The 144179-nt window shown below is 34.6% G+C and overlaps 1 long non-coding RNA gene across 1 annotated transcript; it reads left to right on the top strand.

Moving 5' to 3' along the window:
- The first annotated feature begins 52037 nt into the window (after nucleotides 1-52037).
- On the top strand, nucleotides 52038-142682 carry LOC123789289 (uncharacterized). Its single transcript, XR_006778777.2, has 3 exons — nucleotides 52038-52174; nucleotides 139690-139920; nucleotides 140664-142682. It is a non-coding gene; the product is annotated as an uncharacterized LOC123789289 (long non-coding RNA).
- Nucleotides 142683-144179: the final 1497 nt, after the last annotated feature.

Genomic DNA, 144179 nt, shown 5'->3' with positions numbered 1-144179 from the left:
GCCGCGTTCGGGCACCGGGAAGTGGTAGCCACCTGCACGGGAGAGCGGGCGGGCTCACGGACCAGCACCCGCGAAAGAGCAGACTGAGACCGTAAGCTGGGGCGCGCCACCAGGCATCTCGCGGAACTCTGGAATCCCGGTGTGCTCACTGGATTCAGACTGAGACTGGGAGCTCTGGGAGCGCGTGGGGAGGCTGGCGGCTGGCGGCATTAGAAACAGAAGGGACAGAGACGCGCCGGCCCTGGAAGTGAGGGCTGGGACGCCGGGTGTGGGGCGCACATCCCGGGAGGGTGCAGGGTTGAGCAGCACCAACAGTAACGGAGTTAAAGTAGCCAGAACATCAGTGGAGAACTGTCCGTGATCCCCTCTGTTCTGTGACAGAGGCTGAAATTCGGCCGCTGCTGCTCTGACTCTCAGAAGAGGCACAGCAAACCGCCAGGGAAAGCCGCCAGAGAACAAAAGCCTGGAAATACCGGCTCACAGTGTGCCCATCCCCATCCCCCCTCGCAGGGGACACGGAGACTCTACCCAAACAGGGTTGCATGACTATCGGCACAGCAGGCCCCTCCCCCAGAACACAGAAGGCAGGCTGAAAAATCAAGAAGCCCACAACCCGGGCGCCTGGGTGGCGCAGTCATTGAGTGCCTGTCTCCAGCTTAGGGCATGATCCCGGTGTTCCGGAAAGGAGTCCCTCATCGGGCTCCTCTGCTGGGAGCCTGCTTCTTCCTCTCCCACTCCCCTGCTTGTGTTCCCTCTCTTGCTGGTTGGCTCTCTGCCACATAAATAAATAAATAAAATCTTTAAAGAAGAAGCCCACATCCCTAAGATCTCTATAAAACAAGGGGCACGGCCTGGGACCCAGTCAATAATTTGGGCTCTGGAAAACCCTGCAACCTCTCCTCATCAGAATGACAAGAAGGAGAAGCCCCCCACACCAGCAAAGAAAAGACAGTGAGTCTGTGGCCTCGCCTCAGAAATAACGGATATGGATGCAACCAAATTATCAGAAATGGAATTCAGAGTAATGATGGTCAAAATGATGAGTAGAATTGAAAAAAGTATTAATGAAAAGGTTACTGAGAATATAGAAACCCTAAGGACAGAAATGAGAGCAAATCTGACAGAAATTAAAAATTCTATGAACCAATGCAGGCAAAACTAGAGGCTCTGACGGCCAAGGTCACCGAAGCAGAGGAACGTATTAGTGAATTGGAGGATAGGTTAATAGAGGAAAAAACGAAAATAGAAGCTGGTCTTAAAAAAATCCACGCCCACGAATGTAGGTTACGGGAGATTACTGACTCAATGAAACGATCCAATGTCAGAATCATCGGCATCCCTGAGGGGGTGGAGAAAAACAGAGGTCTAGAAGAGATATTTGAACAAATTATAGCTGAAAATTTCCCTAATCTAGCGAGGGAAACAAACATTCGTGTCCAAGAGGCAGAGAGGACCCCTCCTAAGCTCAACCATGACAAACCTACGCCATGTCACGTCATAGTGCATTTCGCAAATATTAGATCCAAGGATACAGTATTGAAAGTGGCCAGGGCAAAGAAATTTCTCACGTACCAAGGCAAAGGCATCAGAATTACGTCAGACCTGTCTAAACAGACCTGGAATGAGAGAAAGGGTTGGGGGAGCATATTTAAAGCTCTTTCAGAGAAAAACATGCAGGCAAGGATCCTTTATCCAGCAAGGCTGTCATTCAGAATTGATGGAGAAATAAAGACATTCCAGAATCGCCAGTCATTAACCAATTTTGTAACCATGAAACCAGCCCTACAGGAGATATTAAGGGGGGTTCTATAAAGGTAAAAAGGCCCCAAGAGTGATACAGAAAAGAAAGTCACAACCAATACAAACAAAGACTTTACTGGCAACATGGCATCATTAAAATTCTATCTCTTAGTTCTTAGTGTCAATGTAAATGGTTTAAATGCTCCCATAAAACACCACAGGGTTGCAGATTGGATAAAAAGAAATGACCCATCCATTTGCTGTCTACAAGAGACTCATTTCGAACCCAAAGATGCATTCAGACTGAGAGTAAGGGGATGGAGTACCATCTTTCACGCAAATGGACCTCAAAAGAAAGCTGGGGTAGCAATTCTCATATCAGATAGATTGGATTTTAAACTACAGACTATAGTTAGAGATGCAGAAGGGCACTATATTATTCTTAAAGGAAGTGTTCAACAAGTGGATATGACAATTATAAATATATATGCCCCCAACAGGGGAGCAGCAAGATACACAAGCCAACTCTTAACCAGAATAAGGAGACATATAGATAAAAATACATTAATAGTAGGGGACCTCAACACTCCACTCTCAGAAATAGACAGAACACCCTGGCAAAAACTAAGCAAAGAATCAAAGGCTTTGAACGCCATACTCGATGAGTTGGACGTCATAGATATATATAGAACACTACACCCCAGAACCAAAGAATACTCATTCTATTCTAATGCCCATGGAACATTCTCAAGAATAGACCATGTTCTGGGACACAAAACAGGTCTCAACCGATACCAAAAGATTGAAATTATCCCCTGCATATTCTCAGACCACAACGCTCTGAAATTGGAACTCAACCGCAAGGAAAAATTTGGAAGAAACTCAAACATTGGAGATTAAGAACCACCCTGCTCAGGAATGACTCGATAAACCAGGAAATCAAAAATCAATTTAAACTATTTATGGAGACCAACGAAAATGAAAACACAACGGTCCAAAACCTATGGGATACTGCAAAGGCAGTCCTAAGGGGGAAATACATAGCCATCCAAGCCTCACTCAAAAGAATAGAAAAATCTAAAATGCAGTTTTTATATTCTCATCTCGAAGGGCTGGAACAGCAACAGAGGGACAGGCCTAATCCACTCACAAGGAAGCAGATGACCAAGATGAGAGCAGAAATCAATGAATTAGAAACCAGAAGTACAGTAGAGCAAATCAACAGGACTAGAAGCTGGTTCTTTGAGAGAATCAATAAAATTGACAGACCACTGGCAAGACTTATCCAAGAGAAAAGAGAAAGGACCCAGATTATTAAAATTATGAATGAAAAAGGAGAGGTCACGACCAACACCAATGAAATTGGAAGGATTATTAGAAATTATTATCAACAGCTATATGCCAAAAAACTAAGCAATCTGGAAGAGATGGAGGCCTTCCTGGAGTCCTATAAACTACCAAGACTGAAACAGGAAGAAATTGATTTCTTAAACAGGCCAATTAATTATGAAGAAATTGAGTCAGTGATAAACAACCTTCCAGATAACAATACTCCAGGCCCGGACAGTTTTCCTAGGGAATTCTACCAAACATTCAAAGAAGAAATAATACCTATTCTCCTAAAGCTATTTCAAAAAATAGAAACAGAAGGAAAGCTACCAAACTCATTCTATGAGGCCAATATTGCCTTGATCCCCAAACCAGGCAAAGACCCCATTAAAAAGCAGAATCACAGACCGATATCCCTGATGAATATGGATGCCAAAATTCTCAACAAGATCCTAGCTAATAGGATCCAACAGTACATTAAAAGGATTATCCATCATGACCAAGTGGGATTCATCCCTGGGATGCAGGGGTAGTTCAACACTCACAAATCGATCAGTGTGATAGATCATATCGACAGGAGTCAAGAACCATATGATCCTCTCAATTGATGCAGAAAAAGCATTTGACAAAATACAGCATCCTTTCCTGATTAAAACCCTTCAGAGTGTAGGAATAGAGGGTACATTTCTCAATCTCATAAAAGCCATCTATGAAAAGCCTAAAGCAAATATTATTCTCAATAGGGAAAAGCTGAAAGCCTTTTCCTTAAGATCAGGAACACGACAAGGATGCCCACTCTTGCCACTATTATTCAACATAGTACTAGAAGTCCCTGCAACAGCAATCAGACAACAAAAAGGGATCAAAGGTATCCAAATCGGCAGAGAAGAAGTCAAAATGCCTCTCTTCGCAGATGACATGATTTTCTATATGGAAAACCCAAAAGAATCCACTCCCAAACTATTAGAAGTTATAGAGCAATTCAGTAAGGTGGGATACAAAATCAATGCTCAGAAATCAGTTGCATTTCTATACACGAATAACGAGACCGAAGAAAAAGAAATTAGGGAATCCATCCCATTTACAATAGCACCAAAAATCATACGTTACCTTGGAATTAACTTAACCAGAGATGTAAAGGACCTATATTCTAGAAACTATAAATCACTCTTGAAAGACATTGAGGAAGACATAAAAAGATGGAAAAATATTCCATGCTCATGGAACGGAAGAATTAACATAGTTAAAATGTCCATGCTACCCAGAGCAATCTACACTTTCAATGCCATCCCGATCAAAATACCAAGGACATTTTTCAAAGAACTGGAACAAATAATCCTTAAATTTGTATGGAAACAGAAAAGGCCCCAAATCTCCAAGGAACTGTTGAAAGGAAAAACAAAGCTGGGGGCATCACAATGCTGTATTTCGAGCTGTACTACAAAGCTGTGATCACAAAGACAGCATGGTACTAGCACAAAAACAGACACATAGACCAATGGAACAGAATAGAGAACCCAGAAATGGACCCTTGCCTCTTTGGGCAACTAATATTTGATAAAGCAGGAAAAAACATCCGGTGGGAAAAAGACAGTCTCTTCAATAAATGGTGCTGGGAAAATTGGACAGCTACATGCAAAAGAATGAAACTTGACCACTCTCTCACACCTTACACAAAAATAAACTCCAAATGGATGAAAGACCTCGATGTGAGACAGGAATCCATCAAAATTCTAGAGGAGAACATAGGCAGCAACCTCTATGACATCGGCCAAAGCAACCTTTTTCATGATATATCCCCAAAGGCAAGAGAAACAAAAGATAAAATGAACTTATGGGACTTCATCAAGATAAAAAGCTTCTGCACAGCCAAGGAAACAGTCAAAAAAACTAAGAGGCAGCCCACGGAATGGGAGAATATATTTGCAAATGACACTACAGATAAAGGACTGGTATCCAAGATCTACAAAGAACTTCTCAAACTCAATACATGAGAAACAAATAAACAAATCAAAAAATGGGCAGAAGATATGAACAGATACTTTTCCAATGAAGACATACAAATGGCTAACAGACACATGAAAAAATGTTCAAAATCATTAGCCATCAGGGAAATTCAAGTCAAAACCACACTGAGACACCACCTTACGCCAGTTAGAATGGCAAAAATAGACAAGGCAAGAAACAACAATTGTTGGAGAGGATGTGGAGAAAGGGGATCCCTCCTACATTGTTGGTGGGAATGCAAGTTGGTACAGCCACTCTGGAAAACAGTGTGGAGGTCCCTTAAAAAGTTAAAAATTGAGCTACCCTATGATCCAGCCATTGCACTACTGGGTGTTTACCCCAAAGATACAGACGTAGTGAAGAGAAGGGCCATATGCACCCCAATGTTCATAGCAGCAATGTCCACAATATCTAAATTGTGGAAGGAGCCAAGATGCCCTTCAACAGATGACTGAATTAAGAAGTTGTGGTCCATATATACAATGGAATATTACTCAGCTATGAGAAAGAACGAATTCTCAACATTTGCTGCAACATGGACGGCACTTGAGGAGATAACGCTAAGTGAAATAAGCCAAGCAGAGAAAGACAATTATCATATGATTTCTCTCATGTATGGAACATAAGAACTAGGATGATCAGTAGGGGAAGAAAGGGATAAAGAAAGGGGGGGTAATCAGAAGGGGGAATGAAACATGAGAGACTATGGACTATGAGAAACAAACTGAGGGCCTCAGAGGGGAGGGGTGTAGGGGAATGGAATAGACCGGTGATGGGTAGTAAGGCGGGCACGTATTGCATGGTGCACTGGGTATTATACGGAACAAATGAATCATCGAGCTTTACATTGGAAACCGGGGATGTACTGTATGGTGACTAACATAATATAATAAAAAATCATTAAAAAAATAAAATAAAAATAAAATCCTGACACATAAAAAAAAAGAAAAAAGAAAAAAAGAGAAAGGACTCAAATTAATAAAATTGTAAACAAAAAAGGAGACATTACAACTAATACCACAGAAATTCAAAGGATCTTAAGAGGCTACTATAAACACTGTATGCTAAGAAACTGGACAGCCTAGAAGAAATAGAAAAATTCTTACAACACACAACTTACCAAGATTAAATCATGAAGGGGCACCTGGGTGGCTCAATTAGTTGAGCGTCTGACTTAGTTTCAGCTCAGGTCCTAATCTCACATGTTGTGGGATCGAGCCCCACATCAGTTTCATGCTCAGTGGGAGTCTTCTTGGATATTCTCTCCCTCTGCCCTTTCCCCTACTCATGCTTTCTCTCTCTCTCTCTCTCTCTCTCTCTCAAATAAATAAAATCTTAAAAAAAAAAAGAAGACTAAATCAGCAAGAAATAGAAAATCTGAATAGATAAATTACTACTACTGAGTTGAATCAGTAATCAAAAATCTCCCAAAATTTCCCAAGAAAGAACAGCCCAGGACAAATGGTGTCACTGGTGAATTTTAAAAAAATATTTAAAGAAGAATTAACACCACTCCTATTAAAACTCTTCCAAAAAATCAAAGAGGAGGGAACACTCCCAAACTCACTTCACAAGACAAACATTATCCTGATACGAAAACCAATAAAGGGCACTACTAGAAAAAGGAACTATAGACCAAGAATTTTGATGAATATCATGTAAATACTTTCAATAAAATGCCAGCAAATTGATTTTATTGGCACATTAATAGGATCATTGACCATGATTGAGTGTAGGTTATCCCTGGGATGCAAGGATGGTTCAACATATGCAAATAAATGTAATAAATCACATTGATAAAATGAAAGAAAAAATCATATAATCATCTCAACAGACACAAGAAAAACATTTGGAAAAATACAATATTCATTCATGATAAAAACTCTTAACAAATTAGGCATGTAATAAAGGCCATTTATGACAAGCCCTCAGCTAACATCATATTGTAATAGTGATAAGTTGAAAATTTTTTTTCTAAGATCAGGAACAAGGATGCCTATTCTCAGCATTTCTATTTCAACATAGTACTGAAGGTCCTAGCTAGTTCAGTCAAGAAAGAAAAGGAAAGGAAGGGAGAGGAAAGGAAAGGAAAGGAAAGGAAAGGAAAGGAAAGGAAAGGAAAGAAAAGAAAAGAAAGGAAAGAAAAGAAAAGAAAGAAAAGAATCAGAATTAGAAAAAAAGAAGTAAATCCGTCTATATTTGCAGATGATATGATTTCATATATAAAAAATCCTAAAGATGCAGCCAAAAAAACCTGTTAGATCTAATCAATGACTTCAGTCAAGTTGCAGCATACAAAATTAACAAAAAATCAACAGTGTTTGTATATATTAACAATGAATTTTCTGAAAAAAAAATAAATCAATGCCATTTACTATAGCATCAATAAAATTCTTTAGAACAAATAAAGATCTCTACTATGAACACTACAAGACATTGATGAAAGAAATCAAGGAAGAAACAAATTAATGGAAAGGTATCCTATGTTTATGGATTGGAAGAATTAATACTGTTACAACTCCAATACTACCAAAAGCCTTCTATGGATTTGATCCAATTCCTTTCAAGATTCCAATAGCATTTATTCCAGAAGTAAAACAACAACAACAACAACAACAAAAAACCACTCACAGAATTTGTATGGAACCATAAGGACTCCAAATAGCCAAAGAAACCCTGAGAATGAAGAACAAAGCAAGAGGTGTCACATTTCCTAATTTCAAGCTATATTATAAAGCTATAGCAATCAAAACAGTATGGTAATGGCATGAAAATAGGCAAATAGACCAATGGAAAAGAACTGAGAACCCAGAAATAAACCCAGTGCTATATAGCCAAGTAATATTTAACAAGGAAGCCAAGAATACTCAATGGAGAAAAGACAATCTCGCCAATAACTGGTGCCAGGATAATTAGATATTCACATGTAAAAGAATGAATCTGGACCCCTATCATGTACCATTCACAAAAATTAACTCGACATGGATTAAAGACTTAATGTAAGACCTGAAAATATAGAAGAAAACATGGGAATAAATATCCTTGACGTGGGTCTTAGTAATGATTTTCTGGATCTCACACCTAAAGTACAGTCAACAAAATTAGAAAAATAAATAAGTGGGACTACTTCAAACTAAAGGGCTTCTGCACAACAAGGAAACCATCAACAAAGAACAGAGTAATAAAAAAAATGTTGTAAGTTATTTATCTGATAAGGGGTTAATATCCAACATTTTAAAGAACTTATAGAACTCAATAATAAAAAAATAATAATAACCCAATTTTTAAAAAATGGGGAAAGGGCCTGAATAAACATTCCTCCAAAGAAGATAATATATAAAAGGCAAACAGGTACAGGAAAAAGATGATTGACATCACCCTCATTAGGGAAATGCAAATCAAAACTACAACATTATCACCACACACTTGTTAAAATGGCCATCACCAAAAAGACAAAAGATAACAAATCCTGGTGTGGATATGGAGAAAAGGGAATACTTGTGCATCCTTGCTGAGACTGTAAATTGGTATAGCTACTATGGAAAGCAGTATAGGAGATTAGCAAAAAAGTAAAAACAAAACTACCATAGCCAGCAATTCTACTTCTGGGAATAAATCCAAAGGAAATGAAAACACTAACTCAAAAAGATATCTGCACCCCCATGTTTATAGTAGCATTATTTAAAATACCCAAGACATGGACAGAATATAAGTGTTTATCAACAGATGAATGAATAAACATGTTGCAGTATGAGTGTGTGTGTGTGTGTGTGTGTGTATCTATAGGTAGATAGATTAGATAGATGATGATAGATAGATAGATGATAGATAGATAGATAGATAGATAGATAGATAGATAGATAGATGATAGATATACATATATAATGAAAAATTATTCAGCCATAAAAAACAAGGATCCCTATTGTTTGCTACAACATAGATGGATATTGAAGTCATTTTACTAAGTGAAATAAGACACAGACAAAGACAAATACATTATAATCCCATTTACATATGGAATCTAAAAAAACAAAAAACAAAAGCCCACAACACCTTATAGAAAAAGAGATCAGACTTGTGGTTACTAGAGGTGGAGGGTGGGGAAGAAGGAAATTGGAGGAAGATGGTCAAAAAATTCAAACTTCCACTTGTAAGATAAATAAGTACCAGGGATGTAATATACCACATGACTGTAGCTAACACTGCCATATGATATATAGGAAAGTAGTTAAGAGAGTAAATCCTAAGAATTCTTTTCACAAGGACAATTGCTTTTCTTTTTTCTTTTCTTTCTATTGTATCTATATGAGAAGATAGCTGTTAGCTGAACTTATTGTGGTAATTATTTCATAATATATGTAAGTCAAACTATCAAGCTATATGCCTTCAACTTATACAGTGCTATATGTCATTATTTTTCAATAAAATTAAAAACAAAGTTTAAAATTAAATACACACTGAAAGGAATAATAAGCATATGTCATTGAGAACAATATCACAATAGCAATGAAATGAGAATATTATGTTGTCTAATGTATGTAACTTAAATTAATAAAAACTTCTATGTGGAAGAGCATTATCCTTGTCTTAATCTTTTAAAATGTGTGAAATTAATGTGAAAAAAATGCTTGGGCTTTTTAAATATTAGATTTATATTAGTTTTCTAGGGCTTCCATAACAAATAACCATAATGGGCAGCTTAAAAAATAGAAATTTATTCCCTCACAGTTCTGGAGGCTAGAAGTCTGAAATTAAGTGTTGGCAGGATTGGTACCTTCTGGAGGTTCTGAAGGAGAATCTGTTCCATACCTTTTTCCTTTTTTTCTGGGACCTAGGTTGCTGGGACATAGGCATTCCTTGGCTTGTCAATGCATCATTCTAATCTCTGCTTCATTATCACATGGTGTTCTCCCTGTGTGTGTTCTCTGTATATTCATGTAATCTTTTTATGAGGACATCAGTCTTTTGATTGAGGGCACATTGTAATCCAGTAGGACCTCATCTTAACTATTTACATCTGCGACGACTCTACATCCAAATAAAATCACATTCTGAGCATCCTTTGAACATGATCTTTTGAGGGGTAGAATCAACCCAGTATACAGCTAACATCTAAAGGAAGTTATAAGCATATTATAAGTATAAAATAGTTAATTCATAAAATTAGTTTCCTATGAGATGAATAATGTGATGCAATAGTAATTTTTTTCTGAGAATTTTTAATGTATAAGCCAACTGGCACTGTTTTCACTTATGAGGGATATAGTCTCTGGTTTATATGCTTATATGTTTAGAAAATAACATTTGAAATTATGTATATTCACTGTCTTTCTAAAATTTTTCTTATATTTCTGAGGTACACAAATATGCATGTGTAGCTTTGACACTGCCCATAGCACATGCTGAGAGATAAAGAGAGTGTGCTATATATATATATGGAACCATAAGGACTCCATATATAAGGTTATATATATATATATATATATATATATATATATATATATATATATATATGAGAGTTTTTATGTGAGTTGCTAATATATGCTTAGTATGTTATTGAAGAAATTCCTACATCATTCTAAACAAGTACCATTATATTTTACCCTTAGTAATATAGAGAATAGGGTCTATTACTAAAATATAAACTCCAGGAGTTAATAGAACAGGCTAAAACTATCTTGTTTACTCCTGTATCCCTGGCATTTGGAGTATCACTAGCCCACAGTGAGCTCAATAAGTATTAGTTTAATGAAAGAAGGAATAGTTTAGTAAGAGAGCTCCTTAACTGACATAAAATAAGAAAGTCTAAAATGTAGTGTTTTGTTCAACACTTATTAAGGAATTCCTTATCAAAGTGGATTATAAACATCCTAATTGCATTTTGCTTTATTTATTTATTTTTAAAGACTTTATTTTTTAAGTAATCTCTACACCCTATGTGGGCCTCAAACTTACAACCCCAAGATCAAGAGTTGCATGCTCTACCAACTGAGCCACCCAGGCACCCCTAAACATCTTACTTAAGAGAAAGGCATACATGATTGTATTTTATTATGCATAAGCATTATTGAAAATAATGAATCATGGAACACTACATCAAAAACTAATGAAGTACTGTATGGCGCCTAACATAACATAATAAAAAAAGTTTAAAAAAACTTAAAAAATAAAAATCATGTTACTTACAGAAAATATCCCACAGCAATTTTCTTCTGCAAGTAAGACACTCCCTTTCAGAACATTTGAACAATGGTTGAAGATTTCTTTGAAACTGAATCACAGGTCGATTTCTTCCTCTGCCCAATTCTGTGTCCTTCCTTTCCTTCAAAAGCATTAATCTTCAGAGCGCCCCCTAGTAAATATTTTGCGGACTAATCTCTGTTCAAAGTCTATTCCTGAGAAACACATCCTGCAAATATTTGGCTGTTTTATGAAATTTTCAGAAACATAAAGCTGTAGAGAAGAAAATAAAACTCATTCATATCATTTATCATTAAAATAATAAGTATGGAGGTAGGGAGAAAAGATGGCAGAGGAGTAGGGGACCCCTTCTTCAGCTGGTCTGCTGAGTGGAGCTGGATATCTACCAGATCATCCTGAACACCCATGAAATCAGCTTGAGATGCAGGAAGATACATCTGGATCTCCACAAACAAACATCTCTAGCACTGAGTATTGAGGTATGAAGCGGGGAGCCATGAATCCATGCACAAATATCAGAAGATAAATGGAAGGGGGAGGGAGCCACCACGCTCGGGCACTGGGAAGCAGTAGGCACCTGCACTGGGGAGGTGGCAGGACTCCCAGATGGCACCCGTGAGAAAGCTGACTGAGACCGTGAGCCTGGGAATGCGCTTGCGACCAGACTGAAAACCAGAGCTCCGGAGCGCTCACTGGAACCGGACTGATACTGGGAGCTTGGGAGCATGCGTGAACCACACTGAAACAGGGAGCTCGGGAGAGCGCGGGGGAAACGGGGCAGCTGGCAGTGTTAGAAGCACAAAGGACAGAGACGGGCTGACCCTGGAAGTGAGGGTTGGGAGAGTGGCTGTGGGGCACACAACCTGGGACACTGCAGGGTTTTTAGCAGCACCGACAGAAACAAGAGTTAAAGTGGCCAGGAGAGCTCAGTAGAGAGCGGACTGCGATCTCTCCATTCTGAGACAGAGGCTAGGATACAGCCACTGCTGCTCTGGCTCTCAGAAGAGTCACAGAAAACCTCCAGGGAAAGCTGCCAGAGAACAAAAGCCCGGAAATACCAGCTCACATTGTGCTCATCCCCATCCCCCCTCTCAGGGGACAGGACTACTCTACCCAAACAGGGTTGCCTGAATATCAGCGTGGCAGTCCCCTCTCCCAGAAGGCAGTCTGAAAAATCAAGAAGCCCACATCCTTAAGGTCCCTATAAAACAAGTGCACACTGCCTGGGTCCTGGTCAATAATTTGGGCTCTGGGCATCCCCGCAACCTCTCCTCATCAGAATGATGAGAAGGAGAAATCCCCCCCAGCAAAGAAAAGACAATGAGTCTGTGGCCTCTGCCACAGAAATGATGGCTATGGATACAACCAAATTGTCAGAAATGGAGTTCAGAGTAACAATTGTCAAGATGATGTGTGGGCTTGAAGAAAATATTAACAAGAATATAGAATCTCTAAGGGCAGAAATGAAAGCAAATCTCGCAGAAATTTAAAATGCTATGAATCGATTACAGTCTAAACTAGACAATCTGACAGCCAGGGTAAATGAGGCAGAAGAATGAATTAGTGAATTGGAGGATGGGATGGTAGAAGAAAAAATTAAAACAGAAACTTGGCTCAAAAAAATCCAATCTCGAGAATGTAGATTATGGGAGATTACTGACTCAATGAAACATTCCAATGTCAGAATCATCGGCATCGCCAAGTGGGTGGAGAAAGAGAGAGGTCTAGAAGAGATATTTGAACAAATTGTAGCTGAGAACTTCCCTAATCTGGCAAAGGAAACAAGCATTCGTATCCAAGAGGCAGAAAGGACCCCTCCCAAAGTTAATGACCACAGACATCACGTCACGTTACGTCATAGTGCAATTCACAAATACTAGATGCAAGGATACAGTATTGAAAGCAGCCAGGGGGAAGAAAATCCTTACGTACAGAGGTAAAAATATCAGAATAATGTCAGACCTGTCTACAGAGACATGGCAGGCTAGGAAGGGTTGGCAGCATATTTTCAAAGCTCTATCTGAGAAGAACATGCAGCCAAGGATCCTTTATCCAACAAGGCTGTCATTCAGAATTGATGGAGAGATAAGGACCTTCCAGGATCGGCAGAAACTGAAGGAATTCATAACCACCAAACCAGCTCTACATGAGATATTAAAGGGGGTTCTATAAAAGTAAGAAGGCCCCAAGAGTGATACAGAATGGAAATTTACAATCTTTCTTCTAATAATATTTTTTTATTATACTATGTTATTCACCATACAGTACATCCCTAGTTTTTGATGTAAAGTTCCATGATTCATTACTTTTGTGTAACACCCAGTGCACCATGCAATTATTGCCCTCCTTAATACCAATCACCAGCCTATCCCATTCCCCCCCTTCCCCTCTGAAGCCCTCAGTTTGTTTCCCAGAGTCCATAGTCTCTCATGGTTCATTCCCCCTTCTGTTTACCCACCCTTTCTTCTTCCCTTTCTTCTCCTACTGATCTTCCTACTTCTTATGTTCCATAAATGAGTGAAACCATATGACAATTGTCTTTCTCTGCTTGACTTATTTCGCTTAGCATTATCTCCTCCAGTCCCGTCCATGTTGCAGCAAATGTTGAGAAATCATTCTTTTTGATGGCTGAGTTATATTCCATTGCACATATGGACCACATCTTCTTAATTCAGTCATCTGTGGAAGGGCATCTCGGCTCCTTACACGATTTAGCTATTGTGGAAATTTACAATCTATAGAAACAAAGACTTCACAGGCAACATGACATCATTAAAATCATATCTCTCAATAATCACTCTCAATGTGATTGGCCTAAATGCTACCATAAAACACCATGGGGTTGAAGATTGGATAAAAAGACATGAAACATCCATTTGCTGTCTACAAGAGACTCATCTTGAACCTAAAGATACATCCAGAATGAAAGGGAAGGGATAGAAAACCATTTTTTCATGCCAATGGACCTCAAAAGAAAGCTGGGGTAGCAATTTATCAGACAGATTAGATTTTAAACTAAAGACTGTAGTTACAGATACAGAAGGACACTATATTATTCTTAAAGGATGTATCCAACAAGTGGATATGACAATTATAAATATCTATTACCTCAACAGGGGAACAGCTAGATACAAAAGCCAACTCTTAACCAGAATAAAGAGACATATACATAATAATACGTTAATAATAGGGGACCTCAACACTCTGCTCTCAGCAATAGACAGATCACCTAAGCAGAAAATCAACAAAGAAACAAGAGCTTTGAATGACATATTGGACCAGATGGACCTCATAGATATATACAGAACACTACACCCCAGAACAACAGAATACTCATTCTTTTCGAATGCACAAGGAATTTTCTCCAGAATAGATCATATACTGGGTCACAAAACAGGTCTCAACCAATACCAAAAGACTGAGATTATTCCCTGCATATTCTCAGACCACAATGCTTTGAAATTGGAACTCAATCACATGGAAAAATTTGGAAGAAACTCAAACACTTGGAAACTAAGAACTATCCTGCTCAAGAACAATTGGGCAAACCAGGAAATTAAAAATCAATTTAAACAATTTCTGGAGACCAACGAAAATGAAAACACATCAGTCCAAAACGTATGGGACACTGCAAAGGCGGTCCTAAGGTGAAAATACATAGCCATCCAAGCCTCACCCAAAAGAATAGAAAAATCTAAAATGCAGTTTTTATATTCTCACCTCAAGAAGCTGGAGCTGGAACAGAAGAACAGGCCTAACCCAAACACAACAAGGCAGGTGATCAAGATTAGAGCAGAGATCAATGAATTAGAAACCAGGAGCACAGTAGAGCAGATCAACAGAACTAGAAGCTGGTTCTTTGAAAGAATAAATAAGATCGATAAGCCACTGGCCAGACTTATTTGAAAGAATAGAGAAAGGACCCAAATTAATAAAATTATGAATGAAAGGGGAGAGATCATAACCAACACCAATGAAATAGGAAGGATCATTAGAAACTTTTATCAACAGCTTTATGCCAATAAATTAATACCTGGAAGAAATGGATGCCTTCCTGCTAACCTATAAACTATCAAGACTGAAACAGGAAGAAATTGATTATTTAAACAGACTGATTAATTATGAAGAGATTGAAGCAGTGATCAAAAACCTCCCCAAAAACAAGAGTCCAGAGCCTGACAGATTCCCCGGGGAATTCTACCAAACATTCAAAGAAGAAATAATACCTATTCTCCTGAAGCTGTTTCAAAAAAATAGAAACAGAAGGAAAAATACCAAACTCATTCTGTGAGGCCAGTATTACCTTGATCCCCAAACCAGGCAAAGACCCCATCAAAAAAGGAGAATTACACACCGATATCCCTGATGAATATGGACACCAAAATTCTCAACAAGATCCTAGCTAATAGGATCCAATAGTACATTAAAAGGATTATCCATCATGACCAAGTGGGATTCATCCCTGGGATGCAGGGGTGTTTCAACATTCGCAAATTGATCAGTGTGATAGATCATATCTACAAGAAAAGAGTCAAGAACCATATGATCCTCTCAATTGATGCAGAAAAGACATTTGACAAAATACAGCATCCTTTCCTGATTTAATCCCTCCAGAATGTAGGGATAGAGGGTACATTCCTCAATTTCATAAAAACCATCTATGAAAAGCCTACAGCGAATATCATTCTCAATGGGGAAAAGCTGAAAGCCTTTCCCTTAAGATAAGGAACACAGCAAGGATGCCCACTCTCACCATTATTATTTTACATAGTACTAGAAGTCCTTGCAACAGCAATCAGACAACAAAAAGGGGTAAAAGGTATCCAAATCAGCAAAGAAGAAGTCAAACTTCTCTCTTCACAGATGACATAATATACTATATGGAAAACCCCCAAAAAATCCACCTCCAAACTACTAGAATTTATAGAGCAATTCAGTAATGTGGCTGGATACAAAATCAATGCTCAGAAATCAGTTGCATTTCTATACATGAACAATGAGACTGAAGAAAGAGACATTAGGGAATCCATTCCATTTACAATAGCACCAAAAATCATACGCTATCTCGGAATTAACTTAACCAGAGACGTAAAGGATCTATATTCTATGAACTGCAAATCACTCTTGAAAGACATTGAAGAAGACACAAAAAGATGGAAAAATATTCCATGCTCATGGATCGGAAGAATTAACATAGTTAAATGTCCATGCTACCCAGAGTAATCTACACTTTCAATGCCATCCCAATCAAAATACCAATGACATTTTTCAAAGAACTGGAACAAACAGCCCTTAAATTTGTGTGGAACCAGAAAAGGCCCCGAATTGCCAAGGAATTGTTGCAAAGGAAAAACAAAGCTGGGGCCATCACGTTGCCGGATTTCAAGCTATACTACAAAGCTGTGATCACAAAGACAGCATGGTACTGGCACAAAAACAGACACATAGACCAATGGATCAGAATAGAGAACCCAGAAATGGATCCTCGGCTCTTTGGGCAACTAATCTTTGACAAAGCAGGAAAAAACATCCGGTGGAAAAAAGACAGTCTCTTCAATAAATGGTGCTGGGAAAACTGGACAGCTATATGAAAAAGAATGAAATTTGACCACTCTCTCAAAGTTTATCTCTCAAAGATAAACTCCAAATTGATGAAAGACCTCGATGGGAGATAGGAATCCATCAAAATCCTAGAGGAGAACATAGGCTGTAACCTCTTTTACATCAGCCCCAGCAACTTTTTTCATGACACATCTCCAAAGGCAAGAGAAACAAAAGAAAAAATGAACTTGTGGGGCTTCATCAAGATAAAAAGCTTCTGCACAGCCAAGGAAACAGTCAGAAAAACTAAAAGGCAGCCCATGGAATGGGAGAAGATATTTGCAAAAGACACTACAGATAAAAGACTGGTGTCCAAGATCTACAAAGAACTTCTCAAACTCAATACACTGGAATCAAATAATCAAATCAAAAAATGGGCAGAAGATATGAACAGACACTTTTCCAATGAAGAATACAAATGGCTAACAGACACATGAAAAAATGTTCAAAATCATTAGCCATCAGGGAAATTCAAATCAAAACCACATTGAGATACCACCTTACGCCAGTTAGAATGGCAAAAATTGACAAGGCAGGAAACAACAAATGTTGGAGAGGATGTGGAAAAGGGGATCCCTCTTACACTGTTGGTGGGAATGCAAGTCAGTAAAGCCACTTTGGAAAACAGTGTGGAGGTCCCTTAAAAAGTTAAAAATTGAGCTCCCCTATGATCTAGCAATTGCACTTCTTGGTATTTACCCCAAAGATACAGACGTAGTGAAGAGAAGGGCCATATGTGCCCCGATGTTCATATCAGCATTGTCCACAATAGCTAAATTGTGGAAGGAGCCGAGATGCCCTTCCACAGATGACTGGATTAAGAAGATGTGGTCCATATGTACAATGGAATATTACTCAGCCATCAGAAAGAACAATTACACAACATTTGCAGCAACATGGATGGGACTGGAGGAGATTATGCTAAGTGAAATAAGTCAAGCAAATAAACACAATTATCATATGGTTTCACTCATTTATGGAACATAAGAAATAGGAAGATCGGTAGGAGAAGAAAGGGAAGAAGAAAGGGTGGGTAAACAGAAGGGGGAATGAACCATGAGAGATTGTGGACTCTGGGAAACAAACTGAGGGCTTCAGAGGGGAGAGGGTGGGGGATTGGGATAGTCCAGTGATGGGTATTAAGGAGGGCACATATTGCAGAATGCACTGGGTGTTATATGCAAATAATGAATCATGGAACATTACATCAAAAACTAAGAAAATACTGTATGGTGACTAACATAATAAAAAATTATTTAAAAAATAATAAATTTAAAAAATAAAATGAAATAAAATAATAAGTATGCATTACATATATCTTTTATAGTTTTTGAGATGTTTTTATAATTACCTAAACCACAAAGATATGATTATACTATATATTTTGTTTTGCAACCTGGATTTTTTTCCTTAGTATATTGTGATTTTCTTCTCAAACTTTAACTAATTTGCACTCATACCAGCTATTTCTGAAAAATGCTTCATTTACATAATGGCATCAACACTATATGTGACCAGTAAAAATATTTACAAACTTGATAAGCAAGTAACAATATTTATTATTTTTTATTACATTTTAACATATTTTGATAGGTGTACCAAAAAAGACCACATCTTAATTTCAAAGTTTTTTTGTTATTGATAGTGCCAGTTTTTCTTGTATGAAACTCTAGTAATGCCTGACCCATATAAAAAGAAGAATGTTGATGCTTATGTTCAAGTCATTACCTCGCTCAAAGTCCTATAAACATTGCCCATGTGATTCAATAGAGTCCCCAATAGATACCCTAACTGAGACTGTGACTGTGACATTAAAAATGCGTTGGATATTTGCAGAAAGCACCCCCTGGAATATTAACTGACATTGCATTTAACAAAATAACATTCATTCTAATGAACATTCTCAGATACATGGGTACTTCCTCATTTCATAAAGGAAAGCTGGGGGAAACCTATAGGTTTCTTTCATTAATATTTTTAATTGTGAAAAAGTGAATGGTTTTCCTGCTAAGTTCAGGAACAAAGAAAGAATAACCACTCCCAACACTTATATTCAGCATTTTATTTATACTTCTGGTCAGTGCAATAAGTAAGAAAAGATAAAACACATCAGTTTTGGAAAAGAAGAAGTAAACTCTACTTGTTTGCAAATGGCATGATCATACAGGTATAGAATTTTAAGGAATATATTGAAAACTTAGAAGTACTATTAACAAGGTTGCAACACACAATGTTAACATACAATAACAATTACATTTCTATATATTACCAATAAAAAGTCAAAATGAAAAATAATACTTTTTAAAAGAGCATGAGTATTTTGGAATAATTAGAGGTAAAAATGAAAAGTTGTGATAGACCTATAATTAAAATCTAGAAATCATTGCTAAAGAAATTAAAGACAGAGACTTAAATACATTAAGAAATGGGCAGCATTGATGCAACAACATGGATAAAAGGTTAATTCTGCCTATACTGACATACACAGTAGGCTTTGTGTAAATAATGAAGAGCTGACTTACTACAAAGGTACAGTCATCAAGACAGAGAAAACTGCGGTAAAGATGGACAAATATACCAATGAAACACAACAGTAAAGCAACCCATAGATCCACACATCAATAGCCAATTTATTTTTGAGAAAGTTCAAAGCCAAATCTTTGAAGAAAAGCAACCCTTTCAGCAAATGTCTATATATATATATATATATATATATATATATATATATATATATATATATATATAAACAAATAAATTTTGATCCATACTTCTCACTATATAGAAATCTTAATTTGAATCATGGATCTATGTGTAAAACTAAAGACATAAAAGTTTGAGAAAAATACATGGGAGAAAAATCTCTGCGACCTTGAGTTAGACAATGTTTTGTAGACACCAAAAGTTTGATCCATGAAATAAATAACTGATAAATAGACTTCTATCAAAATTAAACTCCTGGAAAGACACTAAGAGAATTTAAAAAAAAAGTTCAAATCACACACTGGACAAGCTATAGGCCATTTGAACATGTACAAAAGATTTGAAGATATGCATAATGAAAGAAGATACATGAATTGCAAACAAACCCATAAAATATGTTCAACACCACTAGTCATTAGGAAAATGCCATTTAAAAGGACAGTGAGATACCACCACATACCTAGTAGAATGACTCCATAGTAAAACTGTTCCACTGCTAGAAGGAATGTAAAATGGTACAATATTTTGCAAACAGTTTGGGAGTTTCCCAACACTTTGTAGGCGCTAGTTATTTCACTCCAAGGTATTTACCAAAATAAGTGAAAGCATATGTCCACAGAAAGATATTTACATGTGTATTCATAACAGCTTTATTTTTAATAATTCCAAATTGTTAACACCAGCTAAAATATTCATGAGCAGGTGAGTTGACAAATTATGGTACATTTATACATTGAGTTACTGTTCAGTAATAAAAAGGAGTGGCCTATTAATATATTCAATAGCATAAATGAATCCTAAAATAATTATGCTGAGTAAAAGTAGCCAGAGAATAAAGAGTAGGTACTTTATTATTCCATTTATATAAAATGTTATAGAATATTCAAACTAATCAATATTGAGAGAAAGTAGGTCAGTGATTGTCTGTGATGGGTATGGTATGCAGCAGGATGAGAGGGAGAGATTAGAAAAGAGGACTTTTGGGTGTAGTAGTTACGTTCATTATCTTAACTGTGATAATGACTTCAAGGCATACATGTATATCAAAACTAATCAAATTGTATAATTTAAATATTTACAGTGATTTATACAGCAATTATACTTCAGATTTTGCTCTAACTTTACATAATATAATCCATGAATGAGTCTACATTACTTATATAGCATAGCTATTAAAAATACAAGTTTTATATTTAATCATTATAGGATAAAGAAATTAATTTGTACAAATAAAGCATAAACCATTAACTATCTCTGTTGAATAGCATAATGAAACAGAAGGAAAAAATTAGGCAATATTGATTGACATGAGTTAAAGCACTTGGAAATAGCATGCCATTTTCAGAGAAACATGTATATCAAGCACTATTGTGTATTTTGGTGTGCTACCAAATGAGTGAAGCATTAGTTCAAATTCATTTTGTGAAAATTGGGACAACTCCATTCAGTTTTTAACTACATATATTGTTTGACATCACCAATGAGGTCATCAATGCACTTTATTAGAAATCAATATTTCATGCCCCTACATGATATTCTGAGTACATATTTATAAGCCTAGAGAATTACCTGACACAATGTAGACCCTCAGTAAATATTTGTTGTATAAGTACTGCTTAAAGCCATTAAAAATCACTTTGAAATGTATTATTAATTCTTAAAATGTGAAACTTTAATACCATTTTGAACTAATATTTTTACATAGGTGAACTATTTAAAAGCTGCATCTTGGGTTACCTATAATAGATTATTCCTTCTTTATCTAAAAATGTAAGATTTCTCATTCTCCCATCCAGAGCTTGTCTCATTAATTTTCCCTTGAGTCTGAATAGTGTTTAGTGATGCTATCTTGACTACCTCCCTGGGTACCCTATTAGATTGCCTCATTGACCTCATGACTAAGAATTTCTTCATCTTATCTAGCTTAAGCATTCTCCTTTCATGTTTCGGGCCATTACTTCTTGTCTTACCCTCTTTAACTATCTTGAGTAATTCATCCCCTCAGGAATTTTAGCTTCCCATAAATATAAAAAGAAAAAGGCATATCTTATTGCATGACAGTTTGTGAAAATTGAGACAACTCTATTCTAGAGATAGCAGTACTCTAGGGCATGCAGAGAGCACTGGTGAAGAAAAAAAATCCCTGGTTTGCTGACTTGAGGCAAGGTCACTAAATTTTATATGCATAGATCTCTGAAGCTACTCTTTATTTACCAAAGAGATCATTTTGATTTTGTGATTGCCTCTTACATCATCTCTTTTCCCTTTGAACTTTGTCTATATGTATTGCTGCTTCTCTCTAAATGATGATTAAAAAAGAAGATGAGAGGATGAGGGATGTGAGAATGAGTTTTTTGTAAATTATCAAAATATCATTTGTGGCCATTTCTCTACTGATCCTATCTTCCGTTTTTCAAAAGATTCTTTTTGTTTTTGTTTTATTTTTTATAAATCTCAGTAAATTCAAGAGTCCACGTAATTTGAAACAATGATCCATTGGAAAATAATTTGACTTGGAAAGTGGAATTTAAGAAACAAAGCAAATGAGCAAAGGGGAAAAAAGAGGGAGTGTATTAACCATAGAAAACAAACTGATCGTTACCAGAGGGGAGGTAGGTCAGGGGTTATGTTAATCTGTGATGGTGATTAAGTAGTTGCATTTGTGATGAGCACTGGGTGTTGTATGGAAGGGTTGAATCACTATATTGTACACATGAAACTAATATTATATTGTATGTTAACTGACTAGAATTTAAATAAAAACTTTAAAAAAAGTTTCAGCAGATTCTAAACACTTTAGAGAAATTCTCAAATATGAAAGTTTAAAAATGTATCATGTGCGCTAACACAAATTACATCTATTTCCTAGTATGAAATATCTGTCCCTGAAAGAGTAGACTATCTAAACTATCATGCTCATCAAATTGCACTTCAAATTTCCCACCACATGTTATAAAGCAATCCAAACTATAGGATCAGATATTGTGTACAATATCAATCACCCCTCTAACTTTTAAGACCCACTTTCAAATCATTCAGCCTGGGTCCTTAAACTCTATAGATACCCTTCTCTAATTTCTTCTTTTTGAGACTCTCTTAAGATCATCATACCAATATCTGTCTTTAATGCAGTAAGTCCAATAAACTTATTTATGTTTGGTTACTAGGTTTTTCTAGTGTTGACAGGTGATATTTACATACCACATATTCATCTAGTAATCACTCTGATTTTTAGAAATTAAAAAACTGTAAAATACTTTTATTTATATCAAGTTGGCTAGAAGATTATGTGCTCTTTCACTGGTAATAGTTTTTTGATGTTCATGATACAACTTTTTTGTTCTGTTGTAGGTTTAGTTATGACCCTACCAAAGGTATGTCTGAATCTTAAACATTGGTACCTATGAATGTGATCTCACTTAAAAATAGGGACTTTGTAGATATAATCAAGTTAAGATAAGATTATACTGGAACAGAATGGGCTCTCATCTAACAACTTGTATGCTCATGAGAAAGTATTCTGCCTTAAGACTGAGGTGTCAACTCTTGCCTAAGTTTCTGGCCCTTCAACATGCCCTAAAGATTTAACATTTACCAATTCCTATAATCACAAAGGCCAATTGCCTAAAATCTCTGCATAGATGGATGGAAGGATGGATTGATGAATGAATAGACAGTTGGATAGATAGAAAGATAGGCAGAGATAGATGATATAGATAGAGATATATACATAAATAAAGAGAGAGATATATATAGATAGATGATATAAATATACAGATACAGATATTGGTTCTGTTTCTCTAGAGAACCCTAACACAGATTTTGGTACTGGAAAGTGGAAAGCTATTCTATCAGATACCTCTAAATGTGGAATTGGTTTTGGAATTAGATAATTGGTAGAGGCTGGTAGAGTTTTGAGGAACATTACAGAAAAAAAGTATAGGATTGGTTAAAAATATGGACATTAAAGCTGATTCTGGTGAAGACTCAGAAAGTGAGGAGAGCTATAGAGAAAGCTTTTTTCTTAAAGAATATATATATATATATATTATACATTATATATACATTATATATATATATAATCAAGGACAGAATGGTGCTAGAAATATTAAAGATGTTTCTTGTGAATCTCAGATGAAAATGAAGGGCAAATATTGGACACTAAAGGAACGGGGACCCTTGTGATAAAGCAGCAGAAACTGGCTAAATTGTGTTCTACTGTTGGGTGGGAAGTAGAACTTGCAAGCAATAAACCTAAATATTTACCCAAGGAGATTTCCAAGTAAAATGTGAAAGATGCAATATGGTTTCTCCTTGAGGCTCTGTAGAAACTCCAGAAGGAGATTTTGGATTTCTAGTCTCCAAAACTGTGATAGAATAAATTACCATGCCCATTTTGTGGCAATTTGTTACAGCAGCTCTAGGAAACTAAAACATGGTCCATATAGTAAGTTTTAGGGACAGTCTCACTGGAAATCATGAATCTTAAAGGAATAGTTAGAGGGGGGAAGGACACAGAGTAGGGCAGTAGGGTATGAACCATGAAAGAAAAAAATTGCTAAGTAGGACTTTATTAAGATGAAAAACTTCTGCTCTGCAAAATACACAGTTAAAAAATTTTGACAAGTCACATAATTGGAGAAAAATACTTGCTAAACACATACCTGATAAAGAACTTCTTTCCAAAATATAAAAAAGACACTTAAAATTGAATAGTAAGAAAATAAATATGTCAACTAAGAAATAGGAAAAAAGATCCTGACTCCTAACCAAAGAAGATATGCAGGTGGCAAATAAACATCTAAAACATCTCAACATATGTTATTAGGCAATTGCAAATCAAACAATGAAGTACCAAGACACACATGTTAGAATGGCTAAAAGTTTTTTTTTTTTAATGTAATAGCTAACAATACCAAATGTTGGTGAGGATGTAAATCAATAGGAAACTCTAATTAATAGCTGGTAAGAATGCAAAATCATTCTGCAATGTTAAAAGAGAGTTTAGCAGTTTCTTACAAAGCTAAGCATAGTCTTAATATATGATGGAGCAATTGCACTCCTAGGCATTTTCCTAAATTAGTTGAAAATGTATACACACACACACACACACACACAAGTCACACATGAACTCATAATTGTCCAAAACTGAAAACATCTAAGTCTTCCTTAAATAGATTAAGGGGAGACACAAATTCTGGTACATCTAAATAACAGAATACTAAAAATAAGAATACAAAGGAGAGAGTCCAAGATGTCAGAGGATTAGGAGATCTTAGTTTTGTCTAGTCCCAGGAATTCAGCTAGATAGCTATCAAATCATTCTGAACACCTGCAAACTCAACTGGAGACCTAAGAAAAGAATTGCTTCAATTCTCCAAATAGAAAAGTGACCAATTCCTGCATGGTAGAAGGTGTGGAGAAGTGAATCCGAGGTCATATATCAGAAGATAAACCCAGGGAGGAGAGAGCCTCTGTAAGTGGGTTACTGGAAAGTGATATAGCAGCAGAGAGCAAAATTGGAAATTTTAGAAGTCTATTCCAGTGAGACATATCCCTGTATGAAAGGCACTGAGGGGCTGCACAGTTGGTCAACCACTGTCCAAACAGGGGCCCAAAAAGCAGCAGAACCCCAATGAGTTCCCAGGGGGAGCAGCACATGTGTGTACCATGGGAGTCTGCAGAGTTTAGAGACTAGAATCAGAGTTGTGTGTCTGAGATGGAAATGCTCAGTCACAGGCTGTGTGAGCATGGGGTATGGCCAGACACCAGGGAGACAGAAGTGATTGACTGCTTTTCCCTGAGGGCACACTGAGGAGTGGGGGGCACGAGCTTTCTGCTTGGCTCTAATGCTAGAGATTGGGAGGCCGCCATTTTCATTCTCATCCTCTAAAGCAGTGCAGAAAGCCTTCAGGGAACAAAAGCCACATAGAGAAATCTGGAGCAGCTTACTTAGCCTGGCCCCCTGGCAAGGGTGGTACAATTCCAGCTGGGGCAAAGACATCTGAGAATCAGTGCAACAGGCCGCTCCCCCAGAAGATCAGCAAGAACATCCAGCTAAGACTAAGTTTATTGATCACACAGAACTGCAAAACTCCAGCACTAGGGGAAATAGTATATAGAATTCATGTTTTTTTTTTTTTCTCATGCTTCTTTAGTCTTTCAATTATAATCTTTTTCCTCCTTCCTTTTCAACCAATTTCTTATTTTATCAACCCTTTTTTTAAAATTTTCATTTTAACACTTACATTCTAACCTTTCATTGTATTTAAATTTAGTTTTGTGTATATATATGTATATATATATGTGTGTGTGTGTGTGTGTATATATATATATATACATATATGTATATATATATATATATATATACATATATGTATATATGTGTGTATATATATATATATATAAACTGCATCCCAAAATCCTGAAATTCTTTCTTCAGGATTTTGGGATGCAGTTTGTTCTAACAAAAAGACCAAAATACACAGAGAATCTAGTGTATTGCAATGTTCTCTTCAATTGTCTGATTATATTTTCTCCTTTTTTAAAAAGTCTTTTTTAAAAATTTTCATCTTTACAGGTACATCCTACACTTTCGATGTATTTAATTTCATTTTTGCATATATATGTTTCTCTTTCATTACATTTTGGGATGTAGTTTCTTCTAACAAATAGACCAAAATACACCCAAGATATATAGTGCATTGCTCTCTTCTGTTCACCTGTATACCTGTGTGTGTATATATATATATAGGTTTTTTGTTTGTATGTTTGTTTCTTTGTCTTTTAATTTTCATTTTATATTTAATTAGTTTTAATCTTATTCTATCCTTTCATTGTATTTAATTTTATTTTTACACATGCATAAATTTTCTTTCTTTATAATTCTGGGATCTGGTTTTCTAACAAATAGACCAAAATACACAAGGATTCAGTGTATTGCTCTGTTCTGCTCACCTGTCTGATTATTTTCTTTCTCTCTCCTTTTTTTAAAAATTTAATTAATTAATTTTTGTTTTTTAGTTTGGGGGCTCTTTTGATCTGTTTAGTGTATATTTCTCTGGGGCCATTGTTGCCATTTTAGTGTTTTGTTCTCTCATTCATCTATTTTCTCTAGACAAAATGGCAAGATAGAAAAGCTCACCTCAAAAAAGAGAGCAAGAGGCAGTACTGAATGCCCGGGACCTAACCACTGTGGATGTAAGTAAGATGTTGGAACTTGAGATCAGAATAATTATTATAAGATACTAGCTGGAATTGAAGAAAAGCACAAAAAATACTAGAGAATCCCTTTCTAGAGAAATAAAAGAACTAAAATCTAATCAAGCCAAAACCAAAATGCTATTGAGATATAATAAAAAATGGAAGCTCTAACTGCTAGGATAAGTGAGGCAGAAGAAAGAACTAGTGATATAGAAGACAAAATGATGGAGAATAAAGAAGCTGAGAAAAAGAAAGATATCTCTTGGATCACGAGGGGAAAATTTTAGAGATTAGTGATAACAGAAAGTGAAACAATATTAGAATAATTGGGATCCCAGAAGAAGAGGAAAAAGAAAGAGAGAGAGGCAGAGGTATATTGGAGCAAATTATAGCAGAGAACTTCCCTAATCTGAGGAAGAACCCCCCTTAAAATCAACAAAAATAGGTCAACACCTTGACATATAATAGTGAAGCTTGCAAATCTCAGAAACAAAGAAAATCCTGAAAGCACCTCAGGACAAGAGGTCCATAACTTACAAGGGTAGAAACATTAGACTGGCAGCAGAGCTATCCACAGAGACCTGGCAGGCCAGAAAGGACTATATGATATACTCAGGGTGTTAAATGGAAAAAATATGCAGCCAAGAATACTTTATCCAGTAAGCCTGTCATTCAAAAAAGCAAGAGAGATAAAAAGCTTCTAGGACAAATGGAAACTAAAAGAATTTGTGATCACTAAACCAGCCCTGCAAGAAATATTAAAGGGGATCCTTTAAACAGAGGCCAAAATAACATAGACCAGAAAGGAACAGAGACAATATACAGAAACACTGACTTTACAGGTAATACAATGGCACTAAATTCATATCTTTCAGTAGTTATTCTGAATGTAAATGCGCTAAATGTCCCAATCAGATTAGATAAAAAAGCAAGACCCATTGATATGCTGTCTGCAACAGACTCATTTTAGATCCAAAGACACCTCCAGATTGAAAGTGAGGGGGTAGAAAACCATTTATCATGTTAATGGACATCAAATGAAAGTTGGGGTAGCAATCCTTATACCAGACAAATTAGATTTTACACCAAAGACTGTAATAAGAGATGAGGAAGAACACTATATCATATTTAAAAGGTTTATCCAACAAGATCTAACAATTGTAAATATTTATGCCCCCAACATGGGAGGAGCCAATTATATAAACCAATTAATAACAAAATTAAAGAAACTTTGATAATAATACAATAATAGTAGGGGATGCTAACACCCCACTCACTGCAACATTCTCCAGAATAAATGACATACTGAGTCACAAATCAGGTCTCAATTGCTACCAAAAGATTGGGATCATTCCTTGCATATTTTCAGACCACAATGCTTTGAAACTTGAAGTCAATCACAAGAGGAAATTTGTTAAGAACTCGAATACATGGAAGTTAAAGAGCATCCTACTAAAGAATGACTGGGTCAATGAGGAAATTAAAGAATTTTAAAAAGTCATGGGAACAAATGAAAATGAAAACACAACTGTTCAAAACCTTTGGATGCAGCAAAGGCAGTCCTAAGAGGGAAGTATATAGCAATACAAGGCTTTCTCAAGAAATAAGAAAGGTTCAAATACACAACCTAACCTTGCACCTAAAGGAGCTGGAAAAAGAACAGCAAATAAAGCCAAAACCCAGCAGGAGAAGAGAATGTTTGGTAGAATTCCCCTGTGAAGCCATCTGGCCCTGAACTCTTGTTTGTTGGGAGATTTTTTATTATTGTTTCAATTTTCTTGCTGGTTATGGATCTGTTCACGTTTTCTATTTGTTCCTGTTTCAGTTTATATGTCTCTAGGAATTCACCCATTTCTTCCATATTGCCTAATTTGTTGGCAAATAGTTGCTCATATGTTCTTATAAACCAAAAGACCAGTAGAAAGATCAATGAAACTAGGAGCTGTTTCTTTGAAAGAATTAATAAGATTGATAAACCCCTGTCCAGACATATCAAAAAGAAAAAAAGAAAGGACCCAAATAAGTACAATCATGAATGAAAGAGGAGAGATCACAATCAACACTGAAGAAATACAAGCAATTATAAGAACATATTATGAGCAACTATATGCCAACCAATAATGAGGAAGTCCATGCCATTTTCTATCTACCCCCCAGCATAAACACAGAGCCACCTGTGGGAGGTTGGGCCACACAGACACTTGTTACCTAAACTGCTGGAAGTTCCCCACACCCATGAGTTTTCCTGAAGACTTGCCCACTCCAAGCCTGCTAACCTTGGCCTTGGGCTCAGGGCAAATTTTTTTAAAACCATGTGTGTGACTCATCCAGCCACCAAGTGCACAGCTGCTGCTACACACTGCACCCAGCCACTGTGCTGTGCCCATCTGCCATACTGTGAGCACTTGTTGCCCTGCACTCAACAGTGTGCCCTGAATATTATTGCATGCTATGCCCAGCCTCACACTTCTGGCCAACCCTGCACATAGCCTCCAGCTGTTACAGTGCTTCAGGGGAGCAGGCATAGGACTAGTGGACCAGCACAAATTTTGCTAACAATGCCATACCAATTTCAAGTTCCCCAGGAGGCATGCCCCCCTCAGAGCTGACCTGCCTGAGTCTCACTAACACTGCAGAGAACAAACATAACCCACAACAGGCAGAGAGTCAGTGCAGGTAACTGCACTGAAAGGAAAAGACACAGACACAGCAGCAGGTTGTAAGTAACAAATATAGGATACTCTCCTCCTATTTATGAATAGGTGACACTGTACAGGAGTGCACTCTGGGACCTCTTCTTCATAAAGTCACTACTTTCAAGAGCAAAAGACACAACTGACTATCTTAACACACAGAAACAGACATAGAGAGGCAAACAAAACAAGGAGACAGACAAATTTGTCCCAAATGAAAGAACAGGGCAGGACCACAGCCAGAGATCTAAGTGAAGCAGATATAAGTAATTTGCTTAATAGAGAATTTAAAGCAATGATCATGAGGATACTCACTGAAGTTGAGAAAGGAGTAGAAGATATGCATGATACCTGAGAACCTTAACACAGATATAAGGAACAGCAGAGGTAAAAGGTGCAATAAATGAAATGAGAAACACACTTGATAGAATGAACAGCAGTATGGATGAAGTAGAATGAATTAGTGACACAGAAGACAGAGAAATGGAAAGTAATCAAGCTGAAAAAAAGAGAGAGAAAAGAATTACACAAAATGAGAATAGACTTAGGGAATTCAGTGACTCCATTAAATGTAATAACATTTATATTATAGGAGTCTCAGAAGAAGGAGAGAGAGAAAAGAGGGCAGAAAACTTATTTGAAGAAATGATAGTTGTAAACTTCCCTAATCTGGGGAAATAAACAGACATCAGTTCCATGAAGCATAGGAAACTCCCATAAAAATCAACAAAAGCAGACCCACACCAAGACATATAGTAATTAAATAGGCTAAATATAGTGATAAAGAAAAAATCTTAAAAGCAACAAGACAAAAGAAGTCAGTAACTTACAAGGGAAAACCCATAAAGCTAGCAGGAAATTTTTCAGGAGAAACTTTGCAAGACAGAAGGTGATAGGAGTTGAGGAATTAATAGTCAGGGAACTGGGTTTGAGCAAGGTTGCACAAACATCTGCAGGAAATATCTGCAGTCAAGCTTTACATGCCTAAAACCAGAAAAACAGCCACTGAACAATCAATCTGCCAAGGGGCCTAAAGAATACAAAAAAGTCGAAAATGGACTGTGTAAGGTTAAACAATGGGTGTGAATAACAGGAAGCTAGCACCATAGGTCCTTGGCGCCACAGCCTTATATAGAAAATCCTTAAACTGACCAATGGACAGACTGCCACCAGGGGTCCATGAACACTGCCCCTGCCCAGATAAGACTCATAAAAAACCCAAGACAATGCCATTTCTGTGGCTTAGCTCCCCTAATTCCCGCCTATGCAGGGGTCTTTCTTTCTCTCCTAAGCCTTTCCCATGGGGGAGTCCTTCTTTCTGTTCAATAAAGCTTTTGCTTCTCACCCTCTCATTGCCTTGTCTGGAACTGTCATTCTTCGAGTTCATTCGGACATGAATCTGGGAAACATCAGACACTGGTAACAAAGGGAATGGCACAAAATACTCAAAGTGCTGAATGGGAAAATTCTGCAGCCAAGAATACTCTATCCAGCCAGGCTGTCACATAGAAGGTCAGATAAAGAGTTTCCCAGATAAATAAAAACTAAAGGGGTACATGACCACTAGACCAGTCCTACAGAGATATTAAAGAGGACTCTTTTAGTGGAAAGGAGAGACAAAAAGTGACAGTATAGAGGTAGGAAAAATAAAGGCATTCAAAAGGAGTATTCCTGAAAAAAATCAGTCAAGGAACTCACACAAAAAAAAAGAATATAAAATATAACAACTTATACTTAAAAGGTGGGGAGGAGAGAAAAGAATGTGTTCAAACTTAAAATACCATCAACTTATTAGAGACTGCTATTTGCAGAAGAGGTTATATACAAACCTAATGGTAACCATATATCAAAAACCACTAATTAAATACTCAAAGGAAAAAGAAATAAATCTGAATATATCACTAAAGAAATACAGAAAAATATAAAAAAGAGAAAGATAAGAAAGGATTAGAAAAAATCCTCAGAAACAAGTAATAAAATGGTAGTAAACACACATCTATCAATAATTATTTTGAATGTAAATGGACTAAATGCTATAATCAAAAGACAGAGGGTGACAGAATGGATTTAAAAAAAAAAGAACCCATCTGTATTGCATATAAGAGACTGTTTTTAATCCTAAAGGCACATGCAGATTGAACATGAGAGGATGGAAAAATTTATCATGCAAATGTTTGTCAAAAGAAAGCCAGAGTAGCAAACAGACAAAATAGATTTTAAAACAAAGACTGTAACAAGAGACAAAGAAGGACACTATCCAATAAGAAAGGGGAAAATCCAACAAGAAGATATAACAATTGTTAATATTTATGCACCCAACTTGGGAGCCCCCAAATATATAAATATATAACAAACATAAAGGAACTAATTGATAATAATTCAACTATAGTAGGGGACTTTAACATCCCACTCATATCAATGGAGAGATCATCTAAGCAGAAAATCAACAGGAAACAACGGCTTTGAATGACACACTAGAATAGATGGATTTGACAGATATATTCAAAACATTCTATCCTAAATCACCAGAATACCGTCTTTTCAAATGCATATGGGACAGTCTCCTGAATAGATCACATATTAGGCCACAAAACAAGCCTCAACAAATTCAAGAAGACTGAAATCATACCATGCATATTTTCTGACTACAATGCTATGAAATTAGAAGTCAATCACAAAAAATAAAATAAATTAAAATAAAAAATCTGGAAACTAGAAGTCAGCCATAAGAAAAAAAAAAAAAAATCAGGAAAGACCACAAATACATGGGGGTTAAAAAAAAAAAAAAACATGCTACTAAATAATGAATCAGTCATCCAGGAAATAAAAGAAGAAACAAAAGTGTACATGGAAACAAATGAAAATGAAAACAGAACAGTCTAAAACCTCTGGAATACAGCAAAAGCAGTTCTAAGAGGGAGGTTTATATCCATACAGGCCTACCTCAAGAAGCAAGGAAAATCTCAGATAAACCACATAAACTTATACCTAAAGGAGCTAGAAAAAGAACAAGCAAAACCTAATAAATAAATAAATAAATAAATAAATAAATAAATAAATAAATAAAATAGCAGAAAGAAGTAGCAAAAAAAGATTAAAGCAGAAATAAAAATAAATAAATAAACAAACAAACAAATAAATAAATAAATAAATGAATAAATAAATAAGACAATGGAACCAGGAGCTTGTTCTTTGAAAAATATCAATAAAATTGATAAACCTCCAACCAGACCTATCAAGAAAAAAAGAGAAAGGATTCAAATAAATAAAATCACAAATGTGAGAGGAGAAACAATAACCAACCTCACAGAAATACAAAAAATCATAAAAGAATATTATCAAAAAAACTATATACTAATAAATTGCACAACCTGGAAGAAATGGAGAAATCTTAAAAACATATAAATTACCAAAACTGAAACAGGAAGAAACAGAAAATTTGAAACAGACTGATAGCTACCACAGAAATTGAATCATTAATCAAAAAACTCCCAACAAATGAAAGTCTGGGACCAGATGGCTTGACAGGAGAATTCTACCAAATACTTAAAGAGTTAGTATCTATTCTTTTCAAACTGTTAGTAAAAATAGAAAAAGAAGAAAAAATTTCCAAATTCATTCTATAAGGGCAGCGTTACCCTGATACCAAAACCAGATAAAGACCCCACTAAAAGAGAGAACTAAAGGCCAACATCCCTGATGGATATGAATGTAAAAATTCTCAACAAAATACTAGCAAACCAAATCCAACAATACATTAACAAAAAATCATTCACCATGATCAAGTTGGATTTATTCCTGGGTTACAAGGGTGGTTCAATATTCAAAAATCAATCAACATGGTACATCATTATCAATAAGAAAGAATGAGAATGATACGATCATTTCAATAGACACAGAAAAATCATTTGACAAAGTTACAACATCCATTCATGATAAAAACTCTCAACAAAGTAGGCTTAGAAAGAACATACCTCAACATAATAAAGGCAGCATATGAAAAAAATCACAACAAATATCAACCTTAGTAGGGAAAAACTGAAAGCATTTCCCCTATGGTCAGGAACAAGACAAGGATGTCCACTCTAACCACTTCTTTTTCAACACAGTACTGGAAGTACAAGACACAACAATCAGACAACAAAAATGAAATAAAAGGCATCTAAATTAGTAAAGAAGCAAAACTTTCACTATTTACAGATGACATGATATTATATACAGAAAATCTGAAAGATTCCACCAAAACAGCTAGAGCTGATAAATAAATTCAGCAAAGTCACAGGATACAAAATCAATCTACAAAAAAACTTGCATTTCTATACATCAAAAAATAAATAAGTAGAAAGAGAAATTAAGAAAACAATCCAATTTACAGTTGTAAAAAAAGTAATAAGATACCTAGGAATAAATCTAACCAAAGAGGTGAAAGACTTGCAGTCTTAAAACTATAAAACACTGATAAAAGAAATTGAAGACTATACAAAGAAATGGAAAGATATTCCATGCTCATGGATTGCAAGAACAATTATTGTTAAAATGTCTATACTACCCAAAGCAATCTACACTTTTAATGCAGTTGTTATCCAAATATCACTAGAATTTTTCACAGAACTAGAACAAACAATCCTAAAATTTGCATGGAACCACAAAAGACCTTAAATACCCAAAGCAATCTTGAAAAAGAAAAGCAAAGCTGGAAACATCACAATTCTGGACTTCAAGTTACATTGCAAAGCTGTAGTAATCAAAAACAGTGTGGTACTGGAAAAAAAAAATAGACATCGATCAATACAACAGAACGGAAAACCCAGAAATGAACCCACAACAACATGGTCAATTAATCTTTGACAAAGCAGGAAAGACTATCCAATGGGAAAAAGTCTCTTCAACAAATTGTGTTTGGAAAACTGAACAGGAACATGAAAAAATTGAAACTGAATCACTTTCTTACAACATACACAAAAATAAAGTCAAAATAGATTAAAGACCTAAATGTGAGGGTTGAAATCATAAATATCTTAGAAAAGAACACAGGCAGTATCTTCTTTGACATAAGCTGTAGCAACTTCTTTCTACATATGTCTCCTGAGACAAGGGAAACAGAAGCAAAAATAAACAATTGGGATTTCATCAAAATAAAAAGCTTCTGCACAGCAAAGGGAACAATCAACAAAACTAAAAGGCAATGTAATAACTAAATAAATAAATAAATAAAATCTTAAAAGGGGGGGCACCTGGGTGGCTCAGTTGGTTAAGCAGCTGCCTTTGGCTCAGGTCATGATCCCAGGGTCCTGGGATCGAGTTCCACATTAGGCTCCCTGCTCAACAGGGAGTCTCCTTCTCCCTCTCCCTCTGTCTACCACTCCCCATGCTTGTGCTCTCTCTCTCCATCTCTCTCTCCTTCTCTCTCTCTGTCAAATAAATAAACAAAATCTTTAAAAAATCTAAAATGCAATGTATGGAATGGGAGAAGATATTTGCAAATGACATATTTACTAAACAGTATCCAACATATATAAAGAACATATCAAACCCAACACCCAAAACCAAATAACACAATTAAAAGATGGACAGAAGACAGGAATAGACATTTTTGCAAAGATATACAGATGGTCATCATTATCACTTATCATCAGGGAAATGCAAATCAAAACTATGGTAAGCTATTGCCTCACACCTGTCCATATAGTTAAAATTAAAAAACACAAGAAATAACAGGTGTTGGCAAGGATGTGGAGAACCCTCTTGCACTGTTGGGAGGAATACAAACTGGTGCAGTCACTCTGGAAAACAGTATGGAGTTCCTTCAAAAAGTTAACAATAGAACTACCCTATGATCCAGCAATTGCAAAAACACTAATTCAAAGGGATACATGCACCCCTATGTTTGTAACAGCACTATTTACAACAGCTAAGACATGGAAGTAGCCCAAGTGTCCATAGATTGATAAATGAATAAAAAGATGTGGAATATATATATATAAAAATTATATATACTAATATATATAATTCAATATTAAATAGTATATAGATAATGGAATATTATAAAGCCATAAAAATGAAATTTTGTCATTTGCAACTACATGGATGGAACTAGAGTGTATTATGTTAAGCAAAATAAGTTAGAGAAAAAAAATACCATAGGGTTTCACTCATATGTGGAATTTGGGAAACAAAACAAATTAGCAAACAGAAAGTGAGAGAGAGAGAGAGAGAGAAATCAAGAAATAGGTTTTTGGGGCTCCTGGGTGGCTCAGTCCATTGAGCAGCCACATTTTACTTTTGGCTCAGGTCATGATCTCTGGGAGGTGGTGAGACTGAGCCCCAAATCGGGCTCCACTATCAGGCCATAGTCGGCTTGTCCCTCTTCCTCCCCCTTCTCCTCCTCCCCTGATGGCACACAGGCATGCTCCCTCTCTCATAAATAAATAAATAAATAAATAAATAAATAAATAAATAAATAAAATTTTAAAATAAAAAAGAAATAGATTCTTAATTATAGAGAACAATCTGACGGTTACCAGAGGGGAGGGCTTGGAGAGGGTGAAATAGGTAATGGCGATTAAGCAGTACACTTGTCGTGATGAGTACAGGGTGATGTATGGAAGTGCTGAATCACTATAGTATACACCTGAAAGTAATATAATACTCTGTTAACTAACCAGAATTAAAATAAAAACTTAAAATAAAACTAAAAAATAAAACATTTATTAATTTAAAAAACTTCCAAGTGCTCACATAGAATGACAAAATTATAGTAACTTGATTTCTGTTGTTTTTATAATCACTGTTTATTTTGAATTTCCTACTTAAACACACACACATACAAATCTAGGATGGGGATGGGGTCAGGGAAGATCACATAACTGACTCCTCAGAGTAATCATGTCAAATACAATGTTTATCAAAAGATAAGTGATAAAGCGGTGCTTGTTTGACATATATATGCACAAATGAATATATATAATATGCATATGTAGACTTAATGTATATAGAGACTTAGATGTGCACAAATATATATAATATACATATACAGATATATGTATAAATGATACATATATACGCCTACATAAAACTCAAAGGTAAGTACAGCCTTTGTTTTAATTAGACCTTAGAGCAAAAATGATTTTGGTTTTCTGTGAATGAGTATTTTATCACTGAAAATGTTTAGAATGGCTGGTGGTAATAAAAAGCAGACCAACTTTGAATTGTGTTTTTATTGTTTTCAAATTCTCTACAGACAATACAATCCCTGCCCTTGGTATTCCACTACTTGAGTTGAATCTCTATAATAGCTGCAAATTGTTCTGAGACTGACCAAAAAAGTAAATAAATATCTGAAGGAATGCATCAATTTCAGCACTTTTAACTAAGATTTTCCTCTTTCACATAGCTTTCCACTTGTATTAACTGATTGGCTAGGAGCTAGAACTAATTGATAGATTTAGTTGTGTAAACTCCATTGCTAGAGGCAGCTCTCAGGGACTATGCGACTGCGTAAATAGAGTACTTGATTAAGTCGTAGAGCCCCAGGGAGCAGCCTGGACGCTGGTTATGTAAATATAACAGATGGCTTAAGCAAATGCTATGCTGTACTCAGACTAGGTTTGTTGTAGTAATCTATGTTTATATAGAAGATTTAAGAGGCAGTCTATGCAACTTTTTGAGAACAAACTGGGTATTGACAGTATCATTCTGTCATGAAAATTATTTTTGAATGGGTTGGAATTTTTTCAAGTTAACATCCTCGAGAGAAAACTACACTGTTTAACTGTCCCCAATAGTTTTGTTATGCTTTGTGTGTTTTAAAACGTGTTCTTTCCTGAAGAATAATGTGAAATAATGACTCGGACTCAATCAATTTGGTGAGGGTTATGCCACTTAACGGATTACAGAACTGGTAAACAATTTCTATTGAGAAAGAAGTTTACGAATGAATACTCTTTGAAATTTAGACACTGTGTCAAGCAGAACACTGTGCACTGGTTACCAATCCCAAGAAGGACTACAAACACTTCTGCCCACTGCATTGGTATCCAAGTTGCCAAGGAAAACACAATGCAGTCAAGCGCTGGATGGAACAAAGCCTTACTCACATAAGAAAGAGAGCAAGATCATCTCCAACTGTGAGTTAGTCTGTCAGGACTAGCGGGTCCCCCTCCCCCACTGAGTCTGGAAATTGAGGATATGCCTGAGGGCCAGTGATTTACATGCTTATATAGAATGAAGGCATAATTCAATGAGCTTGCAACAGGGAAAGAGCTTTGCACACAAGTTAAGAAGCCTGGCAGACTGTGTGGGCTCTTTATCTCTAGGTAAGAAAGTGATCTGGGCCCAAGATACATTCACACACACTCAAGTAGTTGTCAAAAGACTGAACTGATTTTCTCAATGTTATGTGTGCTCTTATTTAATCCTGACCTCAGTGTTTAAGTGCAGATACTTCCCACTTTAACTGAGGAAACTGAGGTTAAGATAGAAAAAAAAAAATGAGAAAAAAAAAATCACCCCACTGGGGCAATACTGTACAGTAAATAGACACCAGAAGACTAACGATGCACTGAAGGGGTCACAATAAAGACTAGAGATTGGTGTATACTTCAATGCCTCCATTTAAAAGACTTCAATATTCAGAAAGTGACCCTTCTTTTCTATCTTTCATTGGACCAAGAAAAGAAAACTAGGGGAAAAATGCCAGACAGACGTATTTTTGGTACGGCTTACTTGTTTTCATTGTGATTTTAGAAGTAGAAGATCATGTAGGAAGAAATACCTTGCAAGAGGCTTGGAGATTTAAGCCTGAATTATATGCAGATGAAAAAAGTCAAAGTACCATCAACAAACAGAATTCTTAAAAAGTACCCTAAAACTCAGGCTTGTATCTACTGCAGCTTGTAGATGCCAATCACTGCTTAAGCAGGTAATCTTTATTAGAAGCAGTACTAGCCTGGAAAAGGAATTGTGTATCTTAATGTCATTCATTCTAACATATATATTAAGTACTTACTATAGGCCACTTGAATCTTAAAGTCTAATGCAGTATCCTGCTAATTTACCTTATGAGAAGGTGTATCAAGTGCCCTTTTCAAAAACAGAGGTTGTTAAATTGTCTCCTGGAATATCAATTCAGTGTGTTAGAAAAATCTCAGGAAACAACATTTTTATTAAGCACTTCAAGTTATTATTACCGGACATGGGTGGAAACCTCATCTAAATAATTTATAGTTAAAATGAAAAGCATAATTACTTTAACTAGAGGAATCACATTTGTGATTAATTATCTGAGTGAAAACAAGTTAAAAGCAGTATTTTTTAGTGTTCTCATTGTAGTGTCTACAGACAATTACATTGTTCATTTTTTTTTAAAGATTTTATTTATTTATTCGACAGAGATAGAGACAGCCAGTGAGAGAGGGAACACAAGCAGGGGGAGTGGGAGAGGAAGAAGCAGGCTCATAGCAGAGGAGCCTGATGTGGGGCTCAATCCCATAACGCCAGGATCACGCCCTGAGCCAAAGGCAGACGCTCAACCGCTGTGCCACCCAGGTGCCCCACATTGTTCATCTTTCAATAATATTAATTTTAAGATTTTGCAAATTATATCATTCTCCTTCTAATCTACTAGAGAGATTCCTGCTGAAACCACTCAGTTTCGGGGCACCTGGGTGGCTCAGTTGGTTAAGCATCTGCCTTGGCCTCAGGTCATGGGATCAAGCTCCCTGTCGGGCTTTCTGTTCAGTGCGAAACCTGTTTCTCTCTTTCCCTCTGCCCGCTGCTCCCCTGCTTGTGCTCTCGCTCTCTCTCAAATAAATAAAATCTTAAAGGAAAAAAAAAAAAGAAAGAAAAGAAAAGAAAACTACTCAGTTTAAAGATTGCCACCTGGTGCTAACATTTAAGAACATAGCCAAAAGCCCAGAATGCTACCCAAGATTATGCCTAAGAAGGTATATGACCTAGGACCGCTTCATAAAAGTTCCAATTTCTACCAAATAACACTACTTGTCTTCTTGAATAGATATAAGCAGGATCTACCTAAAAGAAGTTATCAAGGGCCATATGCTTTGGGGAGGGAGAGAGAGAGGGCAACAGCTCCACAGACTTCCTTCTGTACTGGTGGTTGTAGTAGCACAGTTAAGGTGACAGACATGTTTGTGCACTCATATACATATAGACATATATATGTGGCATAATTTATTTTCAGTGCTAGCGGCCTGGTCATGCAAAATATATTCGTTTTTATTGAAAATTTGGTAAATAATGATTGTCATGCCACAGAGAAAATGAGTTTGCTAACATTTTTCTCTTTCATTTAAGAGAAAGAAGAAAAGAAAAACAACTAATGACATCTTTAACTATTGTCTATTGCCAGACGGATCTCCCAGTGACACTTAACATCTTATATGAAGGAAATGGGCTCAAGCAATAGATCATGTCTAGTATTATACCACATGGTCAACAACTAATTCAGCTGTCTCGAAATAATTCTTTTTTTTTCTTGAAATAATTCATTTAACAGATGAAAGATATTGCTTCATATGTAGTCTTATACCCCAGACTCACAATGAAATTAGAATTCTAATCCTCTACTATTAGTCTAACATTTTAGTTTCAAAGGATGTTTAATTCCTTCAGCAAAGATATGCTAAGCCAGCTCTTTGCTTAATCTACTATACCAAAATATGTTCTAGCATTTCTAGCTAAATGAAAAAAAGCAAATATATTAACTCTAGGTAAAATAATTCATCAATAGACCTTTATGTTTAATATATTTGTTTATCAGTAGAGGAGCCTCCAAATTCTTTACCAACATAGTTATAAAGGAAAGTACAATGCATTTTGAAACTAGGCAAGGTCAAAAGTTTTACTTTACTGTTATGCAGGCTAACAGAGTACAAAGAAAGCCAATTTCCTACTCATAATAAAGACACTAAATAGGTAAAATTTACTAGATGGAAAATCTACAATGTGAATAAAACAAAATTTAAATATAATATTTTGTTCCTAGAAGCATTACAAGTGATCTTATAAATTGCAATTCCTTAAGAGAGTGATAATTAGACTCAGCAAATAATTTTAAATCTATTTTACTAGCTTTTTGGTTATTAGATTGATCAATAACAATATTGTCTTTCATTCTCTTCAAAATGCCTAGGGGTCTAACTTTCTTTTTTAATAATTATTTCTACTGAAATAGTTTTAACTCTTTGCCTTGAAATTTGTTTTTGAAAGAAGTAGCACCTCATAAATTAACCAGGTGAATCTTATTAATTCTAAAATTATTAATTTATATTTCTGTTCATGGATAATTCAATGCCAATAACATCTAAAGAACTGAAGATTTAATTTTTTACTCTGTGATTATGGTTTTTGTAAACAACATGCTGTAGATAATGAAAGAAGGGGTATAAGCTAACAACTAGAACTCAGGGTTATTGATACTACTATGATCTTACCTAAATAAAAATACTGCTAGCTATAATAATAGTGAAGTCACCAAGAAAATAAATAGATTAGTTTTTGGGAAAAATAAGTCATTATGTAAGTCCATAGTGATAACTGGAAAAGTAAGAAGCAAAGATAAAAATTAAGGTCAGAAGAAGGATACTAACATGCAGGATCAGTGGTTGGAAGGATTTCTAAACACATGACTCATACTGACTTGACTGTTCTAGCTTTTCCTCCTTTCCCCGTTCAAAAGCACAAGGAAAATGATCATTTAAATTTCTACCGATCCTCCTTACAGTTTGGAGACAATGTTGCCTTGAATACAATGTGCGATTACTGCTAACAGAATATTCGTCTTGTTGAAAAGTTCTCATGGATTCCTTGATGAGAAAGGAAAAAGTTTTCCTGTTTTCTGTGACTAAATAGGTTCTTATTGGCGGGGCTATGGCAGAAAGTCTGGAAGTATTTCAGAAATGATGAAAGAATTGCAGCATTGATTATGCAAAAGCTGGGAAAGTAAAATTTTCTTGGATTTGAATTATTTTTTAAAGTGAAGCCTTAAATCCACTTAAGCTGGCTAAATACACCAAGAAAGGGACATCTGATAAGAATGTTTGATGCTGCAATTAATCTTTTTAAATGCCTAAATAGAACGCATAAAGCTTCAAAAAATGGAACTTTCAGAGTGGCTATTAATTCAATTTGAATAGACCTGGCACTTGCATTCCAGAAGCAGCAGCCTTTTGAAATGAATATTGGTATCTTTTCCAGGTGATTAAAAGACAGCAGCTTATCATTTATGCACTTCTGGTCCCTAGTCATATCTTCAAGGGTCATGAAAACTGTTGTTACAAATTATCTGAATATTATTTTCCAAACTATTTTTTCTTTGGACTTCATTTTATAGAATTGGATTGCATAGTCCTTCATTAATTACATGATTTCATTCAGAATGCATGTGCCGGAATCACTGTGGACACCTCACCCATATTCCCTCAACACCTACCATTTCAGTTCTTGTTAATGACTTCTCTCTACATCAGTTTACTCTCTGCATGATGGCTTTCCCTAGCTGCAGGAAGGGCATACAACCAAGACAGTTGGCACTGGAAATAAGGTTCCCGGAAGTAAAGACCTAGGCTAAAATTCTGGAATTGTATCAATTATCAGCCATATTCAACAAGGAAACCTTTACTGTGGGGATGACTGGAGTAATAATAACCTCTATTATGCTATAGCTTTACCATTATTAGGACTTTCAAGTGTTTTAGACTAAGATAGGATAGTGGTGGAAGGGAATCTACTAGATTATGCAAATAGCTGTAGAGCTTGAGAAAATATGGAGGCAATAGTATTTAGAAGGAGCAAGTATGGGGTGAGTATTGTTCCTCTATAGGAAGAAAATAATAGGCTTAGGTACTCAGAGCATAGTGTTAAAGTCAAAAGGCTTCCATTACAACATTTTAAAATAACCTTTTTTCCTGCAGTGCAAGGGCAGACAGTGCTGAAACTCAGACCCAAGATTTTACTATAATAGTGGTAGAGTTAAAAAGAAACTAAATTCACAGTCCTGGAAAGTCTACTATGCTCAAGTCCAGGCCCTAGCAGGAGAGGAAGAGTATCCTGAGACTAGGAATGGAGTAATAGGGCACAAACAAATGAAATCTTGAACATCCAGATTCTTTTATAGGGAATTTGGGCCAGAAGAAGAGGTCCCCTCATCCATGCAATTGAACAGCTCATTCTCATTGCCTGAAAACTGAAATAGTTTTACCAGAGATGATTTCCTCATCTAGTGATGCTTGTTGTTCCTAAGATCTGCTACCGCCTCCACTCATTGCTTCTTGACCAGTAGTTAGGGTCAATTATCAACATAGTCTTGTTAAGGGAAGAAATAAGTCATTCCGCAGGAAGATGAGGAACCTGACTGATATGCACCCACAGGAGAACATACGTGGCATTAGATATTGAAAGGACTAGAATGCAGTGGCAGAATATATGGCTGGATATGCAAAAGTTTAATGATGTGGAGTTACTATTACGACTTAGTGTGTAACATTCTTGCCAAGGTTCCTGGAGCTGTCCTAATATACTGGAAGAATGATCCATGAAAATTTCAAGCACTGATTTACATTAAATTAAGTGGAGACATTGTAACTAGGCAGCATATTGAGGAAGAGGTCAAATAGTTCTGAAGGTAGGTCATGCTAAAATGGATCTGTTATGTAAGACCAAAGAATTTACCAGCTGATAATGATCTCTGGGAGGATCAAAGAAACATTCCCTTCACTAAAATGATAAGAAATGTTGTAGTGTGGGGTTCTAGCATCATTGATAGTCAGTGATGACTGTCCTTTAAAAGCCAGGGTTGATATTAAGAACTGCTTGGGGCGCCTGTGTGGCTCAGTCGTTACGTGTCTGCCTTCGGCTCAGGGCGTGATCCCAGGGTACTGGGATCGAGCCCCATATCGGGCTCCTCTGCTGGGAGCCTGCTTCTTCCTCTCCCACTCCCCCTGCTTGTGTTCCCTCTCTCCCTGGCTATCTCTGTCTCTGTCAAATAAATAAATAAAATCTTAAAAAAAAAAAAAAAAAGAACTGCTGCTATCATACTGGCTCTCCAGTGACAATTGTGGTTGATGGGATTCCAAAATAGCAGAGGACAGGTGGCAATATTGAAATATCATAAGCGAGGGCTATATAGTGACTACATGGCACTAATGATAGAGTGGCAAGCAGGCGACCTTCATTCCCAGGGACTTGAGGCAGGTGGCTAGTACATGATGATATTCCTAAGGACAAAATATGCAGGCAGTCACTGAGGATACTGCTTAATTTATATAACTAAAATTAATCAAAAGCAGATGATCAGAAAGCTGATGGCAGTCACCACTAAAGGTAAATCACTGTCCTTAAGAGAATTTTTAGACATGAGCATGGTATGAGACCCAGAACTCAGCAATAGAAGAGGAGATAAAATCAATGGCAAGTACATTCAGCAGCTATTCCCTAAATGACAGATTAGGGAAGAGAGAATACCTCAGATCATTCAAAAACCATCAGATATGGGTTGTGTGCTGACACTGAAACTAGGAATGTACAACACCATCATGACCTCATATAAGAACGGGAGCATATTGGAGGGCACATATTGCATGGAGCACTGGGTGTTATACGCAAATAATGAATCATGGAACACTACATCAAAAAAAAAAAAAAGAACAGGGGCATATATAAGTGAGATGAAAAATGAATTTCTGGCACAAAGCCATCTCACATTGGGTTTAATGGGCTCATGGAAACACCCTGTAGTCATTCCCAGTTTCTTGAACACATAATTTTGATGGACATACTTAATAGCGGGCATAACTATTGCATCATTTCTGACATGAACATTAACAATGTGATAGGAAAAACCAAGTAGAGACTCATGAAACTGCTCACCCCTACAAACCTCATCCCAGATTGTAAGTAACAAGCAATAAAGCATCCTGGGTATAATGGCAGAGATTAATACTTCTCTTAAAGACTCAAATAATATAAAGCTAGTTGTCTCATCATATTGTCATTTAACTAACTAGCCTAAGCAAAAATCAGATGTATCATGTAAATTTATAGTAGATGTCTATAAACCTAACCCCATGGTAACCCCAGATGCAGCGGTTATGCTGGATATGTTTTCTTTACTAGAATCAACAATATAGCCCTTGTCTTGGTATGAATTTATTTAGTGAATGCTTTTCAATCTATTATCAAGAAAAGAATCAAAAGCTGTTTCAACATCCTGAGAAGAACAGCAGCATGCATTCACCATCTTAACCCGGGGCTATGATGAACTTTTGGCTTCCGTCTCAGTGTAGCCCAGAGATCTTGATTGCTTTAACATTCTGCAGAAAAAATATGTTGGCAATTATATTGATAACACTTTATATTAACTGGATCTGGTAAACAAATGGTAATAAGTACTCTAGATGTATTGGCTCTACCATAGCATGTATTACCAGAAACTGCTGGCCTGGTTGGAACTTGTAATGCCCTTTAAAAGGCACAGTAAATGTGTAAGTTTGGGAATGACAACCTGCAGTTTAGACATTGACTCATTAACCATTATATGATGCTATGTTTGTGAATATGTGGGTCTGTGGAAGTAGAAGTAGTCTCTCTTATTACTACCAGTGAAACACTTGGGAAATTTATATTTTCAATCTTTATAATTGTAAGCATTTAAAGATTAGAAGTCCTGTTTTCAGTAATGGGGGTAATACTTCTACCAGAGTACATAATAAGAGCTCGAATAAGCATAAATCTATGGGTCATGCCTGGTCAACTTGAGCTCTTCGTGATTGTAGATTGACAAGCAAAGAAAGGATTTACAATGCTGGCATGATTAGTTGACCCTGATCATCGTAAAGAATAAGGTTGTTGCTACATAATGGAAACAGGGAAGAGTACAATGCAAGCTGTAGAAATTCATGTGGGGTTCTTTATATGTCTAGCACAAACGGAGAACTGTAGCAGTCTCAGAGAAAGAAAACCACAGCAGTAAAGGGTCTTAGACACTTCAAACATAGGTTATTTCATTGGCTAATCAACCTAAATTACCACAAATGCTGACCAAAGATGAGTGAGGTCCAGAATACATAATTACGGACAGAGAGTATACATAGCAATTACAGGCTCTTCTTCATAAGGATCTTAGCTATTTTTGGCTATGCTCTTTTATATAAGATTTAGAATTAGCTTGTCAATATTCAAAAAATATTTTGGGATATTTATTGAAATTTAAATGTACATCTAAATAAATCAAGAATAAGAGAAGAAAATATAATGGGATTTAAAATACCTAGAACTAAAAAATTATTAACACATCAAACCTGTGGGATGCAACAGTACAGTAATAATTACATTAGAAAAAAAGAAGCTAAAATTCAGGGGGAAAAAGCCAATGCAATATTAAAGGAGAACAAATTTGGAGGACTGATACTATCTAATTTCAAGACTTACTATAAAACTACAGTAATCAAGACAGTGTAGTATTGGTGAAAGAACAAATAGATCAATGAAACAGATAGGGAGTCCAGAAACAGAATCAAATAAAAATAGTCAACTGATCTTTGACAAAGGACCAAAGACAATGCAATGGAGCAAAGACACTCATTTCAACTAACGGTGCAGAAACAGTAGGACATCCATTGTAAAAAAAAAAAAAAAAAAAAAAAAAGAATCTAGACACAGACTCATACCCACCATGAAAATTGACTGAGTGGATCACAGATGTAACTGTAAAATGCAAAACCATAACCTCCCTAGAGCATAACATAGGAGAAAACCTAGACGATCTGGGGTATGGTGATACCTGTTTAGATAAAACACCAAAGACATGGCCCATGAAATAAATCATTGATAACCTGACTTCATTAAAATTAAAAACTTCTTCTGTGTGAAAGACAATGTCAAGAGCATTAGCAGACAATCCACAGATTGTAAGAAAATATTTGCAAAAGACACATTTGGTAAAGCACTGTTATCCAAAATATATAAAGAACTCTTAAAACTCAATAATAAAAAAATAATCAAATTAAAATATGGGCCAAAGCCCTTATCAGACACCTCACCAAAAAAGTTATATGGAGAATAAGTATATAAAAAGATGCTCCACACCACATACTATCAGGAAATGTAAATTAAAACAACAATGAGATACCACTATGCAGCTATCAATATGGCCAAAATCTGGAACATTGGCATCACCAAATGCTGGCAGGAATATGGAAAAACAGGAATTCCCATAATTGCTGCTGGGAATGGAAAAATGGTATGGCCATATTTCTTAAATGTTTTAATATTTTCCAGCTATTTTATTTTAGATCTTTGCAACAACACTGATAAGATATGTTTGTCTGTAGTAGGGTTTATTCGTTTGAATCTTTATCTTGTTTTGGTGACAGAACAGTCAGAATAGTAGTATATTTAATTCATACAAATGATTTAGAAGTTGTCCTTTCTCTGTGCTTGAGAATACTTAAGATAATATTGTAGACATCTGAATTCATAGACTTGGGAGAATTGTCCCCTTATCTGGGTCTTTTCTGCCATCCCTTTTTAATCGTATGTAAATCTTTTCTGGAAGTTCACTGAAAATCTCTCTTCATGAGTCATGCAGTTTCCATAAAACAAACATAATAATAAGGAATGAGGTCACTATGACCTATTCAACCTTTATGGAACTCTTCACAAAAGTATATGGACTCTTGCAAGAGGGATAAAAAAAAATAGCAGGGTTCTGTTTTCCGAGAGAAGGCAGAATGGCAGACAGATCTTGAACGGTCAACGAGCAGTATCGACCACAGGAGAGCTGTGAATTTTTTTCTCTCCTTAAACTTAATTTTTTTATTTCAGTCAACTTCCATAGAAAATTTTACTTTCTTTAACTCCCAGGATACTTGATATACTAACTCAAACTTTCTATAATTTTTTTAAATATTACAAAGGAAGATTTCGGATTATAGAAGTATCACAAAGCCACAAGGATAATCTAGTCTGAAAGCCTGGTTAAGGAGAAATATAAAGACTAACTGGTCGAATATAATATGCACTACAATAGGGCTGCATCATTAGCAAAGGTTGTTAGTGAGCAGGTATAAAAAGTGTGATGAAAATAGAAAGTAGAGAGAAAAGAAGAAATCAGGATAGAGGACATGTAGATGATGACAGAGCCTGTGCACAAATTTGGAAGGCACACTTTTTAAGTAGTAAAATGTTTGTCTTATGGTTTTCATGGTTTATTTTTCAAGAGCTAGGACCAAAAGGTGATATTACAGATCTACTATCCCTTATCAGAAACTCATGGGGCCAGATGTACTCTAAATTTCAAAATTTTTCAGGTTTTTAGAAATAGACATCTTACAGAGACTAACACTTTCCAGCTGAGTTCAGCAGCATCTCTCAGTGAAACACACTCATAATACTCCAGCAAAATATAAGCATATCCACATTGTTCAGCTATAAAATGACTATAAAGGGATTCACTCCAGTTCTGGTTTGGTTTCACCATCACCTGAGTTAAAGTCAGCTCAGCCAAGTTGAAATGCCAAAATAGTTAAGGAAAAAAATCAATTTTAGAGCATTTGGATTTTGGCATAATGAGTACAGTGATAATAAAAACTCCTTTAGTAGAAAACAAATTAAGTGGATCACTTTTAAATTTTCTTTTATTGAAATGAAGTAAGAATAAAATTCTAACATTTGAACTATATAAAAATTTGAGGTTCAGTTAATTTATACTCAGAAATAAACAAGGAGTGTGACAGGCAACGTTTCTGCCTTTTATTCTCCATCAATTCGATGAAGAAAAGAAAGGAGCCCTACCTTATCTTTAGAAAGACATCACTTAAAATAGAAGGCCTTGCCTAGAAATGAGTAAGTTGTTTCACGAAATCTAAGATCCAATATCTTGTTAATCTTGTCTAACTTTAAATGTTATACGGAAAATAAACAGATAATTAAATAAAATAATTTTGAATGAATTACAAATATATATATATCTTTAGTCCTTAGAACGTCTCACACAGCTTAGACAATGAGACATATTTTTTCAGGGTGTTTACATTGTCAGCATTCATTTCATCACTATAAACTTGCTTTGGAGTTTTTCAATAAACTTAATAAATATTAGATATTTAAAAAGTGATCTTTAAAAAAACAACTCTGATTAACAATTTGTAGCTATGGAACCTGAACTTGACTTTCTTGCGCAAATTTAAGCTATACCAAGTTGGAAAATGGAACACAATAAATTGCCCAGTCCAGACAGGCTGAGAGTTGTAATTTCTTCAAATTATCCAATTGTCCCAAACTTAAAAGAATTTATACAGTGTACAATATATTTATTATAAAACATATAGAAAAGAGTACATGGAAAACAATAAAATGAGAACATACATTTTAATTTCTTCACTTAAGTAAAAATCTGAAGTGAAGTTATAGGTATTAACTTAATAATTCATTCCTCTGCCAGGGCTAGTATGTTTTTCTTAAGTTTAATACCACTGGCTCCAAAAAGCTTTTTCTTGGAGTCAAATAGTATATTAACTTTTCTGAATAGATAGATGATAGATGATAGATAGATAGACGATAGATAGTTCAGCAAATGCTGATCTATATATCTGATTAATTCTACAAATTAATAGTATTAATATATTTATATAGGTACAAGGATGTAATTGTATTAATGCTGTAACTCACCATTAAAGTCATTCTTACAATCTGGCACATTTATTCTTTTAATCCTTCTTGATTATTTAATACAGGCGTAATTCTAATAAGCACACACACACAAAAAGAAAAAAATGGGTGAAATAATTTAATGGTTCATGCTATGATGTGAGAATTATAAATAAGTGATTAGGTATTGACTTCAACTGGTAAAATAGTATTTGAAACACAGCTTAGGATGTCCACAGAAATTGGAATTTCTTCTACTTCCATCTGCATTGAATTTATGCACCCAGTCACAGGCAGATATGTATATACCTGACACACAGAGTAGCTACTGCTGTATCTTAATCTAGAATGCGAAGAGCAAGTAAGATGTGGAAGGAATAAAGTCCTTCTTAATTCTTCCTGGAAAGGTTGGAATTTCCTATCTGGGGACTAAGACAGGAAATTGGAAATCCTTCACTGCACCAATGTTGATTCAAAACCTCGGGAGACTCTTGAGTGAAATCTGAAACTGGCCTCCATACATGCAGGGCAAGGAGAGACTGAAGAATGAGGCAAGCCACTCCAGATTGCTAAATGGCAGGTTTAGCAAGCAAGGGAACTTGCATATGGGGTTTGTCTCTGGCAGGCACAAGACAAGGAGATCTCCTCACCTGCCCAACAGAATCCTAAAAGTTTATACAGAAGCCTTAACTGCATTCAGTACTGGTATACCATCCAGATGGTCTTAGCTACACATTGCTTTCTCCAGGTTGTATCCTTGAAAATGGCTTCCACTGTGGGAATGGTGGGTGGAGAGTTCATTCCAAGGACAGAGAAGTGGTGAGGGGGCTCATATTGCCAGGCTCCAGACTGGAGGCCACATCTTCTCAATGACCTCCTTCAACAACCAAAGTCACCAAGCTGAGATTATAATCACGGGTTTAGAATGTTTATATTATCCCAAAGGTCTTTGTCTAATTTAACAGGAAGCCACCAATACAACTTTAAGAAGTTCTGAGCGGGACTAAAGCCTTGTTTCCTAGAGGAATGAACTCTGTTAATAACCACTCTGACATGAGTGACTGCAGGCAAGGAAGAGGTAACACAAGAGAATAGCTAGGTCCAAGGTCTAGAATAAGAATGATTTGTTTTATAACTAAGTTCTTTATTTACTAGCTATATGGTCATGCATGTCTAGGCCTCAATATTATCATCTTTGTAACAGGGATATTAATAGCATAAAGTTCTCTTTAGGATTAAATAAATTAATCAATATAAAAGCATTTAGATGAATCCCTGATACATAGAAATGCCAGCTGTTGAAGGTTCTGTTAGTGCTACTATTTCCTCATAAACTCTAGGTATATTTGCTAACTTATACTTAATGCCAGCCTGGAAATCTATATGCATGTAAATATGTTATTTATCCATGTATGCATATGGATAGATATAGAGATAGTATGAAACCTATAAAATACATATATAGATATTATATATACCAAGATATAACAATATCTTCTAAGCATCTGCTGTTACCTTTTCTTCTGGAACAGGGAAAGAAGCAATGTTGTAAAAAAAAAAATAATGTGATGGCAAAGAAATTTGGGACCGCATAATGTTACCTATCTGTCATCTTATATATCATACTCACATTAGTTTTCTATAAAATACAATCTAGGGGCAAACTCATCACCTAATTATGAAGATTATGTAGACTACAAATCTAAAATGATTATCTGAAGACATGAAACAAATTATGTCCTCAATATTGTTTCCCTTCCTTCTGTTAACTCTAATCTTATGTTGTTTACATCTAACATTGTTTTATTTATAGTGGATTTCATGTATCTCCACACTATTTGTATCTTTATGCATTCATAGCCCACACTAATGTGTGTGTGTGTTTCAATAATTGACTACAGAAGTCAGTGGAGGATTTCTCCAACCTCAGCATTTCTGAACAATACAGATAAGTAGGTAGATATATAAGTAGGTAGGTAGATGGATAGATTAGATAGATACAGAAATAATGTTTTCTATCACTTTAAAATTTTGGTAAGATTATATTTTACTCCAGAATCCTATTGAAAGTTTTACTAACTCTATTTAATATAACCAGTTGTAATATTTTCCAATAAATAAAAGAACTTTTTAGTCTTGCTTACTTTTTCATAAATAGTAACTTCTGAGAAACAAATTCCTCAATAGCAGATGTTGCTTTTTGTGTTAAACACTGCATATTATGTATGAACATGCAGGATTCACAAAGAGATTGTTCTACAAGCATTATATTAACTTTTTATATCTTGACCATTATTTCCAATGCTAGTGTAGTTGCTGCATTACAAATAATTGCATTTGAACTAATATAAAAGGCCATAACACTTGTGGTGAAAAGTGGAAGTTCATGAAGAAGTGGTTGATGTCAATAACAATTTAGTTGAGAATTATGGTTACTAAATCATTTCATTTAATGTGTGCTTAATTATGTTTAAAATCTTATGTGATCTTTGAATACTTTGAGACCCAAAAAGACTAAGGAAATAAGCTGAGAGAAATTTCTGAAAATGAGAAAAATAACAACTTGAAGAAAAATTAAAATGTAAGGGAAGCTTTAGTGAGTTTAACTTGACTTTAAACATTTTTCCACAAACTTTAAAACTTTCTTAAATTAACATTTTATGTGCTACAGAGTAATTTTATACTGAAATTTATATAAACACGTGCAATTAAAGTTCATTAAATTGCATTTAATGGGAGAGTACAATTATATGGCTTAAAAAAAGAAAATCCCTGGTGATTTTTGGTGTTTATACTTTCTGAAGATTTAGTGTTTTTTTTTTAAGATTTTATTTATTTATTTGACAGAGAGACAGCCAGCGAGAGAGGGAACACAAGCAGGGGGAGTGGGAGAGGAAGAAGCAGGCTCCCAGTGGAGGAGCTCAATGTGGGGCTCAATCCCGGACCGCCGGGATCACGCCCTGAGCCGAAGGCAGACGCCTAAGGACTGCGCTTCCCAGGAGCCCCTGAAGATTTAGCTCTTTTAAAATTCACCAGTAAGTATATGGATTTTTTGTTAATTATTCCATTTGTGAGACTTTGTAGGACTCCTTATTATTAGATCTCTATTACTTTCTATATCTCCCATATACATTTTTATTAATATGGAAAGTAACATATCTTCATATTTTATACCTCTACTACTTTATGTCCTGGACCCTTTGTTTCTTCTTGGTTTTGGCTGAATACATTTTTACTACATTCCAAAGAAAATGAAGATTTAACTAAGAGATTGTGTAAAAAGGAGAAAAAAAGCAGTGGGCTAGGATATTTTGTAGTATTTATTCTTTGTAGCAGTATTTTTAATCACTTTCCGTCCACTTGAAATGATGCAAACTATGACATGATGGCAAAGAATAAGCACTCCGTCTAAAACTTTAACCACAAAATCAGTTTGTCCTGGAGTGAATTGGGGGAAACTCCTGTTTGTGGTTTTTAAGGGAAACTTTTCTTTGTGATTATTTTGTTTGTGTGCTGAATGTTATAATGAAAATGTTGTAACCATTCCTGTGGTTTTTGTTGCTATTTCCTGTACATTGTTAACAATGGTTTTATAATATCATTCATTATTATAGAACTTTTAACACTGCATGTTTTTCCTTCCCAAGAGAACATAGTTTTGATGCTGTAGCTATCTAGATATATAGCTGCTTCTAAATTTGATGGTATAGTAGAAATCTTAACTCTGCTATTTTATGTAACCTTGGCTAAATTATTTAATGCCTCTAAGTTTTATCATCTCTATTTATAAAATGAGGTATCAACAACAATACTCATAAAAAAAGGTTTTGAGATTATTAAATAAAAATGCTTGTTAAATTCTTAGTAGAGGTCCTGCCACAGAGGATGTACTCAAAAATGTTAATTGTATAATATGCTTTATAAAACATCATATATGAGTTTTATATATATAATATCTAATATAAAATGTTATTTTTTTACCTTCATTGTCATTATTATGGTAGTCCTTTTATAATGTAGAAATCATATACTTGGATCTTTGACTTTGACTAATCCCTTGTGAGCTAACCTGGTCTTTCCCAGTAATTTTCTAAGAAAAGTTACGTGAGTTACATGACAAAGTTACAAAGTGTTTCTCCTATTCAGCAGTACTCCACAAAAAAGAAATTCCTTCTAACGGAAATTGCTTATAACTAACAAAAGGAGACAAGTCCTTTCTGAAATTTGTACTTCTGTCCCTGCTAGTAAGAGATCCTTATAGTAAATGAAAACCTCCTATTTGTTTATACCGTAAAAGCAATCTAAGGAAAGAGAATCTCCCATTCCTTGTAATTGCTCTTTTTATTTTCACTTTAGGCCAGTGGAAATCAGGTATCTAAGGAAAATGAGAGATAATTTGGATTTTTTGTGTTGTGTGCTTTATTTCCAGATTGTAATTTTGTGGTTAATGTCATAGAAACAAAATCTAGAGAATAAAAACTTGATTTCAAATACCTTAGCATCATTATATTATATTTTATATACCATCTATACACCATTTTGTAACCTCTATATTGTTATTTTTTTTCTATGACTACCACACATACTAGGTAATGTGTCCTGAGAAAATAATGGTTGTAAAAATATAGATATACCACACTTTATTCTACCTGAAGTATACTATTGATTAGATTCTAGTCCACAATATTTTAGCTCCCCAGAAGTATGACAGCCACAATCATGAATTTTAGTATGGGTTATAAAGGGATACTAAATAAACTTCTCACTCAAAAATTGTTCTTCAGCAATATATATCTTTGGTGTAAGCACCTAAATAACACTTTCCCATGTCAGTTGTAACATTCTCTTCAAGGTTCTGGGTCAAGTACTAAAAGCTGTGGTGATAAAAGCTTAATTTCTATTACTCTGAAAGGCTATTGTCATCACTTATATTTTTAACCGTGAATAAACTGAATTGTACAGCAAAAAAAGTATGTAGTTCAATGTCATATATATATATATTTTTTTTGTTTAACCTACTCAAACTCACAAGAAGATTTTTAGCTTTGGCTTTATAAAATCTGGATAAAGGAAAGTACTATCAATAGTAGGTTATAAAATTATTTTACTTAGATCACATGGGACTCTAAAGCTTCAGACAAATTATATTTGTGAATAAAGCAATTTAGACTGACTATACTTTAGTGCTCTGAAATTTTAACAAGTTTTCTTTGAACTAATGGTAGGGTTTCTTTTTTATTATTAGTTTTGTTTTGATTTGGTTTGGTATTATGTATGTTTCTAGTTCTCTTAGGTGCCAGTCTTAAAAGTTGGGTGCTTACACTGTTAGTGGTAATGCAAACTGGTGCAGCCACTCTGGAAAATAGTATGGAGGTTCCTCAAAAAGTTAAAAATAGAGCTACCCTATGACCCAGCAATTTCACTAATAGGTATTTATCCAAAAGATACAAAAATAGTGATTTGAAGGGGCATATGCATCCCAATGTTTATAGCAACAATGTCCATAATAGCCAAAATATGGAAAAAGCCCAGATGTCCATCGACAGATAAATGGATAAAGAAGATGTGATATAGGGGCACCTGGGTGGCTCAGTCATTAAGTGTCTGCCTTCAGCTCAGGGCATGATCCCAGGGTCCTGGGATCGAGCCCCGCATTGGGCTCACTGCTCTGCTGGGAGCCTGCTTCTTCCTCTCCCACTCCCCCTGCTTGTGTTCCCTCTCTCGCTGGTTGTCTCTCTCTCTGTCAAATAAAGAAAAAAGAAAAAAAAGAAAGAAAAGAAAAGAAAAGAAAAGAAAAGAAAAGAAAAGAAAAGATGTGATATATAGACACAATGGAATATTACTCAGCCATCAAAAGGAATGAAATCTTGCCATTTACAATGATGTGGATGGAACTAGAGTGTATTATGCTAAGCAAAATAAGTCAGTCAGGGAAATACAAATACCATATGATTTTACTCATTTGTGGAATTTAAGAAATAAAACAGAGGGACATAGAGAAAAGAAAGGAAAAATAAAATAAAATGAAAACAGAGATGGAGGCAAACCATAAGAGATTCAGTCATAGGAAACAAAATGAGGGTTGCTGGGGGAGAGGTTAGTTGAGGGATGGGGTAGTTGGGTGATGGGAGTTAAGGAGGGCATTTGATGTAATGAATGCTGGGTGTTATATGCAACTGATGAATCACTAAATTCTACTGCTGAAACTAATAATACACTGTATGTTAACTAAATTGAATTTAAATAAACATTTTTTAAGAAAAGTTGTGTGCTTAATGTAAGTTATGAATCTTCTATTCCTCAGGAAGAAGCTCCAGGTTTTGAGCTCCATCCAGACTGTGGGTTACTGTGCTGGGGGTGAGGTTTATGGCAAGACTATGTTGCTCTGTTGGTTTTCAGGTTTTGTCAGAGGAAATTATTTCATATATAGCTTTAGATTTGTTATGTCTGTGGGAGGATATCAACTCATGATCTTGAACAGGAGCACTGTACGTTCCCAGTTCTACTACAAACTTCTACATTGTCTAAGATCACATGATTACACAGACAGCATCTGCTGTTGGAAGTGCTGAAAACTTAGAAGACTTCTTTCGTCCTATTAAATTCACTGCAGAACAAGAAGCTTAGCTAGGTATTTTACCAGTAGGAGAAAACTTTTTTTGCAGACTTGTACCTGATTATAAGCAAGTTATTTGACAATTTTAAATAGATTTTATGTTACTAATTAGGGCCAGGTTATAAAGACAATTACCAGATTACATATGGTAAATTCGATTTCTTCCTCGCTGGTAATTTTAATTTACTCTTGTTCTAATATCATTGTTACGCAAAAGCCTCTGTTTCTTAACACTGGACATGCCTACTCCTTAGCAGGTGTCCATTTTATGTCATCTTTGCATCTTTTCTCTTTCATCACATATTTTCACTTTCATCAACAGCTCTTGCAAAATGGGGGGGAAAAGCCCATCATTTTTATACATACATACTTAAGAGACTTACATTTATTTCATTAATGTAGATTTATATTTTAGTTCATAAATTATTAATGTATTAAAATTTTTCATTTAACATAAATTTTATACCACCCCACCTCTCGCTAAACTTGTAGAAACAGAATATTCAATAGATATCTGTATTCTAGCTTACTTACAAAATATTTCACCCTTTAGAAAACTTTCAAAAGAAGTGCATTTTTCTTGCTAGTCAATTTGTTAGTATGGCTACCTGGATTTTTGGTAGTTGACCAGTTTATTTGTTTGTTTTTAAGATTTTTTATTTATTTGAGAGAGAAAGAACGAGTGGGGGGCAGGGTCCGAGGGAGAGGGAGGAGACTCCCCACTGAGCAGGAAGCCCAATGCAGGGCTCAATCTCAGAACTCTGGGATCAAGACCTGAGTCAAAGGCAGACACTTAACCAACTGAGCCACCCAGGCACCCCTGACCAGTTTTTTTTTTCTTAAATAAACTATCAAGAGTACAGTAGTACCTAAAATTCTAAATTTATTACTCATTTCTTAAAAGCTTTCATCTATTTGGAATGAACCAATAGGACCACTCTTTAAAAGAAGGATAATGAATAAATGGAGATTTTTTTTTTTATTGTGTAATTCTGGACATATTACTTGAAAGACTGTTTCTATAAAGATTTCATGATGCCAGAATACAGTGTTCAAAGTGAGTGAAGTACAGCTGAGTATCCATAAACTAGGCATTAGTTCTCAATCAGTAGGTCATCAAGTTAAATTTTTTAAAAAAATTTGCTACAATGAATATGCATACTCTTACACTGATATCTGTCCACTAGAACATAAGGTAAATAGTATACTACTTGTGGCTCTCCATGGGAAATTTGGTTCAGTATCAAGTTGGCACTCAAAAAAAGATCTCGTGGTTACAGGTGCACACAAGCATACAGGGCAAGAGTTCTATTCAGATGGTAAGAGAATGCTTAGGGGAGACAAAAAGAAGGCAATTAATACGGATGCTTTTATAAGCAATGCACAACATTAAATCATTGTATTATTGATATCTTTTCATTATTCTTCCTTTATTTAGTGTTAAAATATTTAACTTTGTCAAGTGTATTGATAATCAGAAGTGTAACAGAAACACACAAAAGCTTGAAAACTATTGTCCTAAAGCTACAAGTGAGAAGAATATTTCACATATGTTTATTGACTTCTCTAAAACCTTAGAAATAATAATAAATGTATATCTCTAAGTATAATTTGAAGGTTGTGCAGTAGTAATAATTTAGCATAAGAACATTATAAAGTGGATTTGAGTTGTTTAGTTTTACTAGCTTATTCCTATGCTATGAAATGACAAAAATATTTCAAATACATGTACCAAGTTTGTTTTTGTTATTTGTATTTTTAATAATAATCAATAGTTTGAAACAATGTATCTTTTAATTAATTTTACATATTCATCATAATTTTATCATCTTCCGTCTTCTACCCTACTCCTAAATTCACCCTATGTCAGTTATAATCAAATTGATTTTAATAAAGAAATAATTATTAACAACTGGATATGTCTATCTTGACACCTCCTCAGATATTTATACACATGTATTAATAAATAAAGAATATGGTGTCATAAACTAGTGAGGTAGGAAGAAATTAATTTTGATATTAGTTTTTTACTGGGATATAAACTTACAATAATAGGAAAAACTGCAGATCACTTCTACCCTTTGTTAATATTAGAGATCATGTCTTAAATTTCTTAAAATTGAAATAACTTTAAAAGTAAACAGTTTTACCCAGCCAGAAAAAAATATATATGGCTTTGAAAAGAAGAGCCTTTGCCTATATGGTTTGTCTATTTTTTTATTGTAAATACTTTAGTACATGTCCACATGAAATTTGGTATTCTAGAAGTTCTCTTGATGATGACATTTACCTTCACAGAAATTATTATTGGTATTGGTACCTTTATATAAGAATTTCCTCTTGGAAGTTCAAAGCTGATTACTATTTTGAAATCCCTTAAAATTGCTTAAGTGCTAGACATTGAGGGGCGCCTAGGTGGCTCAGTCATTAAGTGTCTGCCTTCGGCTCAGGGAGTGATCCTGGCATTCCGGGATCAAGCCCCACATCAGGCTTCTCCACTGGGAGCCTGCTTCTTCCTCTCCCACTCCCCCTGCTTGTGTTCCCTCTCTCGCTGGCTGTCTCCCTCTGTCAGAAAGAAAGAAAGAAAGAAAGAAAGAAAGAAAGAAAGAAAGAAAGAAAGAAAGAAAGAAAGAAGGAAAATCTTTTTTAAAAAGTGCTAGACATTGAAAATGACATGTTATTTAGAACTGAGCATTCAGAAAGCAGTGCCTATTTCTAATCATGGGCTCAGGTACAATATGCCTTTTAATACTCTACTTCTGTTAGAAATGTCTTAAATAAAAAGAAAATAAATATAAATAAATAATAGGAATGTTTTAAGGTATATATCATTAATGCATTAAAATGATTAGATTTCTGAAACTCAAATTTGTTATCTACTTTGTGAACCTTGTTAAGTTTATGAAAGCATTTTTTGTTGTAAGGAACTATCTCTAAGGAGTAACATAATAATTAAAATTTGTTGGGGCGCCTGGGTGGCACAGCGGTTAAGCGTCTGCCTTCGGCTCAGGGTGTGATCCCGGCGTTCTGGGATCGAGCCCCACATCAGGCTCTTCTGCTGGGAGCCTGCTTCTTCCTCTCCCACTCCCCCTGCTTGTGTTCTCTCTCTCTCTGGCTGTCTCTCTCTGTCAAATAAATAAATAAAATCTTAAAAAAAAAAATTTGTTTAGCACCTCTGTTTCAGAACAATTACATTTATATTTTCTGATTTGATACTTTCATTAACCTTAAAAATCTAGACTTAATTTTATGTCATTATTTAGAGGAGAAAACTGAAATAATAGAAGGGCAAAGTAAAACAGAAGAACATTGGCAAAATCACAATTGTGGCAGCCACAGAAGTGCACTGGTCAGAACTCGCTTCAGGAGAGACCTGCTGCAAGGAGTGTAAAGTGAGCTGACAGCCTCCACCTGCTCTACCTTCTGGATTCTCTCTACCTTCTTGGCTGGGGCCAAGGCCATTCTTTCTCTGAGTGTTCCCAGCCAGTGACTGAGCCCAGTGGGATTCCTAGAGTTAAGCCATACCTTCTCAATAGGGGACTATTCTAAGGTAATCTTTGTCCTAGGACTCCCAGTTGGCCTGGTTGAGACTTTCTCAGAGCTGCACTGTGGTCTGAGGCTCTTTCTACTCAATGTTCCTTCATTTTTTTCTTTAACAAGTATCAAATCAGCATTGCAGTCTTCCAGCTCTCCCTGCCTGCTCTTTACTCCCTGCTCTTCCTCTACTCTATCCTACCCAGGAATTGCCCCAAGTAATTCCTTTGTAAGTCCAGCTCTGTGCTGATGACTGCTATATGAAGGACCTCAGATGATACAGTGGCTAAAACTTCAGGGGTAGTAGAGATAAGCTTACACTGGTAGGAAATAGTGCTGAGAAATTTGTCTGGCTAAAATATTAAATGCCTTTCCTATTCTGTGATTGAAGTATAAGGATTTCTGCTTCTGAGAATGGTAAAGAAACATTTTGCAGACTAGACTAAGTACAGGGAACATCTAGAAAAATTAGAATTTGAAGTAAGAAATTGTTTGAAAAAATCAGAAAACTAACAAAATATCAAGGACTTTAAGATCAGATCTAGAGAGAAACGAAAAATGAGATAAGCCCAAAATTCTGAGTATTTCTACAGTAGATGCATTTCAGAAAGGAAAAAAGGAACAAAGGTGGAGATATAATCCCACAAATAAACTATTCAATTTCAAGATAAACACTGCTTATTATGAAAAGCCCAACTATCAGGTTTTGCACTTCAAAGTGTAATAATTGTGTGTGAATTTGGACAAGCTACTTAACCTGTCACATTTTCTTCACCTTACAATGGTTGTAATACTAATATACTACACCTCATAAATGTATCATGAGGCTATATTAAGTTAACATTTACTGTGCTCTGAAAACATTGTCCAGTACATATTAAATACTAAGATTTTGTTAAAGATCTAAAATGAAGAGTGCAATTCACACACACACAAACACACATACACACGCATTTTCCGGAAAACACTAGCTTATTTAAAGTTATTATTTTCAAAAAATGTTTCTTTCAAATGACTTTTGAGGTTAACCCACAACTTCATCAATATCTATTTTGGGGTGAAAGTACAAGAAAGTACTCTCTTAATATTCTATGTTCTATATTTGGAAACAGTTTTATTCTCTGAAGTAGTAAATCAGAAACATTTCAAGTGGTTGCTGATTAATTTGTATATTTAAATATACAGGTTTTTGAAAAGCAAATTAAACTATAAAGTGATCAATTAATTATGGGATATGACTTGATTATACTAAACACCATTGTTACTCAATTTGAGATTAGAATCTTCTGGATATCTTGCTCTACTTTGGAAAAAAACGCGCTTTGGCACATAAACATATGTTGGAGTGGCTTTCCATATTCTTTACGGAAGCAATGGGTTAAAAACTGTATAATGCTTAAATGCCTTTTCTTCTACCCAATTTATATTACAATATTGATTTGATAATGGATGGTTTCTTAAGAATGCACCTATCTAATTGCAGTGGAATAGGAGGTATATAGCATTTCTCAGTTTTAAAATGTCAAAAATATTCATTAAGTATTTCCTGCAATTATCCTATTAAGTCAGCATTAATATTTCCATTACGCAAATGATACATTGAATCATAGAAACTGAATCATAGAAATAAATTTTTAAAAATATGAATAATAAAAACAAATGATTGTAGAGTTTGGTGGATGGTTTACCATTCTAAAGTTTCACTGTTTACTGGGAGTGATGGTGGAGTGGAGTAAACATTTTCTCATCTAAAAAAAAAAAGTAATGATGTATGACATTATTAATTGTGCAAGTGCCATGTGGACAGATGCCGCATTTCGTTCTGAAATTATTTTTCAAAAAGTTTGCAGGAGTTTCAGAAATCATAATTTACTTCTCTCCGCATACCATATTTGGTCAGCTGGCTATTATTTCCTAGCCTGTTGGCACTGATAATTTGGATCAGATTGTATTTCAAACCACTCAGGCACTTAACAGCTTATAAATGTTTACACTGGGACCAAAATAGAGAAGAAAACAATTTTTGAAGGAAAACATCAGTTTGTATAGCAGCCATGGACAATACCCAGTAATGTTGGCTTCATTTTTTATTATTAGTTTCACTCTGTTGTTGAAGCCAAGTCCTCATACGCACTCCCCTTCCATACCAGTCTAGCCTTTTGAAAAATAAACTTTCATATAATGTATCTTTGTGGGAAAAATCAAAACTATCTAAAGGTATAAAAGTGCTCATAGACTAACATTTATTCACTTGTCCCAGTATCTATGCCCTCAGTTGCCTCTCATAATGATTCTGAGTTTTGCTATGCAAATCGCTTTGGTTAATAGAAAAGTAGCAAATAGGACACAAACAGAAACTTGAAAATGTTTCAACGTTGGAATTTGCCCTTTCTTGGTGCTATTGAAATAATCCTTCCCCTCACATTTGCAAAAAAGCCTGGGGTAGCCTGTTGCCTGAGGAGAAAACATGATCGTATCACTGCCATAACGCCCACTAATATGTAGCTTCCATTGCCAGGTGTAAGCATGAGGCTATCCTAGATCAACCAGCCCTAGATGACCTGTCAGCAACCACAGAGGTCAAGGCAAGCCCAGTTGAGATGGCCTACAACAGCAGAACTGTCCAATCAACACACAGATTCATAGGAAATAATAAATGAATGTTGTTTAAGAAACTGGATTCTGGAGAGATTTGTTATGCAGCCAAAGCTAATTGATAGAAACAGTTTGTATGGTAAGTCATGAAAAAGTTTCACTCATTGGGCCTTTTTCCAGTGTCCCAAAGCAAATATCCATTAATAAAATGTTTTAAATAGTGACATTCATACTATTTATTTATTTATCTATTTATTTATTTATTTTTGGTAAGAAAATACACTGGAACTCCATGTAGTCTTCTGCTCAGAATTATGGGAGCAAGGAGACCATTCTGAAATCTTGCTTTTAATGAATATCATTGGCCAGTATAATTAAATACTTGCAATACACTAATGATACTTATATTCACATCAAATGTGTTTGTATAGATGCATTTTTGTATTCCTTTAGATATTAAGTGAATTTAACTTCTGTTGAAATTTTTAAACTAATTTAAAATCTTTCTTCCACTTCTACAACTGACCATTTCATTTCATATTCAATGCTACCAAAAAATAACAGTAGGTAAAAAAAGAAACAGCAGATTTTCCTTTATTAGGTAGATCATAGGTAGCTATTAGTAAATTTTCCATTAGAGTTTTCCTTAATTTTTCTTGGGTCTGAGGAGAGAAGGGAAGCTTATTGACAGAAAAAGTGTAATGTGGTTTATTGATGGAAATTTACTTTACTTTTTAATTTACTTTATGTGATGTCTATATGTTTATTTTCTAATAGCAAGGAAAGGACCAAAGCTATAGTTAATGATGAGCACACGACTGCGTTTGAAGATTTTACTGAACATTTGTATGTTTCAATGATATTTTATGAGAAGTGCAAGTATTATGTCAAGATATCAGATAGTTTATAAATATAAAACTTAACCAGCAAACACAAACAATGTTATTATATATTAATAGCAAATTTCCCAAATGTAAAAAATAAAAAAGAGTTCGGGTAGAATTTAAGAAGTCGAATATGCTAAGGGAAGAGATGAAAGCTCTAATGTAAACAAGTTTCTACGCCAAGTATACATCCTGAGAACGATGTATCAAATATAAGCACAGAAATATTAAGTCCTCTTTCTAAGGGCTCAAAAGGGTAAAGTTTTAATATAATTATTATAATGTTTTCATTTGCAAATTTTTACTTGTCCTTCACTTTGTAGCCAAGTAGCCAATAAATCTAGGAACTTATGCCAGAAGACCAAAAAAGCAATAAGCTGATTTAGCTAAAACAATTTTAATCTGAATTATTTTAAAGGTGAAACTGTAATCATAGAATATTTTGACCATCAAATTATCCTCTCCATTTTTCTCCACTTTCCAAATATTTTAAAAAGATAACCCGCAGAATGAAAGTATTTGGAAATCATATATTTGATAAGGGGATTAGGGGCTAATATCCAAAATGTATAAGAAACTCCTACAGTTCAATAGCAAAAACAAAACAAAATAAAACAAAATGTTTCTAAGGCTGTGGAGAAATAGGAACCCATCTATACTGTTGGTGGGAATGTAAAATGGTGCAGTATGAAAACATACTGAAAACCGTATGGAGTTTCCTCAAAAACTTAAAAATAGAGCTACCATATGATCCACCAATAAATACCACTTCTGAGTAAATGCCCAAAAGGACTGAAATCAGGATCTCGAGGTATCTGTACTCCCATGTTCACTGGGATACTATTCACAATAGCCAAGTTATAAAAACAACCCAGCTGTTAATCAACATAAGAATGGATAAAGAAAATGTAGTAAATGTATACAATGGAATATTATCCAGACTTTAAAATAAAGAAAATCCTGCCGTTTGTGACATAAATGATACTCGAGGACATTTGCTAAGTGAAATAAGGCAGTCAAGGAAGACAAATATTTCATGATTCCACTTGTATGAGATACCTAAAATAATCAAACTCATAGAATAGAGAATAGAGAATAGAATGCTGGTTACCAAGGGCTGGGGTTACAGGGAAATGTGAGGTGTTCACTTGGTGTGTTTTCAGTTATGCAAGATGATTGCTGCAGATAGAACTTACAGTTAACCATACTCTAGTATACACTTAAACATTTGATAAGAGACTAGATCTTATATTAGGTAGACATACATAAAATAACAAAAAACAAAAAAAAAAGGACACATAGGAAACTTATGGTTGCAAAGGCTATGTCCAATACCATGGTTTTGGTGATGGTTCCATGGGTATTTGCATATGTCCAAACTCATCAAATTATATATATTAAATATGTGCAGGTTTTGTGTATCAAGTATACCTCAACAAAGCTGTTTCTTTTTTTTTTTAAGAAAAAAACTCTATAGACAAACTTCCACATTTTCCCAACTTTCCTTTCATATATCCTTGAGATTCTGTTCTTAAAACACAATCACTCTCTGTGGTCTGATAAGTGGCTCTAGAGGAAAAATAAGTTAGTGAATTTAGAAACCAACAGTCTTTCTAAATCAAGTACATATACCTACAAAACAATTATGTTAGCCTTTGGAAGGTAAATAATTTATTCTTCAACAGATTCATCTAATAATCATTCATCCAATAATTCATAATAAAATTCAGATTAGTTTTAAATTGTTAGGATACTTAAAGCCAGAAATATATATCATTTACAAAAGTGTTGGGATAAAAAAATGAAATAAATTAACATTTAGGTTTGTCACTGATCATACAGATACAAATATATATGAGTGAAGTATATAGGGTATATGGAAAAATTAATATTTAGAAATGTTTATAATCCATGTAATCAAATATTTTACTACTTGGTCTTAAAATTTCTTATAGTTCATTCCCCCTTTTATCCTCTCACAGTGTCTGGTAACCACGTCTATTATATACTTTGGCATTATAACCCAATACTTTAGTTAATGTTTATTTTTCTCTGATTGTGACCCCTTTGGGAATCATACTTTTTTCTGGTTTATCTTCTCATCCCTAGTATCTGACCCAGGAACTTATAATCAGTTGCTGCTTTAAAAATAATTGCTCAATGAACTAACATTCCCCTGTCAATTTTCTCATATTTTTAACAAATATTCCAGTATATTTCCATCTTAGTGCCATAATACATTTCCCATCTCCATCTGAGAGCCTCCATTTAGTCTAAACTACTCTGTTTAAAGCAGAAGGTAGGGAATCCAGAGGGACCAGATACAGATTCAAAAACAAGGAAGTAGATGACATTAAAAGAAAGTCAGTACAAAGACAGACTTAAATAATAGCACCAGGATATCACCATATGAATATGTATGGGGGGAAAATCTAAGTTTTGGATTTTATGAATCTATTGATTGCATGGTGTATATACAGTAAGATAAGCAGACTTTTATAGTTTCTGACTCTGTGAACTAAAATTATAATATAGTTGATGAAAGAAAGTAATATTTTTAGTTAAGCTAATAATATACAATTAGAATGGTGATGTCATCTAAATAACTGTGACATTACTACACTGATTCTAAAATATTTCCAATGTAAATTCTTAAAAGTTGATACTTACCCAGGGTGAAATTCTTATAAATCGTTAGTGAATTTTCATGAAATATTTATTGACCTGAGTTTATAAGCATTCATTAAAATTCACAAATGTGTGCTTATGAACAATCTATTAAATCTGGAAACATAAAAGGCCACATTTTATGTACATGTAGGTTCATGTACCCTATTTGGAAAGTGAATTTTTATTAACTTTAATGCCTTTACCATCCAAAATAAACACATTCTTACTGTGTTAAGTTCCTGAATCATTGCAAATAATTTAGATGACACTTATTTGTATCAAATAATATGCAATTTAATGAAAAAAATGATACTTCAGTCAATGGCATTCTATAGAATTACTTAGTTTACATGCACTAAGCCAATATATTTAAGGAGGTCTTAATGGGAGAGACATCTTTTATTGTAAAAAAAAATAATAATAATAAGACATATTTGGGACATGAAAGATTTTGTCACAGGTTTTTTGTTGTTTAATATTTGTTTTTATTTATGTAGTTAGAGATGACTCTTAATTGGTAATTACTTCCCCAATTCTATACATTAGTGCTTCCTTTAACTTTGTGCTTTTTTTCCCCTGAACTAAGAAAAGAATTTAGAACTTTTTTACATTTCCTTTCCCAGTTTCACATACTAGCAGGAATAAAGATCAGACAAAATATCACATCTTTAATTTTCGTTCCTAGATTAAATTTGGTCACACAAATTTAATGTCCTTTTTGAAATTTATAACAGGATAATCTAATTTACTGTTAAATAAAACAGGTAAGTTCACTTCAATTCAATGAGCATTTATAGAGGAACTACCCTGGGTAAAGCATTATATCAGGTTCTGATAGTACAAACATTCTCTGATGCTTTTGGAGGTCAATTGCTTAGTGGAAAAATAATTTGCATTTAGGGGGAAATATGAAGTTGAAACCTAAATTTTACATAATGAGTTGTGCCTCATTAAATCTTCTGGAGAGTTCTGCTTCTTCCAGAAGAGATTGAACAAAAAATACTTCTAAGGCCACAAGTCTTTCCGCAAGAGTAAAGAACAGTGTACTCTGACATCAGCTTCAGTTGAAAAGCCCTCAACTATCAGTGCAAGACCACCTATGTTAGAGGCAAAAGCCACTATAGTTTCTGAGTTTTGACGTGCACACTCTAATGTACACATCCTACACTTATGTCCTTTCAGTTGGAAACAATTGTTTTCTTGTCAAATGCTTCAAAAAGATTCATCGTTTACTTTCCAGAAAAGACTGAAGCTTGACTTTGGGCTAACAGTTGCTCAACAGTTCTGCCTATAAGGATCACAAAATAAATGCCTCTGCCATATCTAAGTTGCAATGTCTGACAGATATCATCTGCCTTTCAGGCTCCATTTGTGGGGGAGGAAACACTTTAATTCAAAAACATTGAAAGCATAACCATTTTTTACTTTGTAAAGTATGTTTGCTCATTGCAAAACCCCAAACAAAATTCATATTTCATTAAAAGGGACAAGTGGAAGTGTGGAAAAGAAACCAGTAGCATTAATGGCACTACATGTCAGGGACATACTTTTCTTTTTACTTAAAGAAGATACAGTTGGGAATTAATTAATCAATCACATTAGAAAGTTCAGAGGTCTGATGTGTATGTAACTTCATATATATATATATATTTATATTCATCCTGTTAGTTTGATTTCTCTGGAGAACCCTGCCTAATACAATGAGTAAGGAATGTTCCCAGCCTGTAAGAAAGAAACCCTTCCAAGACCTGTGTACTTCATACCAGGAAGATATCTATCACAGGAAGAGAGAGAAGTAATGAGATTCAGATAGCACGGATTCCCCCAGGGTTGGTGTCAAACTCCAGGAAATAAGAGTTGTAGAGTTATCCTATTGTATTTGGGGAACCCCGCTTCCTAGGGCATAGGAGAAGAAAGTGTATACACAGAGGCCTGTCCAACATGGCGTTGGGAAATATATTAGCAATGTCTGGTGGGGAGGTGAACCTGCTTGCCCAGTAGGAAGGATAGGTCTGGAAAAGGCCTGGGTAAATGAAAAGAGAGGCTAAAGATGTTAGAGACTAAGCAGGACCCATCAGTATCAGTAACAGGTGCAACTATTATCCTAAAATATCATGTAGATCAGTGGACACCAGTATAAAATAATCAGGTTAATGGCCCATAATAGTCATACTTTACCAAAGAGTTGCAGGAACTTCAGGAAAGGCCATGGATCTATAAATATCCCCTAGGCTTTGCCCACACCTCTACCCCTTGCCCTCCTACAGTCACCATTAACTGTTTCTTATACATCTTTCTAGAAATATTGTAAGTTTTATTAAGTATTTGTGTATATAGATATTTTAAAAAATAATTACCTCTATTTTATTTTTTTTTCAAGTTTTTACTTAAATTCCAGTTAGTTAACATATAGTGCAATGTTAGTTTCAGGAGTAGAATTTAGTGATTCATCACTTACATAGAATACTCAGTGCTCATCACAAGTGCACTTCTTAATACCCATCAGTCATTTAACCTGCCCCTCTCCCCACTCACCTCTCTTTCAGCAACTCCCAGTTTGCTCTCTACACCTAAGAGCCTGTTTTATGGTTTGCCTCTCTCTTTTTTCCCCATAAATTCATCTGTTTCATTTCTTAAATTCCACATACAAGTGAAATTATATGGTATTGTCTTTCTCTGATTTAATTATTTCATTTAGCATAATACACTCTAGCTCCACCCACATCATTGCAATGGCAAGGTTTCATTCTCTTTGATGGCTGAGTAATATTCCATTGTGTATATATACTACTTCTTATGCATTCGTCAGTTGATGGACGTCTGGTCTCTTTCTATAGTTTGTCTATTGTTAATAATGCTGCCATAAACATTGTGGGGTATGTATCGCTTCAAATCACTATTTTTGTTTCCTTTGGGTAAATACCTAGTAGTACAATTGCTGTATCATAGGGTAGTTCTATTTTGTAACTTTTTGAGGAACCTCTATACTGTTTTCCAGAGTGGCTACAGCAGTTTGCCTTCCCACCAACAGTGTAATAAGGTTCCCCTTTCTCCACATCCTCACCAACATCTGTTGTTTCCTATGTTGTTAATTTCAGCCATTCTGATCGGTGCAAAGTGGTATCTAATTGTGGTTTTGATTTGTATTTCCCTGATGATGAGTGATGCTGAGCATCTTTTCATGTGTCTGTTAGCCATCTCTATGTCTTCTTCGGCAAAAAAAAAAAAAAAATGTCTATTCATATATTCTGCCCGGTTTTTACCTTGATTATTTGATTATTGGGTGTTCAGTTTGATAACTCAATAGATTTTGGATAGTAATCTTTTGTCAGGTATGTTATTTGCAAATATCTTCTCCCATTCTGAAGGTTGCCATTTAGTTTTGTGGATTGTTTCCTTTACTGTGTAGAAGCTTTTTATCTTGATGAAGTCCCAATAGTTTAGTTTTGCTTTTGTTTCCCTTGCCTCTGGAGACATATCTAGTAAGTGTTGCAGTGGCCAATGTCAAATAGGTTGATGCCTTTGTTCTTCTCTAAGATTTTGATGGTTTCCCGTCTCACATTTAGGTCTTTCATGCATTTTGAATTTATTTTTGCATACGGTATAAGAAACTGGTCCAGTTTCATTCTTTTGCATGTTGCTCTCCAGTTTTCCCAACACCATTTGTTGACATTTTTCCTTTGCATGTTCTTTCCTGCTTTGTCAAAGATTAATTGACCATATTGTTGTGGGTCCATTTCTGGGTTTTCTATTCAGTTCCATTGATCTATGTGTCTATTTTTGTGCCAGTACCGACTGTTCTGATACTACAGCTTTGTAATACAGGTTGATGTCCGGAATTGTGATGTCTCCAGCTTTTCTTTTCTATTTCAAGATTGCTTTGGCTATTTGGGGTTTTCTTGTGGTTCCATACAAATTTTAGGATTGTTTGTTCTAGCTCTGTGAAAAATGCTGGTGGTATTTTGATAGGGATTGCATTGACATTTTAAGATAGAACAATATTTGTTCTTCCAATCCATGAGCATTGAATGTTTTCCTATTTCTTTGTGTGCTCTTCCATTTCTTTCGTAAGTGTCCTAGTTTTCAGAGTACAGATCTTTTACCTCTTTGTTTAGGCTTATTCCTAGGTATCTTATTGTTTTTGCTGTAGTTGTAAATGGATTGATTCCTTGATTTCTTTTTCTGCTGCTTCATTATTGTTGTATAGAAATGCAACGGATTTCTGTGTTGATTTTGTATCCATGAGTTTATTGAATTTGTGTATCAGTTCTGGGAATTGTTCTTGGAGTCTTTGAGGTTTTCTATATGGAGTATCATGTCATCTGCAACACTGAAAGTTTTACTTTTTCCTTGCCAATTTAGATGTCTTTTATTTCTTCTTGTTGCCCAATTGCTGAGGCAAGGATTTCCAATACTCTATTAAATAACAATGCTGAGAGAGGACATCCCCGTCTTGTTCCTGACCGTAGAGGAAAAACTCAGTTTTCAGAGAGGAAAAACTCATTGAGGACGACATTAGCTGTGGTTCTTTCATATATGTCCTTTAAGATGCTGAGGTATGTTCCCTCTATCCCTACTTTGTTGAGAGTTTTTATCAAGAATGGATGCTCTGTTTTCTCAAATGCTTTCTATGCATCTATCGAGAGAATCATATGGTTCTTATCCTTTCTTTTATTAATGTGGTGTATCATGTTGATTGATTTGTGAATATTGAACTACCCTTGTAGCCCAGAAATAACCCCCACTTGATCATGGGGAATGATTTTTTCAATGTACCATTGGATTGGATTTGCTAGTATCATGCTGAAAATTTTTGTGTCTATGTTCATCAGGGATATTGACCTGTAATTCTCTTTTTTAGTGGGGTCTTTGTCTGGTTTTGAAATCAAGGTAATGATGGCCTTGTAGAATGTAGAAATTTTCTTTCCATTTCTATTTTTTGGAACCATTTGAGAAAGACAGGTATTAACTCTTCTTTAAATGTTTGGTAGAATTTTCCTGGGAAGCCATCTGGCCCTGGACTTCTGTTTGTTGGGAGATTTTTGATTAATTCAATTTCTTGCCTAGTTATCAGTCTGTTCACATTTTCTATTTCTTCCTGTTTCAGTTTTGGTAGTTTGTATCTTTCTAGGAATTTATCCACTTCTTGCAATTGCCCAATTTTTGAACATATAATTTTCCATAATATTTTTCATAATATTTCAAATATTCTCTTAAAATTGTTTATATTTCTGTGGTATTGGTTGTAATTGCTCCTCTCTCATTCATGATTTTATTTATTTGGTTCCTTTCTCTTTTATTTTTGATAAGTCTGGCTAGGGGTTTATTTTTTTATTAATTCTTTCAGAGAACTAGCTCCTCATTTCATTGAAATGTTTTATCATTTCTATTTATTTCTATATTATTTATTTCTGCTCTAATCTTTATTATTTCCCTTCTTCTGAGGTCCCTAGGCTTCATTTACTGTTCCTTTTTTTGCTCCCTTAGGTATAAAGTTAGTTGTTTGACAATTTTCTTGCTATATGAGGTAGGCCTGTATTAATATATATTTCCCTCTTATGACCTCCTTTGTTGCATCCTAAAGATTTTGGACCATCGTGTGTTCATCATCATTTGTTTCCATGTATTTTTTATTTCTTCTTTAATTTTCTGGTTGACCCAATCATTCTTTAGTAGGATGAACTTTAATCTGCATGTATTTGTGGTCTTTCCAAATTTTTTCCTGTGGTTGACTTCAAGTTTCATACCATTGTGCTCAGAAAATATGCATGGTATGACATCAGTCTTTTTGTACTTGTTGATGCCTGATTTGTGACCAGTCTGTGATCTATTCTGGGGAATGTCTCATGTGCACCCAAAAAGAGTGTGTATTCTGTTACTTTAGAATGAAATGTTCTGAATATATCTGTTAAGTCCATCTGGTCCAGTGTGTCATTCAAAGCCATTCTTTCCTTGTTGGTTTTCTGCTTTGATGACCTATCCACTGATATAAGTGGGGTGTTAAATTCTCCTACTATTATTTATTATTATCAATGAGTTCCTTTATGTTTGTTATTAATTGTTTTATATAATTGGGTGCTCCCAAGTTGGGGGCATAAATATGTACAGTTATTTAATCTTCTTGTTGGATAGACCCCTTTATTATGATATGGTGCTCTTCTTCATCTCTTGTTACACTCTTTGGTTCAAAATCTAATTTGTCTGCTATCAGTATGGCTTATCTGACTTTCTTTTTACATCCATTTGCATGATAAATGGTTTTCTATCCCCTCACTTTCAATATCAGGTAACTTTGGGTCTAAAATGAGTCTCTTATAGGTAGCATATAGATGGGTCTTATTTTTTAATCCATGCTGACACCTTATGTATTTTGACTAGAGCATTTAGTCCATTTACATTCAGAGTGATTATTGATAGATATGAATTCAGTGTCATTTTATTACTTGTTTTGTCATCGTTTCTGGATATTTTCTCTGTTCCATTCAAGTCTTTTTTTGTTTTTGGTCTTTCTTACCCCCTCAAGCAGTCCCCTTTAATAGTTCTTGCAGGTTGATTTAGTGGTCAGAAACTCCTTTAGTTTTTGTTTGTCTGGGAAACTCTTTACCTTTCTGTCTATTCTAAGTGACAGCCTTGCTGGATAGAATATTCTTGCCTGCATATTTTCCCCATTCAGCTCGTTGACTATATCATACCATTCTCTTCTTGCCTTTCAAGAGAAAGAGAGAAAGAAACCATGAAATAAACTCCTAACTACAGAGAACAAACTGATGATTACCAGAGTCGGGGATGGGTTAAATAGATGATGGGGTTTAAGGAATGATGAGCACTGGGTGTTGTATGGAAGTGTTGAATCACTATATTGTACACCTGAAACTAATATTACAATCTATGTTAACTAAATGGAATTTAAGCAAAAACTTTTAAAAAAAACTTTAAAACCCTTCAAATTATAATGAAAAGATAAGTAGAATGAATAAGAAAACCTGTGTATTAGTGTTAGCTATGTCTGTAAACTCATTTTTTTTTCTTTTTACCTTGGAATTAAAAAAAAGCTTTATTCAGTTAAACTGGTATACAAAAAACCCCTAAAAAACAGAAAAACCACTGTATATGCTCTCCAAAAAGTGAATGCCTTTTGCTCACACAATACATACTTATGAGTACAAATTTTCAAGATGTTTTCTAACACTATAACTCTCTATGAAGAACTAAATCACACTCTTCGATATTAGCCATAATAAATATGCTCAAAATCAACCTAGATAATATAAATTTCTATAAGCATTTATTTATAGCAATTTCTCTCTTCAGAACATATTCCAAGCTTTCAAAGATATTAATGACATGGACCCTCAGACGACAGAAAAATTACAAATATTTTGTTCCAAGAAAGAAAATGTGATATTGAGACTGATATTTGAAAATTATGATTAAACATATTGAGAAAGTGTAAATGGAGGTGCAAAGCAATTAAGTCATATCTCTAACACATTCTGTTCATGGGGCAACATTAGTTACTGACTGTATTATCAGAACATAACACATTTACAGCAATACCAGTTTATGATGAAATCCACATTGTGACTGATAGTGTCCAACAATATTAGGAACTGAAAGATTTTTTAATGCACATTTATTTGGTGTAACAAAGATATTTGCTTTGTTGCTATAATCAAGGTATATTTCTTTTTTTCTTTTGTGTTTTTTGCTAATGTGTCTTACTTTAGTGATTACCTTAAGTACTTTGCAATGTGCTGCCTTGTTAAGCATTTTTAATTAACTGTCTAGAAACCTTGCTAGAATAATATATTAACAGCTCAAGTCATAAGAAATTAATATATTCAGTACCTCTGTAATACCTATAATACTTTAACAAGTGCTCCTGGGCAGTTCATTGAAAATTAATTAAGTCTTGCCAAAGAAATGCAAAAAAGTCAACTAGAAGACTAATTGAAATCACTGTAACTTTTTTATGTAAATATACTTTAAGAAGAACATTTTGTAAATTTGATTATCAGATCAAAGATTCTTAATATTAATATTTGAAATATCAAATAAGACATCCCTGCTAGTTATTATGTCTTAAATCTAGTTTTCTGAGTACTTAAAATCATATTTCTTAATATATCTCTCAGTTAACTTGTTTAGACATTCAAATATTCTATTAATATCACTGCCATTGTTAAAAAGTTTGAATTAAGTGTAATTCTTTTACAGTGACCTATCATTTCTCCCTTTTCTATAATCCTCCCTTTCATACCTCCATAATTATCATTATATGTTCTCACCCTCCTTTGTTCCATTCAAAATATATATTCCTGTACCATATGGTCACAGTTTTCTGTAAGGTGGATATTATATCTTCTGACACAAGCACTTAAACAAGTACAGTGAAGGCATTTGTTATAACTTAATGCCTAAATGAAATTTAAATGCACATCTTCTTCAGATAACCTTTATAGATTAATGCTAAAATTGTTGAGTGGAACAACTAACAGGACTGTGAGAGAGATGTTTTAAATAATTTTTAAAAACTAGCTTTTGTTAAATCTATCCCTATGTGCCAAGCACTAAGTCAAGTGCTTTAGGAGAAAAGAAAATTTTTTAATCTTTATGTAACTCCTATGGGGCTTATCCTCTTATAACTATAGGAAAATATAAATAGATGCAGAATAATTGATAGATAATTAATAGGTACAGAAATTTGGCCTCCAAGAAGCTAATTAAATTACTCAGGGTTGCTTGGCTAGGAAGTGATAGATTTGGGATTTGAACCAATATAGGCAGAGCACAAAGATAAAGGGCTTAACCACTATGCATAATTCCTCAAAACTTGACTGAATGCCACTTCCTCTGCTTAAGTCTAAGAGGACAGCCCTGCTTCTGGATGGCTAATAACTGATAGATGTGAAGCAGAAGTTTAATAATGGTGAAGATATGACTATCTGTGGATAACATTTCAAATTTTGTCTTTATGGGTTCTTCTTTCTAATGATTGTCCACATTAAGTTAAAGAATATCTTTCAAACTAAACCAGAAATGGCCAATAAAAAAGCTTAGGACTAGAAACTTTGCAAGTTGATAGGAGATTTTATTTGGAAACAGTAGATAAACAAAGAGTGAGATCAGCTAGAGCACTCATGCCAAATCCACCAATTTGTTCACTGACAGAAGGTTATTTTGACATCATGTAAACCTGTCATTAAACAACACATACACTATGTAGCGTTTACCTTCTTCAAAGGAATGTCTGAATACATTTGCACTTTAAATGCCAGGAGTTCACCTTTCATATTTCCCCATAAAACTTTCACAATGAATGCTTAACATACTTTTTGTTGCTATTTTTATACTCTAGAGGGGAATATTGTGAAATAAAACTATTGACATGAATATGATACTAGATTTACGGACGTTTATCTTTATTTATATATCTATAAAAAATTATGAATTGCCATATGCCTAGCACTTTGTTAAATACCAGAAGAAAAAAGACTGTCACAAAAAATATACAATTAATGCCTCAATATGTGATAATGATAAATTAATTATGGTTTTGATTTTTGTCAGGGTTAAGTAGAACAAAATTCTACTCTAGGTAGCTTAAGAAAGAGGGAATTTGTTTAATGATATTAAAAGATATTAATTAGATATTATGGTAGGATATTAAAAGGCTTAAGAAATCAGTGGGAGGGCTGAAGAAGGAAATGCTAGGTTGATTTTTAAGAATAAGTATTCAAATCACTCCAGGGAACCCGTATGCCAAAAAAGGGTCTTTTAAGATCATAAACTTATAAACCCTAGAACATTTACATTGTCACAACCAGGAACTACCAAAATTAAAATCCACCATGATTAGGAAATCACACACTCACACACCTATGGACGTTCAGGAGAGCGCCATGATGAAAAAAATTATAGTTTTTTCTCTTGTCTCCGGAAACACATTGTATCTACTATGACCTGAACCAGGAAAACTAGTGTTTGTACCCTGTCTTTCTGCTTTCATGGTGCTAGTTACTGAACTATGGCACAACTGTTGATATATTGTGTAAAACAGCAAATGCCTTAATATCCATGTCTGCCAGGTGAAATAGCAGAAGCAGCGGCCATATGGCCTCCATCTCACTTACGTATGCATGTGATCAGCCAAATCTAAATCACATCTAGAAACCAAGTAAGTTTGGAAAGAGGAGTTTTTATTTTTCCAACCTCTGTATTACAGGAAGGCAAACTAGAGAAGGGTAGAATGGATGTTGAATGGATAACATAGGACATACAATCTGTGTTACTAAAAATGAATTATATGTAATAATGACTTTATCATTTAAGTACTGATATCTCTCAAAATTGTATTTTTCATCTACTTTGTTTTCCAAAGCTCCTTGCCTTTGCATCTTCTCTGTATTAGAGCATGCTGGAATATTGCAAAGAAATAAAATATCATGTTAAAAATAATTTAAATAGATGTAGGTAAGTTTTACCTCACCGATAAAGAAGCTCAGAGCTAGGGGCGCCTGGGTGGCTCAGTTGTTAAGCGTCTGACTTCAGCTCACATCATGATCCCAGGGTCCTGGGATTGAGCCCTGCATCGGGCTCCCTGTTCCGCTGGGAGCCTACTTCTTCCTCTTCCACTCCCCCTGCTTGTGTTCCCTCTCTCACTGGTTGTCTCTCTATATATATCAAATAAATAAATAAAATCTTAAAAAAAAAAAAGAAGAAGCTCAGAGCTAGAGCAATTTCAATGTTGATGAAGTAGTTTAAACATGTTATCAAAACCTGAACTCTTCCTTCTTTACGTTCTGCCATCTTAAAGTGTTCAGTTTGAGCTTCAGATTTGCCTTTCATAACCTAAAGATCTAAGATGCATGTTGATAGAGCTTGCTGCAAAGGCAGAAGTTGGGGTCAGCTTCTTCTCATATGATTCTTTATACAGGGGGAAAAGGTCTTCCTGGGAAACCCAGTGACTCCTATTTGCCAGAGCTGAGTGAAATCCCAGGGCACTCAGGGAAACACTTTTGCAGGAAAGAAAGTGAAGTGAGATTTAATTATCTTTCTTCCACACCATACCTACTTCTTTCCTTTAGAAACTATTTCCTTAAAGGATATCCTCCTCTATTCAGTCTCCTAAGTCATTTCTTCTTCTGCTATACTACCCAAATTCAGTTAGTCACCAAGTTCTATTTTAATTCTTAATACATCTGAAATCTATTCCCTTCTTTTTATTTTCAATGCTTCAGCTATAGATTTGAACCTCATTACTACATTATTACAAAAGTCTGTTCAATCCCCATACTGGGGTCTTAATTCTCTTCAATGCCAGAATGATTTTATGGAATACAAATTTCATTATAATATTTTCCTACTTTAAGTTGTTACTGTCTCCTGATAGCTTTTAGCATGAAGTATAGACCAATAAGTTAGCACACAGTCCTTAATCTTGCCATTGCTACCTCTAGGCCTTCTTAACTTGCCATTTCACCAAATGCAATTCAAACTCCAACCATATCAGATTTTATAATGTCACCTATGATTTTCACCTGTATGATTTGGAACATATTAATCACTCTTTATAAAACCTCTATTCCCCACTATCTTTCTTCCCTAATGTTACTTACCATTTAAGGCTCAGCTCAGTGCTCCTTCAAGAATTATTTCCTGACCTACAAATATAAACTAGGATTCATGTTTTCCCACTTCATCTTAGGTATACATAAGTCATAATTTATCGTATTCCCTTGTAATTTTATCTGTATATATCTTCAATATCATACAGTAACCTTTTTGGGAACTAGAACAGTACCTTTTCTCATTCATGAAACACTAATGAATTAAATTAAAAAGTATTTGTTGAGTAGCTACTGTATAACATATAATGTATGGGATGCAAAGATTTAAAAGGTAAGGTGTGGCTCCTGTTGTCAATGACTTAAACATTACACTATGGAATTGAATACAGGCACTTTCTTCTAGTCACAGCACTAATTAAAACTTATAATTATATATTTATTACCTTCAACAGACTGAAAATTACTTTTCACAAAGAATATGTCTCCTTTGCTCACCATTGGATACCCATTGTCCATATAATGCCTAGTCCACAGCAAACTCAGATTTTTAAAAAATTTAAAACAGATTTATTGAGATATAATTGGCATAAAATAAGCTGTGCATATATAAAATATACCATTTGATAAGTTTTGATACGTGTATAAGTCCATGAAATCATCATCGCAATGAAGATAATGAATATATCACCCAAAAAAGTTTTCTTATGCCATTTTGTAATCATTTCTTTCCAGCCCCACCAGACCATCTCAATTTCTAGCAACCACAGATCTGTGTTCTTCCAGTGTAAATTAACTTGTATTTTCTAGAATTTTACTAAATACAATCATATAGCATGGGCTCTTTATGTTTACTTTATTATACTCAGCATATTTATTTTGAGACAGCTCATTCCTTTTTATAATAGAATATGATTCCATTTCTAAATTTACCACAACTGTTTATCCATTCTCCTATTCATGGATTTAGGCTGTTTCTTGCTGTATTTATTACAAATACAGCTTCTATGAACATTTATATACTAGTATAGACACATGCTTTCTTTCTCTTGGATAACTAACGAGGGAAATGTCAGTTATTTGTAGGCATATGTTTAACTTTTTAAGAAACTGTCAAACTCTTTCCAAAGCAGCTGTACTACTTTGTATTTCCACCAACAATGTATGAGAATTTCAGTCCTTCCATAGCCTTTCCAACGTTTGACATTTTCAAACTTTTAATTTTAGACATTCTCCTAGGTGGGTAGTGGGATCTCATGGAATTACTTTGCATTTTCCTAATTGTTAATGATGTTGAGTATCATTTCACGTGCTTATTCGCCATTAGTATATCCTCCCTAAAGAATTACTTATTTAAGACTTTTGTCCAGTTTTTTACTGGATAATTATTTTCTTACTGTTGAATGTAAAGGGTTTTTAAAAATATGTTTTGGATATCAGTCCTTTGTTGGATATGTGATTTGTAAATGTTTTCATTCTAAGCTCTGAACTTTTAAATAAGACCAAAATATACGAAACATTAAAACAGATTTTCTTTTTCCCAAGTGGATACCCACTAGCCATCATATTTAAGTAATAGGAACCAGACTGATCGTCCTACATGAAATAGTAATTTTAAAAAGAGAAAGAAAATAGAAAAGAAAAGAAAAAGGGAAATAAATAATGGGGCAGCAGTTTCAACAAGACCCTAGGAAGTGCCTGAATGGCATTCCAATTTGTAAATAAATAAGATAAACGCTATCTTTCCCCCAGATTACTTCCATGAGAGAGTTTCTAGGCCACAGTTCAGAAAAGGAGAAGCAGGTAGAGACCAACAGACTCCATGAGTTCTGGTGGCAGAAATGATGGTCCAGAGTGAACCAAGCAGCTAGAGTTCAGAAGACGGAACTGGAGAAGAGAGAACTACAAACTTTGGAGATTTGCAGAGGCTCCCCATTATATATTTTGCTGAATGGCGATCAGCATGTGCATTTGAGGAAAGTAATCAAAACCAGGAATAAAAACAAACAAGCAAAATGAACAGTGTCTGGTGCTCACATGGGGCTGAAGAGCTTCATAACTGGGTGGAGGATACAGAAGTTTCCTATCTCTATAATGGGGATAATTAGTCCTAGATGGAACACTGCTTCTGTCCCACTTAAAATATCTGAGAAACAAAACCAGAAATGATCAATTTTTTCCTAACTTAACTGCATCTCAAAACAAAATCAAGGCTATTTATAGAAATACAAATATGCCCAACACCAAACAAGGTAAAATACAGAATGTCTGACATCTAATAAAAAATACTAGCCATGGGGCGCCTGGGTGACGCAGTCGTTAAGCGTCTGCCTTCGGCTCAGGGCGTGATCCCGGCATTATGGGATCGAGCCCCACATCAGGCTCCTCTGCTATGAGCCTGCTTCTTCCTCTCCCACTCTCCCTGCTTGTGCTCCCTCTCTTGCTGGCTGTCTCTGTCAACTAAATAAATAAAATCTTAAAAAAAAAAAATACTAGCCATGTAAAAATACAAGAAATATGATACACAATTAGCAGAAAAGTCAATCAATTGAAACCAACCCAGAAATCATACAAGTGTTAGAATTAGGAAAAAACAAAAAATAAACAACAACAACAAAAAAAAACAAAGGGCACCTGGCTGGCTCAGTGGGTGGAGCACACAACTCTTAATCTCAGGGTTTTAAATTTGAGCACCATTTTGGGTGTAGAGATTACTTAAAAATAAAGTTTAAAAAAGAAAAGGAAAAATGATACTTTAAAATAGTAATTATAACCGTATTCATGAAAAAGTTAGCAATGAAATCTATATTGATTGAGACATAAAATATACTAGATGGGATTAACAACAAATTAGATATTGAAAAAAAATTAGTTGACTTGAATGTAGCAATAGAAGCTACCTGAAAATGAAGGGGGAAAATAAAAGTAAAAAATAATGAACAGAGAATCATTCAGTTGGAATTAGTGGGAAAACTTCAAGCATTCTAATATTATTTGAATTCGGAATTCCCAAAGGGGAGACAGAAGAATCAGAAAAAATATTTGAAGCAATTATGACCAAACATGTAATATATGTGAAGAAACCTATATGTCTACAGATGCGAGAAGCTCTATATCCTCCAAGCACAAAAGCATGAGGAAAACTATGGTAAGGCACATTGTATTGAAATTCTTCAAAACCAATACTAAAGAAAATCTTATAAGGATTGTGTAAAACAAAATATACATTATGAACAAAAAGATAAAGTTAAGGATGGCTGCACATTTATCATTGGAAACAATACAAATGAAAAGAGAGTAATGCAACATCTTTAAAGTATTAATAGAAGCTATCAGCCTAGAATTCTTTGCCCAGAAATACTCTTTCAAAATAATGTCAAAATAGAGATTTTTTTAAAGATTTTTTTATTTATTAGAGACAGCCAGCGAGAGAGGGAACACAAGCAGGGGGAGTGGGAGAGGAAGAAGCAGGCTCCTAGCGGAGGAGCCTGACGTGGGGCTCGATCCCGCAATGCCGGGATCACGCCCTGAGCCGAAGGCAGACGCTTAACTGCTGTGCCACGCAGGCGCCCCAAAATAGAGATTTTTTAAAGATATACAAAAGCTGAAAAAATCATCACCAAACGCACAGTACAAGAATTTCTTCGGGCAAAAGGAAAATGATTCATACAAAAAAAAATGGATCTACAAAAACAAAATAGATCATTGAATAATTGCCTAAATTCAAAAGCCATGGTTTTGTTTTGGTTACTCTCATGCCATATATCCTCATTCAGTAACTTAATGTAAAATAAAGCATCTGTGATGGCTTGTCTCGTACCTCCTGTGTTCCTCTGCAAGATTTACATTATCAGGGAATAAGAAGTGAGAATTTCTTATAAAATGCAGTTCTATGATAAATGTTAACAAAAATATATTCACATTGTGTAGACAACAGGACTTAACAGTTTCTTTTATGTTTTCCTGACTCCTCCTTTTTGAATTGGCAATGATGGAAATTTCTCAGAGATAGGCTCTAGTCTCCAGTCTTTAAACTTCATTCTTGTTGCTTTGAAAAATATATCTTCTACTATCACTTCAGCTATCACTTCTTTGTCATTAGCCAGCAAATTTGGAATCCTACATACTTGGCTCACGATGGCATTCCCAGGAGTCATCTCTATTTCACTGGCTCGTTCTAGGCTCCTTCATTAAAGGGTTGCCCCCAGTTTGGCATTTCTATTTAAACTTAATTTCCTGAATCACTATAATTTTTATATCTCATGTCTTGCACCACCCTTTCAGCTGTTTTTTGCTTACTGTACTCACTGTTCATTCTAACCTTAAATTTTCCTTTGATTTGAGAACTCCACAAATTTTCTGGTATCTCATAATGTAATTTTGACTCAATATCCTCATGAACAGCTTTGAAGAGTGTCTCTCCTGGTTATCTGGTATCCTACTTTTCATATATTGCCCCAATGGACAGCTCTTGAATTTATACATCTTGGCTTCATTAATCAATCGAGATGTTTTGCTTAATCTTTACTTTTGTTTGTTTGTTTGTTTTACAACACTATAGTATAAAAACTTGAAGCCATCATTGTTTCCAGCTTTCCTTCTCCTCGGTGTTAAGCCAAAACCTAAAATCTATCTAATTTTTCTTCTCAATATTTTTGTATTTATTCCCTAAAACACTCTTATTACCTAATACCTGTGAAAATCATCAGCTTTTTCTGTCCACCAGGCCATCTCATCAATCCCTATTACAAAAAAAAAAAAATTGCCTTATTAACATTGATAAAACACCAAGGTGTTATGTTAAGTCCTGCTGAGGAATGTACATACTGCTAACTTTGATTGTATCAAAACTAAATTCTTGGGTACCTGGGTGGCTCAGTTGGTTAAGCGTCTGCGTTTGGCTCAGGTCATCATCCCGGAGTTCCGGGATTGAGCCTGTGTCTGGCTGCCCACTCGGTGGAGAGCCTGCTTCTCCCTCTGAACCTCACCCTTCATCTCGCTCATTGCTTTTTTTCTCTCTCTCAAACAAATAAATAAAATCTTAAAAAAAAAAAAAACCCTAAATTCCTCAGTTTCCTAATCAGGGTTCTTTGCAATCTAATGCCAAGTTATTTACATAATTGTATTCTACTTCTAATGCCATCTACCCCATTCCATAAGTTTAGATCCTCACTATGCTCTTCCTACCATACATTATCACTACACATTCATAGATAGTGTAGATATGTTTATTTTGCCTCCATGTATTTACTCTCTGAGTCACATGTGTCCTTCAAAGTCTACATCCTACTCAACATTCTACTTCAAGCATTGTATGAATAAATCCATTAACTTATGTTGCTTGGTCATGCTGGTTGTTTATTCAACAATGAATTATTCCTGGAGAAATTAAATTTCCCTATTTCAATTTTTAAAAATTTTCTTTCTTACATGGAGCATTTTGTATTTACTGTTCTGTTCTCTAACTATACATATATAACATTTAGTACTTTATTCTTACAGTATAAAAATTATACATAAAATCCGTGTTAGCCATTTAATTGGAATTTTTATAGATATCTAATGTCTACATACTTAGATGCACATAATTTTAAAATACAAGTGTTGTAACTTTCAAGACCTCAATCTTTGTTACCTCATATAGAATTTTTACCTCCAGAAATAAAAGGGTTAACTTCATCTTGGGACTCCTTACCCACTCCTTTTCTACATGAGGGATATCTGGATGATCATGACCAGGCTGTCTTGAAAACATATTAATAGCATGTCTGAACAGAAGTATATGGAGGTCTCTATCTAAAAATGCTTTTTAGCAAGATATATCTGTTGTTTCTAGAATATTTATTATAAAGAAACCTATATTTATGGATTTATGTCACATGGATGGCTGGAAAATAGGAAATATATTCTTCTATACATGTAACTAATAAATTAGAGACACAGGAGTCACCAAAACAAAAGGGCTTTCTTGATAAACAATGTTCCTGTATACACTGTTCAGAACTTGTCTGTATGAACCCCCAAACAACCTGTAATATGGGAAAAATGTACATTTTTGGAAATTGCATTTGATGGGACTCTTCCAGAAGAAAATGCTAAACTGTAATTGGTTCTATCTTGTATCCTTGAAATCATTAGTAAAGTTAGATGTTGAGTAAAATGTCTAAGTTGCATAAATCAGCTTGACAACTCAACCCTTTGTATTACTACTTCACTGTGCCTAGCATAGTTTTGATGTATAGAATATATTCAGAAATGTTCCAATATTGACTTCTTATAGTCTGAGATAGAAGAAGAGCATCCACTTTTTCATCATTTCATACATAATAGACATCTGTATTTGTACAGAGATGACACAATTTAACCTATAAAAGTATATAATAAAATATTTTATATATTTGGCATGTAATTTACAACACTATCTTCAAATTGAGTGACGTTTTGTACCCTGATATAACATTTATGACACTAACATATTTACTGTGATTAAAATTTTGTAAATATGGAAATTTCTAACCTTGAAATTATTTCTAAAAAAATGTAATTTATATTTAGAACATCAGTAGTCTAACCTAACTATTTTTCTGTGGTACTTGATTTAGTGTGTGAGGAATTACAGGCTCTTTTTTTGATTCCCATGCCCTTTTAATAGAAAGTCCCAATACCTGGCATTCTAGGAATTTTGTGTCATTTTGGCTCAGGGCTATTCTGGATTCAGATAGAATGGTGTGAAGTTTGATGCTGTTTGAAGAAGCTGGGGTTCATCTTGTGTAATGCTTTGAAAATGAGAAGAAAAGGCTTTCTTATATTTGGAAGTGTCCTGGCAATGAGCAAAGGCAAAAGAAAATCACTGCAGAATGCTGTTTGTTCAATTCAAAAAGCAGTCTGCTACTTTATGGGCCATTTTTATTCTTTGACTGGCTTCCCTGGAGAGATTCAAATAAAGAAGTTTGAAATATACCAGGTTGAAAGGCTGAATATGTCAAGAGTATGGATCACTGAAGCAAGATCTTCATCTTGCAGCTTAATTTTCTGGCTAGAGCACTTTACAATTGAACAGAGACATTCATGGTTACTGCTGATGCCTCAGACTCCAGGAACATCAATGAGTCTCCAAGGGGTTCAAAATATTTCACCATGTTGAACATCAATGGGGAAACCTCTTTTTAGCAGAACAGATGCTACAGACCTTACCAAATTTCCAAATTCCTTCTTTCAATAATATATACTTTTTTACACTCTATGGCATGAGGGAAGGCAAGCAAATTGTAAACACATTTTGTTTATCATTTCATGCAATAGGAAAACCAGTTTTATTGCACAATATGTACCTTAAAAATAAGCAATATTGAGCTGTGTATCGTTTTGAATAATTCTACTTTATTCTTTTTATGTCATTAATCCTCCTGTGGTCTCTTGAGCAGAAAATACAAGTGCTAAACTTCTTGGTACTTCACATTTGAGGTGATTCAGTATGTGCTATCGTTATGTAAAGATCTGAAATATTTTTTATACAAAATTTATTGATTGACAATAAATGTACTTTCCAGCTCTACCAGAAAGAACCTGGAATGAAATAGTGAATTTGAAATTCAGTGGAAGATATTAAAAGCTTTGGATTCACAGGAGTGTTTTAATCTCTTCTCCCACTGAAAATTAATTACTCTGAAAAAGATGTGTGACCTAGGTGGTTTGTTACAATGGTGAGATGGAAGAATACCTCCCCCAAACCAGAATGAAGCTCTTCTTGTTAAGAAAGGAATTACCAAGATTTGTCAGGCAAATCCCCTTTGAATTTTAGAAATTAAGCTTAATTAAATCCATAGAAAAATAAATATAAACCCATGGGCAGAAACATGAGAAAAGAAGTTAACCCAGGGGTAATGTCACACAAATTTTTGATAATATTGTCACAAAATATCGTGAGAGAGCCCTCAGTTATATAAAGAAATGAATGTGATGGTACAGGGAGCTCTTTGGAGAGCTCAGATATAAAAATGACTTGGGCAAAATGCAGGAGGAATGAAGCAAAATAAAATGTGAATTTTAAAATATTAAACAATGTCTATAATGATGTCAGAAGACTGAAGGTAAAACAAAATATGAATACAGAAAGATAGGAAATGCTTAAAAGGCAAAGCATAAAAAACCAGTTAGTCTGCTTATTTGGGGTCAATGGTAAAGTGTTTATGAGGACACAGGGAGAATTAGGCCACACATATTTTTACTGCTATTTTATGAGTTATCATTTTTATATTCATTTATATATCTTATTTTTTATTGTGCACAAACTATATGCTAGAGAAAATATAGGACTCCACCTAAGTAGGACAATGTTCAACCAAAATGAAAATAAACATGAATAAAACAATTGTAATTCATCTGTGATGACTAGTAATAGAGCAGTTAACATCTCAAGATAAGCATCCATTATTCTTATATTATTGACAGCCAACATTTAATGTTGCCATTTGCCTTGAACTGTGCCAAATTAGTCCATAAATTATGTGTTAAATGTGTCACCCCACTTAGCCTTCATTTCAAACTGTTATCCAAAATTTACAAATGAGGAAAGCTGAGGTACAAAGTAAATTAAATTCCTTACATTGCTATTTTCTTCAAAGCAAGAGTCTACATCCTATTCAATTTCTGGAACTCCTCCAATCTGACGCCTCAGTTAAGGCCTACCTACTACTATGGAAAATTCAGGGCCTTCCTTGTAACTAGAATCCAAACAGACACAGCACTTTTAGTTGACTTTCCCAAATGGAGACTCTGCTAAGACTTCAGCAAAAATGCGAAGTTGTAGATTTGGGAAATAAAAGCCAAACCATCAAAGAAGTCCATCCTGATGCTTACTTTTCACTCCCTACTCTCCCTATTGTATCAAGCGATAGTTATTTTTAATCAGTTTACTGAAAGTTATTTGAAAATTTTCTGTGTGTGTGTGTGTGTGTGTGTGTGTGTGTGTGTGTGTTTATTACATGTTACCTTCCCTAGAAGGAAGATCTATGAGAAGAGTGGCTTTTTTTTTTTTTTTTTTTTTGGTCTTTTTCTATGCTACTTACCCAATACCAAATTAATGCCTGTCATCTAGTGGACAGTCAACATATATTTAATTAATTAATTAATTCATGAATTATGAGAGAAAAAGGCACAGAAGGCACTTAGAGCTCCCTATTTGTACAAAAAGAGTAAGCTAAAAGCAATACCACAACCACAGGAAAATTTAAGATTACTATCACCATAAAAGTATTGAAAGATGCAGAAATGGTCATTCCTATAGCAAACTATTGTTTTTCATTAGATTGACTAGATTGACTGATGAGGATGAAAAGGAAAAGTTCTAGAAGGCTGTAATTTTTTACTGGCTACAGGGTCCCAGTAGAGAATGGCATGCCAGATGATCATGTGACCTAAGCTGTCTCCCTTGAGTAAGATGTACATAATACATCCTGCCTGCCATAATATTAGCCTTGCCTAATATTCTCCATCAGCATGTAGGGAGCATGCCTTTCCCATTTAGGAATGTCTGTTAAGAACACTGGAGAGAGTCAATCTTCCACCAGGCCAACTTGTCCGCTTATCCCAGAAGGATAGATGGATTAACATAAAGACATATTCTGGTTTATGCTTGGTGTCTAAGATTTTGACAAGATGACCCAAATAATCAGGGATGTGGAACAAGGAACAAGATTGGACATTTAGTGACAAGGAGGTCTTAGAAAAGAAGTATGAGACTGTATTTTCTGAATGAGTTTTGCCCATGATTTTCACCCCTATGTGAGCAGCACTATACTTGGGCATATTGAATGCCTGATAGCACATATTCTCTGACAAAATATATCTCATTTTCTAGAAAACAGTAGATCAGTGGCCTGATGCCTTAGGAGTTTCATATCATCTAATATACTGTGTACTATATAGGTAGTATAAAATAGTGGAATGACATTTATTGGATGAAAATGCATTCTAGAATTGCTCAGGATAATCTCTGTACACAGCTGTTGTTTGAGTATAACCATCAATAGTGTCTACTGACTCATAAAAATAGTGGTTTGGATCACGAATTATGTGGTATCCTATCTGGTGAATACATATTTGGATGCACCTAGGATGCAATGTTATATTACTATATAGAGTGGTAAGTTTTACTGGAAGTGTACTGTAAACTTACATAATTTACTATAAACTTCCATGGCTCTCATCCCTCAGAATTAAGACTTGGCTTGTGTTACCAGAAAAACAATGCTGACCGACAAGATACTACTAACCAGTAAAGAGTACATACAATGGGCAATGTAGAAGGGAATTATACATCTGGGCCATTGCCTTGTGACTAGTAGCAAAAACAAGAACACTCCTTCATCAATCTTCCGTTCTTGCTGTGTCATAAATATGTCTATGTTTTAAATAATTTTTCTGTCAATATGTACAAAACAATATTTAATGGTTGTTTTCTTTACAAATGTAAAAGGTGAACATTGGTTTTTTTTGTCTAAAATTCATTTAGCCTCGCTTTCTATAGAGGAAAAAAAAAAACCTATGAGACTTCTGCCTCCCAATATGAAAGATGAAATGGGTTATATATCTCCTGGGACTTATGGAGTAGACGTCTGATCTAGCTTGACAATAGCTGTGTCAACTTAGTATTGTGAATTTTGAACAAGTTATGTAATCATATAAGAACAAATGGCTATTCATTTAAAATTTTAATATATTCCCTAGCAGCAGTGTATATATAGCACCAGAATATTCACTGCTAACAACAGCAAATTCCCATTCTAACCAAGGTATTCCTGTGGACTGATCATGGCTGCTGCTCCCGCTCACATCCAGCTTCCCATGAATTCTTTGAACTATCAGATTATCTTTCAATAATTTTCTTCTTGAATATTCCAGAGCCAATATTTGTTTGCAATCAAAAAATTCTGACTGATATACACTATTTGAAAAATAATAAAAGTGTTTTCATACATAAGCTTTACTGCTATAAAAAAATCCATAAAATTGTAACATAGTAGCTTACATACAATCAGATCTAATGACTTCAGCTGATACAAGAATCAGTGCAAGTAAAAAGTATGATGTATCATACAGAAAGTCTAGTGAACATAAAAGGTATGTTAATAAAACATGGTACACAAGAAAAATGTAATAAATTCACCAAGCTCTTCAGGATCAGAAATTAGAAGTTATAGGCCTGATGATCTCAGCTAAATACCATGAAGACTATTTAATAAGTTTTTAAAGAATGGAATTATCTCACTTGGGAGACTGTGTTGTAAAATGAGACTTTGTCCTAGATCTTATTCCCACATCTACCACTTATTGCCCATGTGATTTTCAGCAAATCAGTTCCCTAGGATATAGTGTCTTCATTTCTATAAATGAGCAAAACCAGTCTTGCCATTTTGTTTCCTCATTTATGAATTAAATAAATCATTGACACATGCTCACTCTGTGTAAGAGTTTTTAAATTTAAAAAAATTACGCTTTGGCAGTAAGATGTCCAAGTGGACTCATCTTATAGACCCAGTTAAGCTGTGTAGCCTAAAAATGTATACCTCATGTTTTAAGTCCAGGCATGTATTTTCTGGGTTCCCAGAGTAAATCACAAATAGTAAACATAGTTTTACTTCTGCTGCCTCTCTGATTCTCTGTTTTTTGTTTCTGATTCTCTGTTTTTATTTTTTATTATTATTTTTGACCAAGTGTAGTTTTGATTCTAGTTTAAACATGACTTCCCCATTGGTGGCAGTAGTTTTGGGAATTGGCTTTTATTTCCTGCACATTTACTCATTTCTGTGGAGTAAAAGCAGGGACCTATTCATTGTCATGTGAGATGCTGCTGAAAGTCTATTTTGTTAAATAAGAAAATAAATAAAATTATAATTATACATTTGCATTATATTAAAAACAATTAGTAATATTATCATTATTCATTTTTACTATTTAAGAGAATGTAAAAGGAAGTGTGTGGCTGTGTGGGGCTTTATTTTGTGGGCTTATGATCTTTGCAGGTATGCTAAAATGTTTATGTATGACAGCTATTCTCAAATAACTTACGGGGTTTCTTTGAAAGACAAGTTAGTTACTTTGTTCAAAAGTTATAATATATGGTGTTGAGCCTATGATATGAGAGAATAATAAAGGATGAATATAAAAAGAATAATGAAAGCTATCATTATTGACATTACTGACATTAACAATATAACGTGAATATTGAAATTTTGTCATTATTAACACATTTCCTCTCATTTTTCTTAAAATTAATTTTTTATTTCATATTCTTAATGATTTTTATTAAATCTTCCCATTTATATTTGAACAGCTGAATTAAATTCAACACAAGTACACAATATTAAGGTAGATGAAATACCTCTCTTGGATTTTATAAAAACTCTCTTTCACTTCTAATAAGGATTTGTGCTTTGTTCCTTAAAAAAAGACAAAAATTACATTTCTACATCTTTGTTTTGGGGCATTAAAACTGTTGTTCTTTTATGAATTCACATGTGGAAAAATTAGGCCTAAAATAATTGTCTCAATTTACAGATTTTCCCTTTCAAATTTTAAGTAATACTAATTTTGAAAAGTTAAATTTATCCTTAATTCACTGAAAATATTAGAGATATCAAATGTCTGATGGACACAATTTCTGCGTAATAAGGTCATCAACTCTGCATGACTCTGGTGTACTAATTGTACGTGCTTTTAGGCCTGTCAGTTTCTAATAAAATCTGCCTTTTCCCCTGAGCTCTGATAAATATATGTAATATTATAGTTGAAAAGTACTGATTTCACATTCATCGTGGATTACTTTCCTTTATAAATAATACGTCAATTTCTTTACAATACTTAATTTTCATTATAGTTTGTGTGATACATATCTTTCTCTTTAATCAGATATCAATCATGAGCACTAGCTTTGATCACAGAAACAGAGAAGACATTTTTCTATGTGGAATTCAATGGCATTTCCACAGGGAGGCATCAGTCTTCTGAACTGCTTATTTGATTGCTTTAGCCCTTAACCAGAAAACATCTGGCAAAGTAAACTCTTGTTGCAGTACTAAATCTGAAAGTTTTTGTTTTTTAAGTTTCCTTCCATTCTAATTTTGAAAAATCATTACTTTCTCTGAAGAGGAAAGAAAAAGCTATTACTATTAGAAAAGCATGATTTCACATTGTGAATTTTTAAAGTATTGACCACAAATCTCAACATGCATGTAGATGCCTACATTATTAGAAAAGTTATATTTGGTTTTGCTTCTCCAGCTTTTGCTGAAATATCTTCACACTTACCACTTTATTTGTAGGTTATACCACCCAGAGAGCCATTCTTCAAGGCTAAAATTCTCATATTTTACCCACACTGAAAACTAACAGATTATTGACTAATGTTCTACCAAAACAGAAAATGCATATTCATACAACTAAATTAGTAGTGTTGGTATGTTTATGTTACATCTGTGTGCAAATGGATGGTCTTCTATATATTTTTTACCCTACCTCTATCTATATTTTTTATGTGTACACATAACACTTCTAGTATTCCTTTGTATGTATCTAATAAAATTACTAAATATAAGCAAGAAGACATTCAATTACACTGTAAAGCTATCATATATATTATTAATCATTATCTAACAACCATTATTTTATGTATGTAAATAGGTACATATTTATATTAAGTATATAATTACATATATTTAATATTCTTATTAAGCATGCTAGACATACACAAGTTGCTTAGAATCATAGCTATGAGCAAAGAATAACTTTTCTTGTTTTTGGTAGCACATTCCCCAGTGACTATGTTATTAGTTCCATTGGGACCAATTTAAAACCATACAGCCCTGTTCTCATGGATCGAATAAGGCAATGTATCATTGTTTAAGTGTGCTACTCAAAAATCTGGAACCCAGAGGGAAAACATAGGAAGATTGAGTAAACAAAAAACAAGCACCTCCCCAATCAATAAGCTTTTTATGAAATTTTAGAAACAATTTCTTACTTCTAATTTATTTATAATGTTTAAGGTATTAAAAAGCAGGAGTCAGAAATTTAATTTATATTCGTCATATTTTCCCTTGGGAAAATACTCAATATTTGTACCATGTGAGATATTCTACTATAGCAAGCCCAAAGAAAAGGAAAGATATTATATTCACAAGCAGTTCCTAGCATATGTAAGTTATTCTGTTACATACATAAAACCCTTAAAGACTCACAATAATACTATGAATATAGCTATTATTCTTATTTTACAGAAGAAGCTGAGATTACAATATTATTTGAATCGCTTTCTATTGGACTCCAAAAAAATCACAATATCCTAATGAATAGAATTGCTCATTCCTATCTATCTATATCTTTGCACAATCATTCCTTCATGCAGTTTATATGCATACACCCCTTTAGCAATTATTTAGTGGCTATTTAATATATGCTAAAATGCATTTTACGCAAAATATGCAGCTGCATCATTTGCACCATATTTGCAGAAATATTACTCCAATATCACTCTCTTTCCCATTTCATTTTGTTCATAGAACTAACCACTTCCGAAGTTATTATATTTATGTTATGTATTTGTTTCATTTTATGTGTTTATTGTGTGTCTTCCACACGAGATTTTAAGCAACCTGACAACACAGAGACTGTGTATAATTCACTGTTGTATATCTAGCGTTTAGAACAAAGTAAGCATTAATGAAATACTTGGTGACTGGCAAGACGAGTAAAAGTGTGTGTAAATGAGTCCTAGGAACTGTGATAAATGAAGTTAGATTGCCTTTAACTCTGTAATGGTGCCTTGCTACCAGCTGGTAGATAGCAATTCTCAGGAGCTCAAATTGCATAAACCCAGACAGTTTTAAATTAAAGGTCACCATCTGGAATGATATCCACACATACTTAGTTCCAAAATGCTAGTTTAGGGGGAATTATTACATTCCAAGGCTTTTCACTAATTCTCAAAATTGTTTATCTTGTTTACCAAAAATTAAAAGTTGCCATTGGAGACTTATAAAAGGTCAATAGCTTCATCTTATCTTAAGATTGTGTCAAACCCAAAACCTTACTTTGACTATAAAAAACAAAATTATGTATAAATGAAAAATATAACCACATAATCTTTTTAAATTAGAATGAAATAAATGAAAACAAACTCATCTAGTTTATTGTTAAACACTTCTAATGAGTGCACAAGCAAGCAAAATTAAATCATTTAATGAAATTAAAACCTACAAGGCCTATGTTACCTAGTAATGTATCATATGAAACAAAATTCAGATTTCATTTAATTACATATCTTTATATTCATATAGGACTATATTATTATTAAAGTGCCATAACATGTATTAATTCAGTTCATGCTCATGTGAACACTTCAAACTTAACTTGGCAGATATTATCTGCCTGTCCCATTTTATCATAATAAAAAAATCAGCTTCAGATATATTAAGTTATTTTGCTAATTCATTTTTTGACAAATGTTAATTGAATACTTATCAGGTGCCAGGCTAGTAGAAAAACAGACATGTTTCTTTTTACCCTTTATGATAGAAAAAAACCAATGACTCAAAGTTGTTTTAAATAATATAACAAAAAATAGCACTGACCTATATATATAAATATATAAAATTGGGAGATACTGATCTTGCCTGAGAGTTTGGAGTAGCCTTTCTTAAGGAAATGATATCTCAACTTAAACCTGAAGAAATTCACTGGGAAAGAGAATGCAATGACTATGTGTTACAGAAAGAAGAATCAGCAAGTATAAATAGCCTAACATAGAAGAATGCTAGTACTAAAATCTAAATCTTCTCATTTATAATCCACTAGTATTGCAAAATAACAAAGGGAGTAGTTGCAATTCATTTATTCTGAGCAAATAAATAATAAACAATGTAGATGATTTTCTATATTAATTAAAACATGTGTTCTGGCTACCGTAACAAAGACCAAATAACATTGGCAGAAAGCAGAGCATTGTAGCAGTTGTGCCATGGGGCACTTGTATGCGACTGCTAGTAGGAACCAATAGGACTATTACTTCACCTATATACCCAGCATGCTATACAGATAGGGTTTTCTAACTCTGCCGTAATGTGAAAAACAGAGTGAAGCACTGGCTTAAACACGATAAGAGTTTTATTTACCTCTTAAATAACAATCTATGGATGATCAGTCCAGGACTATTACTGAAGTGTCTCTATATCAGGGATCCAGGACCGATTACATGTTTTTACACTGACATCTGTTCAATGCTGCCTCAAACAAATGGTCTAAGATGGCACATTACCGTAAGCTGTATTCTAAATTGTTCAAAAGTTCATCCCTTCCCCATAAAGGTCACAGTGCAAGGGTTGAACACATTACTTCTGGTCACCTCCTATTAGCCAGAAGATGGTCAGATGGTGAGAACATGCACTGTGATTAACTTCAAAGCAATCTGGGAAATATAGCCTTTCCTTTGGGGGTACTTGTTCCTCACTGCATTAAAAGGGTTCATATTGTTAAAGACTCATTTATGCCACCTGCATTATTGAGTGCCTTCTGAGAATCCACACTTTTCTAAGCATAGACATAGAGAGCCAACATTAGTGAACAAAATAAAAAAGTCTATCATTGTGTTTAGATTATAACAGGGAAATCAGACGATATATAATAAATACACAAATAAGTATATTAAGATGTATTTTAGGAGCTCATAAATACTATGAAAAAATAGAGAAATAAAAGGAATTGGTGGTAGTGTCCTGGCAAATGTTTAAAAATCAACTCTGGAAAAAAAATCCTTCTTTATAGTGTTTTCCAATTTCCATAGAGTAAATATTCCCACCAACTCTAAGCTATCAGTGTGATATCAACATACCTAGAAAATTTCTAAAATATTAATGATCAACTATCATAAACTGTATAAGTTGGCTCCGGCACAATACCATAATACTGGAATGTTGGGAAGATGGAATTTGGAATTTTAATATGGTGATCAGGAAAAGATATAAAACTAATGACGTGTGAGCTATCTGGAGATCTGTGAAGAAGACACCATTGATAAAAAATTAAGAGTCTCACATTTGTGAGGAATACTTTGGGAGTACAATTTGAGAGTTGCATTTCACTTCACATTCCATTGGCCTGAAGTCAATCATATGACTTCAGGACAATCAAATGTGTCTACAAAGTGTGTCTTTATTTTTCATAGATTATTTCAGCTAAAATTCTAAAGCTATATTGTTTTAAAAACACAGAATATTGAATCATATCTGAGCATCAATAATCAGTTTTAATACCATATATTTTTTCTAAAGTCTAAGTAAAAGTGGATATACATTTTAATATAGTGTTTGTAAAAACCAATCCACTTACAGCAATGTTGTAACTTCCAGTGTAAGAGTCTAGGCCAAAGCGTCAAATTGCTTAGGCTCTAAAATGCATTTCCACCACTGACATAACTGTGCAATGTTTATGAAATTTTGTAATTATTTTTAAGTCTCATTTTCTCTACCTGGAAAATGAATGTAATATTTTTTCTCCATTAGTTTGTGAGAAGCTAAAGAAGAAGAAAATATACATTGAGTATGAGCATTTATTATGTGACAGGTATTTTTCTATGCATTAGTCATTTAATCTCCTCAACATTTGTATACATTAGACACTGTTGTTATTCTTGTTTTACAAACAAATCAATTCACAAATCCCAGGTTCACCTGAGGTTTCAGAGCTAATGGCTAGAATAAGTGGCTGGACTTCCATATACTCTGGCTTCAGAATTCCACTCTTATCCAACGTACTGTATAAAGGATTTAGGCAGTCTCTAAATATAATATGTGATCCATTGTTATTGCTGTAAGTGGTAGACAGAATAACCCCTCTCCCCATCAAGATGTCCACATTCTATTTCCAGACCCTGTGAGTATGTTAGGTTACACAGCAAGAGGGAATGAAGGTTGCAGATGAACTTAAAGATGCTTATCAGCGGATGTAACTAGAAAAGGCGTTATCGTTGATGATGGATGGGGCAATGTAATCCTTTAAATGTGCAAGAGGAAGACAGAAGAGTCAGAGTGATGTGATGTGAGACATGATTGGTCACTGTTGGCTTTGAAGATGAAAGGGGAACATGCACTAAGGAATGCCTGTACCCTCCAGGAGCTGAAAAGTCCAAGAAAAGAGATTCTCTTCCAGAAAGGAAGATGGCCTCACTGACAAATTTGTTTAAATGGTTACAATACCCACAGAGAACTAAAGAGTATCAACATTCATATATAAAGTTAGCGTATACAGTTTATGATGTTGTTTTGTCATGTTATTAATTGATTAATCATATTTTAAATAGAATATTATGTTGAGTGATTAAATACTGTGTGGAATTAATACAGGAAAAATTATAGTTGGTATTTTGGGGGAAGATAATCTTGACCATCTTTATGTTTTTATGATTTTATGATTTTCTACATAATCTCAAGCTTTCTTAAAACTTGTAGAATTTTTTCCATATATTGTTGCATTCTTATTCCCATATATACTTTTAATTGTGTTCATTTTTCCTCTATGAAGTATTGCCATTTTTCCTTCCTATTTCACTATTCATTTCAAAAACACAACATTTAGGCTTACTGATCAAATCTATTTTTCTCAGTTTCATTGTAAATTAATTTAAGTTTCCCTCTTTACTATTTCCTCTTTCTAGTCTTAGTTTACTTTGTTGTTACACTAGTTTCTCCAATTAAATATTTTGATTATACATATCCAATATTTTCATTTTCACATAATCTTATTTAAGGTTATCTATATATTTTCTTCTATATAATGATTGTTTTTATGATTGTCCCCACAGGTATATTTAAACAGGTGCTTTTATTTTTTAAAATGAACTTTTTATTATAGAACAATTTTAGATTTATAGAAAAATTCTAAAAATAGCACAGTGTTCCATATATAACACACCCAACTTCCCCATTATTAACATCAATGGTATATTTGTTACAATTAATGAAAATATTGATATATTATTATTAAAGTCCAAACTTTTTTCAGATATACTTAGTTTATCTAATGTCTTTTTGTCTGTTTGTTTCAGGATCCCATCTAGGATACCACTTGACATTCAGTAGTCATGTTTTCTTAAGCTCCTTTCAACTGTGCCAGTTTTTTTTTTAGACTTCCCTTAGTTTTAATGACTTTGACAATTTTAAGGAATATTGATTAGATATTTTGTAGAAGGCCCTTGAATTGGGATTTTTCTGATTTTTTTTCATGATTAGAATAAGGCTGTATGTTATTAAGTGGATGACCACAGAGATAAAGTACTATTTTCATCATTACATATTAAGTGTGTCAATGTGACTTATTGTTAGTGTTAATCTTGATCACCATACTGATGTAGTATTCAAATTTCTCCGATGTAAAAGTACCGATTTTTCCCCTTTCCCTTGGAGGAAGGCAGTATGTACAGTCCACACTTAAGGAGAGAATAGTTACCTACCATCAACTTGAGGACAGAATTATCAATATAAATTATTTGGAAACTTGCATAGAAGATTTGTCTTTTCTTCCCCATTTATTTATTTTTATTAGTATGAACTGATGGGCACTTATTTTACACTTTGGGTTAAAGTGCAATATTATTTTATTGATATTGTTACTCAAAGAGTCCATTTTTGATAACTGAGGACTCTTTGAATTGGCTCATGTATATCTTCATCATACTACTGTCATTGTGGTTTTCTTGGGATAAGGAAGTAGAATTTCCTTAATTTATGGGACTGTAAATTACGCCAGGCATATCTTTATAATTCCTGTCTCAGTACTAGAATCATTTCTTTTTCCCAGAAGCCTTAGCTCTTTTTATTGGAGAAGGGTTTTAGAAACCAAGACCTGAGTGCTAGCAGTGCTTGTAGCTACCGGGATTTCATTGTTTCTACACCTTTTCGGTTGACAGAGGAAAGAAATATATGTATGTATACTAAGCCACGCATATACACACATCTAAAATTATTTGTATATATAACCATTGTGGATCTATTAAGCTAATGTAGAATTCATAGTGATATCTCTAACTCCTATACATTATTACCACATGAATTATTCTAGCCTCTTCTACTTGCTTTATCTGTCATCTTATCCTCTAGTTCAACAGTGAGATACCTGGCTCCCACCATCTATCATCCCATTTCCTGAATTGTTAGAGTCCAATATATAAAATTAGTAGTATCAGAATAGTTAAATCACTCCCCATGGGAACTATCAACAAGATTACAGTTATGTACAGTTTCTTTTGCCTTTACTCTCTAAAAATTTCAAAATTCATTTCCAAAATTACTTACATCAGCACCATTTCTTCCCATTCTCCTTTGAGTGATGTTTTTTCATACATTTATAGTGCAGCTAAGTCATTTTTTAATATATTGCACTCTATTTTGGAATCCCTTAATCTCCTAAACATGAACATTTTCTTTCAATTTATATATATTTAGGTTCATTTTTATGCTCTTGAGTTCTGTGGATTTTGACAAATACATAATGTCACGTATTCACCATTACAATATCATATACATTTGTTTTCCTACCATACAATTTTCCGTGTGCTTTCACCACTCTCTGTAAACACTGATATTTATATAACTTTTATAATTTTAATCTTTACCAGATTGTCATATAATTGAAATTATAATGTGTGGACCATTTAGACTGTCTTCTTTCATTTAACGATGTACATTTATAATTCACCCACATATTTTTGTGGTTCAATATTTCATTTCTTTTTATTATTGAATAAAATATTCTATCGTATGAATGTACTGCCAATTGTTTATCTATTCACCTGTTAAAGGATAACCTGGTTACACACAGTTTATGGCAATGATGAACAAAGTTTCTAAAAAATTTTTGTGCAGTTTATTTTTAAATGTATACATAAGTTCTCAAATTGGTGGCAGTAAATACTTAGGAATGTTATTGCTGGTTTGTATGTTCAGATTATGTTAGCTTTGTAAGAAATTTCAAGATTGACTTCAAAAGTGGATATACCTTTTTGAAACACTACCAGCAGGATGTGATGGTGATCTGACTGGAACATCTGTCAGCCCATTGATCTCCAGGGTTGATTCAGCTGATCTGGCTGGCTAGGCAGGTCCACTTCCACCCTCGCCTCTCCATGCGCATCCTTCCCAAAGCTGCATGCTCAGTTGAAGAGGACAACCTCCCCCGTTAGAGGAGGACCATTTTTCAGTCAAGGGTATATGAGTAGCTGTGTTCCCCTGCTAGAACCTCCAAACAAGCTCTCAAGGTCCATTTGAAATAATACCAGCAATGATGAGAGTTCCTATTGCTTCACCCTCTTCAGAATTTGGGAGTATCAGTTGTCTAGTAGTTTTTTATTCTTGCTTTCCTTAATAGGGTATGATGTAAACATTTTTTCATATACTTACTTGTCATTTGTATATTTTCTTTGGTAAGCTGTGTATTCAGATTTTTTGCCATCTTAAAATTTGATTTCTATTGTTGTTTTGAGAGTTGTTTGTATTTTCTGGATAAATATCTTCTATAAGCTATCTGTTCTATAAATATTTTCTTCCAGTCTGTGACTTCTAATTTCTTTAACAATGTCTTTTGCACAGTGGAAATTTTTAATTTTAATGAAGTCACCTTACCAAATTTTTTCTCTCATAAATTGTGCTTTCAGTGTTGTGTCTGAAAACTCATCACTAAACTCAAAGTCATGTAGATTTTCTCCTATATTTTATTCCAGAAGTTCTATCATTTTTCATTTTTCATTTAGATCTCTGGTCCAATTTAAATTTATTATTGTGTGATAGGTATAGTATTATGTAAGCTTAAAGTACGACACCAATTTGATAAACATATATTGCAAAATATTTACCATAATAAAGTTACTGAACACATCCATCACCTCATAAAAGTACTATTATTTTAGAGTGAGAATATTTAAGATCTACTCTCTTAGCAACTTTCAACATATAACACAGTATTGTTACTTATATTTTACTATTCCATTCTACTATCTTTATAAGTTTGGCTTTTTTTAGATTCCACATATAAGTGAAATTATACAGTATTTGTATTAGTCTGAGTTATTTCATATAGCATAATACTCTCAAGGTCTATCCTTGTTGTTGCCAGTGAAGGGATTTCTTCTTCTTTATGGCTGAATTATATTCTAGTGTACAAATGTATCACATTGTCTTCATTCATGTACACTTAGATTGTTTCCGTGTCTTGACTATTGTGAAAAATGCTGCAGTGGATATGGGAATGCACACACCTCTTTGAGAAAGTTATTTTATTTCCTTTGGATATCTACCGAGAAGTGAAATTCCTGGATCACATGGTATTGTGATTTTTAATTTTTTTGAGGAACTTCCATACTGTTTTCCATAGTAGCTGCACTAATTTACATTCCTTCTAACAGTACCTAAATGTTCCCTTTTCTCGTTCAGTTTTACCAATACCATTTAGTGAAGCAACCTTTCCCCATTGTAGATTCTTGAATCCTTTATTTTAAATTAACTGATATATGTGTGGGCTTAGTTTGAGACTCTATTCTGTACTATTGATCTATGTGTCTGTTTTTATGCCAATACCACACCATTTTGATTACTATAGTTTTGCAATATAGTTTAAAATTAGAAAGTATATTGCCTCCAACTTTGTTCTTTCTCAAGATTACTTTGGCAATTAAAGGTATGTTGTGATTCAATACAAATTTTAGGGTTATTCTTTTTCTGTGAAAAATGACATGGAATTTTAACAGCAATTGCACTGGATCTGTAGCTTGCTTTGGGTAGTATGGACATTTCAACAATATTAAGCCTTCCAATTCATATGCATGGAAGATCTTTCCATTTATTTATGTCGTCTTCAATTTCTTTCAACAGAGTCCTCCTGTTTTCAGCAAAGAGGTCTTTTATTTCCTTGGTTGAATTTATTCCCAGATATTTTATTTTTTTATGTAATTGTGAATGGAATTGTTTTCTTAAAATCTTTTTCCGGGTTTTTCATTAGTCTTTAGACCCACAACAGAGTTCTGAGAATTGATTTTGTATCCTGACCTTTACTAAAGTCATGTGTTAATTCAGATGGTTTCTGCTGGAGTCTTTAGGATTTTCTATATATAAGATCATGTCATCTGCAAACAGAAACAATTTTACTTTTTCCTTCCCTACTGGAATGATTTTTGTTTCTTTTTCTTGCCTAATTGCTTTTTCTTCCACTCATATTCATTTTATATTATGAGTGGTAGAGTGGGTATCCTTGTCTTGTTCCTGATTTTAGAGGGCAAGAGTTGAGCTTTTTATCATTCAGTATGATGTTAACTGTGGGTTTTTATCATGTTGAGGTATATGTCTTCTATACATACTTTCTTGAGAGTTTTTGTTATGAATGGATGTTGAATTTTGTCATATGCTTTTTCTGCATCTATTGAGTTGATCATATGATTTTTAACCTTCATTTTGTTAGTGTGGTATATCATACTGAAAATGTTGAAACATCTTTGCATCCCTGAAGTAAATCCCACTTGATCATGGTGTAGGATTCTTTTATTGTATTGTTCTATTTAGTTTTCTAGTATTTTGTTGAGGGTTTTTGGTCCATTTTCATCAGGGATTTTGACCTGTAATTTTCTTTTCTGATAATCTCCTTTCCTGGTTTTGGTGTCAGGGTAATGTTGGCCTCATGAAAGGAGTTTTGAAGTGTTCCCTCCTCCTTAATTTTATAGCAAAGTTTGAGAAGAATGGTATTAATTCTTCTTTAACTATTTGATATAATTCACTAGTGAAACCATCTTGGCCTAAGAATTTCATCGTTGGGAGGTTTTTGATTACTGATTCAATCTCCTTACTTATTATTGGTCTGTTGAAATTTTCTAACTTGTCATGATTCAGTTTTGTACGTTTCTAGGAATTTATCCATTTCTTCTAGGTTATCCAATTTGTTGGTGTATAATTATTCAGTGTAGCCTCAGGATTCTTTGTTTTCCATGTTGTCAGTTATAATGTCTCTCCTTTCTTCTGTAATGTTGATTGTGTCTATTTCTTTGGTTAACACAGCTAAAAGTTTGTCAGTTTTGTTCATCTTTTCAAAAAAACCATCTATTTTTCATTTATTTTTTCTATTGTCTTTCTAGTGTCTATTTCATTCATTTCTGTTATACATTTTATTACTGCTTTCCTACTGCTAACTTTCGTTTTTAATTGTTCTTTTTCTAACTCCTTGAGGTATCAAGTTAGTTATTTGAGATCTTTTCTCTCAATATAGACATTTAATTCTATAAATTTCCTTCTTTGAACTGTGTTTACTGCATCCCATAAGTTTTAGTATATTGTGTTTTTGTTCTTGTTTGTCTTAAGATTGTTGATGACTTCTCTTTCAATTTCTTTAACTTATGTTCATGAAAGTATTATTTAATTTACAATGTATTTGTGATTTTTTTTCTGTCTTCCTTTTGCTATTGATTTCTAGTTTCATACTACTATGGTTGGAAAAGATATTCGGCATGATTTCAATCTTCCTATATTTATTAAGACTTGCTTTATGGCCCAATATATGATCTACCCTAGAAAACAGTCTGTGTGTGCTTGAGAAGAATGTGTATTCTGATGCTGTTGGATGGAATGTTCTGTATATGCCTGTTAAGTCCATTTGTTCTGAAGTCTAGTTCAAGGCCAATGTTCCCTTATTGAATTTCTATCTAGGTAATCCAGGCGATGTTGAAATGGGATATTGAAGTCCCCTTTTATTATTATATACCATTTCTCCCTTCAGTTCTGTTAATATTTGCCTTAAATATCTAGGTGCTCCAATATCAGATGTGTATGTATTTACAGTCATTATATCCTCTTGATGAATTGACTCCTTTATCACTCTACAATTCTACTTCTCCTCCTCCCCTCACACTTTTTCCTATTGATGTCTTTCTTTATAATTTTTATACCATACATCAATTACAAGTTATTGTGGCCATACTTGTTTTTAATATTGTTGTTTAACTTTTATACTAAAGACCAAAGTAATTTATACATCAAAATTACAGTATTAGAGTGTTCTGAATTTGACTATATATTCACTGTTGCCATTGAATTTTATACTTCTATAGGCTTTTATACTGGTTAGTGTTTTTTTCATTTCACATTAAAGAACTCCATTTAACATTTTTGTAAGATCAGTCTACTGGTGATAAGCTCCTTAATTTTTACTTTTTTGGAAATGCCTTTAAACCTCCTTCATTTCTTACTTTTAAAGTTTTTATTTAAATCCCAATTAGTTAACATGCAGTGTATTATTTGTTTCACATGTACAATATAGTGATTGAACACTTCCATACAATACCTGGTTCTCATCACAGCAAGGACACTCCTTAATCCCTATCACCTATTTGACCCATCCCTCCCCCCCACCTCTCCTCTGGTAACCATCAGTTTGTTCTCTATAGTTAAGAGTCTCTTTCTTGGTTTGCCTCCCTCTCTCTCTCTCTTTTTTCCCTTTGTTCATTTGTTTTGTTTCTTAAATTCCACATATGAGTGTAATCATATGGTATTTGTCTTTCTCTGACTGAGTTATTTTGCTTAGCATAATTCTCTCTAGCTCCATCCATGTCATTGCAAATGGCAATATTTCTTTCTTTTTTATGCCTGAGCAATATTCTATTGTACATATATACCACATCTTCCATATCAATTCATTAAAGCTCTTATTGGGTCTGTAGTGGGGTTCACATTGGTATGCTTCTTAACCATGAGCACTGGTAGACATGGATTCTGTCTAGTCCCTGGATGGGTAGGACTATCTCCAGTATCTTGTTCACTAGGGAAGCATTGGGACAAGTGTCTACTTAAAATCCATAGTTGGGTTGTTAGTCTGCCTGTCTAGTACCACATGCATGGATAGGTTTAGTTCCCACCAGTTCCCTGAGAGTTCTCCTGTCTGGTCACTGGGTTTCTGGGTGGGCAAGACTGATCCTGGATTTGGCTGGGAGGGGGTAGAACTGAATACCAGGGCCATTTCAGGATCCATAGCCAAGAATGAGGTCTGCAGACCTGGCTCTGGAAACATAAATGGGCATGTTTCCCACCAGGTCTCTGGGTGAGCTGGACTGCTCCCTGACCATGGCTGGAGGAAATGGAGCCAAATTTAGAGCCCTTTCAGGATATCTGGGGGGGGGGGGAGAGAAAATTGTCTCCTGCCGGGTATCTGTTCCAGTAGGACTCTTCACTGTCTGTCAGTAGCATGGGCTGGAGCCTGGTTTTGGAGCTCTTTCAGGATCAATAGTCTAACCATGTTTGGGAGGCTTACTTCCAGGGGCTTCTCAGCAAAGTGGGCTGGAGCCATTTCACAGGGCACTTCAGGGTCCACAGACAAGACCAAATCGTACATGCCTATTACCCATTGACTTCCCCCAAGTCCCTTGCTTATGGTACTGGTGAAGGACCCAATACCAAACAGGGCCGTAGCCAAGTTCTTAGGATATGGAGCTGTTTCTAGGTATATGGCTAGGACCAGGGTAGGTGATTCAGCTGCCAGTGTGTGAAACTACTTTCTCAAAATGACTCTCCTTGGTCTTGGACTGAACTGGAGTTTTACAAGCTCTTACTTAAATCCCAAAGCTCCCACGAAGCCACTTTGTCCATAAATGGATGTCAAACTATTGTTGATCAGGAGATACATGAGAGAGATGTCTTATCTGGCCATCTTGATGACAACACTTCCGATTTGGTATATTTTACATTTCACTTTGTTTACCCAGAACAAACACTTTGTAATGGAAATTTATCCCACTTTAGTTTAATAAATACTATGTTTTTAAATACACTATGATGTTGTTTTTTTGGTTTCCTCTTTATTATCTTTTCTCGTATATTTCTTCTCTCATCTTTACTGGTTTTCTTCTTTTCCTTTTTAATTTTAGCATTTTGGAAACTATTGTTATTTCTTTTATTTAGTAGAGCAGCTTAAATGTGCAGTAGCTATATTAAAACTGCTTTTTTATTATAATAAGAATGCAGCATCAACAGCGTCTTTATCCTAAATGAGACAGGACTTAAAGCAGGTCAGAATATTTTGTTCCTTTTATCTAGAATTTAAATTCCTAGTTTTCATTAATTTTATTTGCTATTATACCTTCTTCCTAGAAATAAGTCCTTAACTATATTTAGCTTCACAGCTACCTCTTCAATATTTCAGGACTGATTTTATGCTTTACTAATGTCTTTTCTCATATTGGTTGGTGTGTGATTATAAATACATCCACAAATGATTCTTTTAAAATATAGAATATGTTCTTGAGTGCTAAACATTCTTAGTTCTTGAATGTCTCAAACAGCCTTTACTTTCCTTTACACTTTAATGATCATTTTGGTAGACATAGAATTATGGGTGTAAAAAAAACATTTTTCAGAACTTTTAGGTCATTCCTGACCCAATATTTGAAGAGAAACTAATACTTTTTTCTTTGTTGGTAGTCTTTTTGTTTTCCTCTGAAACTTTTCTTTTTTCATTTGCTCCAGGAGTTCTAACATTTTAATGGATTTTCTAGATATAGTTTTTATACATTTATTTCTCTTGGACAATGCTAGCAATCCAAAAACTTGAATAGAATTTTTTTTCTCTTATTGCTTTTATTATTTCCTCCCATCTGTTTTTTGTTATTGGTTTTTAGAAATTCTATAACGAGAATGTTGTCACCACATTCTATCCTCAACACACCTAACTTTTTGCTCATTAACTTTTAGCTTTTTGTTTGTTTAACACAGCATTGTGGAGAAGATCTTTGATCTTCTAGCTCAGTAATCTATTATTTAATAATACTAAAATTTTGTTTATTTAGTGCATTACTATTCTAGCTGCTTTATTTATAACTGCAGAGAATTCTGTTTCTTTTTCATAGCTAAATTGCAATCTGTTCTTTCTTTATGAATCTAATATATTCATAAATGGTTCTTGTAATAGCTCTATTCTATTTCCTGAATTTCTTGGAGGTTAATAGTGCTCTGTTTTATGAGATTGGTGATTCTTTTTTTATTTTCTTAAATATTTCATCATTTTTGGTTCTGTCTCCATATTTTCAGATGAGGGAATAAAGTGCTTGATATCATATATAAACTGCCATCCAAGTTAATATTTTTTTCTTGGTAAAAAAAGTAATAGTCAAAGTATTTAATAATCACTACAGAAATATTAATAAGCATATGAACCAATATAAAAATTTATAAGTAAGCCTTTTAAATTTGAAATAAACTATATGTGATAAATATATATTTTAAATAATCAACTTCTTTTAAGTAATAAATTGTAGGTATTTTCTAAGTAACAAAAGATATAGAACAAATTGTTCGTAAAATTAATATCTTTTAAGTTGATATTATAAGTTAATTTAGATTTTGTGTATGTGTGTACGAGACAGAGCTAATAGTAGCTAATAATGGTGCCTTTTTCTATGCAATTATTTGACATTAAGGACCATATGAAACTCTTCCAACAGTTTCCTCATTAAATTGAAGGTTATTAGATTACTTGTGGTCTCAAAAGGTAGAGAATTTTTCTTAACATCAGTGATAATGTTCATGGTGCTGAATCGTCTTTCCCTTCTGCTTAATTTCACAGCAATTACATTCAAAATGTTCAACCTAGTCTGTGATTTTTTTTTCAGTGTTCAATATCTCTATTATTGAAAAAGTCATGAAGGTGGCTTATTACAGTGCCATATCTAATTTGATAAAACCTAATCCTGCAGAAGCAGTGTAGCATGGCATTTAAGAGACCAGACTTGTTATCAGGCTGCTTATATTGAATCCTAGCTCTGCTATTTATCTTTTAAGTCATATCTTTGTGCCTCAATTACCTTACCTGTATATGATAAGATAAAATTACAGTATTCTTATGATTTAATGTAGATACGTAACAGTTTCCTGCAAAGAGTAAATGCTCTGAAAAAATTAGTTATTCTTTTCTTGGCAAAATCAGAATTTGGTAATGTCCATTAAGGATAGGAATTGTGATGGTTTTACCAAATACATTGAACAGGGACAAAATTCTATGGGAGTAATGAAAAGGAGAAACCATATTCTGAGACTCCTCTGAAACCCAGATACACACATGAGAACAGTCCTCTCTTCTGCAACAGAGGTGCCACTCTGCTGGCAGATCCATAGAAGACCAGTGTCTGCAGTGGCCCTTGGTACTGCCTTTTCACCTCTTTTCCCTACCTCTCCTAGGATCTCTCAGTTTCTTCAAGGAGTTATGTGGGGTTAACTTCATGGGAGCATTAGTTATCAGTGGCAGACATACTGTATGAGGACTAGAGAGGTACCAACAATTTGTTTCCTAGATGTCAGAAATTTCAACAAGATTTAAACTATCCTGTTAAGGCCCAAGTTTTATTGGCCTACATATAGGAGCTGTCATGGACATGAACTAGCTGGAAAGCCAGGGGCCTGAGTGTCACCAGGCCAAACTCTTGGTGCTTTCCTGGGACTTAGGTCCAGATTGACAACTAAGTAGTGCATGGGTAAACTCCTGAGGTTCTTGCAGAAAGGCAATCACAGTGCCCTTGGAATACGTCTTTTGGGAATATTGATATGGGCAATGAATCATAACATAAATTGGCCATAACTGGGAATGTTCTAGTGCTCTGTAATGAGCCAAACATTAATACTTTAGTTGCTTGATCTTGGGATTATTCAGGGTGATGCCAGGAAAGGGATTTTGGTGACTGTGGCAATAGGAGAACAATCTAGCTGTCATGACGGCATCAATTTCCCAGTAACTACGAAATAATTTCAATTTTAGCAACAATGTTATGTGCCAGTTAAATATCAGCCTTGATTAACAGTATAAATTTTATTCACTGAAATTTTATTTTATTTTTTCATTCACTGAAATTTTAATATTGGATTATTTATGCAGAAGGAATAGGATGAGAGAATAAAAAGAAGATGACATGGGGTAAACAGGGTATGTTAGATTAAAGATGGCTGTGACACTCTTCTCACTGTGTGGTAAAGTCTAACTTATCTCCCCTTCTGGGCTGGTCTTACTGATTCCTTGACCAATAAAATGGGCATATCAGTATAAGCCATAAGAAACTTTGCTGCTTCTCTCTGGGCCTCTGAAAATATTGCTCTATCCTGAGAACTCCACACAGCGAGTCTGGCAATCCTTAATTTTTCATTTATATTTTAAATTATATTAAGACAATTCTCACTAGGGTCTGCATATATGTGGAAAAAGAGCTTTATCAATTAGTAGTACTCACAACTATGATGTGTGAGTGATAGGGGTGGGTGCTCATTGTGTCAGAAAACCTCTGATGTAAAAATGTGGAGGTATTTGTTCTAAGGGGTCAAAAATTACACAAAGTGGCCTATTCAAGGTTGTTTATGTAATTTCTTTAGAGACATTTTTGTCTGGGGTTTAGATGCTACCTCTCAGGTGTATTGCTCATGAAGATGTGAAAATCGGGTTGAAGGAATCATTTCTTCTCCTATAGACTCTGAATAAACCCATCAGCTCATCCTGCCTTCCATCAGCCTTGGGGGTTCCTCAGAGCCTAACTTCTCTGCGGATCTAATGAGGGAAAATTGCAACTTCTCAGCTACAGCTTCTTTGACACATACCCCAGGTTCTAGCCTCCTCTAACGTTCTGCAGTCAAGGAAGTTGTTCATCTGACTACAGAACCTATAACAGAGAATCTTTGATCTGCTATCTGTTCTCCAAATATCTATTAAAATCTCCTTTTTACTGGCAGTATGCATGTTTGCCTTTGTTCTATACCTAGCTGCTTCTTCTATTTCTTTTCCTACTTTTTAAGTGAGGGCTTGAAATATGGAAGACATTAATGTATATAATAATTCTCCTATTTTAGACTTTAAGTGTCTTACGGTATTTTTATTGTACCTTCATTTGTTCCTTCTCTAATGTTCTTCCTTTCTTTATTTCAATTTGAGTTTCTGACCTATGTCATTTTCTTTCTTTTTGAAGAATTTCTTTCAACATTTCTTACAAGGCATGCTTACTGGCAATAAATTCCCTCCATTTTTGTTTTCTGAAAGTCATTTTTTCTTCGTTACTTTGGTGTATAATTTCACTTTATACGGAATCCTAGGTTGGTGGTTTTTCCTTTTAACACTTTATTTCATTCCACTCTCATCTTGCTTGCATGGTATCTAAAGAGAAATTGAATATAATTCTTATCCTTTTTCCTCTACAGGTAAGGTTTCTCCGTATTCTAGCATCTTTTAAGATTTTCTCTTAGTCTTTGGTTTTCTAAAGTTGGAATTGATATGCCTAGGTTTTGACTTTTGGTATTTATCTTGCTTCTTTTTGAAGGATCCTAGATCTTTGGTTTGATGTCTATGATTAAAAATCTCAGCCAATATACTTCAGTTCCTTTCTCTCCTTAATTCTTGTGGCATTCCTATCACACTTATGTAATATCTATTATAATTGACTCATGGTTCTCAGTTACTCTTTTAAGGTTTTCATTATTATTATTATTAATTATTATTATTTTTCCAATTTGCTTTTCAGATTGTGAAGTTTCTATTGAACTATGTTCAAGTTCACTGATTTTTTTCCTTAGCCATGCCCACTCTACTACTGAACCCATGAAAAACATTTTTTTTATGTTTGTTACATTGGTTTTTATTCTAACATTTCCTTTTGATTTTCTTAGAGTTTCCATCCTCTGCTTACATTACCTATCTATTCTAGCATACTGTCTACTGATTTCCATTAAAGTCCTTAGAAAAATGGTAATAGTTTTTTTTTTAATTTTTAAAATTTTTTATAGTCATAGTTATTTTAAATACGTGATCTGAAAATTTTCAAATTCCCTATCATATCAGACTGGTTCTGATGCTTACTTTTTTTTTTTTTTTTTCAGACTATGTTTTTGCCTTTTGGTATGCCTTGCTTTTTGTTCAAAGCCGGATACAATGTATTGGATAAAAGGAACTGAATAAGCCTTTAGTGTGAGGGTTTATGTTTATTTGTTTGGTATTAGGCTGTGTTTACTCTGTACTCTAGCTGTGGTGTCAGAAGCTAAAATTTCCTCTAGTGTTCTGTTTCTGTCTCCTCAGTCTTTGAGATTTTCTACAGTCCTTTAAATAGGGCCTAAGGTTTGCAGTTCTTTCAGATAGTGTCCCCTATTAATACATAAGAGCCTATTAATGTGGGGATAAGGTTTGAGGAAAGCAGAAGCATTATACAATCTTATGATTAGATCTCAACTGTTAGTGAGCCTGTCCTGTGCTGTGTCCTGTTCCTGTTCTTTCACAAGTGCTTCTCAGCTTTCTTTTCTCCATTAGGTGAGAGTGGAAGCTGGGGTGTAGGGGCTGAAGTTAGGCATTTTCCTTCCCCAGTTTGGTTAGGTTCTTTCAAAATAGAAAAAATAAAATAAAATAAAAGAGATTTACTTCAGGGCAAGCATTTTCTAAATAAACAGTACTCATGATATATTAAATGGTTACTTTTCTCTCTCTTTTTCAAAAGAATGAAGGAATTTTTCTTCTTTCTTCACCCTGAGAATCTGAGGGGCTCCCAAAGGTAAAACTCATGAAAAAGAGGGCCCCCCAGGATTTTAATCTCTGACACTGGTCCATGCTCAGTCTCTAGCAATTGGTCAATTACCATTATTGTGTTCCTACTAGGCTCTAGCAGTGGCTTCTGCCCCCAGTGAGCTATGATTCTCTCTGTTTGTCTTTTTCTTCAGTATTCAGGGATGTGGTCTGCCCTGTGTCTTCAATTTTCTGATGGATCTAGGAAGAGTTGTTGACTTTCAGTTTGTTCAGTTTTTTCTTGTTGTTAAGAATAGGAGAGATGACTTCTAAGCTTACATGTTGAACTAGAAACTGGAGGTGTCCTATACTATATTTTATAAAGTGGAAAAGCATGTTCCATTCCTATTAGCCTCATTTTCCCACACAGAAAGTTAATAGAACATTGGAAATCAAAATTGGAGAAATTATAGTAATGTGGCTTTTTGAGGAATGCATTTTGTCATAGGAAATCTTTTCTTTTTATCAGACAAGGATAATTTTTGAGATTCATAGACACATCTACCTGCCTTTAATAAGATTTCAAACTCATTTTACATATATGTGCAAATTCATAAAGAAACAGCATGAATTTATCTTCTGAGAGTCATCTAATAAAACTACTCGAACATAAATTACCCAATTTATGGAAAATAATTTGGGAAATAGATAAATTATTTAGTTCAAGTACAGTAGATATCATAGGGTAAAGTTCTTAAGAGACAATTTTTTTCTATTTAAGATTTTCAGTAAATGATGCAATATATGGAATACAGAACACATCTAAAATTATCAAGATGAGTGGAATATTTTCAATAGCTTATAGATATGAATTAAAAAAATAAAAATATATTTTTCATATAATTAGAGTGAGCAGAATTGAACCTTTCAATTTCAAAGTATCACTTGTAGAGTGGCCCCTTATGAGTAAATGGAGAGAGTCATACACTGACACTCCCAATTTAGTATTCACAGTGAGGAAAGCCTAGCCCAAAGTCTCAGAAATGACTGAAATGTCATCCTAAATCTCTGTCATAAACCTATGTCATCACATAGCCATATCCTACATCAACTAGATAGCATAATGATATAGGGAACACTTTGCCTAATGAGTGATAAAGGTAGAAGTTTCACAGGAAGATGAAAGTCCTTTTTTTAATTTGTTACAATAGTATCATAGATTTGCATCTAAAAAATATTTTTGATCAGAAGTATTTATTAATAGTAACAGCTTTGAGAGGCCATACTGCAAAACCAACTGTTAAATTTTATTTTACCCAGCAATGTCCAAATTTATTTGACAATACAGTGTTTTTATGATATGCTTCAGTTATTAACTCTGTGGAATATACATTGGGAGATATTGTTCCCTAACTATTTTTTATTATTTCTTTGTGTGCATGAAATAGTACAACTTTTATCATATTAGAACATTGTTTTGTATCCTCCACTTGGAGAAATGAACCAGTACAATTAAATTATATATTTTTATTATAACTATTGTGAATTTAGAATCTTAATTTGTCTTTTGAGTATTCTGTTATATTGAGAAGTTCCTATATGAAATTGATCAAAATTCCCCAGACAGCAATTGGAAAAATTTTGCATTGCAAAATTGTTAGAAGAAATTGAATCCTCTATAAGAACAAGTGAGATAAGCTTTTTTTTTCCTTAACAAATGCTGGATAAAGACCCAGGTTCATCAAAAGATTTAACAAGTAATTTGGGTACACAAATAACATGTCAAACACAATATTAGTAGTTTCTTCTACACCTCCAATTATCAGAAATTATTATAACACAAAAGTAGCGATAACATTGTTTCAAGACACAAGTCACACCACAAAATTGAATCTAATTTCCCAATTTACTGGATTGTTCCAGAAAGAAAAGTGTGTTCTGCTTTCATTCTATTTTAAATAGTCTTCTGAGATGCCACAAATACCTGTAAGTTTTTTTCTGTCTCTCCAGTAAAGTCTAACCCTCTAAATTATGTACCCTTTCCTAACATATCTAGGCCACTATTGGGAAGACCTCAGAAGGTATAAATGACACTGAGAGATTTATATAACAGCATCCATAATCTATGACCCAGTTTTAGAAACAAACATAGAGATATGTGAGTGGGTGTATTTAAATGTTCTTGGTAAGTATCTCCTCAGAACTGAACCCCAGAGTAGAACAAAGAGCACACATACACATTATGAGCACTATTTTCTTGCCTCAAAAAGAAAGAAAAAAAACCCATTCTCCATACTTTTCACTCAGATATATTCCACCATTATTTGACAAATAGATCTGGTTTCATCAACTTTTTCAAGTTGTTTCCTATCAATATCAGACTTAGAGTATGTCTAACATTTCTAAGTAATATGGCATAACAAAGTAATTTTTTGCTTCTGTAATTGTATAAAATTTCAATCAAGCAATTTTCTATCAGAAATTTGTAGTGACCATTTTAAATTTAAGAAAGGAAAGAGAACAAAAACTGCTGTTGTAATAGCCAAAATGGGGGGAAATATTTATTTTTGTTTCTCTAACAATGAAATAGAAATTGATTTTCTTCAGAGTTTTAACATTTGCGAAAGGGTAGGAATTTCACTAAGACAAGACACATCTGTTCCTGCTTCAGGAGAAATCTATTTGCATGTTAACATTTTAAAAATGTTTGAAGGACCTTACTATGCATTTGTCAACAAGGTAACAAGAATATTAGATCAAGAAACAGTTTTAGCACTAGGGAACAATAAAACATATGGGATAATTTTCTTTGCCTATCATGACATATACATCAAAGGGAAGGGAAAATCAAGCCAAATGATACTTGTCCATTTGTATAACCAAATTTATTCTTATTATTCCTAAATAATGATAAGGTATATCTCTCTTCACCCCTGTTTTAATTTACAACAGAGAAAATCACCAATAGTGTTTTTAGTATAATTATATGAAAAAATTTTCTAATATTTTTGATACTAGGTTTAAAGCATTTCTAAGTTGTTTTAATATTGTAATATTCCCAAATGATGACTGATTCTTCATACATTAAAAAAATATTGGATTGAGAATAAGTGAGATCTATGTGAAACTCCTCTAAGAATTTGTTGTATGTCACTAAACAGAAATCAGTTGTTGCTTATTATTTGTATCTTTAATATCTACCTAAAGGCTTGAGTGGTGATACACATACCTGAATAATTTAGAAATCAAATTATCTATTGGAAAGGCTCTGTTTTTATCTTATGTATGTGCTCTCACTGATTCTCCCTAACACTTAGGCGCTTTTGTACTCAGTTTGAGTTATGGCGTATAAAGAGAAAATCCATAAGGCCTATATATCCTCCAAAGCAAGAACAAAAACTGCTTTAGTTGAGTGTGTTAGTAAGTTAGATGAATATTGGTTTGCCTGTGTGACATCCTACATAATCTCCCTCTGTAAGTGACTGATAAAATTTTTCCTTCTTGTTATATGGAATCATGAAAGATTCTTACCAAACATAATAGACAGCATGGAGATTTTGAAACAAGTCTACAGTTATTGTATTTTAATTTCATAGAGCAAAACTTTGAGACTATTTGCTTCTAACTAGCTCCTAACCACAAATAGCAAAGGAGTAAGTCATATTTACATTACATCAACACGAAAGATAATAAGATGATTCCTTCAGCAAATATTTACTGAAAGTCTACACTGTGTTGTTAACACTAGGGACACAATGGAAAGCTGAAGCCTCTACCTTTAATCATCTTACATTTTGAACTGAGAGTAAAGGGGCAATGATAAACAAAATACAAACCCCAAAATGTAAACTAATGTGAAGAAGTGATAAATATTATGAGGAAAAACAAAGCTATGTCGGACGGTGCTAAAGGGAATTGATATTTTAGATGGGATAGTAAGAGATAACCAGCACAAAGCTCAGAGGACGTTTTTATATATTCCAGAAACAGCATGGTCAGTGGAGTTGAAGGTTAGTAAGCAAACAGAAGGGAGTAAGGCAATAAAAAAAAGAGTACAGAAATTAGTATAGAACATATATACATTTAAAAACATTTTAATATAGGATTTGGAAGGGTCTGTGCTACTATTTTCTATATTACAATATAGCTAACAATGCCATTCTAAATCTTGATACTTTGAATATAACTTTTATTCTTATATTTTGATGTCCTGAAATTTCATAATATTATGACTTGCTAGTAGTCTCCATTTATCCTTGCTAGAGAATCAAATCTAATTTTTTTCTGGCATTATTTATTTAATAATTTTCCCTCTCAATTTGTTCTTAATTTCTCATATCCTTAGTATTAGATATTGTTTGCTGCACTAATATTGTGATTTTCTTGATATTTCTCGTCTATTTTCCATAACATTTAATTTTGTTATACTTCAGTGAAATTTTCTGAAGTTTATCATTAAAATGTTCAATTGATTTTCTTGCTGTTATATGTTCATTTCCCAAAAACCTTGTTAGTATTCGATTGATCTTATTTCAAGCTAGGCTATCATTTTCAAGAAGAAACTTCTAAAATTAAAGTATAACATAAAGAAAAATACACAAGAGTATACAGTTTGATAAATATTCACAATTTGAACACATCTGTGTAACCACCACAAAATTGAAAAAAAAACAGGATCTCTGGTATTGCAGAAGCCCCTCTCTCCCCTATCACATAAAGCAATCAGTCACTAACTGACTCAATGGAAACCACCATCCTGATTCCCAAGAAACAAGAACTTTAGGTACTTTTAAACTTTACACAAGGTAGATGATAGACAGCTGAACAAAAATAATAGACAGACCATCAGTAGAATGTTTACAATGCTGAAAGAAGAAAAAGAAAACTATCATCCTAGATTTCTACAACCACCAAATTGTCCTCCAAAAAAATGATTTCCAAACACATTTAAGATAAAAATAAGATTCATCAGCACACCCTCAATAAATTTCCTCATGATCATTTATATCTCTCCCTCTCACTTATCCCCAGGAAACCACTGATCTGCTTTTTGTTACTAAAAATTAGTTTGCCTTTACGAAACTTTATAAATTGGAATCATAGAGTATGCATTCTTTCCTTAATCTGAATTTTTCTGCTCAGCATACTTATTTTGTGATTTTTGTTGATATGTGTATTAACTGCTTTTTCCTTTTTATTCCTAGAATATATCACAATTTCTGTATCTATTTAGTTATTAATCATGACTATGGCTGAATTCAGATTTATCTATTGCAAAAAAGATCCTATGAATATGTGTGTACAAGTTTTGTATTGACATATGTTTTTATTTCTCTTGGATAAATCATGGAGTATAATAGCTGGGTCATCAAATAGGTATTTGGTAAACATTTTAAGAAGCTGACCATTTTGAAAATTGATTGTACCACTTAACATTCTCACTAGCAGTGCATTAGAGTTCCAATTCATATTCTTCTCCATACTTATTGTGGCCAGTCTTCTAATTTTATTTACCTAATATATTTTATTTACCTAATATAGTTATATCAAATCATATTTTTAATTTGCATTTCCCCAATGACAAATAATGTTAAATATCTTTTCTTATGCTGTATGCTATTCGTATATCTTCTTTTGTGAAATTTCTGTTAACATATATTCCCAGAATTAAGTTATTTTCTTATTGAGTCCTGAGAGCTCTTTATATAGTCTAGATAAAAGTTTCTATCAGGAAAAAAAAAGTTTTTATCAGGTATAAAATTTGAAAAAAAAATATATTATCACTATGTGATTTGTCTTTTATTCTCCTCAAGTGTCTCTAAAAGCAGGCATTGTTATTTTTAAATGAAATGCAACGTACCTTTTTTCCCCCCTTTGTGGACTGTGCTTTTGGTGTCATAAAAAATTTATTCAAAAGAGGCACCTGGGTAGTTCAATTGGTTAAGGATCTGACTCTTGATTTCTGCTCAGGTCATGATCTCAGAGTCATGAGATTGAGCCCCGTGTTGGGCTCTGTGCTGAGTGTGGAGCCTACTTAAGATTCTCTTTCTCCCTTTCCCTCTGCCCCTCTCCCTGCTCATGCTCTATCTCTCTGTCTCTCTCTCTCAAAAAAAAAAAAAAAAAAAATCCTCAATGAACTCAATACCACAAAGATATCTCTTTTTTTCTGATATGTAATGGTTTCTAGTTTTAAATTTTTCTTCTAAATCCCACTTTATCAGGATTTTACAAATATTGATATATTGTATTTTCATTCGATTCAAAACACTTTCTAATTCCCATCTTGATTTATTTTTTAAACCATGATTTATACAGAGGAATTTATTTAGGGAATTTTATAGCTATATTGGAGGGGGTCTAGATTTTTTTGTATTATTCTCAGTGTATTTCACCAATGGGGAATGTAATATTTATGACCAAAATTCTTATTTTGGTTTCACATTCTGTACATATTCAAATTGTAGTTTCCTTGCCTTTGTTGTATCAGTAATAGCACTTCCAATAATTTGATATCCTTTTAAACTGTATTGAAATCCCTTACCAGTTGTTCATTGTTCTCTCTTTGGTCCAGGTGTATGTAAGCATGTGTGTATACATAAACACACACACACATAATTATTTACTGCCATTTTATTGTAGGTTTATCAGTAAGAGTAAACAAGCACATTTACTTAAACTTTGTTTGTGACCAGAAATTCTTTGCCTAATATTCATTTAAGGCCATATATAATCAGGTCCTTACCTTTCTTAAACCTTATTTTTACTTATTACTTATTATTTCTAGGATTTACTTTGTCTATTCATATTGCTTGTGCCTTTTCTCGTATTTTTGCCATATCTCCAATTATTTTTCTTGACTAATCCTGTGAAGAATTTTTAATCTATACAACTTCTTAATATTCTTCTCCATAATTTTTGTGACTTTTAAAGTCACCACCAGGGCCTAAGGAGAGTTACGTAGGGATGGTGAATGTTGCCCAAGAATTGTCATTCTCTTTGGGCACTACATGTCACAAGGGACATTTCTTAAATTTCCAGATTTTTTTTTATAACTTCATAATCATGAGGTAGCTACTGTCATTTAGTTGCCAGAGGTCAGAAATGCTAGAGCTTCAGCAATGTGTGGGATAGTCCCTAACCACAAAGAATTGCGTTCTGGCCTAAATAACAACTTAACACCCTAGAAGATATTCATCTAGTTGGAAATTAGTTTATAATTACTTGAGCCTAACTCTGACACATTTTTGATGGATTTAAACACTGTTATTTTCAGGATTGTAAACATCAAGTAAATCAAGCTAAGATTGAATTTTGCTTAGAATTTGTTTTTTTGCTCCCTCAGAAAATTGCATCATCAAAGGCAGCACAGTTCATGGAATTCATGGGCCAATACAACACAAATAAACCAGTCTTCATTTACAGTTGTTACATATAAATATATAATGAAGAAAATTCAAAAATTATTTTAATTTTTTAAAAGCAAATATTTAAAGTGGACACAGTTGTATGAGGCAGAGACCTCATTATGTTTTATTTGCAAAAGGTGTTTTATGATATTTCATATTACCAACACCTTAAATATATATGTGTATCTTAGTGACTAAGAAATTTCTGCTGTGAAGTATTTTTATCTTCACTATTTTCCATAAACATTTCTAAATTATAGAGACATGCTTTTTGTCATATCTCAAGCTTGAGATGCCAGTTTTTGCCCTCCTCCAGAAGAGGATCATATTTCCAAGGATGTGTTCTAGAAATAGGTTTTAAGGGTTTTTTTTGTTTTGTTTTGTTTCGTTTTGTTTTGTTTGTTTTGTTTTGTTTTGTGTTGTTTTCTAAATAGGCTTCACTCCCAGCACAGAGCCCAATATAGGGCTTCAACTCACAATCCTGAGATCAAGACCTGAGCTGAGATCAAGAGCTGGATGCTTTACTGACTTGCCACCCAGATCCCCCCAAGTTACTTTTTAAAAGATGAATTTGGAAGCTCTGGGTATCTCTTCCACCTTACTGTCCAAGAATACACATCTTTTCTCTGTATACTCTCTAGTATCCACACCTAATGACTGGTAGATTCAGTTGTTAAACACGTTACTACTGGGAAAAACAAGAATTACTATATCCATAGCCTGTGTTCTCATAATGTTTATGGATTTAGAAAAGTCAAGACTAGTACATAAAGTTGGTGGAGGGGGGAATCAAATGAAAAAATATATTTTAAAGGTAAATGAAATAGAAATTCAGAGGAAAGCAGAAGACAGAGACTCTGGAGAGAAAATAAAGAGCAAGGCAGCCAGTCTGATTATGAAGGAAATGTACTATTGTTAAATCATGGAGGGAAAGGGTTAGAGGAATGGAGAAAGAAGTAGACACAATAGGGAGTGCCTTGTACATAATCAGCTTCATAAAAAGTACAACATGAATCTGTGGTGAGAACAGACAATGCTTAAATGGCTAGGTGAAAATAGCTTTTCTGGTCTTAAAATTTGCTTACATAATTTCCTGATAACCCTTTTAATGCAGTAAAGATATTTTTATTTCCTTTGCATTAAGTTCTCAGCTAGAAGAATCACTGAACTTTAATGACTGAAAGAATTAACACAAAGTCTAAAAATTCTTTGATGTTTATTGTTTATTACTTAATTATTGGTATGTTTTTGCTTTTGGATGTGGTTTTTTTCCCCTATTGTAGGAACCTTTCAGTGTTCATGTTCTCTTTGTGAGTTATTCAATTTTTGTTCTTTCTAGTTTCCTGTTTCTCTCAGGAATCAATACTGAGAATGTGTTTCTAATATTCATGGCACAAAATACAAAAAGACTAAGGTCTAAATAGGACAGCATTAAGTTCAGTGAAAAATATGACAAATATATAAGCATTAATATGTTCATGAAAGACTAATATATCTCTCACTCATTCACTGTTACTTTAAATGGTTGCTTTTGACAACCGTATGTTGTTTTTGATGTTTTATGTGCTTAGTATTACTGGACGCTGAACAAGTCCTTTGCAGTTTAAAGCCTATTAAATTGGTTGTATGTTACAGAGAAGTAATCTTTAAAATATATCTCCTGTGTGTATCTGTTCATTGATCCAATACCTTGCCTTATGGTCATGCCCACATTCAACAATCATCATTATGGAAATAACAATGCTTTTCTGTTTCAACCAGTAGTATCAGCAGATGTTGAAAGTACTAGAAATCACACAGGCTTTCATGCATACTTTTCAGACTGCTTTTGACTGGGGAATGTAATTATGAGTGTATTTTCATTCTTTTCCCCACCTGTTTTAAATCTTCAAAGAGTTCAAACTCCTGCTCCATAATTTTAGTGCTTCAATATGGTCTCCTTTATTGTTCTTTTGTTTGTCTATCACTTGGAAGAATTCACCAAAAACTTCAGGAAAGGTGTCAAAGAGTTGTAAAAACAATGAAGTGCTCTTGGATAACACCATCCAAGAAGTATTGAATTGAAAAAGGTTATTTAAAAAAAGAAACATTTTGCCAGATGACTTAGACTCTAGAGTTTGATGATATTGGCTAAATAAATTCATAAGTCTTAATTGTGTCCACAGTTATTCAGATGCATGTGGCTATAGCTTTAAAATTTTGGAGGGAAGGGAAGCACTAAATAGCTACCCATTTTTAAGGAAATATTATATGTCAGCCTTCTTCTCTAAAGATTAGTTGCATTTAATGGAATTTATATAAATGTAATCATACAAATATATGATTCTCTGACCACCTTCTGTCACTAAACATAATTATTTTGAGATTATGCATCCATTTTTTGGTGTATGAATAGTTTGTCTTTATTAATGAATAGAAATCAATTGCATGAATATATCACAATTTGAGTATACATTCACTTATTGATGGACATGTGGGGTTTTTCCAGTTTTGAGCCATTACAAACAAAGTTGTAGTGAATATGCATATACATATTTTTGTATGAATATATGTTTTCTTGTCTCTTAATACTTAAAAGTGGAATGGCTGATTAATGTGGTAAGAATAAGTTTAACTTCAGAAAAAGTTAACTGCTTTTTAACTTTTTAAAACTTACCTGCCATCTGTTTTCCAAAGAGATTATACCATTTTACATTTCCATAAGCAGTTTATGAAATTTCTAAATGTTCCATGTTCTCACCAATATTTGGCATAATCAGTCTTAATATTTAGCCATTGTAATAGGTTTGTAGTAGCATATCAGTGTGATTTGAATTTGCATTTCCCTAATGACTAATGATGTAGAGTATCTTATATGAGCTTCTAGGATAGTCTATTCAAATTATGTCTATTCAGATTATTTCACCATTTTAAGAATTTAGATTCCTTGTTGTTTTTTGTTGTTGTTGTTGTTGTTTTGAAAGTTCCTTAAATATTCATGTAGAATACAAATATTTTCTGTATTATATGATTTGTAAGTATTTTGTCACCATTTATAGCTTGTCTTCTCATTATTTAATAGTTTTTCAAAGAGCAAAACTTTTTATAATTTTGATGAAGTCAAATTTCACATTTTTCTTTTTATCAAGCTTTTGATAACATGTCTAAGAAAATTTTCCCTAACCCAAAATAACAAATATTTTCTCCTATGTTTCCCTCTAGATGTTTTATAGTTTTTAAATTTTATATTTAAATGAATGATATATTTTGAGAAAATGTTTGTATTTGTTGCAAAGTATAAAGATTTGGGGAAGGAGTGTATACCCAACTGTTCTCATACTATTTGTTGAAAAATCTACCCTTTTCTCACTAAATAATATTTGCACTTCTGTTAAAAATCAATTGTATATATGTGTAGGTCTATTCTACACACTCTATTCTATTTCATTGATAAATTTGTATAATATTTGTATATATTTTGGCCAATACCAGTGTTTCTCAATAACTGTGGCATTATGATGTGTTGAGATCAGGTAATTTTAGTCCACAAAATTTATTATCGTTTTGTAAAATTGGTTTGGCTATTTTGCATCCTTTATACATACTTCCACATGAATTTTAGAATTATCAGTTTCTATGACAAAAGCTTGAAGTAATTTGATTACAATTTTGTTGAATATATAAATCAATATTGAGTGCCCACTTGTGGTCTGAGATGGTAAGTCTAAAATGAAACCAATAAGGATGGGTTTCATTTGTTAGGGGTAGGAAGACTATTATAAAAATGAATGCTATTTGAATAGACATTTAGCTAAAGAAGACATACATAATAATATATGAAAAGATATTCAACATCATTGCCATCAGAGAAATGCTAATCAAAAACACAATAAGATATCACTTCACACTCAAAAGGATAGCTACGGGGGCACCTGGGTGGCATAGTCAGTTAAGTGGCCAACTCTTGGTTTCAGCTCAGGTCATGATCTCAGAGTCTTAAGATCAAGCCCTGGTTGGGCTTCATGGTCAGCACCATCTGCTTGGGATTCTCTCTCCCTCTCCCTCTGCCATTCCCACCCATTCTCACTCTCTCTAAAATTAAATAAATAAACCTTTTTTTTTTAATGATTAGCTATTATCAAAAAAAAAACGATAGCAACTGTTTGCAAGGATATGGAAAATGAGAACCTTCATTCACTGCTGGTGAGAATGTAAAATGCCACAGCCAGGAAATAGCCAGGAAGTTCCTCAAATGGTGAAACAGTTACCATTTGACCCAGTAATTCTACTCTCAGGTACCCAAGATAAATTAAAATATATTCCACACAAAAACTTGTTTGTGAATGCTCATAGCAGCATTATTAATAATGGCCAAAAGATCTAAATAACCCAAATGCCTACCATCTGATGAATGGATAAACATAATATAATTAAGTCCATACAAATCACACATTGGATAAGGGTTGAATGTACAGAATATATAAAGAACACTTGCAGCTCAAAAATTAAAAGACATAATTCAATTAGAATGTGGTCAAATGATTTGAATATATACATCTCCAAAGAAAATGTACCAATAGCCAATAATCACATGAAAATATGCTCAGTATCATTAACTATCAGGGCAAAGCAAGTCAAAACTACAATGAGATATCTCTTCATATCCACTTGGATGCCTAAACTAAAAATGATAGTATCAAGTGTTAATGAGGATATGGAATAATTGGAACCCGCACACACTGCTGGTGGGACTGTAAAATGATGCAGCCAGTTTGAAAAACAGTTTGGCAATTCCTCAAAGTGTTAAATATTGAGTTACCACAAAATTTAAAAACTCCATTTTTAGGTATATGTCCAAGAGAAAGAAATGAAAATATACATTCAAAAAAATCCTCTTATATATGATTGCTTAAAACAGCATTATTCATAATAGACAAAATTTGAAAACTACCTCAATGTTTATCAACTGTTGAATGGATACATGAAATGTAGTACATCAATATAATAGAATACCATACAGCCACAAAGAAGAATGAAGTGCTGTAACATGCTATAATGTGACTGAACTTTGAAAGTATACATTATTATAAAGGAAGCCAGTCGCAGAAGACTACATTTTATGTAATTGAAAGTATATGAAATTTCCAAAAGAGGCAAATCACAGAAAGTGAATTAGCAGCTGTCTAGAGTCAGCAGGAATTGGAAGGTGATAACCAAAGTGTATGGGGTTTCTTTTTATGGTGATTTATGGTAAATTGATTGTGTTGATGGTTTCACAACTGTGAATAGACTAAAAACTGATGAATTCTGTAATTTAAATGGAAGAATGGGAATTACATCTCAATAAAGCTGTTACAAAAATTATTTTTTAAGTGAGTGCTATGGAAAGAAATGAATTCTAAAACATGGGAAATAAGTAATATTACATAGGCATTTGAAAATTAAAAGCCTCCCTAAAGGAAAGGATAACTAAGTGGAAACATGAATATTAGGTTGGAATAGAAAGGTGAAAATAAGACTGGGTAGATTTTTGTAAGGAAGGCAAGATAAAGGGGAAAAAATATTCTGGGTAGAGAAAACAGCAGGTTCTCGGACTCAGGAGTAATAAGTTTGTAAAATGAGGGAAATTGATGAAACCCAGTATTTGGATGTTAGAGAGTGATGGGTAGAAGTAAGAGAAGTGACTAATGAGGGTGGAGAAGGTCATGGGAGCCTTATAATTTCAATTAAGATATTTGAATTTTTTCTCAGATTTTTTGAGATATAATTAAAATTTTATTAAGGGTTGAACTTATCAAATACACCTAATCAAACACTGGATGTTTTTTCCATTGAGGAATGACTTACGTACAATATTATACAAGTTTCAGTGTACAATACAGTGATTCGACATTTGTGTACACTGCAAAATGATCACCACAAGAAGTCTGGTTACCATCTGTTATTATACAAAATTAATAAAATATTGACTATATTCCCAGTGATGTATATTACATCCTCATGACTTATTTCAAAACTGGAGGTTTGTACTTCTTGATCGTCTTCACTCATTTTGCCCCTATCCCCAAACCCTCTCCTTTTGGGCAACTACCAATCTGTTCTTTGTATCTATAAGTCTAGATTTTTTTGTTTGCTTTGTTTTTTTAGATTCTACACATAAGCGAAGCCAGGTAGGATTTGTCTTTCTATGTCTGACTGATTTCACTTAGCTTAATACCCTCAACTTTCATTCATGATGTCACAAATACCAAAATTTCATTCTTTTTCATGTCTGAGTAGTATTCTATAGTGTGTCTATGCATGTGTATACACATGCACATACAGACACATACATACCCCACATCTCCATCCATTCATCCATCGATGGGCATTTAAGTTGTTTCCCTACCTTGGCTATTGTAAATAATGCTGCAATAAGCACAGCAATGCACATATCTTTTTGAATTAGTATTCTCATTTCCATTGGTTAGGTACCCAGTAGTGAAATTGCTAGATCATATGGTAGTTCTATTTTAAATTATTTGAGGAACCTCCATACTGCTTTCCATAGTGACTAAACCAACTCATATTCCCACCACAATGCACAAGAGTTCCCTTTCTCTATATCCTTGCTAGCACTTATTTGTTTTTCTGAAAATAGCCATTCTGATATGTAAGCTGATATCTCTTGGTTTTGATTTGCATTTCCCTAAAGATTAGTGATGTTGAACATCTTTTCATGTGCGTGTGGCCATCTATAAGTCTTCTTTGGAAAAATGTCTCTTCAGATCCTCTGCCCATTTTTTAACCAAATTGTTTGGGTTTTTTTGATATTGACTTGTATGAGTTCTTTATGTATTTTGGATATTAGCACCTCATCAGATATATGATTTGAAAATTTCTTGTCTCATTCCATAGTCTTGCGTTTTTATTTTCTTGATAATTTTCTTCACTTTTCAAAAGCTTTTTAGTTTGATATAGTCCCATTTGATTACTTTTGCTTTTGTTTCCTTTGCTTTTGGAGTTAGATAAAAAAACAAACAAACAAAAACTTTGTTAAGACCAATGACAAAGAGCTTATAGTCTACATTTATGGTTTCAGGTCTTATGTTCAAATCTTTAATCCATTTGAGTAAATATTTGTATAAGGTAAAAGAAGTGGTATGGTTTCATTCTTTAAGATGTAGCTGTCCAGTTTTCCCAACATTTATTGAAGAGATTGTCCTTTCCTCATAGCATATTTTTGCCTCTTTTGTTTTAAATTAATTCACTATACATGCATGAATTTATTCCTGGGCTCTCTGTTCTGTTCCATTGACCTATATGTCTCTTTTTATGCCAATAACGTGCCGGTTTGATGATTATGTCTTTGTAATATTATTTGAAATTAGGTCATGTAATATCTCGACTCTGTTCCTTCTCACAACTGTTTTGACTATTCAGAGTCTTCTCTGGTTCTATATAAATTTTAGAATAAATTGTTTTAGTTTTTTCAAAATCAACATTGGAATTTTTATAGGGATTACATTGAATCTTTACATTGCTTTGGGTAGTATGAGCTTTTTAAGTTGAACATTTCATTCAATAACATACTTTCTAAGTAAATTGTAAACAATCACTTACTAAAGAGGGCAACTTTTTTTAAGTTTTCACTTAAATTCCAGTTAGTTAAAAACTAGTGTAATATTAGTCCCACGTGTACAATACATGATCAGTACTTCCATATATTACCTGGTGCTCATCATGGCAAGTACACTCCTTAATCCCCATCACCTATTTGACCCATCACCCCCACCCACTTCCCTTGGTAATCATCAGTTTGTTCTCTATAGTTAAGAGTCTCTTTCTTGGTTTGCCTCTTTCTTTTTCCCCCTTTGCTTTTTTTGCTCCTTAAATTTCACACATGAGTGAAATTATATGGTATTTGTCTTTCTCTGACTTAACTTTGCTTAGCATAATACTCTCTATCTCCATCCATGTCATTGCAAATGGCAAGATTTCATTCTTTTTTAAGGCTGAGTAATATTCCATCATATATACCACATCTTCTTTATCCATTCATCAGTCAATATACACTTGGGCTATTTCTATAATTTGGCTATTGTGGATATGCTGCTATAAACATTGGGGTGCATGTATTCCTTTAATTTAGTATTTTTATATTCTTTGGGTAAATACTTAGTATTGCAATTACTGGATCATAGAATAGTTCTATTTTTAGCTCTTTGAGGAAACTCCATACTGTTTTGCAGAGTGGCTGCCCCAGTTTGCATTCCCAACAGTGTAAGAGGGTTCCCCTTTCTCCATATCCTTGCCAACACCTCTTGTTTATGTTGTTGATTTTAGCTATTCTAACAGGTGTGAAGTGATATCTCACTGTAGTTTTGATTTGTATTTCCCTAATAGTGATGTTGAGCATTTTTTCATGTGTCTGTTGGTCATCTGTTGGTCTTCTTCGAGAAAATGTCTATTCGTGTCTTCTGGATTATTCATGTTATGGGTAGCATGGACATTTTAACAATATTAATTCTTCGAATCCATGAGCACAGAATATCTTTTTATTTACTTCTTTTTCAGTTACTTCTTTTATGTTTTGCACTTTCATGTTTTTAGTGTATTACATATATATATGAAAAATTCATAATTTTCAGTGTACAGGCCTTTCACCTCTTGGGTTAAATTCACTCCTAGATTGCAAATGAAATTTTTTCTTGATTTCTCTTTGTAATAGTTCGTTATTAGTGTATAGAAATGAAACAGATTTCTATATGTTAAGTTTGTACCCTGAAACTTTACTGAATTCATTAGTTCTAACAAATTTTGGGGAGACTTTTGAGGCTTTTCTATATATGATATGATGTCATTTGCCAATAAGGACAGTTTTACTTCTTCCTTTCCAATCTGTATGCTTTTTATTTATTTTTCTTTCCTAATATCTGGCTAGGACTTTCAGTACTATGTTGAATAAAAGTAGGGAGAGTGGGCATCCTTATCTTGTTCCTGATCTTAGAAGAAAAGCTTTTACCTTTTCACCATTGAGATGGATATTAGCTGTGGGTTGGTCATGTATGACCTTTATTATGTTGAGGTACATTCCCTATACACATAGTTTGTTGAAAGTTTTTATCACAAATGGATGTTAAACTTTGTCAAATGCTTTTCCTGCATTTAGTGAGATGATCATATGATTTTTTACCTTTCATTTTGTTAATATGGTGTATTACATATATTGACTTGCAGATGTTGAGCCATCCTTGCATCCCTGGAATAAATCAAACTTGATCACAGTGTATGATACTTTTAATAATTGCTCAATTTAGTTTGATAATATTTTGTTGAGGATTTTTGTATTCATGCTCATCAGGGATATTGGCCTATAATTTTTGTTGTTGCTGTTGTGTTTGCCTGATTTTGGCATCAGGGTATTCCTGGACTCTTGAAATGAGTTTTTAAGTGTTCCTTCCTTTTCAGTTTTCTGGAACAGTGTGAGAAGGATTGGCCCTAAATCTTCTTTGAATTTTAGTATAATTCACCAGTGAATCTGTCTGGTCCTGGACTTTTGTTTGTAAGGAAGTTGTTAATTACTTCTTCTAACTTCTTCTAACTTCTAACTTCTAACTTCTTCTAACTTCTTCTAATTACTTCTTCTAACTAGCAGCTGGTCTGTTAAAATTTTCTGTTTCTTCATGATTCAGTCTTGGGAGATTGTGTATTTCTAGGAATTTATCCATTTCTTCTAGGTTGTCCAATCTATTGTCATATAATTGTTCATAATAGTCTCATGATTCTTTGTATCAGTTATAGCTTCCCCCCTGTTTCATTTCTGATTTTATGTACTTGAAACTCTTTCTTGGTGACATTAGCCAAAGGTTTCTCAAGTTCAATTATCCTTTCAAAAAATTAGTTAGTTTCATTGACCTTTTCTATTGTCTCTTTAGTCTCTATTTCATTTACTTCTGTTTTGATTTTTATTATTCCTTTCCTTCTGGTTACTTTGGGCTTTGCTCATTCTTTTCTATTTCCATTAGTTGTAATTAAAATGTTAATTTGAGATTTTTCTTTTTTCTTGGGGTGGGCCTATATCACTTTAAACTTACTTCTAAGAACTAAGAACTAAGCTTTTGCTGCATCACAGATTTTTGTATATTGTGTTTCTGTTTTCATCCCTCTCTAGGTATTTTTTTTTTTAATTTCTGCTTTGATTTCTTTGATGACACAGTATTTGTTCAGTAATATGTTTTAATCTCCATGTATATGTAGTTTTTCCAACTTTCTTTATGTAATTTATTTCTAGTTTCTTACTGGAAAGAGGCTTGATAAGATTTCAATATTCTTGAATTTCTTGAGATTTGTTTTGTGGCCTAATATGTGATCTATCCTGGGTAATATTCCATGTGTATTTGAGAAGAACGTGTATTCTGCTGCTTTTGGATAGAATGTACTGTATATAACTGTGAAGTCCATCTGGTCTAAGATGTTGGTTAAGGCTGATGGTCCTTATTGATTTTTGTCTGGATGATCTATCCATTGATGTAAGTGGGGTGTTAAATTCCTCTACTATTATTGTATTGCTGTCAATTTCTTCCTTGATGTCTGTTAATATTTCCTTCATATATTATTTTAGTGTTCCTATGTTGGGTGCATATATAGTTGTAAATGTTATATCTTTTTGCTAGATTGACTCTTTTAACATTATGTAGTTCCCCTCTTTGTCTTTCATTACAGTCTTTTTTTCAAAGTCTGTTTTGTGTGATACAAGTATAGCTATACCAGCTTTCTTTTTGTTTCCATTTGCATGGAATATCTTTTTCCATCACTTCACTTTCAGTCTGATTGCTTCCTTACTTCTGAAGTAAGTCTCTTATATGCAGTAATATGTGTCTTGTTTTTTAATCCATTCAGCCATTCTATGTTTGGGGAATTTAGTCCATTTACATTTAAATTAATTATTGATATGTATATTTTTATTGCCATTCTGATGATTATTCTCTAGCAGTTTTTGTATTCCTGTCTGTTCTTTTTTTCTTCTCTTTCTTTTGTTGTGGTTTGATGACTTTTTAAATAATATTACATTCAGATTCCTTTCTCATTTTCTTTTGCATATTCAGTGTAATTTTTTGCTTTGTGGTTTCCCTGAGGTTCATATATACCATCGTGAGTACGTAACAGTCTATTTTAAGTTGGTAAGTTGGTATATTTAAATTTGAACACATACCAAACTCTACATTTTTGCTCCCCCATCATGTTTTATGTTTTGATGTCACATTTTACATCTTTTTATCTTATGTATCCCTTAATTAACTATTATAGTTTTTTGTTAATTTTACTACTTTTGCCTTTTTTTTTACTGCTTTTGTCTTTTAAGCTTCATCGAAGATTTATAAGTGACTAATCCAATACCTTTACTATATATTCACCTTTTCCAGTGAGATGTTTACTTTCATATGTTTTCTTATAATTAATAAGTACCCATTTTTTCAGTTTAAAGAAGTCCCTTTAACATATTTTGTATGGCCAGTTTAGTAGAGGTGAAGTCCTTTAGCTTTTGCTTATATGGAAAACTCTTTATTTATCTTTCAGTTCTAAATAACAGCTGGCTATTCTTGGTTGGAAGATTTTTTTCCTTTCGGCAGTTTGAATATGTCATGCCTTTCTCTTCAGGCTTGTGAAGTTTCTGCTGAAAAATCTGCTAATAGCCTTACAGAGTTTCCCTTGCTCATAACAAGTTTTTGTCTTGCTGCTTTTAAGATTCTCTCTTATCTTTTTACCTTTGACTTTTAACTCTTTTTTTAACTTTTAAATACAACCTGTCTTTGTGTGGCTCTCTTGGGTTTATCTTATTTGGGACTTTCTGGGCTTTCTGGATCTGGATATCTGTTTCTTTCCCTTGGTAGGAAAAATTTCAGCCATTATTTCTTCAAATATTTTTCCTTCTTTCTCTCCTTGTTCTCCTTCTGGGACCCTTATAATGTCAATGTTATTCTGCTTAATGTTGCCAATAGGTCCCTTAAGTTATCCTCACTTCTTACAGTTCTTTTCTTCTTTTTACTGCTCTCTAAATGAGTTCCTTTGCTTTGTCTTCCAACTCGCTGAACCATTCTTCTACTTCACCCAGTCTGCTATGGAAACCTTCTCATGCATTTTTCAGTTCAGTAATTCTACTCTTCAGCTCTCAGACTTGTTTGGTACTTTATTTTTTCTAGATCTTTGTTGAAGTTCTCACTGTGTTCATTCATTTTTTTCCTGAGTTCACTGGCTATCTTTACAGCTATTACTTTGAATACTTTATCAGCTAGATTGCTTATCTCTGTATTATTATGGTCTTTTTCTGAGGTTTTTGTCTTATTCTTTCATTTGGAATATATTTTTCTGTTTTTGTGTGTTTGTTTGTTTGTTTTTTGACTCCCTGTGTGTGTTTCTATGTGTTAGGTGAAATGGCTACTTCTCTGTCTTGAAGGAGTGGACTTGCATAGGTGATGAAACTTCTTGTTCAGACTTGCACTAGATCTTATCTCTCGATCCTTTGTGATTGTCTAAACCACCTGATTTATTCTTGATATGTTTCTGTTGTTGAGGGTGTGCCAAGACCTGTCTGTGTTCCAAGAGATGGGATCACATTTAACACCTAATTTCAGGGTGATTAGAAGCTAGAGCTTCAGGAAGCAGCTTTTAAAATACACAGATACATACTGTCTTGTTGCACCATAATTGTAAACCCTGCTGGCCTCCAGTCCAAGAGATCCAGAGGTTTCCTTGGGCAACAGTTGCAAAATACAGACAAGAGTATAAGCTTATTTCAGGGAGTCTCATCAAACATTAACAAAGCCAAGCAGGTATGCAAGAATGACGTCTTCATGCTTACATTCTCAAGGAGCACCTCCCTAGGCTGTACCCATGTGGGAAACCTGAAGTCTGCCCCTCAGGCTGAAGATCCTTGCTAAGAAAATAGGACTTTTTCATAGGAAGACTAAGGTTGTATTTCAGTCTGCTTTCTGTGCAGTGCCCTGAAGGTGGTGGACTTCCAAGAATCCTTTCTAATTGCTACATTACCATGTAACTCAGGTAGACAGCCCCCATGGCCACTAGACCCAAGGGATCAAAGGACAACCATGTGTGGACTTCATGTGCCCATTGACTTTGGCTAGGTCAGTTGGAGAATGTGTGAGGCAAGGGATGTTCTCTGGCTTCAAAAAGGCACCAGGAAAATGTCTTGACTGCTCTCTCCCACAGGATCAGAAATGCAGTAGGAGTGTTTTATCTGTCCACATGTCCCAGGTTTGGCTGGGAGCATGAGAATGCTATGACCACTCATGCTTGCTGCCCTAGACAAGGAGGACAGGAGTTTCTCAAACACCTGCAGTCACTGACTTTAGCAAGGGAGCAAGAGAATGCCACAATTGTTCATGCTCACCTGCCCCAGCCAGGGAGTGGGGGAGTGCTGCAATCACTTGTGCTCTCCAGCTTTAGTAAGGCAAAGGATTAGGGCCACTACTGCTTGCCCCTCACTGCTTTAGCAAGATGACAGGAGGGTGGCATATAGGACCTCACATACCTGTCTAGCAGCATGGGCTGGGGATACAAAAATGGCATCTGCCAGCACCCCCAACTCCAGGGTGTTTTAACTGTCACCTGCCCCTCCAGAAGATTAGTTAATGAATCTTTTAGATTAGTAAATGAGGGGCGCCTGGGTGGCACAGTGGTTAAGCGTCTGCCTTCGGCTCAGGGCGTGATCCCGGCGTTCTGGAATCGAGCCCCACATCAGGCTCCTCTGCTATGAGCCTGCTTCTTCCTCTCCCATTCCCCCTGCTTGTGTTCCCTCTCTCGCTGGCTGTCTCTATCTCTGTCAAATAAATAAATACAATCTTTAAAAAAAAAAATGATTAGTAAATGAATCTCCTTAACATATAGTCTAGGCACTTTTCAATTGCTGTTTTTATGCTGGGTCTTAGAGTGAGTGAGACTACATGGGAGCCCTTTAAAAGAGAATCTCAGTTTCTTATAGAACTTTGGGTCCCTTGGACATCAGTCCCATTGATTTTCTCAGCTGGGCATTTTGGGGACTTATCTCTGTGGTATAGGTCTTAGGGGCTGAGAGCCTGACATAGTGTAACACTGTCTTACTCCTCCAGAAGTGCCAGAGTAGTAAACTCCCTTCTTATTTTGTGTTCCTGTGGAGAATGGTTTTTGTGTTTTTTGGTTTTTTGTTGCTTTGCTTTTTATGAGATTGTGTCTCTGTCTCTCCTACCTATCTCAGTATGGTCTTTTTATCTTTTGTTGTGGAGAAGTAGTTCATCTAGTTTTCAGATACTTTTTAGAAGAAAACAATCCATTTGCAACTGTAAATTTGGTGTGTCTGTGGGAGGAGATGAGTTCAGAATCTTCCTACACCGCCATTTTGCAGAAGTCTCTCACACTGAGTAGTTTTAAAATAGAAGTTATATATAGCCCTCAGGAGGAAAACTATATGAAAATTTCCATTTTTTTTACTATCTATAACTGACTTTGGTCTTGATATATTAAAATGAGATCTAAGTATTTTCTTATATACCTGTTACTCAAAACTTTTAGCATTTCCATGATACATACCTTCTTAGTTCACAGGAAGACATCTAACCTGATCAAAACCCCATGTAGTTTTCTCAATTAATTTAAGCATCTAGAGGCGCCTGGGTGGCACAGCGGTTAAGCGTCTGCCTTCGGCTCAGGGCATGATCCCGGCATTATGGGATCGAGCCCCACATCAGGCTCCTCCGCCGTAAGCCTGCTTCTTCCTCTCCCACTCCCCCTGCTTGTGTTCCCTCTCTCGCTGGCTGTCTCTATCTCTGTCAAATAAATAAATAAAATCTTAAAAAATAAATTTAAGCATCTAAAACATAAGGGTAAAGGTAGCATTGGAACTTGGGAAGTTATTGATTAGATTTTTTATTTTTTCCTTAACCTCGTTGACATTTATTTATCAGCAAAATTAAAAATAATAAATATCTACCTTTAAATTTGTTTGAATTTGAGGATATTTTTAAATATCTGGCTCATTGGCTAATAAATGATAAGCCACTGATAAAAAGTAGTCATCATTAAGTATGACACAAATGTAGCAGGATAATATTTTGAGGTGTTGATCTGGCTTTTACCTTTTCCCATTTACCTGGGGGCTTTATTTATTTGTTTGTTCACAGCAAAAAGACAAGAAACATCCTTTTATTTCAAAAACTAGAGCTTTTAATTTTAAAATCCTAAATCTTAAATTATTTAGAAATTAAAATTTATATTATAAGTAATTTAGGAAACTAAACAGCCAGAATTAATTTTGGAGGGTACTTTCTCCTTTACTTCTACCATCACCCCTGAGACTGAATAAAGCTGGCCCAGAAAGTTAAAGAGTAAGAAATGAAACAAAGGTTTAAATGCTCCCTAGGATGAACCTTGTCTCCCATGTACAAATCCTGTGGTGAGGATGGGAACTACAGATAAATTTTAGTTTGGGGAACTTAAGGGCAGATGAGAGCCTGAACTACCTTTTGCCGTTAGGCTCAGAAAGAATCAAGAGTCAAAATCTTCCCCTTTCTAGCCTGATGTGAGAGAATAGGAAATAACTGCATGGGCCCCCTATACAGCCAGCTCTGAGATAACTTGATAAAATCCGTTTGTACCTATCATGGATCAGACAGCCACTAAATGTTTGCTTCTACAGCCAGGAACAGATAAATACGGCACCTCAATCTAATAAACTTGGAAGGCTACCGAGGCAAGATGAAGCAATGTGTCAAAATGAACCAAAAGTATTTGTGGACCCACACTATCAATAAGCAGAAGTGAAAAAGGACTTCATAGTACAAACCAGCATAAATACATGACCATGACCATTTTAGGTATATCTTGCCTCCCAAGCCTAGGCATTGGTTTTAACTAAGTCCATAAGAGAAACAACCCTATGAATTGAAGACCAATTTGCTAAGTTTAGTACTTGGTGCCTGGTAGAATGGAGGCTCAAAATTAAAATGAAGTTTAATCATAGAAAAAACCCACAATCCTCATACAAGAGTTATAGGCTAAGAATTGTAGCCTTAAACCAACAAAGATAATGACTATTTACTGAACGCTTACAAGGTGGCAAGTATTACATTAGATGCTTTACATAGGTTATCTCAATTTTACTAACAGTAAAGCATACTCTATAAATGTTCCCTCTTGATCAAATTACTTTAATGACAGACTTACTTCACCCTGCTGATAAAAGTTGGTATTGGTATACCTTCTCATAGTTGCTTAACACTATACACCTTAGATAAATATTGAATTGCTCTTATACTTGGTAGTTTTAGATCTAGCAATTTGAAATACCCATTCAAACCATAATTAGCTTAATCGTAATGTCCCCTGTCTTTTAAAGACACTTCCCATTAGCAAGACCTTTATGATTTCCCAACACAGTTGGCAACAATTTTATTTCTATCAAGCAAAAGACAATTAGAGGTATTCACTATAAAATAAGTACTAATGTGAAAGGCTTTATCTTGTCTTGGGGCTATCCTTAGCCTTCAAAAAAATTAATTGGCCCCAGAGGCTTAGATGAATTTTAAATTTTTGAAGAGGGAATTAGGCAAGGGAGGATGGATGTTAAAATTATCATTCCTTCTTTTCCTAAGGCACCCCCTCAAAAGCTACTCAGAATGGGAAATGTGTGCTTGAGGCCTTGCCCAGGAAGAACTAACAGGAACCAGACCACATTTAGCTGTGACCTTTACAGTATATTTCTAAAACGTGAATTCAGCCTCCAGACTTGCCAAAAGGTATAAATAAGCTTTACAGTTTTGACCTTAGCTAACTGAGGAGCAACTAGATAAGCTGACATCCAAGAAAATTTGCTTTTATTTTTAAAACATTTCTTTCATGCTTATAAAATCTAATGGTAGAACAAGTGAGAGTAGGGATGGGGCAGCAGAAAGGCTGGCTGGGAAGGTGAAGGGTGGTTTCTTTTCTCTCAATAAGCTGATAAAACTACGATGGAAAAATCACATATAGAGAAACGGAGATCAGTTGTTTCTATCAATCTAACCATTGCGTACCTTTTTTTTGTCTCTGAGTGTGCACGTGTGTGTGTGTGTGTGTTTAAATCATTGCATTAAAGTTAAGATTACAAAAAAAAAAGTTAAACCCTTCCAATATGAAAACAATCCCTGGGTATTTTTCTTGACCCTGCAAAAGTAAAAAAGCATGAAATAGTTTGCCAAGAGGAACAGATGTTTCTGTTGTATATTTCTTACTCCCTAGGCATGTTTGAGATTTCTAAATATAAACGTTCAAACAGACAGGGTGCAAACACACAGGAAGTTTGGGGGAGTGTGAGAATTCGTTTAGGCGATTCAATCTGATTCACAACTTTGCACATGAATCAAAAATCAGGAAAATTGGGAAAAAGATTGTTTAGACATATTAACATGTGTATGGCATAGATCTTAAAATGAAAGCAAATGTAGAAAGTAGCCAATCTCATGATTAACTTACACTACATAAAGAATAAATAGAAACAAGTTTTGAAGACATGTACATACTAAATTAATTTTGCATCCTCTCAATGCTCTTATATGACAGATTGAATGGGATCACATAGGTAAATTCCCAAATCTCACTCACATTTAGTACATTTTTATATATGAAGTTAAACAATGAAAATATCTCGGCAAAATGTCAGTAGGATCAGAATGAATATTCTAGCTAACCAACACATTACTTGGCCCATAGTCATCTAATATAGGATAATAATCTAAGCTTGCTGATCCAGATGCTATAACCAAATTAAGCTCTGAGCCTCTAATGGATAGTAACTAAAGTTTTCATTCCCATATTTAGGATCTCCCTGACATGTAGAATGAATAATAAACAGTCTCCTTCTCAATGGTAATATAGCTTATTATCATGAAATAATATGTTTCTGGGTGATGTCATCAGGATGGTGACATGGGCTGTTCCTGACTTCAATCCCCCTCATAAGAAGACCAACTAGCAGCTATCCATAAACAAGATACCACTGGGAAAATGCCCAAACCCAGGGGTGAGTGTGGAGCACCTCCCTGGACCACAGAGACTAAGAAGGACCACATTAGAAGGGTAAGAGGAACAGCTAGATTCTGATCACTTTGCCCGAGCTCAGACAGGCACAATACTACAAGACGGCCTCCCTGAGCCTATGGTTTCTCCAGTGAAAATAGAAAGCTTAAGGTTGACATCTAGTTTCCCCCAGCACTGCGGAATGTTTCCCTGGAGGCAAATAGAGGTCTTACCCCACAGGGATGACTCTGCAGGGATTGACATTGGGAATCAGAAAAGAGAAGGAGGATGGGGTTTACAGCAACCAGTGCTCAGATCTAAGACAGTATTCCTTTGAAGTGCTCCTTGAGCAGAGATCCCAGCAAGCATCTCTGCTCATCTGCAAAGCAGAACTGGTGTTCAAGTCCAGCCAGGGAGTTTAGTTGGCAGTTCTACTTGATTCTCGGTACCATTCAACAAGCCTTACTAGCTCTGGAGACTGTTTTACTTCTCATTCAGGCATAGAAGCAAATTTTAAGCCTTGCCCAACTGCTGAGTATAGCGTCCAGTCCCACATACCCAGAAGGTTTGACCAAAGAACCTGGGCAGCTACATTGTCCCTCCTACAGCAGCACTTAGAGTGGCTCCTGGACAGAGATCCCAGCTAGCAATTCTGCCCATTGGGGAGCCAAGCCAGTAATCCCGTCTAGTCGGGGAGTTCCACTGGTAGTTCTGCCTGATTTGGGTTCCCACCCAGTGACCCATACTGGCAGTGAAACCGATTTTGAGGCCCCACCCAGGCAGGGAAGCAAATTTGAAGCTCTACCCAACTAGCAAGAAGCCTGACCATGAATCCAGGCAGCTTCAAAGTCCATTCTGCAGCTGCAAAGTCCATTCTATAGCTGCTTTTGGGCAGGAGCCAAGCCAGCAGTACTGCCCAACTGTTAAGTAGCCTCTGGCTCCCAAATAATGAGGAAGTCTGAATAGTGACCCTGAACAACCTCAGTAACCAGACTTTGATATTGCCCAGCTGTGAAGTTCAGCCTACAGTGTTGCCTGATTGCTGAACCCAGATAATGACTCCACTTAATCATGGAGCATAGCTTGCAGTCCCACCTGAAAAGAAAGCCCAGCTAATACCACCTGACCTCAGAGCACAGTCTCTAGCACCACACAACTTCAGGATACAGCAGGAGGTTCCTCACAACCAAAATGCCCAGCCAGCAACCTTACCAAAGGTAGAACAAAACCAGAGGCTTACTTGATCATTAAGCCCATCCTGCAGCCCTGCCCAACACTGGGGCACAGTCTGAATCTCCACCTGATCACAGAGCACAGCCAACTCTGAAAGTCTTGTCCAACCAGGAAGCCCTGCCAGTAACGTCACCTGAACACAGAGTACCATCTGGTTAGAGAGAATACCCTGAGACGCTACCCAACCTGGAGCAGTGTTAGAGCCCAAGTCATAGCTCTGCCTAATAATGAAATCTTAAGTGGCACCACCCTGCAAAGGAACACACACAGCCTGAGACCTCACCTGACCAGAGGTGACTATAGAGCCTAGCTAGTGGTCCCAGCTGACCAAGAAGGACAGTCAGTGGCTAAGCCTGATCAGGCAGACGACACAGTAGCCCTGTTTAAATGCATAGCGTAGCCAACAGGCCCACCCAAATGTAATACCCAGCCAGTAGCAGGCTCTCCACCTAACCTCAGAGAATAGGCAACAGCCGATTTGCGAAATACTCCCCTTCCCCTGCTCACATAACTGGCTTAAGGGAAGAACAGAAACAGGTCATCTTCACAAAAGACATTCAAGATTACATCTACTGTTATGAACTAGGAGTGTGCTCATTCTCCTCTTGTTCTTTCTGAACATTCTACAGAATATCACATTAGTCCACAATGTTGATGATGTCATTTTAATTGGATCCAAATGGCAAAAATTAGCAAATGTTCTGGATTACTTGTTAAACCCATATGGGCATTAAAGAATGGGAAATAAACCCTAAAAAGAGAGATCTGTCAAATAAGGGGAAATTTAGGGGATCTAGTATTCTGGCACTTACTAGGACATGCCATCCAAGGAAAAGAACGAGATCTTGCACCTTGCACCACCTACCTCATAAAAGAAGCATTAACACCTGATGGTTACCTTCAGATTTTGGAGTTAGCACATTCCATACTTTGGAATACTGTTCCAAACCATTTATCAGATGATTCTAATATATTAGTGTTAATTGGGTCCCAACGAGGGGGAAAATAAAGGCATTCTATAGCAAGTCCAGGCTGTGAATATGCAGCATTAACACTAGGACAACAGGGCATGGAAGATCACATGATACTAGGGTGTGGTGTGTTCACTTGTGGAAAAACACGTCACAATGCAGGTAGAACATCTGGAAAGATTTAATGTGAATGTTGCAAGTCAGAGCACAGACCCCTGTGGTTTTGGAGAAAGGATTTATGCTGTCTGCCAGAAAGGAGTATAAACCTTTCAAAAAGCCACTCCCGAGGGGAGAAAGCTGGAATGATTTATGTTGTAATCCATTAGAATCAGAGGCGTCAGAAGGAACTCAGGTTTAGCTTAATATGGACAGAGATACATATAGAAATATCTACACACATGTGTTTATACTCTGGTTGGGATACACACATATATGTACTTGTTCAGTCATCCAAGAGGATATAGAAACAACAACACATTAGTAGCAATTGGCATACCTAGTGTACAGATCTTGTTTTTTTAACACAATTTTCCAATAAAAGAACTTAGGGCTCCTTGGAGAAATAGTTGATCCTTGGACTGGAACAAGAATTAAATACACACTATATTGGAATATCTTATTTTGCCTGAATGAAGTAAATCCTGTGAGGCGGGGGGGATGGTGATGATAGGAGTATGTAAAGGGACACAGGAGCAATGGAAAGACCTACTAAAGGCCAAATCTGTTATGACAAATTTGCAATAAAATAATTACAACCCAAAGTATAAAATACATATACATGAATCCATTCTTACATACATACATGATTGAATAAATAAACGAGGGAGAAGAGGCAAATCTCCCATACAAAAGAATTCAAATAATTTATGTAGACATTCCACCTTCTAGGAGATGAAGTACATCTCTCTACTCTTTACATAAGTACACGTCTCTACTCTTTACATGTGCATAGTGTTTCCTTCCAAAGAATAAAGTATGAAGGAGTGATAAAGAGTAGGTTTATAGTAGAGAAACCTGATGAATACTACCTTAGCCAAGTTATCAAGGTTAACATCAACAGCAATAAGTAGTATTAATAACATATTTCTTTGATGTGATGTGATGAAAATAGCACTTTCTCTCTGTAGTGTTCTTCCCTAAAATAGTTCCATCTAATCATGAGAAAAATATCAGAAAAATCCCTACTGAGAGACATTTTATAAAATATCTGACCAGCAATCCTCAAAACTGTCAAGGCCATCAAAAACAAGGAAAATCTGAGAAACTGCCATGGCCGAGGTAAGTTTTAGGAAACTTGACAGTTAAATGTAATATTGTATCCTGGAACAGAAAAAAAGATATTAGGTAAAAAACAAGGGAAATCTGAATAAATTATCTACCTTAGTTAATAATAATATATCAATACTATTTCATTAATTATAACAAATCTACCATTTTAATGAAAGATTTTAATAATAAGGAAAAGTGGATAAAGGGTATATGAGAATTTCCTGAGGTATCTTCTCAATTTTTCTGTAAATGTAAAACTTTTCTAAAGTTTATTTTTTAAAAATAAACTTCCTTGAATGCTACTTGAATGCTACTGAGGCCAAGTTGAGATTGAGCATCTGACTATGGCACACTAAACAAATGTATAAACTATTCATCAAGATCCATGTACTGTTGGACCCAACAAGACATAAAATCAGGTGATCCAAGCAGCAAACCACCATAAAATGGAAGTAGAACATTTGCAGTGCATGCATACAACTACAGAAGGCAAGTGTAAGCTGGCCAAACAAGTGGCCAAGACCTCTGCCTCCATCTTGCACCAACACTTCTCCCTCAGTTCACGTATATAAACATGTATGGGTTTCTTATGACCTGCTTATAAGGAAGTGCTGATTGGGTTTGGAAGGCATAAAAATGGGCTGTAGCTTTTCTACAGCTTAACCAAGTAGTGGCTCTAAATGACAATAGTGGGAAGAAATTCACCCAACAGGCAGAGTTTAGGGCAGTGCATCCTATGATATACCTCACCTGAGAAGAGATGTGGTTTTATTTAAAGATATACACAGACTCACAGACAGAATAAAATGGCTTAGCTCTTTAGTCAGTTGGCACAAAGTAAGAGGAAATTTGTGATGCATATTAATACCCATCAAAGAGCATTCACTGCAAAAGAGATACTAAAACAAAACAAAAGAAAAATAAAACAAACAAAAAACTCACAGTGGACAGAACTACTTTGGTTAGTAGCTGTAATCCATCCTCCATCCTCATCTACCGCAGTAAAATGTACACATAAATTGAGAACCTTGGATGCAGAGATGGAGGCTATCTTATATACATTTATAACAGCTACTGCTGCTATTAAATATCAAACCACACATACAACCAAGACCAAAACTGAGCCTCTTTTCAGAAACTTCCTTGAGGAGACCATCATCAATTTCATGGCAGATTGATTTCCTTGAATCTCTTTGACCATGGAAAGGGAAATTAGCCCAACTAGAACTGACAACTATTTCAGGTATGGATTTTCCTTTCTTGTTTATAGTGCCTCACCCAACACTACTATTAGCGGTCTCAAAAGATGTCTGATCTACTGCCACAGGATCATGTCTACCATTACCTCAGACCAAGGGACTCAACTATTGCACAGAGAATTCAGCATACGACCATAAAATCCACTGGTCCTACCTCATACTACTGGACAACATCCCTAAGCTGCCAGACTGATGCAGCAGAGGAAGCATTTCAGAAGTACTGCATATGTACTGGTTTGGAGGTAACAGCCAGTGAGCACGAGGCACTACACTTCAGAATAATATGGTTATTGCATGATATGCTGTCATTAATAAGTAAACCTACATGGGATGAAGAATGTAGAGATAAAAGTAGGAATCGTCCTCTTCACCGTCATTCCTCCTGACCCATTTAGGAAATTTGTGCTTCTTATTTCAACTTTAGATTCTAAGTGTTTAGAAGTCCTTGTTCCAAGAGAGGAATGCTTCCACCAGAGGACACAATCAGTGTCTCAGTAAACTTAAAGCTATAGCTACTGACTAGAAAATTTGGATTCCATGTGCCAGTTGACTAGCAGACAAAGAAAAGGTGAATTTTGGCAGGTTATAATTGATTTTGATCATTATGAAGAAACAGGGCTATTCTGCTACATAACAGGGATGTAATAGAGACAGAGGGTGATACGTTTGGCACTTAGATTATTTGCCATGTTATTTTGTGGGTTTTTTTTCCATCTCCAGTTTTAGATTAAAATGGGCAAGTACTGACAACACAGTGTCATATGAAGATGGTAATAGGGTCTCAGATTTTTTTAAAGAGGGTCTGAATCACACACTGGGAAAGTCATTTAGGCAAGCAAACTGCTAGCCAACTGGGGGTAGAAATTTAAAAAAGAAAGTAAAAAAAAAGGAGATAATGAGGGTCGGTTAATAGCATGGGACCAACTATAGTAGCAAGAACTATAATTCAGACTACTAACTTCCTCTTATAAATTTTTTTTTCTAGAAATTGTGACCAACACAAATCCTAGGGAAGTATACCTGAATGGAATGAATCTAATTTGACAAGCAGAGCTCATGGATGCAAGCAGATAACTATAGTGGACATTGTGATACCGGATGAAGATCTCCTTTACTAATCTGTGTACACATAATTTGGCTGCAATAAATATTGGATGCTAAAACTTGTAGCTGCCCCTTTCCCTGAATAATCGCCACTGGCCAAATGGGAGTTCTTTCATATAAAATATTATCCCCACATACCAGGGGCAACCTGCAGTAATTGAATGATAAGGCAGTACAAAAGGCTGTCTTTGTTGCTTCAAATGAACCAATTCTATGGCACAATTTATGCTCCAGTTTCCCACGAGATCCAGCTGAAGCAAAAACCCATATGAGACCACTTCCTTACTGGCTGTGTTCTCTGTACTATTCCCTTTCCCTCACAAATTTCTCCTGAGACCACTCTTTCAATAAATAGTGTACACTGAAACAGGTCTCAGGTCTGCTTCTAGATAACTCAGTCAATCTAGATAACTCAGTCAAAATCAAGCTATTCATGAATAAACGGTAAATAGAAATTTATTCAGGTTAAGAGTTGGGATCGTTCCTTACACAGAAACCCTATTGTTTGTTTGTTTGTTTGTTTCAGTTGCTTTCTAAAGTATTAGACATTGACCAACAACTTAAAATCCCCAGGACTTTGTCATAGAGCTGTACATATACTATCTCATTTAATACCCAACGCTATTAAATAAAAGCACTGTTATGATGTTCCTTTTACAGGTGGAGGAACTGGAGGTTATAAAAGTTTTAGAAATCTCCCTTCAGATTCTAACGACAAGAGAAGGAGGCAGTATCTAAGCCCAAATTTTAGCTCAAACTGCAAGCTACACATGGAGTCTAGTCTGAAAAACAATAGATCCATTTATTTCTATAGATGAATGGTTTTCTTTTTCTCAGCTTATTTTCAAATAAAATGTGCAGAAACACAATACATGATGTAGACAAAATAGTTTTAGGTTCTATAGTTGAAACAGGGATGTAGAACATCAACCCATACATGCTCAACCTCTCCGGACACTAAAATTGCTCAATAAGATCTCTGAATTTCTGCAGAGAACAATTCGAAAATGATTATTTTGTACTACATCTATTTAACAGAAATGGCCCCTTGTTTACCCAAAACTTGTTCACTCTTACCCTTTTTTCCCTTTTTTATAAAAGAATATACTTGTGGGAAATTAGTCATGACCCATCTTAACTAGAAATGTAATCTCATTCCCATTTACCAGTGATTTTTCAAAGGTGGGCTTATCAACCAATTTTGATTAATGAGATCTTTGGGGAAGTTCTAGAGATGACTGTGCATGCCAAATAAAAATGCAAAGCATTATAAAGAGCCCTTTTGTCCTCTTCGCTCAATTTTTCTGCCTGAAACATAGATACAATGCCAGAAAGTGCAGCAGGCATCCTACAACTCTGAGGAAGCAAAGTCAAAATGCTAAACATGTGTGGAGCAAAAATTCAGAAAGAATCTGAGGTCCTGATGATGTATTTAAATTGGTTTAAAAGCACTGAATGCCTTCTTCTAGACTTCTTGCTATTTGAGTAATACAAGGTCGTATTTCTTTAAACCACTAATTTTTGGTTCAGTGTATTACTATTTGGATGCATCCATTCCTACTAGATAAAGCATATATTTCCAAATATACACACTTGCCTATCAAATAGATTACATTTTTTATTCTGTGTTTTGCACTGTAATACTGCAAGCTCCTCCCGATCCAAACAATAAAAATCCAATCTATCTTGTTATCATCTTTAGGTTTTCCCAGGGATTCCCAGGATTGCTTAATTTGTCTCACTGCAACTGTTCTCTTCATGCTCACCTGCTGCAGCACACCAAATGCTTTTAGAAAATTGTGCAAATTAATAACCAAGAGACAAGTAGATGGAAACATCGAATAGGCATTAAACAAAATGATAACCCAAACCGCCAAAAATATAAGAAATGGTGCTCAACCTCTCCTTCCTTCCTGAATTTTGTAATTTTGATTTGTCTACTATGTGATCAATCTTGCTAAGTGTTTAGCAATTTTATTAATCATTTTAAAGAATTAACTGTCAGGTTTACTTATCTTCTCTATTTTGGCTTTTTCAAATTATCACTTTCTTCTATTATTTTTTATTTTTATTTTTATTTTTTTAAGTTTGTACTCTTCACTAACCTCTCCATATTTCCCCACCCCCAGCAACCAACTTCCTATTCTGTTTCTATGTGTTTGCTTTATTTAGGGGCAGGAGAGGGATTCCACATATAAGTGATATGCAGCATTTGTGTATTTCTCTGACTTATTTTGCTTTTCACTTAGCATAATGCCCTCAAGGTCCAACCATTTGTTGCAAATGGCAGGATTTCCTCTTTTTCTTGGCAGAATAATAATCTATTGTGTATATATACTACATCTTTTTTTTCCCCACTTATCCATTAATGGACACTTAGCTTGTTTCCATATCTTGACTATTGTGAATTAATGCTGCACTAAACATGGAAAGGCAGGTGGTATCTCTGCCATACTGTTTTCATTTCCTCTGGATATATACTCAGAAGTGGGATTGTTGGACTGTATGGTAGTTCTATTTTTAAGTTTTTGAGGAACCTCTATAATGTTTTCCATAGGGGCTGCATCAGTTTACATTCCCAGCAACAGTGTACTAGTGTCTCTTTTTCTCCCCATCCTTGCCAAAGCTTAAAATTTCTTGTCATTTTGATGATAGCCACTCTGACAGCTGTGAGATGATATCTCATTGTGGTTTTGATTTGCATTTTCTTGATGATTAGTAATGTTCACCTTTTCATGTACCAGTTGGCCATTTGTATGACTATGTTGGAAAAATGTCTATTCAGACCTCCTACCCATGTTTTATTATTTGCTGTTTTGCTATTGAGTTGTATAATCTCCATGTATATTTTGGATGGTAACCCTTTACCAGATATATGGTTTGCAAAAGTTTTCTACCATTTTGTTCATGGTTTCCTTTGTTGGGTAGAACTTTTAGTTTGAAGTAGTCCCACTTGTTTATTTTTGCTTTTGTTGCTTGTGTTTTTGGTGTCAAATCCAAAAAATCATTGCCATGACCAATGTCAAGCTTATGCCTTATGTTTTCTTCCAGGATTTTTGTAGTTTAAGGTCTTACATTTAAGTCTTAGAATGAATTTTGAGTTGATTTCTGTATACAGTGTGAAAGTGGTACAATTTTGCCAAAACTATCTACAGAAGATGTTGTCCTTTCCCCATTGTGTTTCTTGGTTCCTTCGTCATAAATTAATTGACCATATATATGTGGATTTTTCTGGGATCTTTATTCTGTTCCATTGATCTGTGTCTGTTTTTATGCCAGTACCATACTTTGATTACTATAGTTTCGTAAGATAGCTTAAAATCAGAAGTGTGTTACCTGCACCTTTGTTCTTTCTCAAGATTGCTTTGGTTATTTGGGGTTGTTATGATTCCACATA

This window comes from Ursus americanus, chromosome 8 (genome assembly GCF_024610735.1).
Source record: "Ursus americanus isolate L20-20 chromosome 8, mUrsAme1.1.p, whole genome shotgun sequence".
Classification (NCBI taxonomy): domain Eukaryota; kingdom Metazoa; phylum Chordata; class Mammalia; order Carnivora; family Ursidae; genus Ursus; species Ursus americanus.
This window is presented reverse-complemented; position numbering and strand designations above follow the sequence as displayed.